The sequence below is a fragment of the Myotis daubentonii genome, chromosome 5 (genome assembly GCF_963259705.1).
Source record: "Myotis daubentonii chromosome 5, mMyoDau2.1, whole genome shotgun sequence".
Taxonomy (NCBI): domain Eukaryota; kingdom Metazoa; phylum Chordata; class Mammalia; order Chiroptera; family Vespertilionidae; genus Myotis; species Myotis daubentonii.
The window spans coordinates 76,049,483-76,192,420 of NC_081844.1; the positions used below are offsets into that span (position 1 = coordinate 76,049,483).

Below are 142,938 nucleotides of genomic sequence, written 5' to 3' on the forward strand. Positions count from 1 at the left end.
CTAGGCTATCTACCCAATTATATTAAATACTAATCTAATTTAGGAGCTGGTGTTGCTGCAAAGGTATTTTGTATATGTGATTAACATCTGTAATAACTGACTTTAAATAAAGGAGATTATCCTTGATAATGTGTATGGGCCTCATCCAAACAGTTGAAAAGCCTTAAGAGCAAAACAGGTTTTTCTAAGGAAGAAGAAATTCCTCCTGAGGACTGCATCAACATCAGCTCCTGCCCAAGTTTCCAGCCTGCCCTACAGTTTTTACCATACCTTATAATTTCACTAAGTCAAATCCTTGAAGTGTGTATTTACATCCTATTAGTTCTGTTTCTTTGGTAGAACCCTGACTAGTATGACATCTACTATTCCTTACCACTATGCTATTATCAGAGATAGAAACAGAAGTCTATTATGTGGTCTCTGTCCTTGAAAACTTCATAACCTAAAAAACATAAAAAGTTAGCATATAAATTATGTCAGGGAGTAGTAAATTATTAAGTGTCAAATGAGTAGCACTGAATTAAGTATTCAAGGAACTTAGAAAAGAAAAATATCTCTGTGGATTTAGGGAGTGCTCAGGACAGGCTCTGTGGAAGAAATTGGGACAAGGATATGCAGTGAGGGAAGTACAGAAAAATCTAAACTTGGAGTTTAGATGGAAAGATTGAACTCCTTTCTACCACTTGGTAGGAATATGATCTTGGACAAATTGCATACTACTTTAAGCCTCAGATTATTAATATATAAAGTGAGGATAATAGCACACATCCTGTCTATCATAAAGTCATAGTGAGAAATAAACGAGATATAATAAGGTGCTTAGCTCAATGCCTGTCACAGAAAACGTGCTCAACCACTATCTCAATAACTTTAAAAAGAATGCTACTAAAAATAAGACCCAACAACACTAAATTTTAAATAGTTATAAGAGGAATCATCTTAAATACATTTTAATTCTATGGCATTAGCTAATTTTTCAAAAGATGAAGTATTTGACTTTCAAAAAAAATATTTTAATGAGGTTCTGAAACCTGACCAAACTTACTATTAAAATTTTACTATTTCCCCTTGTGCAAGAACTCTCAGAATGCAATTTATAACTGAACTTCCCATGTATATAAGGAATTTACAATGAAAATGTGTTTTATAGCTTTTTAAAAGTAGTTTCTGCAGTACCTTGAGGAATATCTTTAGGAAGAGAATATTTCTTCTTCTTTACAATAACACCTTTACTTTTCACTTGTCTAGTGCCTGGTGATGCTCTAATAATACAACATATTTCTGATGTATTTAAAGGAACCTGAAAAAGAATAACAGACATTGCATAATTCTTCCAGATACTATATTTATGTTATTTTATTTCAAAGGCAAATAATCTTAATAAACATATTTCATAAATATTAATAAAAGCACTTATGAAATGCTTATCCACTCTGGACACTGATTGGTTTTAAAACATTTGCTTATTTAATATTCACAAGAACCAGGGAAGGCACATTATATTATCCCCATTTGTAAAATGAGGAAACTTAGATTTCAAGAGGTTGGATAACTTATTTAACGACTGAGAGAAAATCATGATAGAGTTGAGATTCAAGCACTCCAAAGTGAGAGAGAGTGTTTACATGATTTACTGAATTAAAATACAGTTTATATTTAACTTGTGCACATAGTCAGTGCCTAGATGGCATAGGTGAGGGGCTTGACACAGGACTGGAGGCAGAAGGGGATCTTTGTGTGGCCCACGGATGCCACTCTCTGTCTGACAAATCACTGCCGCTGACCATCCATAGTACACAGGGAGACGTTCCACAGGTCTGGATGGACTTAGCCAGCTGAGGGATGTAGGCTGCCACTTTCTCTCCAGTGAACTCTCTGGCATCCTCAAAGATGCGATCCACATGGCAGGTGAACTCCTCAAAATCAGAAATGACAAACTTCTTTCAGAATGCCTGGGTCAGGAGCACAATGTTGCTGCTCACACACTTTTGGAAGAGATCTCGGTCCAAGAGGCCACCACTGTTGGACTCTAGAACCATGGGGCACATCTGGCTCATGCAATCCCAGAGCCAGGGATCTGATGTCTGCAGTCCAGTAGCCTTCAGTGCAGTAGTGAACTGTGGACAGGGATTCGCTCCTGTCCCTCAGCAACAGTGTAGAAGAGCAGATCACCCAAGCTGGACAGCATGCCACTCTGACGAATCACTGTCCCGCAAGCCTTACTAATCCTGGTGCTGCAGCTGGTGGCTACGCATCGTCTCCCTGCCCTGCGCTGCGGCCTCACGGAGATGGTGCCAGATGCCCTGCCAAGGAGAGGGCTCTGGCTCAGATGACCCCTGCTCAGCGCACTCTGAAGAGCCTTCATAGAGTGCATACCCCCAGCATGTCACCCGTTGCGACAGAGCACCCAGGGCATCTCTATTTCATTTATATCTGCTCTGTTCTTTGTTATTATCCCTCTAATTGCCTCTAGTCTCAGCCTTTTACAATCTGTTCTCTGCCTCTGGATCCAGAATAAACTTTATACAAGAACATTTGATATCATTTCCTTTTCATAATCCTTTATTGGCTCCCCTCAGGAAAAAAAAATCCAAAAATTTTAATCTATATTACAAGATCCATTACTCTCTTGGCCCTGGTTTATCTTTACAAACTCATCTCTAGTTTTCTCCTCATCACCTGGATCCCCACTCTCACCCCAGGGTGAGACTGAGAAGTCTGGCTACACTGAACCACTACACAACCCTAAAGTTTTCCCTCTTTATTTCTTTTTCTCTCTGCCTCTGTCCCGTCCTATTGTTTTTCTCTCTGTATCTCTTCCTCTTTTCTCTGGCTCTTTCTCTCTCCACCTCTCTCTTTTTCTATTCATCCCCTCTCTCTACTCCCACCCGCACCCCCATGGCTCTTAGAAAAATGAGTTTAATGTATTTATTAACAAAGCATAGTACTTTCAAATAACATAATGAAGTTGGTGACCACAATGTATATGTAAAGACAAAAGCTGAGTTTTGGATCAAAGTAGATTAATATTGTTTCTTCTGGTTGTTTAATACCCCTTGGTCCTGAGGACGCAAAATGTTTTGGCTGTGGCAGCCTAATATCCTTTCTTTGGAATTGTAACTGAAAACTTACTCCACATGTACTTGATATTAACCTTAACTGAGTTACAGATTTTTTAAAGCCTCATAAACAAAGTATCCTATCTAATAAAAGAGAAAAATGGTAATTGGCGTACGACGATACCCTTTTCATTGGCTAATCAGGGCTATATGCAAATTAACTGCCAACTATGATTGGCAGTTAACTGCCAACTAAGATTGGCAGTTAACTGCCAACAAGATGGCGGTTAATTTGCATATGTAGGCACAATGCAGGGAGGCAAAAGGGAAAGCAGGAAGAAGCCCCCTGCCACTGACAGTGATCGGAAACCCAGCGGGGAGCTAAGAGCTGCCCCCCAGCCATGATCGGAGAATCAGGCGCCTTTGCCGCCCTGGCCAGTGATAGCAGGAAGTAGGGGTGGAGCCAGCGATGGGAGCTGGGCACGGTCGAAGCTGGCAGTCCCGGGAGCTAGGGGTCCCTTGCCTGGGCCTAAAGCGGAGCCCACAATCACGGGGCCGCTGCAGCTGCGGGTCCCCGCTGCCTGGGCCGGACACCTCAACCAGAGGCTTCCTGCAGGGGCAGGGGCGGAGCCTGCAACCGCGGGGAGCTGGGGGTCCCCTGCCCAGGCCTGACACCTCTGCAGGAGGCCTCAGGCCTGGTCAAGGGGCCAATCCGGTGATTGGTGATCAGAGGGTGATGAGGGTCAACTCCTCTGGCCGAGGCATCAGGCCTGGGTGGGGGGCGGAGCCGGGGATTGGGGGGATATGATGGTCCCCTTGCCCAGGCCTGAAGCCTGGGTCAGAGGCGTCAGGCTTGGGCGGGGGGTGGAGCAAGCGATCAGAGGGAGATGGGGGTCCCCTGCCCAGGCATGATTCCTGGGCCAGAGGCCTCAGGCCTGGGCGGGGGCCAGAGCCAGTGATCGGGGGGAGATGGGGGTCCCCTGTCCAAGCCTGACACCTCTGGCGGAGGCATCAGGCCTGGGCAAGGGGCCGATCCTGCGATTGGAGGGTGATGGGGGTCAACGCCTGAGGGCTCCCAGTATGTGAGAGGGGGCAGGCTGGGCTGAGGGACACTCCCCCCCCCACACACACACACCCAGTGCACGAATTTCGTGCACCGGGCCCCTAGTCTAATATAACAGTAAGTATTTCTTTTGGTATTTGAAGGAGAAATTGAAATACTACCTCATTTGAAGAATTTTCCTGGGAACTTGACACAGGAACAATTTCATCTGAATTAACACACCTGCTGACATTTGGAAATAGTTCGTCCAAAGATGATTTTTGTACTGAGGACAGATCAATCTATAAAAGAATATATTACTCTTTTGTAGAAGTTAAATGTTGCAAAACCAGTTATTTTTAAATAATTAAAGGAAAATTGAAACATACTATTTCATTAGAAGCTTTGTGATATAGAACTTGACATATGAACAATCTTATCTGAGTTAATATAACTGCTGACAGTTTGGAAATAGTTCTCCAAAAGATGCATGCTCAACTGGGGAGAAATAAATTTATAAAGAAGATTATAATACTCTTTAGCTTTCAAGTTATTATTTAAATAGGTATTTTATTAGCTTCAATATCGTGTAATTTTTTTCTTATTCTTCACCCAATTAATATTCATAAGGGACCTATTAATTGAAATCTATCTACCCTTTCTGTGAGCCAAAAGACTGAGATAGACAGTCAAAGAAACAGAGTCAGAGACAGAAAAGGACAGATAGAGAGAGAAATCAAGACAGGTTGGTGCTACAGTATTCTAATCTTCCTTACTTTATGTATACCAATATATAGAATACGTCCAGTGAAAGTATGCTTGTGCAACGGCAAAATAAAAATACTATTGTCTGTGTGCAATATCCCCCTGGGGTGACAGAAACAGAATAAAGGGGAGCAAGAAAATAGATTCTACATGTGCAAATACTAATACTTACCTCTAAACCAGCTGTTTGCGAAGTCGGAGTACTTGTTAACAGGCCTCTGCTTTTCTTATCAAGAATAGTGGGGTTTGTGTTCTATCAATGTTTTGTGAAATAGGGGATTGAATAGCAGGAAGAAATAAACTACTTTAATACTGTAAAAATGCAATTTAAAATTAGTAGACTAAATCATAATATATTATACTAATAAAAATTTAATCTGCTAATTATATTTTTAAACCATTAGACAGGTAACTAAAGAATTTTCTGGCTTGAGCTAGGTCAAACAACTCCCAAAAAAACTTTATGTGGTGCAACAAGTATTTGAGAATACTTTGGTTGAAATCACTACTAATTTAGGAAGAAAAACTAATTAAAGTTTTCAATTATGAAATGGTGCTTTGATTATCTTTGTTAACTCCTAAGAAAGATATTTTACTTATAGCATTTGTTTAATTCCTACTATATACTGGAATTTATGGAAAGGGATTATAAATTATTTCTGAAGCTGTTAAAACATGTAGCAAGGATACTTGATTTAAAATACACACATTTGAATGCATATAGATACTTTCATTTATGGAACATCAAAGTTAAAGAAAGTACAAAGTAGAATACAGACTAATTTTCTATTTCTTTTTTTTCATTTTCTATTTCTTGAAGATGCAGAGGCAAAGAGACAAATTAAGAGTGAGAGACAGAGAAGAGAAAGAAACAGGATTAGAGGCTAAAGAGTTTAAGAAAGAGAGGAAAGGACTGTTAGAAGGATAGAGAGAGAGGGGAGGAAGGAAAGAAAAAAGAGAGAAAAGAGAGGAGGAGGGAAGGAGGAAGGGGGAATTAAGAGGTGGGGAGGAGAGAAGAAGAGATAGAGAGGATGGGGAGATAAAAGACAGAGAGGAAAAAAAAATAAAGGCAGATTAAGAGGAGAGAGGGGGGAGAAGAACAGCAGATAAGACAGAGAACAGAGACTGAGCAGAAAAGCTGAGATTGATAGTAAAAGAAAGGGTCAGAGACAGAAAAGAACACATACAGAGAGATCAAAACAGGACTGGGAGGAAAGAGAGACAGAGCTTGAGACTGAGACAAAACCAGGAGAGCAAAGACAAAGAAACAGTGATAGAGTCAAAAAGAGAGAAGATAGGAAGCTTCCTTTCTAGCCATCAACTGCCTTTCAATTCTTAGATTCCATGAAACAACCATATCCCTCAGATAAATGTCTAAATAGGTGTCTATTATATGCTGCCAAGTCTGGAACACAAACTCAGAGTTAAAACTTGAACAGTTTATTAGATTTATTTTTCCTTTATTTCCTCTTTGCTATCTTTTCAGGATTAAAAATCTCTGAAACTGCCAGCATGGCTCAGTGGTTAGAGTATTGGCCCATGCATTGGAAGGTTTTGGATTTGATTCCAGTAAAGGGCATATACCTGGGTTGCAAGTTTAATCCCCAGGCCCAGTCAGGGTGGGAGCAGGAGGCAACCAATCGATGTGTCTCTCTCACATCGATGCTTCTCTCTCACTTATCCCCTGCCCCCTCCCTTCTACTCTCTCTAAAAATCAGTGGAAAAAATATCCTTGAGAGAGGGCTAACAGGGGGGAAAAAATAACACTCTGAAAATAGTTGTTTGTTCAAGATATAATCTGGAATAGTTCATTAGAAAATTTTTTTATCAAAATAATAAGAACAAGCCCAGGTGGTGTTGTTCAGTGATTGAACGTTGACCCATGAACCAGGAGGTCATGGTTCGATTTCTGGTCAGGGCACATGCCCAGGTTTCAGGCTTGATCCCCAGTAGGGGGGCTTACAGGAGGCAGCCAATCAATGATTCTCTCTCATCATTCATGTTTCTATCTCCCTCTCCCTCTCCCTTCCTCTTTGAAATTAATAAAAAAATAATATACATATACGTATATAAATGTTTAAAAAATAATAAGAACAAAAATGTTATCAGCATATTTACCTGGTACACTGAATATGACAGCTCTCTAATTTATTAGCTATATAATCTTTTAATTTCTTCATCTGAACAATAATGATTATTCTACCCCTAGGGACTACCGTGCAAAGGTTACAAATAAAACATGTATAGAGAACCTCTGGTGCTTGGAGAGTAGGAGATACTCAATGATAGCTGTTATTATTATTACTGTGGCAGCCATGCAGGTGCTCTGTTCAGACCTTGAACAAAGAACCTGCTGGTCCACTGCAAGGAGTGCAGCTAGCTCTCAGTCCACTGCAAGGAGTGCAGCTAGCTCTTAGTTCACTGTAAGGGGTGCAATTAGCTCTTAGTCCACTGCAAGGAGTGCAGCTAGCTCTTAGGCCACTGCAAGGGGTGCAGCTAGCTCTTAGGCCACTGCAAGGAGTGCAGCTAGCTCTTAGGCCACTGCAAGGGGTGCAGCTAGCTCTTAGGCCACTGCAAGGAGTGCAGCTAGCTCTTAGGCCACTGCAAGGGGTGCAGCTAGCTCTTAGGCCACTGCAAGGGGTGCAGCTAGCTCTCAGTCCACTGCAAGGGGTGCAGCTAGCTCTCAGTCCACTGCAAGGGGTGCAGCTAGCTCTCAGTCCACTGCAAGGGGTGCAGTTAGCTCTCAGTCCACTGCAAGGGGTGCAGTTAGCTCTTAGTCCCCAGCGACAGCATATTTAGGATCTGCTTCAGTTTTGGGGCTGAGGCCATTATCTTTTCTTTTTTTTAATATATTTTATTGATTTTTTTACAGAGAGGAAGGAAGTGGAATAGAGAGTTAGAAACATCGATGAGAGAGAAACACCAATCAGCTGCCTCCTGCACACCTCCTACTGGGGATATGCCTGCAACCAAGGTACATGCCCTTGACTGGAATCGAACCTGGGACCTTTCAGTCCACAGGCCGACGCTCTATCCACTGAGCCAAACCGGTCAGGGCCATTATCTTTTCAGACAAACCTCAGCCAACGTCTGAGCACAAAAGCCCAACATAGGATTCCTATAACGGCAATCTTTGCTCCAGACCTCCCCACTGGGAGAGCTTCTGTCAGATCTGCAGTGAAGACTGAGGCTCTCTTCCTTGGTACTGCCTATGGAGGTGGCTGCCATTTCCTACTCAGCACCATGGCTGCCCTTAGGCCCTTGTGAAACCAAAGATCACCAAAAAGAGGACCAAGAAGTTCATCCGGCACCAGTCATACCGATATGTCAAAATTAAGCATAATTGATGGAAAACTAGATGCATTGACAATAGGGTGCAAAGAAGATTCAAGGGCCCGATCTTGATGCCCTTGGTTATGGGAGCAACAAGAAAACAAAGTACATGCTGCCAAGTGGCTTCCTGGTCCACCACATCAAGGAGCTTGAAGTGTTGCTGATGTGCAACAAATCTCACTGTGCTGAGACTGCTCACAGCATCTACTCTAAGAACCGCTAAGCTACTGTGGAGAGCAGCCCAGCTGGCCATCAGAGTCACCAATCTAATGCCAGGCTGTGCATTGAAGAAAATGAATAGACAGATTGTGTGCACATTGTATTTGTGTTAATAAAACCATGAAATTCTGGCATTAAAAAAGAGACTGAGGCTACTCCTGCCCAATCCTGCTTCCTCGCTGCTTTCATTTCTCATGTATTGCCTGCTCCAATACACCATATGAACTCTTAATTCTGTCTGAATATTTTTGTACCAAGTGACATAATTGTCAACTATCAGTCCAATTACAAAACATTTACCTGTATACAGCTGTAAGTATAGCACCTCTGCATTTCCCCCTAGATTTGTTAAGAAATTATGCATATCTAAATCCCAATAAGTACATTTTCTTTTCATAATTTTTTCAGGAAATAGTAAAAGACTAGTGCTTACCAATGCAGGTTCCAGTGGCTGAGACAGCAGAACTCTGGTAACTGATTTACCACCTGCATGGCTTTCAAGAACAGACCTCTGTTGAGATGATGGAACCTTGATTTTTAGAAGAGAGCTTAACTTTGTTTGAAAATTTGTGTCTCTAGGTTCAGGATCTTTTCCAGGCTGAAACAAATTCATAATCATGAAATACCATCCACAGGCTATAAAAAATGTGTAGCACTTCTCAGATGTCTTATTTTTGTTGTAAGCTATAATAATAAAAGTGTAATATGCGAATTAGACTGGAAAGCCAAATGGCCTTCTGGACATCCTTCCGGACGAAGCCGCAGTGGTTAGGGGCAATCAGGTAGGCAGGAGAGCAGTTAGGGGTGATCAGGCAGGCTGGTGAGTGGTTAGGGGCGATCAGGCAGGAAGGCAGGAGAGTGGTTAGGAGCCAGCAGTCCTGGATTGCGAGAGGGATGTCCGACTGTCAGTTTAGGCCCGATCCCACAGCAGGGACTGCCAGACATCCCCGAGGGGTCCCAGATTGCGAGAGGGTGCAGGCCAGACTGAGGGACCGCCCCCCCCACCCCCGCACAAATTTCGTGTACCGGGCCTCTAGTATATGTTATAATTGTTACAATTACGATATATATTATCCTATTATCTATCCTCTCAATTTGAAAAAAGTATAAACTTAAAATCTTTTTTTAAATTTAAGATTTTCTAGCCTGGCTGGTTTGGTTTAGTGGTTGAGCATTGACCTATGAATCAGGAGGTCACGGTTTGATTCCCAGGCAGGGCACATGCCTGGTTTGCGGACTCCATCCCCAGTAAGGGGCGTGCAGGAGGCAGCTGATCAATGATTCTCTCACATTATTGATGATTCTATCTCTCTCTCCCTCTCCCTTCTTTTCTGAAATCAATAAAAAAAAATTTTTTTAAAGTAAGATTTTCTATATAATATATTTAAGGAAAAAATATGTTGCAAGACAAAATGGTTTTCAATATACTCAGCTCAAAAAATTTCCCTACCACATTTGAGGCAACATCTCCCAAAAAGTGTTCTGTTAAAAGAAAACAAATGATAATTAGATCTATCTATTGCTCCATATTTAAAACTAAGCCTTAGAGAAAACATTAAATATGTATTCATTATGCAATAATCATCATCCACAATCCTTCTCCTGTCATATTCCTTTCTTTTCTACCACCATCCATCTTTATAAGTACTTTTTTTTATCCCATTCTCTTTATAAATATTTTCTTATCCTTTCTCTTTCCTAAAACTCAAATATTCTTTCCTCAGCTGTGTTTAATCCATTAATGAGTCCATCAAAGGCATTCTTCATTGCTGCTATAATGTTTTTAATATCTAGAATTTCTTCTTTTTTGTTTTTGATCTCTATAATTTATTTTTTTGATTCTTTCCTAGAATTTATGTCTCTCTGCTCATACTATCCATCTATCTGTTCTTGGATGTTGGTTACTTTTTTCTACAATGCCCTTAGTATAATAATCATACTTATTTTAAATTTATTTTCTGATAATTCTAACACTACTGATAACTCTGGATCTGATGTTGTCCAGTCTCTTCAAACTGTGTGGGTTTTATGTTTGTTTGTTTACCTTTAGCATGCCTTGTAATTATTTGCTAAAAAGTGGGCATGATGTACTGGGTAATAGGAACTGTGGTGAATAGGCCTTTAGTAGTGTAAGATTTGGGGGGCCAGGAAGCAATCTATAGTTTTGTGATTAGGTCTTAGTTTTTTGTCTAGCTTGTGCCCCTCGACTGTGAACTTCACCAGTGTGTCTGTTTTTTCTCCCCTTAGGTGGGACAGCATGGCTAGAGGAGACTGAAGTTATGTATTTCCATTTTCCCAATGTGGAAGGCTAGAGGGAGCTAGAGTTGAGTATTTTCCTTCCCCCACTTGGGAGGATAGAACTGGTTATTTTCCTTCTCCTAGAAGGGTTAGGCTCTAATGATACCCTAGCAACTTAGGCTCTAGTGAAGTACTTTCTCCTGAGGGCAGGCTCTGTTAAGAAAAACAGAATAGCCTAACTGCATGGCTCAGTGATTGAGTGTCGACCTATGAACCAGGAGATCATGATTAGATTCCCGGTCAGGGCACATACCCAGGTTGTGGGCTCGATCCCCAGTGGGAGACATGCAGAAGACAACCAATCAATGATTCTCTCTCATCATTGATGTTTCTCTCTCATTGTTGAGCTCTGGGAGGTAAAACTCACAAAAGTGTGAAGGGCACCTGATGACTGGTTCCCCCTTAAGTTTTTTAAAAATATGTTTTTATTGATTTGAGAGAGAGAGAAGGGAGAGGGATAGAAATAGAAACATTGACGAGAGAGAAACATCATTGATTCATCATTGATTGGTGCCTCCTGCATGCTCCCTACAGGGGATCAAGCCTGCAATCTGGCCATGTGCCCTGACATGGAATTGAACCATGACCTCTTGGTTCCTAGGTCGACACTGAAACACTGACCCACACCGGCCCAGCCCCCTTAATACATTGTGGATGGATCACGAGAATTCTTGCTTCATATTACAGTGTTTTACAAAGTATCATACTTTAAAAAATATATTAGCTTGTAAGAATATGTAATAAATAACTTCAAAATGCAATGGGTATTTAATTTTAAAGTGTGCCTTTAATGTTTATGTAAAACGTTTTTTGTACTCCTTCAATAGAAATTTATCTGGCCACGGGGTAAAGCTAGCAATAAAACTACTGACCCTCAATATGTTAAGTTTTTAATTTTCAGAGTTGTCCACACTGAACTTCCAATAATTTATCAATCATGTTTTTGTTTTTCCTACCCCAGCACTGGTTCTCAAGGAGGTTTCTGTTCATGTGTTTTTGCACCAGTAAGTTGTGATTCTCTGTATCCACCTGTCTGTCTTTCCAAGTTTTGGTGCAGCAGTATGCCCTGTGACCTTATTTGATGGATCAAAAAATGAGTTGTTGATTTTTCAGTTTGTTCAGGTTTTTACTTGTTGTTAGGACAGAGTGGTGATTTCTAAATTATTTACATCCTGGACTGGAAATTGGAAGTCTTCCAATTTTTCAAAAATTTTTTATAAAACTGGACCTCCAAGTAGCATTTAACATTGTTGACTACTCCCACTTTCAGGAAAAACTATTTTCTTGGCTTCTATGATACCATATTCTGCGTATTTTCCTCCTTCTCTCTGTTCACTCTTCCTTTTCTACCTGAATGTAGATTTTTCCAAGGATTGATCCTGGACCCCTTTCTCTTATGAACTCTATATTCTTTCTCAGGTGATTTTATCCGTTTCCATGAACTTAATAGTATCTATAATATTATACACTCCTCTTCTGTTTTCCTGGCTTACACATTTATAGCCAATGGCTCTTCCAACATTTTCTTTGTGTGTCCTCAGACCTCCTGCCTTTCCTATCACATTAAATAGCGCTTTTATCCACCAAAGCTGCTTAAGACAGAAATCTAACAGTCTTTGTTGATGCCTCTCACTCCTTCATCCTCTATATTCAATCCATGAACTTTATAGGCAAAATTATCTTGAGTTCATGCATATTTCTTATCCTCCTATATCCTAGTCACTGTATGCAATGACATTATGGTGTATTGGAAAGAGTACAGGTTTTAGATCCAGAAAGACCTGCCACAGCTTCTTAAACATATTGGTTAACATGTAAACCTCATTTTTCTCAGCTATAAAAAGGTAAAAACAAAGCAAGCAAACAAAAAGCTTACCTGATAGGAATGCATAGCGATATAATTAATGAAAAGTGCTTAGAATAATGCTTAGCATAGAGTAGCCATGTAGACAGTAGCTCCTGCTATCTAAATAAAGTCCAAAGACCTGTAGATTCCAGGCCTAATACAGGAATTCACACGTATTCCTCAGCCTAAAGCACTGCTCTGGCTACATAGCAAATGTCTTATTGATTTAATGATTAATAGACATCCAATTATCCAAAATGAAGTTGGAAAAATTATAAATTTTAATTAACTTCATTTAAACTTATATATGTTATATACTGATGTAACAATAATCCTATCTAATAAAAGAGAAACATGGTAATTGGCGTACGACCGCTACCCTTCCCATTGGCTAATCAGCGAGATATGCAAATTAACTGCCAGCCAAGATGGCGGCTGGCAGCCAGGAAGCTTGAAACTAACATGAGGCTTGCTTGCTTCAGTGACGGAGGAAACCAACGTTCCCCGCCTGCCACTGCAGGCCTCTGAGCTGGCAGTTTGAAACATAGTTACAAAAATAGAAGCTAAACAAAACCCCAGAAACCAGCTTTCAGCTAGCCGGGATCTCAGACCTGGAGTTGATACAGAGTTTCGATTGTAGAACATAAACAAACCAGATACCTGCTTTCAGGAGCAGAGGCCTAAGAGCTGGAGCCTCAGAGCTAAAGCTGGCTCAGAATAAAAAAGAAAAAAAAAGAAAAAAAGGAGCAGTTGGGAGCTTCAGTCCCAGCCTGAAAACAGCCCTCAGCCTCTCATCCAGGCTGGCCAGGCACCCCAGTGGGGACCCCCACCCTGATCCAGGACACCCATCAGGGCAAACCAGCCAGCCCCCACCCATGCACCAGGCCTCTATTCTATATAGTAAAAGGGTAATATGCCTCCCAGCACCGGGATCAGCGGAGCTGCAAGGTCTCCTGGCACCAGGATCAGCATGACAGGGGGCAGCGCCCAAAGTCCCTGATCGCCCTGTGGCTCTGTATGTGACAGGGGGCGGGGCCACAACCTCCCTATCCGCCCTGCACTGTTCCTGACAGGGGAAGGCGCCCCAACCCCCTGATCGGCCCTGCTCTATGCCTGATAGGGGGGAGCTCCCCAACCTCCTGATCGCCCTGCGGCTCTGTGTGTGACAGGGTGCGGCGCCCCAACCCCCCCACCCCACGGGCCCTGTTCTGTGTGTGACGGGGTAGAGCCATTACCTCCCCATTGGCCCTGCCCTGAGTGTGAGAGTGGTGGCGCCCCAACCCCCTGATCGGCTCTGCTCTGTGGGTGACAGAGGGCGGCGCCCCAACCCCCTGATCCGCCCTGTTCTGTGCGTGACAGGGGGGAGCTCCCCAACCCCCTGATCAGCCCTGCTCTGTGCGTGACAGGGGGCAGCGCCCCAACCCCCTGATTGACCCTGCTCTGTGCGTGACAGGGGGTGGCACCGCAACCTCCCCATCGACCCTGCCTTGAGTGTGACAGGGGGCGGTGCCCCAACCCCCCAATTGGCCCTACCCTGAGCGTGACTGAGGGTGGCATCACAACCTCCCAATCCGCCCTGCTCTGTGCATGACAGGGGGCGGCGCCCCAATTCCCCAATCGGCCCTGCTCTGAGCCCGACCAGGGGCTGCACCTAGGGATTGGGCCTGCCCTCTGCCACCTGGGAGCAGGCCTAAGCCAGCAGGTCGTTATCTCCCGAGGGGTCCCAGACTGCAAGAGGGCACAGGCCAGGCTGAGGGACTCCCCCTCCCCCCTGAGTGCACAAATTTTTGTGCACCGGGCCTCTAGTGTAATATAATTGCTAAACTCAAAAAGTGTTTTGAATTATTGACTTAAATAGCTGAAAAATTATTCCTATAAAAGTGTTGGTTAAAAATATGTCCTATGTTAATAAAATTTACAGTTTATATAATTATTCTGCTTTAATACTTGCTTTTTTCTTTGTTTTTTCAGGTGTTAAAGGGTAAGTTTTCTCAGCAAGTACTTCACAAGCTGCATTATCTACAAATAAAAACATACTTTACAATTTTAATTATTTAACTTATCATTCACTATAAGTACAGAAAACTCAAATATGAAAAACACTAATAACTGCCTTTGTAATAATTTTAGAAGAAAAAATATATATGTTGAAAAATCTGACAGATAGAATAAAGTATTCTTTAAAATATATTTATCTCAAGAGTTCCAGGTTTCACAGGAGTAAATAAACTCTATATAAAATGCTGATGGAGAAGTTGCAGTAGAAAGAAAGAGCCTGGCCTGGCTGGTTTGACTCAGTGGATAGAGCATTGGCCTGGGGACTGACGGGTCCTGGGTTTGATTTTGGTGAAGGGCACATGTCTGGGTTGTGGGCTCGATCCCCAGTAGGGAGCGTGCAGGAGGCACCAATCCATGATTCTCTCTGATCATTGATGTTTCTCTCTCTCACTCTCCCTCTCCCTTCCTCTTTGGAATCAATAAAAATATATTTTAAAAAAAGAAAGAAAGAGAGAGCCTGAAAATCTCAGGAAAGTGGAAATGGAAGGGTAATAAATGAAGAATTTTAATTACATACACTTTCTCTACTTATTGAAATGTAAGTAACTGTTGCAGTCAGTTTCCTCTGATGTCTGGTAATATCAGTGAATGAAAGTTTGAGGAGACAGGATTTTCAGAATTTCAAACTATCTTTTTCTGAATATTTATTAACTACAAAGAAAAACTAGTAATGTTATAATGGAGAAAACCACCAGATACCACCTTAATCAAGTATTGAGGTTTTCTCCTGTGGTATGAGAAAAAAGAATGTAAAAACTCACCTAAAATTGCAGAGAGGTTTGAAAACTGTGGTGCCTTCTCTATTGCTACTGCTTTACTGGTATCCAGAAGAGTAGAATTCTTGCATTGCATGTGTTCTTCCAACTTGGGACATTCCCAATCTAACAAAGCAGGGAGAAATGGCACAAAACTTTGAACAATAGCACACAAGTGGCAGGTTACCTTTCCTACTTCAGCTTAGGTCCCCAGCCCATGCACAGTTCTGATAACTAACATTTTGGAAGAGAAAGATAAAAAAGACAAGCCTTGGCCTATTCCCATGCTCTAACCCACTTTTAGACGTTTGCCCCAAGGAGATTATTGATCTAAGGGACAGTTAGCACACATGGGAGCTCCTTGTCATATTTTATGTGTGTTATACCTATGTCCCATTATCATATCACTAAACAACATAGTGTTATTACTTGATGTCAGTTTTAAACTTTCCATTGACTTCTCACTATGGGAAATTTAGGCTATTGGCAGTGCCCTCTGTGGTCCTGGATCTGTCTCTTGCTTCAACAGTGTTTGGACAGAACAGATCCAGAGATGCCCCTTCTTCCAGCCTCTGGCCACTCTCTAATGTCTTATCCAGTCACCACCTTCAGAACCACATCTAAGACCAGCCAACACACCGGGTTGTTTTTTTTCTACCTTAACTCCTCATTGCTGAACAACCATGAGCTCCCAAATTCAGCAGAATTATTCCACCGAGGTGGAGGCTCTGGTCAACCACCTGGCCAACCTGCACCTGCGGGTCTCCTACACCTACCTCTCTCTGGGCTTCTACTTTGACCTGATAATGTGGCTCTAGAGCAGCTGTGGGCAAACTATGGCCCGCGGGCCGGATCCGGCCCGTTTGAAATGAATAAAACTAAAAAAAAAAAAAAAGACCATACCCTTTTATGTAATGATGTTTACTTTGAATTTATATTAGTTCACACAAATACTCCATCCATGCTTTTGTTCCGGCCCTCCGGTCCAGTTTAAGAACCCATTGTGGCCCTCGAGTCAAAAAATTTGCCCACCTCTGCTCTAGAGGGAGTGGGTCACTTCTGCGAGCTGGTGGAGAAGAAGCATGAGGGCATTGAGCATTTCTTTTTATTTATTTATTTATGTATTTATTATTGTTTAAAGTATTACATATATCTCCTTTCCCCCCATTGACCCTCCCAGCCACATCCACCCCTGAGGGCATTCCCCCACCGCCCCAGTGTCTGTGTCCATTGGTTATGCTAATATGCATGCATACACGTCCTTTGGTTGATCTCTAACCCCCCCTCCCCCCCCACTCCCTTGCCATTTGTCTCTGGATCTATTTTTATTCATCAGTTTGTGTTGATCATTATACCCCACATATGTGTGAGATCATGTGATATTTATCTTTCTCTGACTGGCTTATTTCGCTTATCATAATGCTCTCCAGTTCCATCCATTTTGCAAATGGTAAAAGTCCCTTCTTTCTTATAGCGGCGTAATATTCCATTGTGTAGATGTACCACAGTTTTCTAATTCACTCATCTGCTGATGGGCACTTAGGCTGTTTCAAATCTTGGCTATGGTGAATTGTGCTGCGATGAATATAAGGGTGCATATATCCTTTCTGATTGGTGTTTCTGGTTTCTTGGGATATAGTCTTAGAAGCGTGATTACTGGGTCAAATGGGAGTTCCAATTCTTAAAGTTGCAAAACAAACACAGTGGCCACATTCTCTTCCAGGAGGTGCTGAAGCCTTCCCCAGATGAGTGGGGCAAAACTCAGGATGCCATGGAAGCCGCCCTGGCCTTGGAGAGGAACCTGAACCAGGCCCTTTTGGAGCTGTCTGCCCTGGGTTCTACCAGTGCAGACCCTCATCTCTGTGACTTCCTGGAGAACCACTTCCTGGATGAGGAGGTGAAACTCATCAAGAAGATGGTCAGCCACCTGACATCAGCAGGCTGGCTGGCCCCCAGACTGGGCTGAGTAGTATCTCTTCAAAAGGCTCACCCTCAAGCACAACTAGGAGCCTTTGGAGCCCAGAGGCTTTTGAGGGGCCCCTCTGCATTCCCCTGGTGTCTGGCTTTTACCTGAGCCTCTTCCCAAACTACTAGCCATTCTTTTAACCACCCTAAAGCCCTCTCCCATGCATTGAACCAAATGAAACAATAAAGTTTTTTGCAGCAAAAAAAAAAGAGAGAAAGAAAAATGAGGCTATTCTCTTTTACATCCCTATTCCCACCTTTCCCATTGTCCTCATATTACTATATTACATATTTAATTAGATGAACATTCAATGTAGACATTATGGTAATGTCTACATAAAAAACGCTATTTATTCTTGTGGTATACTATGACTACCTTTTGCTTTCCCTGGGGTTAATAAAAATCTTTTTGTTTGCTTAGTTTTATCTATTTTTCATCTATTTAACTTAAAACTACAAAATCGTATAAATCCATCCTATTTATTCCATTCTCTGATGTTCTGAAGTTCATAATGCTCTATCTTGGTGTTTTTCATGTTGTGCTAGGCTCTTTTAAACCAGAATATTCTTTAAAAAATTTTTATTGATTTCAGAGAGTAAGGGAGAGGGAGAAAAGGATAGAAACATCAATGATGACAGAGAATCATTGATCGGCTACCTTCTGCATGCCCCCTTTTGGGGGTGGGGCCCATAACCCAGGCATGTGCCCTGACAACGAATTGAACCATGACCTCCTGGTTCATAGGCCAAATGCTCGACTGCTGAGCCACACTGGACAGGAATTAAGGCTAATATTCCATTAACTGTATATACTATATTTTCTTTATGCATTCATCCACCCATAGACATTTAAGTTATTTCCACTCTTGGCTACATATATATATAAGCGCCTAAGTGACCGAACGACCAAAGGACGGGCCAACTGGTCACTATGATGTGCACTGACCACCAGGGGGCAGACGCTCAACACAGGAGCTGCCTCTTGGTGGTCAGTGCACTCCCACAGGGGGAGCACCGTTCAGCCAGAAGCTGGGCTCACAGCTGGCAAATGCAGAGGCGGTGGCAGGAGCCTCTCTCACCTCTGCGGCAGTGCTAAGGATGTCCAATTGCCAGCTTAGGCCCGCTCCCAAGGAGAGCAGACCTAAGCCGTAAATCAGACATCCCCCAAGGGCTCCCGGACTGCAAGAGGGCACCAGGCCTCTAGTTTTGAATAAATATCCAAAAGTGGGATTACTGGATCATATGGTAGTTCCACTTTCAATTTTTTAAGGAACTTCCAGATTGTTTTCCATAACAGTTGTATCATTTTACATTCCCATCAAAAGGGTATAAGGGTTCCAATTTCTCCACATCCTTGCCAACACATCTTTTTAAAAATAACCATTCCAACAGATATGGTGGTATCTCATTGTGGTTTTGATTTGCATTTCCCTGATTAGTGATGTTGAATGTCTTTTTATATATCTGTTGGCTAGTTGTGTCTTCTTTGGAGGAAAAAAACACCTATTCAAGTCTACCCATTTTTAATCATGTTATTTGTGTTCCCCTCCCCACCCCCCAGTTGTAGGAATTTCTTAATATATTTTTTAATATATTTTTATTGATTTCAGAGACTGGGCAATATATTTTTGAATACTAATCCCTTATCATATATGAAGTTTGCAAATATGTTTTCCAATTTTGTAGGTTGCCTTTACACTGTTCATTGTTTTTGCTGTGCAAAAGCTTTTTTGGTTTGTTTGTATGTAGTTCCAGTTGTCTAGTTTTGCTTTTGTTACCTGTGTTTATGGTGTCATATCCAAAACCAATGTCATGAAGTTGTCCCGTTTTCTTCTAGGAGTTTTATAGATTTTGATCTTATGTTTACATATTTAATACATTTTTAGTTAATTTTTGTGTATGGTGTAAGGTAAGGGTCCAATTTCACTTTTTGTATGTGGATATCGTTTCCCAACATCATTTGTTAGACTACTCCTTCCTCATTATGTATTTTTGGCATCCTTGTCAAAGATTAGGTGACTGCATACACATGGATTTATGTCTGGGCTCTCTATTCTGTTCTACCTGGTTTATGTCTCTTTATGCCAGTATCATATGGTTACTGTAAAACATAATTTGCAATATATTTTGAAATCAAGAAATTCTGATTTTCTATCTAGACATTCTGTCCATTATTTGAAAGTGAGGTATCTGAATTCTCCTACTATTGTATTATTTTATTGCCTGTTTTTGCTTTTAGTTATGTCAGTGTATACTTTATATGTTAGATACTCTGATGTTGGGCGCATATTTATTTAAAATTGTTATATGGTCCTAGTGAGTTGAACCTTTTATCATTATATAATGTCCTTTTTTGTCTTTTGTGATAGATCTTGACTTAACTTCTATTTTATCTAAGTATAGCCACTCTTGCTCTATTTTGGTCACCATTTACATAGAATGTCTTTTTGTATCCCTTCACTTTCAACATGTGTGTCCTTAAGTCTAAAGTGAATCAGTCAGTCTTTTAAAATCCACTCAGCCACTATCTTTTGATTGGAGAGTTTAATCCACTTACATTTAAAGCAATTATTGATAGCGAAGGACTTACTATTACTATTTTGTTAATTGTTTTTTTGTAGTCCTTTTGTCCTTTTTCCTGTCTTGCCATCATCCTTTACTTTTTATTGATGTACATATTCACATGCTTTGACATCTTTCTATTTTTCTTTTGTGTATCTTCTATAGGTATTTTCTTTGTGGTTACCACGAAACTTAGTTTTAACATAAAACTAATAAAAACTTCAATCATATACAAAAACTCTACATTTTACTTTTCCCCTCACACAGTTATTGCTGTTACAATTTACATCTTTTTACATTGTGTATCAACATATTTTTATAGTTATAATTAAATACCGTCTTTTAACTTTTATACTAGAATTAAGTGAATTACATACCAATTACAGTATTAACTCTTCTGTATTTGTTTACATACTTACTAGTGTTTTATGCTTTCATATTGCATTGAATCTTGTTTCAATGTGAAAAACTCCCTGCAGCACTTTTTATTAGGCATGTCAAGAAACAATTAACCCCTTCAGCTTTTGTCTGTCTGGAAAGGTCTTTATCACTTCATTGTGATTTTAAGGATAGTTTTGCTAGTTATAATATTCTTGATTGACAGTTTTTTCTTTCCCCACTTTGACTATATCATTTCACTACCTTCTGGCCTGCAAGGTTTCTGCTAAGAAATATATTTATGGTCTCATGGGGTTCCCATTGGCATATCAAGCCACTTTTCTATTGCTGCTTTTAAATTCTCTTTGACTTTGACAATTTATGTGTCCTAGTGTAGATTTCTCTGCGTCATCTTATTTGAGGTTCTTTGTGCTTCTTAGAATTGAATACACATTTCTCGCCGAAACCGGTTTGGCTCAGTGGATAGAGCGTCGGCCTGCGGACTGAGGGGTCCCAGGTTCGATTCCGGTCAAGGGCATGTACCTGGGTTGCGGGCACATCCCCAGTGGGAGATGTGCAGGAGGCGGCTGATCGATGTTTCTCTCCCATCAATGTTTCTAACTCTCTATCCCTCTCCCTTCCTCTCTGTAAAAAATCAATAAAATATATTTAAAAAAAGAAAAAGAATTGAATACACATTTCTTTTCCCAGATTTGGGATTTTGTAGCCATTGTTTCTGTGAATAAGCCTCTCTCTGGAATAAATATTTTGACCTGTTTGATTTTTCTCTTCACTCTGAATTCACTAATTCTTTCTTCTGCTTGATCTAGTTGGCTGTTGAATCCTTTTATTAAATTTTTCAGTTCATTTATTATATTCCTTAGCTCTAAGATTTCTGTTTGATTCTTAAAAAGTTTTCTATGCCTTTCTTGGAATTCTCACTACTTTCATGCATTGCTCTCCTAAGCTCATTGAACATCTTTAGTAATGATTATTTTGAATTCTGTTAGATAAGTGAGATGAAAACTTGCATGCTAGACCAAGCTGCTATCTTTGTTCTCATCACCCATCAGTTTTCTAGAGTATGTCAGGTCCCATAAGTACTCTGGAACAGGCAAGATGGTATCCAATCCTTTGGGTAGCTCCAAAAAAATTTAGAATGTTTGATGCATGGTTCAGTCCTGTCCTTTGCTTGCAGGGAGAATCTTGGAGCTAGGGATTTCAATTATATGGCACCATGCTGGAAGTGCAGTTTATGGTGGGAGGGTGTCTTGAATTTTCCTCCTGGCTTTGATGTGGCTGGTTTCATGCTTTTCTGAGGTTAAGAAGCCCCTCAACTAGTTTCTAGATTCCTCACAAGTGGGATTAGTTTATGTATTGCTGTTGAATTGGTGGGTAGGAGGGTCCATGGCTTCCTATTTCAACAGCTTTCTGATGTCACTCCCATATTTTGCTTTGTTTTTATCTCTATGTTTTATGCTAGAGACTCCTCAGAAGTCTGGTGATTCCTGGCTCTCTGCTAACATTTAAGAGGGAACCCAAAAAGCCTCAATGGACTCTCTGTGGCCTAATTGTAGCTTGCCACAAGGTTGGTTTCACTGTAGGGTGTTCTTGTCAGTTTCATCAAAGTACTACTGTAGTCACTATCTTTAGATATGTTTTTCCAGGGTTGCTCAGATTTCTTAGGAAAGTGTCTTCCATTCTCGTCTGGAAGGTTCAAGTCTGGGTACTAGTATTCTGGAAACTGAGCAGAGAAATGAGCTGTTGGGTAGGATGAGAATAGGCATTGGTAAACAGGTCCCACAATTTAGAATGTATAGTTTCATTTATTTTTTTTTTTCTAATATATTTTTATTGATTTCAGAGAGGAAGGGAAAGGGAGAGATAGAAACATCAATGATGCATTTATTTATTATTCCCGTGTCTACTGGTTGGTTCAGGCAGCTCTGCTTTAGATTCCAGGTGTGCTGATCAATTGGGCAGCCCTCTGCACTCTGCAGATTGCCTGGGCCACTCTGCTCTGTGCCAGTCATTCAGGGGTCCCACTGGAGCTAATTAGGATATAGTCTTCTCTTGATGGCAAACGTGTAAGAGGACAAGCCGACCATTTAAACATATTTCAAAGGTTTGTATATGTTTTACTCACTAATATCATATTGCCAAAGCAAGTCACATTGCCAACTCCAAAGCCAAAGCGTGAAAAGGAGGTTTTGGTGAGGAAGGGAAGTATGCTTTCTCAAAAAGATCATTATTCATTGGAAGATTGTAGACAAAGGAACAATTTCTATAGTGGAGCAACTTAAAATTGAAATTATGTTCTTACCTAAATAATCCGATCCTCTGAAGAGTTCAGGTGATGGGAAGCTACTTAAATTCTCTTCAAAACTTTTGCATTCTATAGAAGAATCTGTGATTGAATAGCTTAGAAGAGAGCTAGAAATATCATGCTGCAAACTTAGTCCTGTAGAATAAACAATCAAAAAGGACAAAATATTTAAATAGTAAACAGATTCAAAATCTTAAGAATTCAAATTTGTAGAAATGTACTTGTAGTTGTATGTTAAGAAAGTAAAATTACTTCTACATACAAATGAAAAAATATACTATTGGTAAACCATTTTATCTTAGAAAATAATTGTTTTTGATGTAGAAAAAATGCATTATAACCCTTTTCCATTGTTTTTCTAAGTTTTATAACTTATTTTTTCCCTATTTTGGTTCAGTTATAATTCTTGACTCAAAAATCTAAGTTTTATATATAAGTTACCCACTAACTAGCTGAAGAGAAAAAAGGGTGATTCTAGTAATTCCATTCAGAAAATAATGTGCCTAAATGTAGACAAGTCAAAGGAACTGAATAGAGAACCCAGAAATAGACTCACACATATATGAGCAACTGATTTTTATCCAAGATACAAAGGCAATTCAGTGGAGAAAAAATATTCTTTTTAAAAAAATTATGCCAGAACTGAATACCCATATGTAAAAGAAAAACAAAAAATTTGCATTCATATCTTCAATCATGTAAAAAATTAACTATTAATGTATCAGATCTAAATATAAATCCTAAAACTATAATATTTAACCCCAAAAAAACCAACAAAAAAAGAGAGAAAATCTTCATGATATTGGGTTAGATTTCTTTTTTTAAAAAATTTTTTTATTGATTAAGTCTGTGGTCGGCAAACTGCAGCTCGCAAGCCACATGTGGCTCTTTGGCCCCTTGAGTGTGGCTCTTCCACAAATACCATGTGCGGGCGCGCACGTACAGTGTGATTGAAACTTCGTGGTCCATGCGCAGAAGTCGGTTTTCAGCCTGGGCGAGTCTATTTTGAAGAATTACTGTTAATATTTGGCTCTGTTGACTAATGAGTTTGCCGACCACTAGTTACATATGTGTCCTTATCCTCATGTTACCCCCTACGCCCCCCACTCATGCCTTCACCCCCCTGTTGTCTGTGTCCATTGGTTAGGTCTATATGCTTGCATATAAGTCCTTTGGTTGATCTTTGATATAACAATAAAAAGATGAGTCATTAAAACAATACAATGATAAACTAGACTTCATCAAATTTAAAATTTTCTCTTCAAAAGAGACTGTTAATATGAAAAATAAGCCACAAATTAAGAGAAAAGATTTGCAAATGCAATGGAATTCAGAATATAAAGAACTGGCCCAACTGGTGTGGCTCCGTGGTTGAGGGTCAACCCATGAACCAGTAGCTCACAGTTTGATTCCCGGTCAGGGCACATGCCCAGTTTCTGGGCTTGATCCCCAGTGGGGTACATGACGGAGGCAGCCAGTCAATGATTCTGTGTCATCACGATGTTTTTATCTCTCTCCCTCTCCCTTCTTTTCCCTGAAATCAATAAAAATAAATGTTAAGTAAAAGAATTCTGAAAACTCAATAATAAGGGGGGGGGGGGGGAATCTTAGTAAGAAAATGGGCAAAATATTTTAACACAGAATCTCCCAGACTCAGAGGTCTTAAAGTCATCCTTGTGAGAGTGGACTAGAATAAAGAATTTTCCAGTAAATTATTGTGATAGAACTCTTTTCACAGTTAATTCCTATTCATCTCTTTGCATATATAATTTCTACTCTTCTTTAGATATGAATTAAATTGCTATTCCCTCATGGAAGCCCTCCCTAATCTCCCAACCAAAACTCAATTAGTTACACTAAATTCAATCCCCTTTTTGTAGCACTTATCACAATTGTAATTTACTGGTCTGTTATGAGGGCCAGAGGCCTGGCTGAAAAAATCATCTTAGACTAGGAGAAAAACACCTTTTTCACTGAAATGGGAAGACAACAGAGATATAAATTGATGCATGTGCTTATAAGAAAGAAAACTGAGGGAGTTCACACCTGACCGTCTTACCTGATACTAGTTCACTAGTTGATGAACTACTGTCAATCTGGAGATCATCAGTCACTGAATCCTATGTGAAACAAGAATTAAAGATAACACAAATTATGAGACTGAATATCCTACCTAATAAAAGAGAAACATGGTAATTGGCGTACGACTGCTACCCTTCCCATTGGCTAATCAGCGAGATATGCAAATTAACTGCCAGCCAAGATGGCGGCCGGCAGCCAGGCAGCTGAAAGCGAACATGAAGCTTGCTTGCTTCAGTGACGCAGGAAACCAACGTTCCCCGCCTGCCTTGCCGGCCTCTGAGCTGGCAGTTTGAAACATTGTAACAAATATAGAAGCTAAACAAAACTGCAGAAACCTGCTTTCAGCGAGCCGGGATCTCAGAGCTGGAGTTGATACAGAGTTTCAATTATAGAACACAAACAAACCAGATACCTACTTTCAGCAGCAGAGGCCTCAGAGCTAAAGCTGGCCCAGAATAAAAAAGAAAAAGGAAAAAAAGGAGCGGTTGGGAGCTTCAGTCACGCGACAGCCTGAAAACAGCCCTCAGCCCCTCACCCAGACTGGCCAGGCACCCCAGTGGGGACCCCCACCCTGAAGGGTGTGTGACCAGCTGCAAACAGCCATCATCCCCTCACCCAGGCTGGCCAGGCACCCCAGTGGGGACCCCTACCCTGATCCAGGACACCCTTCAGGGCAAACCAGCTGGCCCCCACCCGTGCACCAGGCCTCTATTCTATATAGTAAAAGGGTAATATGCCTCCCAGCACTGGGATCAGCGGAGCCGCGAGGCCTCCCGGCACTGGGATCAGCGTGACAGGGGGCAGTGCCCAAACCCCCTGATCGGCCCTGCTCTGTGTGTGACAGGGTGTGGCGCCCAAACCCCGCCCCCCCCCAAGGGCCCTGCTCTGTGTGTGACGGGGTAGAGCCATAACCTCCCCATTGGCCCTGCCCTGAGTGTGACAGTGGCGGCGCCCCAACCCCTGATTGGCCCTGCTCTGTGGGTGATAGAGGGCGGCGCCCCAACCCCCTGATCGGCCCTGCTCTGTGTGTGACAGGGGGCAGTGCCCCAACTCCCCTATCGGCCCTACTCTGTGAGTGACGGGGGGAGTTCCTCAACCCCCTGATGGGCCCTGCTCTGTGCGTGACAGGGGGGAGCTCCCCAAACCCCTGATGGGCCCTGCTCTGTGCGTGACAGGGTACAGAGCCCCAACCCCCCTGATTGGCCCTGCTCTGTGCATGACAGGGGGTGGCGCTGCAACCTCCCCATCGACCCTGCCTTGAGTGTGACGGGGGCGGTGCCCCAACCCCCCAATTGGCCCTACCCTGAGCGTGACTGAGGGTGGCATCACAACCTCCCGATCCGCCCTGCTCTGTGCATGACAGGGGGTGGCACCCCAACTCCCCAATCGGCCCTGCTCTGAGCCCAACCAGGGGCTGCACCTAGGGATTGGGCCTGCCCTCTGCCACCCGGGAGCAGGCCTAAGCCAGCAGGTCGTTATCTCCCGAGGGGTCCCAGACTGCGAGAGGGCACAGGCCGGTTGAGGGGCACCCCATACCCCCCGAGTGCACAAATTTTTGTGCACCGGGCCTCTAGTTTTTATATTATAATATTGTATCACACTGATTTGGTCATTTTGAAAATGAAAAGCTAATATCAGCTTCATATATTAGTTTCATATATATAGTAGATCCTTTTAGCTTATTGATCACAGATATAATTTGGTACTTAATATTAAATCTGAAAATAAATATTAAAATACGTTATAGACATATCTAGGGAGTCAACAAAATTACTGTCAGTTAACTACTATGGGATAGCCCAGAAACCAGAAGATAAAGGTGAATATCTTTCTGATCCCCTAAGTAGGAAAGGCTTTTTTCCTTATACATATGAAACAAAATAGATCAAAAAATTGACAGCTAAGTCTAAAATACCAGAAATAAAATTAAAGGCCAAAATATATGGAAATATTTGTTATATATGTGTGTGTAAAAGTATAACTATCTTCAGTATATAATGAACAGCTATTTCACAAAAAAGAAACACAAATGGCCAATGAAATAAGAGAAAAAATTCTTACCTTTACTAGCATTCAAAGAAATGGAAAGTGAAACAATATTCCACTTTTCATCTATCAAATTTGGCCTGATCCGTGCAGGCCAGGCCAAGGGACCCCACTGGTGCACCAATCCGTGCACCGGGTCACTAGTATGCATATAAGATCTTTGGTTAATCTCTTCCTGCCCTCCCCCCTCCCCCATTCCCTCTGAGATTCATGAGTTTGTTCCATGTTTCCCTGCCTGTGCATTGAGCGTCTGCCTCCTGGTGGTCAGTGCATGTCATAGCTAACAGTCAAATGGTCAAATGGTCACTTAGGCTTTCATATAAATAAATAAATAAATACACACACACACACACACACACACACACACACACCATCCTATCTAATAAAAGACAAAAAGGGTAATTAACCGTACCTCTGCTACGCTTCCCATTGGCTAATCAGTGAGATATGCAAATTAACTGCCAACAAAGATGGCGGCCGGCAGCCATGCAGCTGAAGCGAGCAGGAGGTTTGCTTGCTCCAGTGATAGAGGAAGCCAAGGTTCTCCGCCTGCCGCGGCCCGGCTATAAGCTCCGAAAGCAACAGCTCCAAAAGCAACAGTTTCAATTATAGAAGCTAAACAAACCCCAGATACCTGCTTTCAGCCAGCCGCGGCCTCAGAGCTGGGAGCGCCAGTGACGGCAACAGAGTTTCAATTATAGAAGGTAAATAAATCCCAGAATAAAAAAAAAAGAAAAAAAGGAGAGGCTGGGAGCTTCAGTCGCAGGCCAGCCTGAAAACAGCCCTCAGCCCCTCACCCAGACTGACCAGGTACCCCAGTGGGGACCCCCACCCTGAAGAGGGTGTGGCCAGGCTGAAAACAGCCATCAGCCCCTCATCCAGGCTGGCCAGGCACCCCAGTGGGGATCCCACCCTGAAGGGGGTGTGACCAGCTGCAAACAGCCATCAGCCCCTCACCCAGGCTGGCCAGGCACCCAAGTGGGACCCCCACCCTGATCTGGGACACCCTTCAGGGCAAACCAGCCCCTCCACCCCCATGCACAAGGCCTCTATCCTATATAGTAAAAGGGTAATATGCAAACTGACCCTAACAGCAGAAAGAGACTGGGAATGACTAGTCACTATGACACACACTGACCACCAGGGGGCAGACACTCAATGCAGGAGCTGCCCTCTGGTGGTCAGTGCGCTCCCACATGGGGGAGCTCTGCTCAGCCACAAGCCAGGCTGATGGCTGCCAGTACAGCGGTGGTGGTGGGAGCCTCTCCTGCCTCCTCAGCAGCACTGAGGATGTCCGACTGCAGCTTAGGTCTACTCCCCACTGGCAAGTGGACATCCTCCAAGAGCTTCCGGGCTGCCAGAGGGATGTCTGATTGCCAGGTTAGGCCCAATCCCCCGGGGAGCAGGCCTAAGCCAGCAGGTGGTTATCCCCCGAGGGGTCCCAGACTGCAAGAGGGCACAGGCCGGGCTGAGGGACCCCCCGGCCCGAGTGCACAGATTTTTGTGCACCGGGCCTCTAGTATATATATATTAAGTTTCAGGTAAGATGGTGCTGATTTACCAACATGAATTAAAAAATTTAAACATGATTCAACCTTTGACTCATTGGAAAGTATTTTTCTTGGGACAACAATCGAGGAACACAAAAAACCTTCTGCAGTAAGATATCCACTGATAACTATAACAGCAAAACCTTGGAAACAATTTTAATCCTCCAACTACAGGAAAACAGTTATTCAAATTATAATATATCTGTAAGACAATGCATTATGCAAGACACTAAAAATTGTATCTATATATTTAAATATTTTTATTGTTTTGTGGTTTTTTTTAGAGAGAGAGAAGATGGGAGAGGGAGAGAGAGTAACACTGATATCAGCGCAGAACATTGATCTGCTATCTCCTGCATACCCCCTACCTGGGATCTAGCCTGCTACCCAGGCATTTACCAGGAATCAAACTGGCAACCTTTCAGAATATGGGACAATGCGCAACCAACTGAGCCACACCGGTCAGGGCTAAAAAGCATATTTTTGAAGACTATTTAATGTTAAAGGAATTTACAATAACATAACTTGTAAAATGAAAAAAGGCACAAAATCAGAATAGGAAGAAATATATAAAAAATTAGAAGAAGCTGCTTGAAACACTTGTTGAATAGTTTGAATCATCTACAAGGAACACTTAATAGTTATTATTGGAGGAAAAAGCCTTAAAAAATGCTTTTTGCTGAAAATGCCATTCAATAAAAAACAAACAAACATGCTATAGAGAAAATACTGGAACATAACTATCAACTTTAATGCTGATATCAGATGAGTCACAAATAATCTTTTATATCCGAGTCTCTCCAAACTACTACTACCCATCTTTAAAATACTGAACAGAGTCCATATTAGATGCAGATCAAAAAGTTATATAACATTCTAAAGGTAATGAATCCCGTTTCTAGTCGTTAATGGGAAAACATGAAAATGGCTTTAAAATGTTACCAAACATAAGGGAGTTAGAAACACAAGAAACATTAGAAAGGTTTTATATCTGTCATGCAGAAAATTAGCCAGTGTCAGACTCTTCTGAAACTTTTGTCAAGGGAAAGAAAAAACAAAAATGCATGGCTATGAATCTGCCAGAATCAGAAATTCAAGGCTCTGTCTGAAGACACAGCACCAATGTTCATAAAAACATTAAAAAGCTATGTAGTCTCTACTGAACAAAGACCACATTATACTTTCATCTGGAGGTACAGCAGGCACTGCTGGTTTGTCCGCTAAGTGTATCCACGGGTCATAGGAGAAACATACATACGCTCAATGGAGCAATCTTCTCATCTTCAGTCTCTTCTTCACTAGTGCTACTTTCCCGCAGGCTTCTCTCTCCTGCAACTCCTACTTGAGAGCTAACAGACAAACAACACGATTAGTTTGCACCGTCTGGCCTTGGTTCTCCAGGTCTCTGTTCCCTGTGGCACACCGTTCAGACTCTGAAAGGCTCTCTGGGGGACATCCTTAGGGAAAAGGAAGGAGCAGAGTTGGTGAACTGCACCAATACCCAACTGATGCCATGAATGCTTTCTGGGTGTTTTATCTCACTTGCTTTTAGGTGAGTTGGAAAAATTTTCTCTTTTAAATAGTTATTTTCTAAAGTCAAATTTCTGGGTCTATGTTCTGAGAAGAACGGAATCAGAGTTTCTATTTATTTATTTTCTTTGTTGACTCTGAGAATGAGAGGCTATTGGCTGCTAGAAAATTAGGATTGCAGGTTTGCGGAGGAGGCCAGAATGCACAGGGCTGTTCCTCGCGGCTACGCACCTGGGCAGCCCAGGGCTGCTACCACCCCGCCCACTGCGCTCCGCGTTCTCGGCGATCTTCCGCAGCCCTTGAGCTTTGCCGGGTCCTTTCAGGCCTGAAGGAGGGCGGCTCGTGTCAGGGCGAACGCCTGGAGGCCAGCCTTCTGGCTCCGGGGGGTCCCTGGGGGCGAGGCCCAGCTGCCAACTCCCTCCCCCACCCGCACCTCCATGCTCCCACGCAGGCCCGTCTGGCAGAGCTTACGGTGGGCAGCGAGCCGTCGGCTCGGACCTGGGAGTGCCTCTGCCATCACCGGTGGGCCGGGGTCTGGCGTCGGGGTCAGGTTGAGCCTCTGGCCGGTCCTCTTCTTGCGGGTGTAGACCCGTAGCGGCCACATTGCCATCCACCCGCAGGCCTCGGGGCCCCTTGTCGTCGCCTTCCTGAGGAACTGCGCTGCTGCCGGAGGGAGTCCCGTCCAGAGGAGCCTGCGGAGCAGCCTGCGAGGAGTACGGGGTAGAAAAGCAAAAGGTCGCACTACCCGGCCCAGCGCTGGACGGCGCAGGAAAGGAGCTGCCCGCCTCGCTCCCGCCTTCTGGGAAGATGTGTGTGAGATGGCCGCGCGCTGAGGCTTCTGGGAAGATGTGTGTGAGAAGGCCGTGCGCTGAGGCTTCTGGGAAGATGTGTGTGAGAAGGCCGCGCGCTGAGGCTTCTGGGAAGATGTGTGTGAGAAGGCCGTGCGCTGAGGCTTCTGGGAAGATGTGTGTGAGAAGGCCGTGCGCTGAGGCTTCTGGGAAGCGGAGTGAGAAGGCCGCCGGGCGCCTGCCCTCCTGGGAGCACAGAGTCCAGGTAGTGGAGGGGGTGGCGGTGGGGGTGGGGGTGGGGGTGGGGGTGGGAGACGTGGCTTCTGGCCCCTGACGCAGGTCTCTGGCTTCCTGCCACCAACAGGATGCTTACAGGACAAGACTTGTTCTTTCTCCAGGAGTTGGCGCGGAGCTGTGGGCCCGCTGCCCCGCTGCTCACCTTGTCCACCTGCAGCAAAGGAGTGTTAGGTCTCTGAGCACAGGGAGCCTAGCGGTCAGCCTGGCTCAGGGCAGGAGGGGCAGAGGGGAAGGAAAGCACTTGAAAGGCTCAGGGAGTGTCCTCTTGAACAATCAGCGTCAGTCTTCTGGGGGCCATGGTACTTGAGAGTTTATCCAAGCACTTGAAAATTTGGGATTCCAGAAGTTTCTTTCCAGGGACAGGCAGCATCCCTTAGCCCAGTGGTTCTCAACCTTCCTAATGCCGCGACCCTTTAATACAGCTCCTCATGTTGTGGTGACCACCAACCATACAATTATTTTCGTTGCTACTTCATAACTGTAATTTTGCTACTGTTGTGAATCGTAATGTAAATATCTGATATGCAGGATGTACTTTCATTGTTACAAATCGAACATAATTAAAGCATAGTGATTAATCACAAAAACAATATGTAATTATATATGTGTTTTCTGATGGTCTTAGGAGACCCCTGTGAAAGGGTCGTCCGACCCCAAAAGGGGTCGCAACCCACAGGTTGAAAACCGATGCGGCTTAGCCCCTTGTGTTAAGGTGGGGAATTCCACAGGGGACACCCCTCCTGGTTCCTGGGGCTCAGCTCTTTGGCTCTGCCTAATTGGAGGGACATAGGAATGACCTCCCTCTCTCCATACACCCAGATTGAACCATCTGGCTGCATCTGATAAGCATACTGTGCACATAATAACCACCTTTTTTTAAAGAAATATAATAACACTTTATTCTTTTTTCCTATTTTCTTTGTATTTATGTGGATCTTATGATGTAATCACAACAAACATGTATTAATTATGGCATTAACCAAAGAATTTATATGCATATAGCATAACCCATGGACACAGACAATAGTGTGGTGAAGGCCTGGGGGTGCAGGTACAGGATAGAAGGGGTCAATGGGGGGAAAAAGGGGACATCTGTAATACTTTCAATAATAAAGATAAATTAAAAAACAAAAAATAATAAAATAAAAACCATCTTTTTAAAAAAATGACATTTCACAATATTAAAAATGACATTTGTAGACATGAAACTCAAAAGTTATAAAGACTTCCCTGTGATGCTTCAATATTGTGTGACTATAAACACATACATAGCCACTATATTTTTATATCACTCTGAATTTTTTCTTTCAAATCTGCTCATAGAAAGTCATTTATGACAATCAATTTATAATTAATCCATTAAAACTTAACTTCATAAAGAACAGAGGGTAGTCTTTCTTACCTGGTTAGATACAGTGCTTTGAGTTACTGAATCAACACTTACTCAGCACCTTACTCTGTGTTAGGCACTGTGGTAGGTCCTCGGGATAGAGGTGAATTAGAAATGGCCCTTCCATCAAGATCTCACAGTTTTGTTGCAGTATAACATGATGATTGTATTTCAATATCCTTTCTTTAGTGATATCCGTAGTATGCTGACAGCCACTCTCTAGTTATAAGCCAAGTCCCCAGGCTCCCCTCTCCCCCTTTCTTACACGACCTTTGGGAGGTCTGGGTCCTGGATGCCCTAGACTGGAAGAAACATTGAAAGAGGAAAACACCTTAAAGCAAAGGTTGATCTGCCCTTTGGTGGCCTGATTCCCTAGAACCCTGTCTTATATTCCTGGAACTCTGAATCTCATCCACTGAAGTGCCATCAAGTAAAGATTTAAGGAAATTAATGGATAGGATTTCAAAACTGGAAATAACCTCTGGTATGATTTCTTGAGCCAAAAGGGTCCTTAGAGATGATCTAGTTGCCCCTCATTATGCAGCTGAAGAAACCAGAGCCTAGGGAGGCTCATTATGAAAGATGGTTAGCATAGGTGGCATGGATCTCCTTGCATTTGGCTTGTCATGCTCCAATTCCTCCTAACACAGTGATGGCGAACCTATGACACACGTGTCAGAGGTGACACGCGAACTCATTTTTTTGGTTGATTTTTCTTTGTTGAATGGCATTTAAATATATAAAATAAATATCAAAAATATAAGTGTTTTACTATGGTTGCAAATATCAAAAAATTTCTATATGTGACACGGCACCTGAGTTAAGTTAGGGTTTTTCAAAATGCTGACACGCTGAGCTCAAAAGGTTCGCCATCACTGGCCTAGACTTTCTGCTACAAACTCAAGCAACTCACAGTCTGAGTGGGAGTGGGCAGAGGGACAATCAACCAGTCAGCCATGTGGCAAGCTTCCAAGAGAAAAGAGTACTTGAGCTGAGTTTTAAGAGATAAATGGTAGGAGTTAAGAGGGATTAAAGGAAAGGGCATTCTACAAAAAGGGGACCATAGGAGGCACAGAAAAACATGATGCTTTTAGGACACTACATACAAAAAGTAGTTGCCATGATTGCAGCCAAGGCTCCGTGGGGGAAGGGCACGAGAAGAGGTTTGGGGCCTTGTGTGCTGAACCAGGGAGTCTGAACTTTATTCTGAAAACTGTGGGAAGTCATTGAAGGAATATTAAGCAAGAGAGTGGCATGACCAGATTTTCAATTTAGAAAGGTCACTGTGACTGAAATATGGATGGCAAAATTTGAGGAAGCTGAGATGGAAACGAAGACTAATTAAGAAAGCACTGTAATATTCCAGACAACAGATGAGAGTGGAGCCAATTACACTAAAAGCTGTGGGAATAAAGAGGAGTGGAGGCTTAGAAAATTTTGAGAAGGCAGAATCTGCATAATTTAGAATGGCAGAACATACCATTTTAAGAAAGTGTGCCTGTTATCTAGTATGTGGGTTAAAGACATTATGGAAATACTGTTTATGGGCCATCATGATGGAAACTTTGAATACAGTTCTTTGTTCCTTTTTTGTGCCATATTCTTTAAAAGTATAAAAGTGATTTAAATCCAGGACACATTTGGTAGCAGCAAATGTACAAAGCAAATGAGAGCCTCTTGGGGGACCATAAGGCTTTGAAGTTTGGGGACCCTTACAAAGGATGTGGAGTATGCAGACTAGTGACATGGCTTGATACTATGTTTACCATAATACTACGATTGATGATGACCAAATATACTAACATCATGGGATTATATGATATGAATACATAAAATAATAATTATAAGCAACTTTGAGAAACAAAAAAATCTTTATTTTTTACAAAAGTTTTCATAAATGCATTTTATACTTGTTATGCATGCTATTATAACAAAGCAACTAAAATATAACTATAGTTAAGATACTTTTATGCATATTTAAAAAGTAATATTTTAATCTCCTTTTTAAAAATTGAAAGTAGAATAAGCAATTCTTCAAAAAATATCCGTTTTTCCCCTCATGCATTTGTTGCAATGACTTAACAAGGAAAATTAAAATAACCAGTCAAATGAATGTTTAAAAGCAACTGTCACCTCATGAAAACCTTTTCAGTTTGGGACCAGGTTTAGAAATGCTTGTATGCCAGGTGTTTATCTATTGCCTCTGGGTGACAACCATGCATATAGTCTAACTGAAGCTTCCCATTTGGGACTTTGTCCTCACTTGGAGGCTAATCCCATTCTTACTGCAGTTGATTGTAGATTCACAGAAAGGACTGTGCAGCATACTTGAGAGAAAATTCAGACTACCAGGATCATTTGTTCTTTCATGTATATGCTCCTTTAAAATAAAAACAGGCAAGAAAATGCAGCAACTTAGCTCAACATATAATTTATCAATTTTATATATGATTACTCATTTTTTCCTGAGATAATTAAGCAAGTTTGTAAGTAGTCTGTTTTCATGCAAAAATACATTTTCCCATTCTTTACATTCATTTTGTAGCATTTTGTATTCTAAATAACTAGATCACATTTGTGCTTTATACATTTGGAAAATAAAGAATAATTCATTTTCTTTACTGCAGAAAATTAAGATTATTGGTTCTCCGATGGGTAATACAATCAAGTTAAGTGCCAACTTCAAGTTGCTAAAACATCACCCGACTATAAAAATAGCAATGGAAAGTTCTATTTTTTCTCATGCTTGCCGTTTTACCTAAATTAGGAATGAAAGGTTGACTTGCTCATGTGAGGGAGGCATTATATATATTCATTCATTCCTTGGACTCCTGAGTTTGTGAGTTCCTAACTGTTGGAGCTAGGCCTACACACCACACCTGGTCAGAGTTTCCTCTCACCTGGGGGGAAATCACAGTATAATATAGAGATGTCTTTTATGGCAAAAGGAAAAAAATTGGTGCATATTCTATTTTAAAATATACACAAGATTCATTTGTAAAATGTGTGAATTACTAACACATTTGAATGAGAAACAAAGTGTTTAAGAACATGTTTATGCTTAAGGAATTGATCTCTGTTATACCTTTAGACTTAAATTGGTCTGACATCCATTGTGAAAGTGAATGTCTTAAGTACATAGCTTTTCTCTATGTTGGTTAAAGAGAAATAAAAACGTTCTTCCTCTAAATAAAGTTGGGAAATCTGAAGCAAGAAGAATTTTTTCATTAATACATACTGTTTCATTTCTTCTTTATTAAAAAGTTCAGTGGAGTTAAATAGAGGAATAGATAAAGGTATAGGACAGTGGTCGGCAAACTGCGGCCCCTTGAGTGTGGCTCTTCCACAAAATACTACGTGCGGGCACGCAAGTACAGTGCGATTAAAACTTTGTGGCCGCACTCAAGGGGCCAAAGAGCCGCATGTGGCTCGCGAGCCGCAGTTTGCCGACCACTGGTATAGGGTGTCCCAAAATTCACGCAAAATTTGAATTTTACGCTGTAAAGTGTTGACAACGAAAAAAAAAGATAGCGTGACAGCTGACAGTTCAGGGTTATTAAAAATGGAGCGCTACATGAAAGAACAATGCGTTTTCATTGTTGAGCAATAGTTTAAAAATAATGAAGGTTTGGCAGCTACAGTTCACAATTTTCGTGCAAACTATGGTTAGAATAGTGATTTAACTTCATCAACTGTGAAGAGATTAATTAAAAAATTAAAAAATTAATTAAAAAATTGACTGGATCAATTAGTGATCCTAAACACTCTGGCTGTCCTTCAACAAGTCGTTCAACACAAAACATCGAAGCAGTTTGTGAGAATGTTGCTGAGAGTCCAGGGACATCAATTCGGCACCGTTGTCAAGAATTGGACATTTCGAGAAGCTCTCGGAGGCCATTTACCCGATATGCTACTCCATACATAACCCTATACTATATACTTTATGAATCAATAAAAAATTTACAATTTTTAATTATAAACCTGTGTTTTCTGTTAAAATTACTTCTTGCGTGAATTTTGGGACACCCTTTACATGCAATATATTTAGGGTCCATTGTTCACTTTTCTCAGCACATCTGCAGTAACTTATTTATTGGCCCAAGTGTGGTGATTTCACACAGATCAGGAAGGCTGGTAGAAACATAAGATCTTCAAAATGAGAAAAAGAAGAAATCTTAAGTAGTCTATATTCAATCATATCTAGCTATTATGAAGTATAAATAAAATCAAAATAAGTTTTAAATAACTTGGTTATATGACATTGTCAAAATTCTTTTTGGAAACAAAGCCAATTATGCAGTTATGTTAAATGGAAGGACAATGGGAAACGGCTTCAATTTTTTCAAGATGTGAAGCTATTTGCCTTTAAAATAGTATGAATATTCAGTTCAGGCAATGATTTTCCCTTTTAATTAGTCAAGTATATATTAAGTGCAAAACAACAACAACAACAATGCTATGTAGATGTGGCCTTGGGCATTTTCTAGTATTTATTTAGAAATGCCTTTAAAAATTAATGTGCATAGAACTAGCCCATTTACAAAAAGTCAAATTTGTATACTTAAAGTAGTGGGTATGCAAAGACAATATGCCAAAGGAATGCATATAAAAATTGGATAAATACATCCAATGAAGCCGTGGTTCACTTCTCTAAGACTGAACTGGAAGTGTGTAATCACTGGTGCACACTCATCCAGAAGCCTGTGTGATTATGCAGCTTGTAACTTACAGTATGGATTTGTTCCAGGGGGAAGGGGCTTCTGGATTGTGAACACTGCCCCCATCTCTGCTTTCAGAGTTCTGTCTCTAAAGAAAACACTTTCACCCTGGTGGTTACTCAGCTGGTTACAGCGTCACCCTGTTATTCCAAGGTTGTGGGTTCAATCCCTGGTCAGGGCACATATAAGAATGAACCAATGAATGCATAAATAAGTAGAACAACAAATCTTTCTCTCTCTCTCTCTCTCTCTCTCTCTCTCTCTCTCTCTCTCTCTCTCTCTCTCCCCCCTTTCCCTCTCTCTAAAATAAACAAAATAAAATAAATCATAAAAAATAAAACACTTTCCTAGGGACATTTCCCTGTGCAGATGCTCCGTCTGTAGCTTGGACCTTAATTGCTGCTCATGCTGGGCTTTAATTATGTGAAATTGTTGACACCCAGGTGCAAGAAGTGTCTAAATACATAATGCAAGAGAGGAGGTTTTTGTGGTTAAGCTTAGAAGCATTTCAGATTTTATGAATGGAATTATGCCCCAAGAAGACATTTATCTATGATGGACTGAAAAGTTTTCCATGGGGTATTTTGAAGAGGTTATTCAAAATTATGTTGTGGAAAAATTACTTTACTTGGAAATAACATTCCTTTCTCCTGACATCATGCCTTGATAGTCTTACTGAAAGAAAGTGAAATTGTTCAGAATTTTAGCCATTTGGGGTTTCCCAGGCCAAACATGGACATATTGAACATGGAAGACTAGAAGAACCCAGCAAGGAACATAGATTAATTGCTGCCCACCCTGAGAAATAATTCTGGGTTTCTCTTCCCACATCTTCTCCATAGGTCCATTCATTGTAGAGTCAACAGACAGCTTTTAGAATTAATGTGGTAAGAAGTCCAAAAATGTGCACATACTATTCTTGAAGTAGTCATACATTACATTTTTCCTAGGTTGTTTCTGAATGTTTTAATGAGCTTATAAATGAGAAAATGTTTTGAAAGATTTTTGTGACATGTTATATAAATATAACATTAGTTTTAAGAATATCTGAATTTGCATTTTTTATGAATAAACATAAAAATTAGAGAGAAAACTTTTTTTTTCACATCAACAAGGATTGTCATGTTTGAAGAATCTAGTTATGTAGAATGTGAGTTATCACATTTCACTTTAGTATGATTCCGCACACCTAGTTTTAATTTTTAAATCTGATTTAATTATGATTTTGACAATCGGTTATTGAATGAGGTAGTCCACATTGCCTGGATATTTGCTGTATCTGGTTTCTAGTCCACAAGTAATTAAGTACAATATATCAGTTATGTTTTTTTCTTTATGTTTAATAGCAGTGCTATGAACATTGAGAATATATTTCTTTTAGTGGTACATCGTTCTTGAGAAAAGTCTTGATTTTTACATTGCCATTTGCAATATTTTTAGCAGCTTGCTACAATATCATTTTAATAAAAATAAAGTGTACTCAGTGATGATAGAGAAAATATTGTTAAAGACATCTTGGGACAGGAAAAGGCTCAGTCGTAGTCACGTGCTTATTCATTTTCAGCTGCGTCATTCTGACTCATTACTTTCATGAATAATTATAATATTGCTACACAGTCCATTGTACTGAGCAGAACTTGCCTTGAACTTCACATGGAGGTTGAGTAGAGCGCTTGTATTTGTGTTTTGAAGTACTCTCTCAGCTCAGGTCTCTTAGCCTTTAGTGTTGGTGTCAGCAAGCCATTTTGAACTGAGAACATGTCAGAATGGATGTGAATGGCTTTTACCTAAAAACCAAAGGCAGAACGCATATTTATCAGGAATATAACACAGCATTTATAGCATACATGACAAAAGTAAACAGGCACATGGGACTAGCTCTCGATAAAAATACACTACGCCTTTTTAAAACTCAAAACTATGTTAATAACATGTCAGCCTATTTGACATGTCTAAAAGCTGCCTTCTCTTCCTTCTTACTCCTTCTTACTCTGTGTCAGGCATTGAGGACACAAAGAGGAATCATGGGTGCCCCTGCCCTCGGGGAGTGCAGTCACACCCAGTAGAGCAGACACACGGGGCAATCATTAGGCGATCTCCTTTTTTCCTTCCCTGAATATGAACCATGCCCACAGCTGTAGCAGCTACGTTGTGACCATTAGGTGATAAGCCAACACACTAAGAATGGAGAGTAGGAAGACAGGCAGAGCCTAGGTCTTTGAGGACCTGTAGCTACCTTGGATGGCCTATCTTTGGCCTTCTAATGTGAGAAAAAAACACAGAAATGCATCCTATGTGTTTAAGACACTGTGGGTTTTCTGTTAGAGCTGAATGTATTTCTGATAGAGCACCTAACCCAGGCTTGAGCCAATTCATTGAAAAGAGATGCCAAGTTGAACTCTGAAGGATAAATAGGCTTTAGCCAGATGAAGATAACAAGGGGAAGGGGAGTGGTTGCTGCCATATGGTCTGAGTAGAAGGAGGGTGCTCCAGGCCGCGGAAGCATGTGCCAGAGCACATTTGGGACATTGCAAGTGTAGGCTGAAGCACACACTAGTAGTACAAATGAAGAAGAGCGAGACAGGGCTGGAGAGGTAGACCGAATTATAAAGGACTAATATGCCAAGGTAGGGAATTTGGAAATAATACTCTAAATAATTTTTTAAAGCTAAACAGCGAGAGACAGAACCAGAATGGCTCTTTAGATTGATTAATCTGTTACTGGGTTGAAGTGAGGTAAAAGTGGAAGTTGGAAGACCAGCCAAGAGGCAAGACTGCTGGTGATTTGGGCCACGAGTTTGCTATGGAGACAGAAATAGATTTCAGGGGTAGAAAGGACAGGTCTTAGAATTGGTTTGGGTAAGTGGTAAAGAAGAGATGATCATGGTTCTAGGTTTCTGCTTGGGCAGAAAAACTGGAGGAGCAGAAAGATTCTTTGGAGGTGGGAAGATCAAGTATTCATGTAAAGTTTGAAATGCTTCTGAGACACCAAGCAGTCTTTGGACATTGGCCTTATAAGTATTAGTATGAAGGACAGAACTGCAGCCTAGACTTGAGACAGGGAGGAGTGATTGAAGAAAGGAACTGGAATGTGGGTTACAAAGGCAGGAAAACAAGAGAGAGATCATTGCTTCAGGTGCTACTGTCCTGTGAGAACTGTTAATAAAATCAATGGGCACAATTAGGAAATGTTACTTCAAAAATCAATGTATATACCACCTCATACCCATTAGGATGGCCATCATCAAAAAAACAGAGAATAAAAAGTGTAGGTGAAGAGACAGAGAAATTGGAACCCCTTGTGCATTGTTAGTGGAAATGTAAAATGGCGCAGCGACTATAGAAGCCAGTATGGCAGTTCCTCAAATTTTTAAAAATAGAATTACCATATGACCCAAGTAATTCCACTTCTGGGTATTCCCCAAAAGTGGAATTGAAAGCAGGTTTCCAAAAGACAATTATATGGCCATGTTCACAGCAGCATTATTCACAATTGCTAAAATGTGGGAGCAATCCAAATGTCCATCAGTGGATGAATGGATAAGCAAAATGTGGAACATTATTCACTGTAAAAAGGAAGGAAATTCTGACATATGTTACAACACAGATGAACCTTGAGGACATTATGCTAAGTGAAAAAAGCAAGTGGCAAAAAGACAAATGCAAATATATGAAGTACTTAGAGTAGTCAAAGTCATAGAGACAGTAAAATGGTGGTTGCCAGGAGCTGGGAGGGGGTGGAATTGGGAGTTATTGCTTAATGACACTACAGAGTTTTAGTTATACAAGATAAAAAGAATTATTGAGATGGATAGTGGTGATGTTTGTACAATATTACAAGTGAAAAACAGTTAAGATGATAAATTTTTTATGTGTATTTTCTACAAAAAAAAGGAAAAAAATCAGTGTATGCAAATAGTTGCAAAAATTCAATATGTCACCGATAGTTTTCAAAATCTCTGATGCTAACAGTTTAGTGCCCTGGCAGGCAGGTATTTTGAGATGGCAAAGAATTCTTTGCTGAGAAAACTCTCCCTTACATTCACTGATTTTTCAGATAAAAAACTCAATATATGTCCTGGCCAGTGATGTTCAGTGGTTAGAGTGTCAGCCCACGCACCTAAAGGTCGAAGGCTTGATTCCCGGTCAAAGGCACATATCTGTGTTGCAGGTTTGATCTCTGGTTCTGGTTGGGGTGCATGAAGGAGGCAACCAATCAATGTGTCTCTCACATTGATGTTTCTCTCTCTCTCTCTCTCTCTCTCTCTCTCTCTCTCTCTCTCTCTTTCTCTCTCCTTCCCCCTTCATCCCTCCCTTCTCTCTCTAAAAAAGCAATGGGAAAAATATCCTTGGTTGAGGGTTAAAAAAAAAAGTACTGTAAATTTAAATATTGTATTGGAATAAAATATCTTAAAAGTGTCAATTTATGCCAACTTATTAAAGCACAGAACTTTTCATAATTTATAATGAAATATGTTTAATATACAATATTGCTTATAGATAATAAAGCACAGAGTGAATGATTTAGGACAGAGACTAGAGTAGAAAAAATATTTAAATTAAATAGGAAAATGCTAAATTCATTTCTAATTTAAAGGCGCTTTCATTAGGTAAGTATTCATTTCAATGACAGGAAATACAATAAAATATTTTTAATGAGGGCTCCCCAGTCAGAATTTGAAAAAACTATTAAGTGTTGAAGTTTACTTTGTATTGCCTATGCAAACAAAGCACATAAAAGTCAAGAAAAATGGTTAAACCAGAGTTAAGTATGCTCAAATACTTCCCCAAGTACCTACATTAAAAAATTATTGATATTTTAAAGGCTTCCTGCCTACTCATTAAAATATATCTTCCAAAGATCTCCATAAATTAATGGTTGGCTTAGTTCCAGGAACTGTCTGTTTCTGGAAATTAATTTACATTAATATTTTATCTAATTCAAAGTTTAATTCATATCAATCCTGCCCAGTAATTCTGAACTCTTAAATTATTGAATGATTTAAGCCTTGGACTTGGATACCTATCTGTGTGTATGTATATTTCTTCAAAAATTAGTGTTAAGCCTTAATTGATCACTCCTATTTGCGGGAAAGGGGACAGACAGGCTGACGATGGATTATGGGTTAACTCAATTTCTGTTGCACTCTGTAACAGCAGCGGACTCTCCGCTGGCATGAGGCCTGGTGTTTGCTCTCCTGTGGTCAGCTGATGGCACACACTGGCTGTGGTGGGGAGGATGTCACAGACCAACAAAGAGGTGACAGAGTTGGCAATAAAACTCAGGCCTCTCAGGTGCCACATAACTTCTCTGTATTTGACGTCACCATGGTGAAGGCAGATTAGTAGAGCAGTAACTCTGTTTAAGGCTTATGGAAAGTAAAAACATGTCTCCTCTCAATGAAAGCTCTAACTTGCACAATGGTTAACACTGGAAACATAGCCAAAGGTACCTTTTTAACATAAGCTTAAGAGTTGGTAGTCTTTTCCAGGAAGAGGATTCTAGATGTTATGATTCCCCACATGCCCTGGGGTAGGTCATACATCCCAAACCCAGAAGGGGGCGTGCAAGGCCTTAGGAGTCACAGGAACTAATCAGTTTAGTAATCCTGTCCCAGGCCTCCTGCATCCCCAGTGCCCTCAGAGCCAGCCCTTGAGGCCAGCACATAAACCCAGACCAGACAGGCCTCCGACCACCAGTCTGTGGCCCCTGCTCAATCTGGTCAACAGCTTCCTTATGGAAGGGCAATAAAGTCAGTTCTACCAATTTAGAAATTTAAATAATTATTATGCCAGACTGACCTTACATTCAGAAAGATAAATATAACTTGCTGAGTATCTCAGATTCTATATTTTTATAATTTTATGAAGATTTATTCATCCATGACTTATTTGCCCTAAAACATGCTGTCAGATGAGAGTAATGTAATGTTTCTCAAGCTAGGTTAATGTAAAGATCTATTTTAAAAAATAAAACAAAATAAATGATTCTCAGACCCCTTAGTTTGAAACTTAAAAAAAATTAGTCTTAAACTGTGGAAATGTTTTTTAATTGCAAGCAATTGCTCCAAGAGTTTTATATTTAAGACTGGTTTTAAAAATGTTTTTATGTTATCATCAAAATGAGCATATAAAATTTAAACTTCTCAAAAGCCTTGCAGATCCCTAATACTACACTGGGCTAGTTCTGACACTGCCTGGGAGCATGCCAATCACCACCTCTTATGTGGCAAATAAGTACTGGGCATGCCCAAAAGAGTGACCAGCTAAGGGACCACTTGATTTTTTAAAAGTGAATTTACTGGGGTGACATTGGTTAGTAAAATTATGTAGGTTCCAGGTGTACCCTATTGGAGAAACAGTTTTATGAAAAACAATTATGTTAATTACATACTAGGAAACATTAAAAATCAGTATATTACTATCTTTCTGCTTGATAAATTTTTTTTTTGGATTTTTGATTAAAGAGGATGTACAAACGGTATATGTAAGTAGGACAAAGTATGCTTATGAACTCAGTTACAGTAAGAAACCCAACCTAGCAAAGACAGAAGGTCTTAGAGGACTACTGTGTCCTCTTCTAATATATTCTTTGTCTCTTCTCTTTGTAGAGGGCATGCTGGGCTAATGGATCATTGGCCCAAGGAGCACAATTTTTCCGATGTCCTAGCAAGAAAGCTTGCCTGCGGTAGTCAAGAGTGTCCCCATAAAAGTAAAAATAACACAGGGATCTGGTCTGGGCAGTTGCAGGCATCTTGGAGACAGATCATGTACACATGATCCGGTGGTGAAGGCCAGGGTAATATTTCAGCTTTATGAACATTTGTGATTACAAGGACAACGAGCAGTCTCACTCGATATATGACCTATTTTAGTTGCGACACAGGCTGCTGTGGTCAGGGTAGAACAGGCCTTCAGGGGTCTGTTGGTGCTAAGCCTGCCTGCAGGCCACAGCATGGAGGGTGGGGAATCCAGGTCAGGGTCACTGTGGGCTAGTTTAATTTTCATCACTGCGTGAAGGGCTGAAACAAGTATGGGAAAGGTTCCAGTTACCTGTTCAAAAGAATGGAGTCCACTTTCTTTTCCTAACCTCACCATATCTTCCAAAATGGCTTTCTTCAGCTCCTGAATCGAATCATATAGGTAAAATTACAATATCAAAAACATATTTCATACCAACACGCTCTCCCTCCCACACCTCCAACTGGAGCTGACACTCCCTGGCAGCATGCCAACACCACCTCTCATCTGGCAAAGAAGTACCAGGCATGCCCAAAGGAGTGACAGGCTAAGGGACCACTTGATTTTTTTTCTAATTGAATTTATTGGGGTAACATTGGTTAATAAAATTCTATAGGTTTCAGGTATACAATTCTATAATACACCATCTGTATATGGTATTGTGTGCTCAGCACTCCAAGTCAACATGATGTTTTTTGTTGTTGTTTTTTGCCGCGCCCTGCCCCCGCATGATGTTTTTAAGTGGCCCTCTGGTCAGCCTGGTGAGTCCTGGGGGCCCCGTAACCCCCAGAAGAGCCCAGGGCCTAGTGCAGGGGTGGGCAAACTTTTTGACTCGAGGGCCACAATGGGTTCTTAAACTGGACCGGAGGGCCAGAACAAAAGCATGGATGGAGTGTTTGTGTGAACTAATATAAATTCAAAGTAAACCTCATTACATAAAAGGGTACGGTCTTTTTTTTTTGTTTGCTTTATTCATTTCAAACGGGCCGTAGTTTGCCCACGGCTGGCCTAGTGGAATCCATAGGGCCTATGGTTGCTGCTGAGAAATGGACCATGTGACTGGAGGGGCTGAGGCTGAGACAGAGCACAGAGATCCTCTTCCAGAGGTCCCTCCATGTACCACGAAGATTCTTAAGGTGTGAGTGGCTAATGTTCTAAGCATGAAGAACTGTGTTATTTTTCAATTCCATGACTGTCTCTCTAAGCCCAGTAGATACAAAATCCACCTCACACTTGTAGAGAGCATGGCCAGTAGGCAGAAGGCCTAAGCTCACATCTGACACTGCTGTTAACCAGCTGTGGGGCAGTGGGCAAGCCGCAATCCTCTGTGGACTCTCCTGCAAGCTGCAAAATAAGAGGCCTGGACAAACTTCCTGTGATGTCTTCTAGCTCGAAAATTCAATAGTTTTATCAAACTTTCTAAGAAGAAATGTGAGTCTGGTTTAGAATTCCCACCATGTATAAAGTTAGAAATTTCCCTACATGTTCGAATTTCGCCTGTCTGCTATTTTCCTGTTCTCTCATAATGCAGTATCCAAAAAGGTCCAGCAACCTTTTAGGAAACAGCCCCACCATACAGACCTTATTTACACAGAGCTCTGAGTATGTCCCTTCAATTCCTCTCTTCTGTGCCCAGGAGGGCATGACTTCAGGGTCAGGCACAACAATGCCCACCAAAAAGGCCTGCAATCCCACCAAAGAAAAACAAGTCATGATGAAAGCACTTTTTTCCCTAGTCACCATATTTATTTTGATTTTTTTCTAAAAACATTAAAACGTTTCTGAAATAGATACAAAATTAAAGATACTAGTACAAGATATACTAATCACCAAAATAAAACAATCACCAAAATTGACAAAAGCTTTTTATTATCACAAAAGCCCTTATATTATTATTTTTAAACATTTATTAAAGTATAGTTGACATACAATATTATATTAATAAAAAAGTTTTTAAAGTGGTTATTTGTAGTCCAGCAGTAAAAATAATCTCTTGGTATGCTCATACTCTACCCTTTTCTAAAAATAAGTAGATGGCTATGTTATGAAACATTTCCACCAATATATCACACATTCTTGACTATTTCCTGATATTTACCTAACTTTGTAAAAAAATTAATAAAGAATAAACCTAAGGAGATTAAGCATCAATAAAGTTAGACCTACATGTACCTTTAATTCTCATGCTAAACTCAAATGAGTACATCTTAGGATGGTAAACAAACAACTCGATGAACCAAAATATGTTTCTCAGGATTTCCTGACATTTTAACATTAATATAGTCTTTTATTTCATTAACATGGTTCATTAAATGATTAAAAATAATTTCATAATATTTAATTATAGCAATCCAATTAATGCAAAGACTATATTCATAGCAATCTTTCTGACTTTAAATCTAAATGATGTTGAAAACAGAATAATAAATCCTCTCCAAATAATTTAATCCTAAACCACATTAATTAACATATTACCTTAATATATTAGGCTATATCATCATCAGTGCCATTGTTGCAATATTATACCTATTTATCTGTAAAGTTCATTTGCATATTTCAAAATCAAAACAGTAGAAATTCTGAATTTTACTTCAGCAACTTATTTCAAAATTCCTCTTGGAAATAGGTAGAACATTAGTTAAAAGTGGATACAAACCCTGGTCAGGTAGCTCAGTTGGTTGGAGCGTTGTCCCTATACATCAAAGTTGCCGGTTCGATCCCTGGTCAGGACACATGCAAGAAGTCTCTCTCTCTCTCTCTCATTCATACATACATACATACATACATACATACATACATACATACAAGCAGTGGGTACAGCCCTAGCCAGTTTTCTCAATGGTTACAGCACTGGCCCCTGGACTGAAGGGTCTCGGGTTCAATTACTCTCAAGGACACATATCTGGGTTGCGGGCTCAATCCCCAGCCCCAATCCGGGGCGTGTGTGGGAGTGTCTCTCTCACAGCAATGTTTCTCTCACTCTGTCTCTCCCTCTCCCTTCCACTCTCTCTAAAAAAATCAATAGAAAAAAATATCCTCGGCCGTAGCCAATTTGGCTCAGTGGATAGAGCGTCGGCCTCTGGACTGAAGGGTCCCAGGTTCAATTCCGATCAAGGGCACATGCCTGGGTTGTGGATTTCTAGTAGGGGGTGTGCAGGAGGCAGCTGATCAATGATTCTCTCTCTCCCTCTCCCTTCCTCTCTGAAATCAATAAAAATATATTTTAAAAGAAAAATATCCTCGGGTAAGGATTAACGACAACAACAAAAAAAGTAGTGGGTACAGCACAGGGCATATAGTCACTATTGTAATAACTATGTATGGTGACAGATGGGCACTAGGCTTACTGGGGTAATCATGTTGCAAGTTATGCAAATATCAAATCACTGGGTTGTACACCTGAAACTAATATAATAGTGTATGTCAACTGTAATTGAAAAACAAACAAATTTTTAAAAACACACACACATGAAGTTAAAAGTAGTGGGAGTGTCCATTACTATAACTTCAAGCAACTTATCGCCTAATTGCAATTTATCAAACCCTAAATAATTAAGATTTCTTCTTTAACAAGGAATTTTCTTTCATAATCTAATATGTAGGTGAATACGGTGTCTGATTAGAAATAAATGTTTACTACTTAATCAAATACCAAATACTTAGGAAATCATTCTGAGCTAACTCAGCAGGCCCAGCACCTGTGGGAGGGCTGGAGCACAGGGGACTCACCTGTAAGCTGTCCCCATGGACGTAGGTTTGTGCCACAGGCTCACTCCGGGTGTAGATGTTCTCAATCTTCTCAGGTGCAACATATTCTCCCTGAGCAAGTTTAAATATGTGCTTCTTCCGATCAATAATTTTAAGAGTTCCCGCCTGTGGAGTTGGACAAACAGCTTCATAAAAAGATGGCATCCTCTGAGCCTCAAGCCATCCCTCCGGAGTGCCATAGTCCCTCACTCCTGTCCCGCCCCACCTCGCAGACTCCACCCAGATCTGCTCCTCTGTGACTTCTCTGCTCTTGACAGCCACCGTGCACAGGGATGGATGGCTCAAGCTCGGCCCTGAATGACCTCAGCATTGACCCCCTCCCTTGCTCCCTCTCCCACCCTGCCGCCCTCCTCCTCAGAAGGCCCACTTGTCTTCCCACCAGGGCGTCCCTCTCGCCCAGGCCCTTGCTCTAGCTGTCCCTTTTCTCACAGCATCTTCAGATTTCCCCCCTTAAGCCATGCTTAGGACTCTCGACCCAGCTACTGCCCCAACCCCAAAGACTGCCTCTCCACCCACAGCACACAGCCCCCAGTGAGTCCCTCCTGACCAGCCGGATGGCCAGGGCCTCTGTAGCAGGCAGGCCACCCCTTGGGCAGTGAGTGCCTGTGCTCCTAGTCTCCAGAACCCCCCTGACCTCCCTGCCTCCCCTCAACCTTTTTTGAGTTTCCTAAGTGGGTCTCTCTCCTTTGGCTCAACCTTGAATGTTGCACATTCCTCACCTCCACTGACATGCGCCTTGAGGTTAAGCACCATTTATCTCTTCATTGGCCACTCCCACGTCTGTCTAAGCTTCCAGCCAGACCTGTCACTGAGCGCCAGACCCAGAACTTAACTCTCCTCAGGACTCAGAAACAAGGGTGGTTGCATATGCGGCATGCCCCCAAAGGAAGCTCCTCGCTGCCCTCCTCGCGCCTGTCCCAGCCCCCAAGCCCTAACACTGGAGATGGCCTTGCCGTTTGCCTTTCCTGGGACCTCCAGCAGTCAGGCTCATCCACCCTCGCTCACAAGCCTCTCTCCATCTAACCACTTCCTGACCGGCCAGCCCTTTGCACATACTCTGTTCGTGCCCCATCTCTATGACCCACCAGAACCAGAGCCATCTCTCCAGAAGAGAGAAACAAGCAGGCCCTGCTTTGCTCAAAACCCAGGCTGGACAACACACACGTTCCCTACACTGGCTTCTTTGCACTGGCATGGTACTCTATGCACTGGGTGTCATCACCTCCATTGCATAGATAAGGAAAGGGAGGATCAGAGAGGTTACTTAACTTCTTCAAAGCCACACAGCTAGGAGGTAGGGGAATCAGGATTTTAAATCAGGTCTTTCTGGATCAGAAATATATACCTTTTCCTTGTATCTAATACTATTTCAAAACACTACTTTAAAAAATTTAACTCCCACAGACTGCCTGCCTGTTGTCTTGGGCTTTTAGTTCAAGCAAAACACTAGGTACTTCACAGAATTAATTTACGTGCTTCTCACAACACCCTGCAGGGTAGGTCATATCATCCAAGTTATGGGGCATCAGTGGCAGAGCCAAGGCTTTGTGAGGCTTTAAGCTTTTTCTTACTTTGAGGATCCTCTTTAAGAAAAATAATATAAGATGAAGTACAGAACCTTGGAAGGGGCCTATGCAAGTGAAGGGACCTGAAGCCTAAGCTTTCTTAGCTGATGGGACAATCTACCCTCCATCAGTGTCCAGGGCCCCGCTGACTTCTCCCGTCTGCCTCTTCCACCCGTGGGCCCTCAACTAGAACTGATTGCTTCACTCCTCTAGTGTCTCTCCACTCAGCACGTGCTGTGACTCCTGCCCTGACTGTCCTTCCCGGTCGCTCCTCTCACTCGGGGCATATCCTGAGGCTCAGACCCAGCGGCATGTGTCCTCCTTTGCCTTGCCCCAGGTGAGCGTGGCCCTCAGTTCGTGCAACCACACTGAGCACTGTCTAAAGACTGGATGCTGTCTAAAGACCTGCCTCTCCCCTGAGCAGAGTCCCTGGCCCAGGGCACACATCAAGGAGCATCCTCAACTGCTGCAGGATTGAGCGTTTCTCACAGGGAAGCACACCGACCCAAGCAGGGGCAAACAGCTCGCCAGCCACTCACATGACCAGTAAACTCAGCATCTCAGAACGCCCACCAGAACCTTAGAGAGACTCCTTGGGCGGGCTGCATCAGGCAAGGGCCCTCGGTTTCAGCAACAGCCTTTTTCTGCTCATAGCTTTCATCTAAGCATCTCCTGTGTGTCAGGCTTTGTGCCAATTGCTTTACATGTATACTCTCACTTATTCCTCACAATAACTGTGCAGGTAAGCAATGCTGTTATCCCCATTTTATAAATGACAGAATGAGGCACAACAGCTGATTTGGGCCACAGCCAGAGTTTCCCGTAGCTTCACACTCTTATTCTACAGGGAGTCCCAGAGTCCCCGTGAGGGAGAGGCTTTGCTCATGGTCACAAGAGCCACTGCTGTCAGAGCCACAGGAACGCAGCCATTTTGGGCTCAGTGTCAAGTTTTCCTCCTGCTCAGGGCCACTTCTCAGCGGGGGCCAGCGTCCTGGGCTCCCACCGCTGCCTTTCTCAGGCCTCCCAGAACTACGAACTCCTGCTCCTTGTACTCCACCCCCCAGATTCCACAGCACTGCAGGTCTTTCTGGAAACCATGAAGGGTAGGCAGTGGGCCCCACATTCCAACTGTATCCTCCCACAAAGATCCCTATCTCCCGCCTCAGGAGGGTGGAGGAGAAAGCGTTGGGGGCAAGGTAAAGACAGACCTCTTAATCCCTGGAGGTGTTCCTGAATGACTAGCTGTCAGGCAGGACATGAAGAAGACCCTGCCTCTGAGTGAATCAGATTTACACCCACCACCCAAGTGCTTGGAGCTCCAGGCTTCCCAACACACGCACCGGCAGCCACTGCCCAATGTCTCCAGTGTGGAGCCAGCCGTCGCTGTCCAGGGCCTCCTTTGTCTTGTCTGGATCTTTCAAGTAACCTTTGAACACATTTGGTCCTCTCACACATATCTGCAGGGACAAACACCAGTTTCTCTCAGCCCACAGCATAAGGATTCCTGATGTGAGGCTGTCAGGGGCGAGTGTAGAAGACTGTACGCTATCCCCCAGGAAATCCACTGTGCAGACGGCAGTGATGACAACAGAGGACAGGAACAGCCACCAGCTGTTCCTCAAGCTGCCTCCTCTCCATCTCTCCTCTCTGTCCTGGCCACCTCAGGCTCCCTCCACCATCTCTTCTTTCTTGGGAACCCCCTGGCCTCCGGCAGGTGCTGCTTTGTGGCACTGGATGGGTCACATCAGACACTGATGGCCGGCTGGTTCTACCAGAGAGGCTCAGCCCCTGCTCACCAGGCAGCCAGGCAGCTTCTACCCACTCGCATGGAATGAATGCGGATCTACCCCACCTGGCCTATCTGCGAATAGCTATGTTTCTGCTGGGATAGATTCACAGCGGCAGGCCATGCCACTTAGAGGGAAAATAGTATTTTTTTTTAAAGTTTGAAAATTATAAATCTTGAGTTAGACCAGCCCTGCCGTAGTCTTGTTTCATAAACAGAAGAGGGAGAAAATACTGAATTCAGTTGAGTCAAATTAAGCAGAAATTTAAAGTGACTTTACACCGAGGGTAAAAGAAAAATAATCCCATTTTTTCCCCTTTATTCATTACATGCAGCCTCCACAGACACGAATGGCTAAATGCTGAAGTTTACCTCTCCCTCTCCTTTGCGGGTCCAGTAGTTCAGTTCCACGACGTCGACGAGCTTGATATGATTGCAGGGCAGAGGCGCCCCCACGTGCCCTAGAACAAACACCAGAGCAATGTGGCATGGTCAGTGTCCAGGTCCACTTCAGCACTGAAGACGCTCCATGCCATGTAACCCCCCCAGGTGGTCACAGTAGGGAATTATGGGTGAAAAGCAAAACACATTTAGACGGGCATGTGTCATGGGCAAGCGCTGACAATAAAAAAAAGTTCTGGAGAAGGGAGAGGCCAGCCTTTGTGGACCTTTGTTTTACATCTGATTCTTAAGGAGCTGGACAGGCACACCAGCCTGGCACCAACCTGCAGAGTCTGTGGGGCTCACACCCACACCGACCACACGGTCAGGAATTTTTTGCCCCTGTTGAAAGACTTTCCCCTTTGTCAGATCACAAGTCTTGGTTTGGGGTTCATAAAATAAGGTCACCATTGCTTTTCCTCCAGTCACCAGACTGTTGAACAATGTGCCCAGGAATCATCTAGGAATCTTGTTAAACTGAAGATTCTTATTCAGTGGGTCTGGGATGAACCCTGCGATTCTGCATGTCACACAGGCACGCAGGGGATGATGCTTCTGGTCCACACACTACACTGAGTAACAAAGGAATGGAAACCAGGACAAGGTAATTCAACCCTAAAAAAACAACTTCTAATTTTCTTGATCTTGTAATTTCCAGCCACAAAATTACATTTTCTAGTAATTTGTTTGAGTGTGGTTGTTACAGAATTCACTGTAATAAGGTGCTGGCCAAGGTCCTGAAGGGACCGTGAGCGACAGAGCCATGGAGATAAAAAATGAGGCGGTGACACTTCGTTTTCTCTTTTAAAGGAGAGGTTGAAAAATCTTTCACAATTCGTACAAAGACATCTATCTTCTCATACTCAATAGCCTTTGCAAGTTTTTATGGTAAGGATGAATAAAAAAGGCAAAACTCAAAAGTCTTACCTAGGAAAATGCGGAGAATGACATAGAGGGAAGTAAGTATCCGAAAGGAAGGGCATACGTGAGAGTGATTGGCAAACATAATGGCAACAATAATAAAAAAAATATGAACCAGGACCCCAGAAGACAGTCCTTGTAGATTTGCCCGTGCTAGAAAGATAAAAGAATTTATACACCAAAGGCTTCATTCAGCTAGAATTTAAAAGATAAAACTCGGGAAAAAATGCTTCTGTACTTGACTTGGCCAAATCGGGTTTTGATTTAGACTCCACCTATCATGTTTCTGCTGACTACCTCAAGGTGCCCTGAAAACAGGATTGCATTACTGGGCATATTTCTTGTGCATGCACATTATCCCAAGTTTTTCTAGTTTGCAGTTGAGCAAACTAAAGCATGAGAGTGGAAAGCACAGAGAAAGTTGGTGCCCTAAAGGATTCCTTTGCTGGATGGTGTTTAGTCTTCCAGTATCTGGTCTAAATTTGTGATGGACCACACAGGGACTACCTGCTGCTTCCTCCTTACCCTGAAAGATGAGTCTCTTCAGAATGAGGCAGTGGGTGGGATCTGCTCCTTCCTGAGGCTGTCACTGCCTTCTAGACACTAATGTCATAGGAGACTGTAGTTCCCAAGGGCCTTGGAAATGGCCCTTTAAGAAATAGTGCTTTGGCCACTAGGAAGTTGCCTCTCCAATTCATAATTGTAATCTTTCAATAGGACACTACTTGTAAAAAATCCTGATTGTAATCATAATCAATTCATTCTACGCCCAGCCAGCATGGCTCAGTGGTAGAGAGAGCATAGACCTATGAACCAGGAGGTCATGGTTCGATTCCAGATCAGGGCACATGCCCGGGCTGTGGGCATGATCCCCAGTATAGGGCATGTGCAGCCAATCAGTGCTTCTCTCTCATCACTGATGTTCCTATCTCTCTCCCTCTCTCCCTCTCTAAAATCACTAAAAATTAATAAATAAAATAAAACCACTACAAGTGACTGGCTGGTGTGGTTCAGTGGTTGAGCATCGACCTATGAATCTGGTCAATCCCCAATAGGGAGCATGCAGGAGGCAGCCAATTAATGATTCTCTCTTATCATTGTTGTTTCTGCCTCTCCCTCTCTGAAATCAGTAAAAAAATAAAATTTAAAAATAAAAAATAAAACAACTATAAGCAAGGCTGTAAGGTATTCAGAATCTATGAAATCTAGTATACTGACATAATCATTTTTCCCTGAGCTATATTTTGAAATCTATTACTTCTTTATTTTTTATAACATGACTTCGATTTATCTATTAAAAAAATGGAAAAATGCAAAGTAAGAAAACACAAAAATATGTTAACAAAGAGAACAACAGACCCATAATGGTACAACCTAGACATTACCACCATTGGTATATTTCTTCTATTTCTGCTTTTTTTCTGATGTTCCCTTTCCATGAGAAAATTTTGTAGCTGTTTTAATTCAGCAGTGCCTGGTGACGCATCCCCACATCTCCTGTCCATCCTACCTGAGGTCCAGTCCCCAGGTGTGGTGAAGGTACATCCAGCTGTGCACTCGGTTTGGCCGTAACCTTCATAAACCTTCAAGCAAAACATGGAAACCACACTGTAGGCACACAGCCTCTTGCAGCTGGCTGGCTGCCTGCCTCAGCCAACTAAGCTCCCACCCTGACACCTGCTGCTCCGTGCTGGGCGTGGTGGGAGGGAGGTGCTCTAGAGGCAGGTAAATCCAGGTGAAGCTGAACACAGATAACAGGTGTGGCTACTTTGCTTGGAAGAAGTGCTACTTTTACTACACTTAGTAGATAAACTTAAGTGGTTTGGGTTAAAGATGTCTGACCTATTTTCAACTACTGACTCTATTTTTTATTTGGATAATATGTATTAAAGACAAGTACTTTAAAATCTACTGTACGGTTTACTTTGTAAGATATTCCCCTCCAGAGCCTCGTGTGTTTGCAGGAATAAACCACATGGGAGATTCTGCTCTTAGAAGTGGTCAGGCCACGATGGGGTAGAAGAGGCCAGCGGCTTTGAAAGTATAAAAAGTGAAGCATGCACATCAATGAAATAGATGTGCCTACTTTACTTAAAACCCTTCAGTCACAGCCATGTCACTATACCCTGCATATGTAAAAACTTAATACATTTTAACCAAATGGGTCAATGAAGGAATGGAATTTTTAGCGATGACAAAACCTATTGAATCAAATGACAAAACACAAATGGACTTTCAGCATCCCCTCCCCTGTGCTCCCTTTCTGGATTGGGCGATATTTTACAGGCTGAAGAATGCAGAGAGGCTGCTACAGGCGTGCTGCAGATTCCCCAGCACATTGATGCTCCACATAGTTTATCAGCCCCCTTTCCCAGACTGGATGCACCTGGGCTTTCCATATGTCAAAAGATCATACTGGCTTTCAGTGGCACTGGGATGTTTTCATCCTCAGAGGAATGGAGCTTCTATTCCACAAAAATCTTGCCCCCAGGGCCTTTCCCTGTCCTCACACACATCTGCTTGCCGCCCCCCGCCCCCGCCCCCCGCCCCGGGAAGGCCACATGAAGGTAATACCTGGCACCCCAAAGCTGCCCGAAGGAATCCCAGGACTGTTGGTGACGCGGGGGCTGCTCCAGTCACAATCATCCGCACACACCCACCAAGGCTGGCCTGTGGGAGAGAAGAGTCTGGCAAAGTCTGTGCTTCTGGAAGTGGCGTCTAAGGCCACTCATCTTGGCCTCAGCCAAGGTCAACATTCAACAATTGGACCCCACTTGCACCCAGGGTAGGGATCAGAGAGAAGGCCTCAACATGAGCTGAGGAAGTCTGTTCTTCAAAATGAACAACCCAGGCAGCTGTGCAATATGGCCAACTCTATTATGTCTTTTGAGATAAGTGCCATTAATCTATGTGGCATTCTATAATTTTGGTTCTACTTTCCTTAAAATACACAGCTATTCCCTCACTCTCCCATCATTTGCAACCATCCAAAAACAATTACTTAGGACAATTCCTTCCCACTTCCACGTTAATGGCCTAGCCTTTTTTCATTTAAAAATCAATACTGTACTCTGCTCTATTTACTATGCAGTGGACAAAGAAGTCTTTAAATATGTTGTTTATGGAAGTTGAGCCAAGAGAGTTTAAATATTAATTTCCATAGCTAAAAATATAGTAAGAAAAACTGAGTAATGATACTAATTAACTACACATTCCTTGGATAATGCAGGACTTTGGAAACTTTAGTGGGGATCCAGAGATGAGCAATTCATGATCAGCTGGTTTGGGAGAAGCTGAAGGGACAGGACAGAGGAAAAACAAAGGAAGATTCTTGGGCCCAGCCGGAATGGCTCAGTGATTTCGTGTCAACCTATGAACCTGGAGGTCACAGTTTAATTCCTAGTCAGGGCACATGCCCAGGTTGCAGGCTCAATCCCCAGTGTAGGGTGTGCAAGAGGCAGCCAATCAATGATTCTCTCTTATCATTGATGTTTCTATCTGTTTCTCCCTTCCTCTCTGAAATTAATTAAATAAAAATTATTTTTTTAAAAGGAAGATTCTTGGCTATCCAAGAACCTAATGCTGCTGGAAAGCCACCATGGCCAGAGCTACAAAAAGGGCCAAGTGAACCTTCAGGCCCCAGGAGCTCTCTGGTGGACCTGACCACCAAGGCAAAGCTCCCCGTTGCCTATGGAAGTCAAGGGACCTACTTTCTAGGAGTCCTTCCTGCTGTTTGCCTTTGGACCAATATAACACATCTCCAAATAAGAAAAACGAGTCCTTTAAGATTTCAACAGTAGCTTAAGCTTTGATTTCATGACCAATTGAGTTATTATTTTATAAGATTACTGTATACCACTGGGATGAACTTCTCTAATTCTTCTGTAAAGTCGCCCATTAGACCCTTGCGTGTCTAGAATCACTTGTTCATTCTCTTACCTGAATCTTATTAAAGAAGAGCTCATCCCAGATACTATCATTCCTGATGATTCCGCTCCGGACTTCAGCCTGTTTACGCTTTGCTGCAAACTCCAGGAGCCAGCGCTTCAGTGGTGTGTTTGCCTGGCTGAAGATCTAAGGAGCACAAGTTGGAAACAGCTGCTGGGCCTGTCCCACCTCTAGACACCCCCCTCCCCCCAGACTAGCCAACAGAGAAGCCACACTCCATTGGACCCCTATAGGAGGTCACTGAATGCATGATAGCCAGCCCAAGGTCAATGCTACCGAGGTGTGAGCATGTTGCGGGGCTAGTAATTCCTGAAGATAGGAGGGAAACAGGTGAGAGTCAGGGAATACAAGAGAACAGGCCATTTCCAGGACCTGCGGGTGGAAGCTTGGGAAGCCTGCCTGGGGCTTCAGACCCCATCCGCACAGGCATCTATCTACCCCTCAGCCTGGCCAGAGACTGACTCCCTGTGGGCTCACCTTGTCGTACATCCGGTTCAGCAGTCGTGGGACCACAGGGAAGATGGTGGGGCGTAGAGCCTTCATGTCATCTGAGAGGAGACGGATGTCTCCCTGGAAGAAGCCGACGCGCCCTCCGTGGCAGTAGACAACAGACTGGAAGGGGAGAACAGGAAGGGAGGAGTCCCTCAGGGTGGGCACTCCTGGCTGCACTTCAGAGCCATCCACAGTTCTGCCCTACATGGAGGGCGCCCATGACCCCCTACCCCAGCTCTGGCTGCTGCCATGAGACACTGAATAGCATCTGAGGTGACACCCTCCCTCCCTCACCTCTCCACCTTCCCACATGGTCCCGCTCAGGCACGGGGAGAAGCAGCAGGAGACAGGGTGGAGCCTTTGGAAGATATCAGAGCAGTGGATCCCACTGTGCCTGCCCCTCCTGCTCACTCCCAAACCCTGGGCGGAGCTTCCCAGAGGACTCGGGTCTCTGAGCTGCACTACACCCTGTGGCTGGGTCTGCTTCAGGTCTCAAAGAGCCAGCAGTTTCCCTGGGACACCTCAGCAACTCTGGGAGGGTGATCAGTGTCCGTGAGAACTGGACGTGCTGCTGATGTTGGGGGAGCCTGCTGGTTGCTAGTGGGACTAGCAGTGTGCCAGGGGCCTAATATATGCTCCTTTTAAAAAAATATTTTTATTGATTTCAGAGAGGAAGGGAGAGGGAGAAACAGAAGCATCAATGATGATAGAGAATCATTGATCGGCTGCCTCCAGCAGACCCCCCTACTGGGAATCGAGTCCATAACCCAGGCATGTGCCCTTGGAACTGAACCCAGACCCTTCAGTTCACAGGCTGATGCTCTACCCACTGAACCAAACCAGCTAAGGCTATGCTCCTTTCTTTAATGCTCACAGCAAACCTATAAGGGAGACAGGATTTTATATTGCCATTTTATAGGCGAGAAATGCAAAGCTGGGAGAGGTAAAGGGACCTGCCCGGTCACAAACTAGTTCGCAGTACTGCTGGCATTCTAATCTAGGTCTGGAAAGTTGAAAAACATGCCCTGATATGCCATATCTCCCCCAAGGAAGAAGGGAGAGGCTTAGAAGAAAATTTATTCACACGATGGTCCCTGGAGTGACACAAGTGGGAGAATTCTTTGTGAACCCCCACCCTGCCAATACCTCTACCCCCACAAGGCCTGTCTCAGGGCCAATCACAACGCCAGTCCCATCTACAGCCTGAGGGGTCATGACAGTTTGATTGCTCATCTTTACTGCCTTTTCTTTTTTAGGGGTTCCTGAGTAATGGAAGTTATAGAGCAGTGATGGCAAACCTATGACACGCGTGTCAGGTGACACGTGAACTCATTTTTTTGGTTGATTTTTCTTGTTAAATGGCATTTAAATATATAAAATAAATATCAAAAATATGAGTGTTTTACTATGGTTGCAAATATAAAAAAATTTCTATATGTGACATGGCACCAGAGTTAAGTTAGGGTTTTTCAAAATGCTGACACGCCGAGCTCAAAAGGTTCGCCATCACTATTATAGAATATAGATGTTTTGGCCATAAACAGAGCCATTCTGCATAAAGCTGGAGTGATAGAGCACTTCTGCACAGAGCTGCGCTGTTCCCTGAGCAATGCCATCGGCTGGGGCCTCTCTCAGCCCCAGTATGTCCACAGGTAAGATAGGGCAGACCTGGGGTCTTCCCTGGAGCAATGCTCCCAGGAGGGACAGGTGAGGTGGCCAAGATCCTCTGACCTCTGTGACCCCTGTGGTAACTTCTGAGAATAGGGCTGGTTAGGTCTACTTCCTGTGACAAGTGACACCCTGCTAGGGTTCTGGGTTCTGGGTACAGATTGTGCCTCCCTAAAGCCAGGGCCTTACCTGCACCATTCGCTCAAACATGTGTGCTAAAGGCAAATAGGAAATGTGCACATCCGCACAAGTGGGAGCCCACTGACTCTGTAAGAAAACAGAAGGAGCCCAGGCAAGGCCCGGTCAGTCAGGTGGGAGTCTTACCTGGATCACTCTCTCAAACATGTGAGCCAGAGGCAGGAAGGAGATGAGCACATCGTCCTGTCTCGGAAAGATCACTTTCTGCAGGTGATGGGCATGGGAGACAGAAAGGAAAGAAACACTGACAGGAAGACAACAAGAGAGTCATAAAACAATAAAGAGAAAATGGTCCTGGAGGGGGAGGGCAGTGGGGGGGGGGCACAGAGAAAGAGGTGAGATGAGAGGGAAAATGAGAGAGGAGAGGAAGAGAGAAAAGGCGAAGAAAAGAGAGGAAGAGAGAAGGAGTGAGCGAGAGAGGAGTGAGTGAAGGGGAGAGAGAGAGAGAAAAGGTGAAGAAGAGAAAGAGAGAGAGAGAGGAGAAAGAGAGAAAGACAGGGACAGGGCAGCATAGGAAGCGGAGTGTTAGGTCACAGCGCCAATGCGTCTAGGTTATCTGCAGAAGCAAGGAGTCAAATGAAGCACATATAAACCAGCAGAGCCGAGCTCCGCAGGGAAGTCTCCTTTTGGGAAGGGCCTGTACCTCTCACTCCAGTCAGTCGGCGCAGGACAGCCTCTTCCCCCTCCCCACAGCTGCAGGGTCTGCCCTGGGCCCCCTGTCACCCGCCTCCCTGGGCCACCTGGGCAGCCATTCAGAGGTCTCGGCTTGTCAGCACTTTCTAGTCCCTCCAGAGAAAGGGGCCCAGAAAACCCTAGATCAGTGATGGTGAGCCTATGACACGCGTGTCAGAGGTGACACGCGAACTCATTTTATTGGTTGATATTTCTTGTTAAATGGCATTTAAATATATAAAATAAATATCAAAAATATAAGTCTTTGCTTTACTGTGGTTGCAAATATCAAAAAATCTCTATATGTGACACGGCACCAGAGTTAAGTTAGGGTTTTCCAAAATGCTGACACGCCGAGCTCAGAAGGTTCGCCATCACTGCAGATGGACACCAACTATGGCTGGGGTACACGCCCTGGAGGGGGCAAGGCCAAGCCCCAAACAGATGGTTGAGTCAGGCCTCACAAGCCACGGCCTGGAAACAGGGCCTTCAAGGGGAAGGCTGAGAGGGAGCCCTGCTGTGTCCCCTGAGCCCACGGCTCACAGATGGACTGACCTCAGGGATGGGGAAGGGCGAGTGGGTCTGAGGTCAGGGATGAGCCTGCCTTCGGCTTTCGTTTGCTGGACTTCCCCCCTCTCTGTCCTGCTGCAGACACCTGGACAAGACCTGGGACCCTGGCTCATGGCTATTGGCTCCTGACCAGGGCTCTATCCAATAAATATCTAACTGTTTGGGGAAATCCTCTCCATACTGTCATCTCCTACGGTGTGGGTGGTGACTTTTCTCCACGGTGGTGAAAAAGGCCTCACTTATATGAAAAGGTGCATTCCTTGCTCCTGAAGGAAACTGTAGGACATTCGGATACTCACCACTTGTGGGAAAAAGGTCCTTCTTTCGTAGCCAATCAGGCCAAGATATCAAGCTTTTAAATTTTACCTTTTTAAGTACAGTCTTATAAACTAGCAGTCAATATTGTTTCTCAGACTCTAGTAGTCCTTAAACACAAAATGACTGAATGAAACCCTAGCCTACTTGAACAACAACTTATTAAAGACTAGAGACCTGGTGCACGAATTTGTGCACGGGTGGGGTCCAGCCAGGCACCCAGATCGGGGCAATCGAGGGGTGGGGCCAGCGGGGGGGCGGGAGGAGACTTGGGAGGTTGGCTGGCCAGCCCCACCCCCTGGTCAAACTCCTGTGGTCGAGGGGACAATTTGCATGTTAGCCTTTTATTGTATAGGATTACTTTGTAAATAAAGGTATGTACATAACTAGAGGTAGAACAGTTTTTGAAGTTCAAAATGCAAAAACAGATTTATGTGTTTTTCCTTCTGGGATCTTAGCACTCTTAGAAATCAATTGATTATGTATCAGGTGCGGTTCATTTAAGTGTTGGGGGTTAAAAACATCTGTAAAAGTGGGGTTGCTCTAAAGAGAATAGAAACTCCTGCCTGTGAAAGGCAGCCCAGATTATATTATGTAGAGGGGGTGGGGGGAGGGGGGAGAAAACAAACCCCCAAAACCTCTAAAGTTTGAGGATTTCCTCGAGACACCTGCATTAGTAAGTCTACTTTATTCACCTCTGTCACTTTCAGAAAGCCTGAGAAATCAGCCACCACGTTCCCATGGGTCAGCATTGCACCTTTTGGGTTCCCTGGAAAGAGAAAGCAAGAAGGCAAATTATTCGGAAGCTCGAGGGCCACTCCTGGAGAACAGCACCCAAGTCCGCAGTCCCAGACACCCGGCGCTGTCCACCCACGCCTCTGGCTTTCGTCCACAATGCCTTCATTGTGGGAGGCGTAGGCAGATGTATGCTGCTTCAGGGACCTTTATCCTGTACCTGAAGCCCACCTGGAGGCTCCCAGCAGCTTAGGCCCAGAAGGCAAGTGACACAGTGCCTCAAGGGACTGGCCACTTGTGACCTGAGCCTCACCTCCTGCCTCCCTCAGGGAGCACAGGCTCCTGGCTCCCGGTCTCCTCACATACTCCCAGCACCCTACGCTCCTCTCTGGGCTGGAGCAGATCTAGTCTCCAGAAACCTGCAGCAACTCTGCTGGCGGGAGACTTCCTTGCTGCATCGGTACTTGGAAGGCTCAGGTGCGGACCAAGCTGGAGGCCAGAGGGCTGGGCAGGATGGGACATGGATGGCCGTGCTTTCTCGTGGCATGACCTGTCACTACTGCTTGTGAGGAAGCCAGGGCTGACTCAGAGGACCTGAGGCCTGGTGGGGACCTGCCGTAGACCAATTCCAGCATGTCATAATTTTAAGAGTTTCATCAAAAGGTTGATGAGACTTGGGGACTCAACAGGGTTGAGTTACACATGTAGTCACCATCTGGGAATGGCTAAAGGCATTTCCCCAAACCTGAATAGGAAACTGATTGTGGCTGCCAGACAGTTAAAGGGCATCTTAATCTACATGTCATTGCCTCCTACTGGCCAAACACCTGAACAGCCGTAGGCTATTCCCCCATCCTGACAATGGACCCTGTACCCTTTGAAACCTTACCCTTTCAAGTGTATTATCTCCACCTTGCCTTAGGACAAATTGTGTTAATAAAAGCAAGGGTCCTAGACAAGGAGGTACTCTTCAGTTCCTTTAGCTGAAGGTCCTCTGACCCCCAATGCCTTTCAAAATTATATCTCGTCTCTGGACTCTTCAATAGTGTCTGGATTCCTATGTCATCTACGCGCAGCCCCTTTTCCAGATTCCTGAACCCTTCTTGATGCTGGGACTTGAACCCCGGCAGGGACCCAGGCCCAGCAGGCTGGGGAGGGGGGCTGACTTGGCCACCATGTCATGTTAGGGAGGACACAGCACTGGTGTGCTGCTGGCAGGTCAGACTGAGCTCAAATCCCGGCCTGGCCTCTCACTGCCAACAAGCTGTCCCTCCTCACTTTCCTTACCTGGAAAACAGGGACAGTGATACCCACCTCAGAGGACTTCTATGTGCTTTAAGGACTTGGTCCATGCACAAAAGATGTTAAACTAGAAGTTTCCACTGAGCCAGCAGATGCAATAGCTGTAAAACTCCAAGAGAGAGTGGCCAGGCCGTGTGCAGAATCCCCATCCCCCGCCCCCCAAAATATCAAGTGAACCAATATGGTATTTTGCAACCCTCACCAGAAAGCTGTAATCAGGGGCTAGTGAGTAGAAATGAAGAGCATTACACTGAATCAGCAATCACCCATGAAACAAAGAGCAAGTTTTAAACGTCTTTCTCAAACCATCTCCCAGCTTCCCCTTCTCATTTATTCACCCTCCCCACCTGCACGTGGTACGAGAAGGTAGGAGCCTCCACTAGCCAGGGAGGAGGAGGAGGAACACCCGACAGGAAGAGAGGAAGGGCAGGATACGCCTTCCTCACCAGGCCAGCAGTCAGCCCAGCCAGGAAGGGAGAGGTCGCAGGCAAGCGGACTGATTCATAGTTTGGAACACTTGTAATTCTGAATTAAGTCCCATCATGGCGGAGAAGAAAATCTTTCCAGAATGATTCCACCACCAAAACCACAAGCCACATGTCAGGTTCTGATCACATTTTCCATCTCTCCCACTGAGAGAACAACGTAGCTCTTGATGAAGCTGGGCGCTGGGACACTGGGTGTGGAAGGGAAGCCACACCCGGGCTGTGATGCCAAGGACATGTGTGGCTCATGTGCTTGACAGGGAGATGATGACCAGAGGCACAGCACAGGCTTAGAGCAACATCAAGGAAATCCAAGCGTGCAGCCAGGCAGGGTGACATCAGGCAAGAGGCCTGCTCACTGCCCAGCTCTGTCCTGGCACCAGACACCCCACTGGAGTGGGAGGTGTGGCACTAATCACCACCTGTTTTCCAGTTCTGTACACCCCCCCCCAACCCCCACCCCACTGCAAATCCCCACCACATTGCAGACACAAAGCCTGGGCAGGATGGCTCAGCTTTCGATTGATCCCATCATCTGGGAAACCACTGGATGTGAGGCCTGTTATCTCCAGATGGGCAACAGCACATTTATGCACCATAAGTTCTTTTCCAGATACGGGGCAGCATCTGTGGCAGAGTGACCTGTTAACAGCCTGAGGGCAGTCTTGAATGGCAAGGGCCGAAAGCTAAAGGCCACAGCAGACCTGCTCCCTAACCCAGGCAGGGCAGAGGGACATGTCACCAAAATGTTATGTTGTAAAACTCATGACACAAAGCAACATAAGCCTGAAGGGCATTTCTGAATCCTGCGCTGGCTCTGGATGCCAGCTCCCGGTGAGCGAGTGCTGTGTTACTTTTTCTCTAACGGGGCTTAGCAGTGTGTGGGAATTCTCAGACCCACTTGAGTTAATGGCAAAAATCCATCTCGAGCCCTGGCCCATGTGGCTCACTTGGTTGAGCATTGTCCCATGCACCAAAAGGTCGCTGATTCCATTCCCTGTCAGGGCACATGCCCAGGTTGCAAGTTACATCCCCAGTCCGGGAGCATACAGGAGGCAATCAAATGATGTTTCTCACATCAATGTTTCTCCCTCTCTCACCGAAATCAATAAAAAATATATTTTAAAAATCCATCTCGATTCAATAAAGTTATGTTGATCACAATTATCCATATGGGCAGGGTGCCTTAGCTCTGTATCTGCAGAAGGCTTTGGGGGGGGTGGGGGGCCAGTTCACTGCCCACCAAGAGCTATCAACAAGGTGGGCCAGTCTTCAGGGTGGAGAAAGATGGCGAGAAACTTCTTGCCCATTTAGGGCATTGCAAGTAACTTCTCACGTCATCAGATGAGATGGAGGCAGCGATGGGAAGAACACTGACTGGGCTGGGAGTTGGCAGAGCAGGGCACAGGTCCAATGCTTCCATTTGCTGGTGTGTCTGCTGGGACAGCCCCATACCTGCTCATCTCACAGGCCGTGCTGAGGCGCCAGTGGCGCAGTGAGCGGGTGACCGGGGCACTGCAGTCTGTGAAAGGCTGTGCCTGTGCGCATTGTGCCTCCCCCAGGAAGCCGTTGCTGTCTGTTCCCGCTGATGCTGATGCTGACACGTGTGCCCTCTGTCAGCACCAGGCACGCAGTGCATTCGCCTCCCTTGTCCTCTTCCTGACAGCCGTGACCGTGGCACCAGCTCCAGCCTGCAGAGCACCTGCACTCCCTTTTATACACCTTCCCATCTCCTACTTGGCACCTTTAACCATCCTCAGCACAGATGAGAAACCAGGAACAATGGTGGCAGAGGGTTACATGACTGACTTATGGCCCCCCCGGGAAGTGGCTCTCGGACACCACCCCCAACACTCCTTCCGCAGTCCCTGACACAAAGACCAGGAAGCGAAGGGTAAGAGCTGCTTCTCATGGAGGAATGATGTGACCCAGCAGCCCAGCCTCCTCTGGCTCCAGCTCCAGGAAGTGGCAAGCCCCACCCTGAGCCTCCCAGTCCACACCTGCCCATCTGCATCCAGCCATCCTGTGCTGCGCTGTGCTGGGCCCATGTGTGAGAAAGCACTGGGAGTAGCAGGAGGGACCCAACGTCTGGAGCCAGGCACCGCACAAGGCTCAGCCCACGCCGGAGGGCACCAGAGACTTCTGCCGTCACCTGACCAGGCTGCCAGGGAAGGGTGCCGGTGGCCCTGGCTGGTGACCTGGGTGCTTCCGCTTACCTGTTGTGCCGCTTGTGAAACACACAATGGAGAGGTCACTGGGATTTGGGGGCTGCAGAGGTGAGAAGAGATGTGTGTTAAAGAGACCGGATGTGGCCAGCCAGGGACTAAGAGCCCTGGGCCCCTCCACCAGCCAGCCCCTCTGTGTACTGTGTGTCGGCACATCTGTGTGCCCGTGTCCTGCAGGCAGGCAAGTCCCCAGGAAAGGGGAAAAGAAGCTGGGGCACGGCCATCCACCTGTCCACACGCCCGGTCCTGCTGCCTTGAGTCTGGGGTGAAATCTAGATGGAATGGGGCTGCAGTGGCCACATCTAAGCCTCAGCTAAAGATCTGACCTTTCGAGTGGATGAGACCCAGCTCCCTCCTTCCTTCCTACTTTCTCCCCAGTGGCTGTGGTTAGGCTTGAGAATGGGACGTGTAGTCCAGGGAACTAAGCTGCCCACGGTGTCACCAAGACTGCTCTGCATCAGGCCCTTGCCCTGGCACCGGGCACGGAGTCCTGGGCTCACTGGGAAGAGTCCACTACAACTGCTTACACATAGAGGATGGCTTTCCAGAGAAGGTGACATAAGTAGAGATTGAAAAACAAGCAAGATCTTTCCAGATGAAGGGAGGGTGAGGAACTAGCCCTAACAGGCAGAGGCACGAGAGGCCGGGGGGCTGTTCTTAGAGCAGCTCCCTACGGCTGGGGCACGATGGCTTCGAGGTGGGCACACACCAGGGGCTACTGGTGAAGGGTCCTGGGAAATGGGGCTGTGGCCTGCTTAGGCCTGTGGATGAGAAAGCTCATGGGTGCTGAAGGGAGTGGGGAGGCCTTTGTTGGGAGGAGGGCTGGAGGCAGGAGGCCTTGTCAGAAAGCTGAAAACCCCTGAACAGCCCCTCCAGGGAGCAGCAAGTCTCACTGGTGATTTGACCCTAGGCAACATCACTGGGGATGACACACAGAAAAGATGAACAAAGACAGCAGAAGCCACTTGGCCACTCGGCCCCAGAGTCCACTACGGGTTCTGTTGCTGCTTCTGTCCATCCCATCCTCTGGGGGGTTCACTACATTCAAAGGGAAAAGGAAGACGTCACAGGGGAAAAGTTCCTGTAGAACTAAGGGTGGCCAGGACTGGCTGCCCTTTCTTCCTCCTCCCAAACGTCGGATTCCTGGTTCCAGGTCTCTCTGGGGACCCTCGCCCACAGAAGTCCCGGGCACTCCGAGTGGCACTTCCTGAGTTGCTCGAAGGCGTTCCTTATTACCGCGGGGTTGCTGATCTGGCCTGTCTACTGAGCCCTGCGCACAGGCCCCACACACCATCCTGCTCAACCAAGACCTGCTGGCAGGTGAGCTCACCACAGGAACGTGAAGATTCTGTTGGCCGCACTCCTAGAGGAGGAAAATACTGATTTTAAGTGCTCAGAAGTTGTCATTGATAATAAAATAAATAAATAAACAAACTTCACAGTATGCCTTGCTCCTGCACCAAGCCCTGGAGTTCAGGATTCTCTGCCTAGACGAGGCCCATTTCACCACCTCAGTGGCCTCTCCTCAGATACACATCTAGGCTTAGGCTACCCCCGCCACATTACAGATGGGGCCTGAGGCCCAGGGAGAGGCCAGGCGCTGTGCACATGCACAGTGGGGCAGACAGCTTGAGGTGCCCATGGTACATCTGGACACATGCTCAGGACAGAGTGGCTGGGTGGCCTGGGCTTCCAGATTAGTCAGGCCTAGAGGGGTGGATAGGGGTTGCCAGCACAGATGTGGCCCCTAAGCCATGAAGGGTGCAAGTATACAGACATGGGTACAGTTAGGAGCAGGGAGAAAGGAGGGGAACTGGAGGGCCCAGGGGCCTAGATCCCATAGGGCAGAATTGGGTCAGCTGCTACTGCGCAGGGCCTGAGGCCCTGGAGGCCAGGATTTCCTGTGTTACTCCAGCAGGCACCAGCTGCCACCAACCTGATATCTTTGGGGAGGCCACGCACAGAAAAACAGATTCTGCTGGTTGCTAGGGGTCTGGGACACATTTCAAGAACCTCTCCCTGACTCCTAGACCTCAGGTCTACAATCTTCAGGCTCAGGCAGACGATGGCTGTGGCTAGCTGGAAATGGGGAGGCTGACACCACCACTCCCCTGGTGTGCCTGTGTCATTAACTGTGCCAGCCACTGAGCCCAGAGGATGCCTGTGGGCACTGACCCCACCAACCACCACCAGCCCCGTGCAGCCTGCTCTGTCTCAACCCTCACGTGGCCTAATAGCCCATGGCATCTACCCGAGGGGCAGGTAATTGGCAACTCTGGCTTGGTGGCCAAATGAAGGACCCAGGGGCCTAGATCCCATAGGGCAGAATTGGGCTCAGCTGCTACTGCGCAGGGCCTGAGGGGAGTGGGGAGGCCTACGCTGGCCCAGCAAACAGCTCAGACAGAAGCAGCCCTCACCTCCACAGCCTGCATGGACTTAATGACCACTCCACACCCCTGCCCTCTGTCTTTCAGAGCTTCCTCAAACGGGTCCATGAGGATGATCATCTTGAGTCCTGGAATCGTCTTCCTCTCCACATGCTCCAGCAGGAGCTGGGCCTTCTGAGGTTTGTCCACTATCACGGTGCTGATGTCAGCTGCAGGGACCATCCAAGAGAGTCAGGCTGTGACTGTGGGCCGGCAGCACATGCCGGGCACCAGAATCAGGGGCTATGGGTGCCACAGCTGGTGTGTAAGGAAATAGGCAAGACAGGCCCTCTGTCTTATGTGCATGGAGGCTGGATGGAGCCAAGGGCAGAAGGCCACGGCACCTCCTGGAGCGGTTTCCAACCAGCCCTTTGCTGCTGGCTCAGCCTCTATCATGCCGGGTCGCTTGAGATATTTACCACCAGCAGCGTCTGCCCGCAGCTGCAGTGACCCACAGAGGCGGGCAGCCCATGTGGGGGCTGGTGCAGAGGCTCCTTCTTGGCAGCTAGGCCCTGTGGAAGGAGCCTGGTGGTGAAGTCTAACTGGGGGCAGCTGGACTCAGGAAGCCACTCAGGGGCCAAGGTGGAAGCCCCTGGTGCTCTCTGAGAGTAGAAGCAAAACGCTTCTGATTAGTGTTAGACGACTGGCATAACCTGAGAGGCTGTGGCCAGGGGCTAGATGCCAGCGGCAGGGAGGGGCAGTGGTGGGCTCACCTGTGTTGATGATGTAGCGGATAGCCCCAGGGCCCAGGGTATCATAGAGCGGGACCACCACCATAGAATACGTGTAGCAGGCAAGCTCTGCGATGATCCACTGTGAAGACAGGTGGGTCAGGGGTGGGAGAACACAGAGCAGATAGGAGGGCTGTACTTCCCTGAAACCCTGGCAACCAGGGTCCTTGCTCTAGATCCTGCGATGAGAGGGCTCTTTTCTGGGCCCTCTGCATGTGGCAAGGAATCCGAGAGGCCAATGGGTTGTGCCTGCTCATGCACAGCCTTCTAGACCAGGGGTCCTCAAACTATGGCCCGCGGGCCACATGCGGCCCGCCGAAAACATTTATCCAGCCGGCCGGGTGTTTTTGCCGCCACTGTGTGCATAGGAATTTGTTCATAGTTTTTTTTTAAACTATAGTCCGGCCCTCCAACGGTCTGAGGAACAGTGAACTGGCCCCTGTTTAAAAAGTCTGAGGACCCCTGTTCTATACCATGCTTGCTCTAGGGAATTCTGGGACCCAAACAACCCCATGCCAATTTCCAGGGCTGGCATGGGCTTCTTCCCCAGGCTCTTCCTTTCCCCTGGCTCCGGGAGCAACTGTGTGTTGGACTGGGTGGGGTGCGGATGGAGCTTGGCTGGGATGTCCATCCCTGATTAGGGACAAAGCCACGGGAGCAGGAGGGTGTGGCCCTACAAACAGTGGGGCAGGGCCCAACCCCCTACTCCATCGATACTTTTAAAACCAGTCAAGGTCAATACTCACCTCTGGTCTATTTTGTGCAAAAACACCAATAAACTGATCTGTACATGCTTTACAATTGTGCTGGAGAAGTCCGGATCCTAGAAATTCAGCCCTGTTGGCCACCTGCACACGGATGTGGGGAAGAGATGAGAAAGCAAGGAGTCTTCAGCAGAGGAGGGAGACCCCCAGGGAGGACTCCTACAAGTTGAGAGACCTCCCCAACTCCCCACGCAGGTGACTGGCAGCCATGTGAGCTGCTGCCAGGAGTTTGGCAGACAGGCCAGGCAAGGAAAATATGACCTTCTGAGACCCAGCAGGGTGCCTGCAAGCCCCTCAAGTGCCAGGCCTGGGAGGGCAGACAGAGTGGAGCCTGTCCTCTATCACTCACCTCCTGGTAGGACAGCCACTGATAAGGCTGCTTGGGCTTCCTGAAGCCAAGACACGGTCCATTCCCTGCAGAGAGAGAAACAGGCCTTGTGCAAAGGAGGAGGGTAGGGTGGAGGTGCCAGCAAACACCCAAATGGACGCCCCATAGTGTGGGGTGGTCCATGGGCCAAATGAACTCCCCCCCACAGCTGCCTATCTGACCTGCTGAACCCCCAGAAGGCCTAAAGTACACAAGCATGGCATCACCCTGGGGCTCAGGGAGGTCCAGGAATGGGGGCTGGCACAGGGCTGGTTCCCACCAGGACCTGTGTGATGCAGCCCCAGAGAACATGGAGACCTGGGGCCACTGGGCAGAGGTGGCAGTTTGCCTCTCTGCAACCACCTCCCTTTGGCTCATACTCAGGGTCATCCAGACATCTCAGAGGCTTGGGTTCAGAATCATGCCCAGCCAGTGGTCTGGCGGTTCAAGGCTCCCCAGGGGCTGCCAATGGAAGATACAGAGTATGGGCTAAGCGACCGCCTAAGGTCAGTTAGTCCCGGGGCTGGAACAAAGCTGAGGTCAACCCTTTGGCCACATAATGCAGCTACTTCTCTGATTGGATGGGCAGAGGGCCAAGAGTGGCTTCTCTTCTCTGAACCTGGGCACCGTTTATCTGCCATGCCCCTGGCACCATGCTGGCTCACCCCCACCTGCCGCAGCTCCTGCACACCCCAATGGTTCCTCTCACCTGAGATGCTAAGCCCACGACGGAACACCTGGTACATGGTCCTGGCATCATCGTAGTAGTGGGTGAGCAGCTGAGGGCCATCCCCAATCACGGATCGCCGGGCCCCACCACTGCCCTACAAGCCAAGCACAGGCAAGAGAAGCTGGCTGAGGCAGGCAGAGGCTTGAGGAGAGAGCCCCAGCATGCACCAGTCTGTACACAGCTTGGATACACACCCAGTTGGGGCTGGGACATGCTGTGTGCACTCATACACACTTGGACTGTATACACACAAACTATATACAAGTTCACGTACACATGGCTTATACACACCTGACCTGTATGCACCCACACACAAACACAGGCTCATGCACACAGGCCCAGTACACCTCTCTCTCTCTCTCTCTCTCTCTCTCTCTCTCTCTCTCTCTCTCTCTCTCACACACACACACACACACACACACAGAATCCACACACCAGGTCAGCATATACAAATGTCCAGAATTTCATTGGCTGCTCATACCACCTATGTCCCATTCATAAATGGAGCAGAGAGTGTTGGCTAGAGTTAGACAATGCCTGACTTCATGATCAAACCTGCCAAGGTATCCCCCTCAGCCCATCCATCATCTGCTGCGGCTATTCCTCTAGGTTAAGAATCATTTGAACGCCATCTGTCATTCACGTAACTGAATTTTCTGAGGACTAGCTGAAGGTACTTTCCCAGGAACTGAGAGGCCTAGGAGGCTGTGGAGAGCACAGAGCAGTGAGGTCCTGGGAGAGGAGCTGGCCTCTTGCGCCTCCTCCCCTGCCACCCTGCCACCCCTCCTCAGACTCCCCAAACCCAGAACTCTTCAGTACCACAGCTCCATCTCTTCTCTGAGCACGATTTGGGCTCCATTGGGCTGACCCATGGCCCGCCATCTCTTGATACATCAGGTCTCAGGAAAAATGTCTGAGAGCCATAAAACAGCCAAACTCAAAACCACGGGCAGTTCTCAACTGTTTGGTAATGGAAAGTTCTGCTTGGCCGGTGTCTGCTTCCTGAGCAACAGGCCCACCGATGAGGGAAGCTGGGGACAAATGCCATCAGACCTGGACAGCAATCGGGTGACAACAAGGACAGAGCAAGAGAGCATGCCAGGGACAGAAGAGGTTCAGGTGTGTGTGTCAGGGAACGGCTGCTGAGCTGGGTTTTGAAGGAGGCATAGGAGGCAGAATGAGGAGCAGGAAATGGTAGTCTTGCCAGACCAAGAGTAAGTGAAAATGCAAATGCAGGGGCAGGAGACACAAGTGCATTTGGGAAACAGTGGGCAACTCGTGGAGCTCCAAGTGATAAATGCAGGCCAGAGAGACTGCGGATCAAGGCAAGGAGTCTGGCCTTGGGTTGAGGGCAATGTGGAACCAGGGGAGGATTCTAAGGTGGGGTGAGTGACACGATCCAAATTATGTTTCTCACTCTGTAGCACACAGTAAATGCTACCGGGCCCTATATGATCTGGGCCCGCCTTACCTCATTTCCACTTTCTCCTCTGCCTACTCCACTGCACCCACTCTGGCTTTCTGTGCTCCTGGGTGAGAGGCAAGGGAGGGCTCAGTCTTCCAGGAAGGGTGGCCTTCCACACACTGTGCCCATGTGGGCCCCCCACACTGAGCCAGGGCCACTCCCCATCCAGACCCTATCCAGATCACTGTCACCTCCAGCCCAGACACCCCATGTGCCTGCCTCCTCACACCTGCCTCTGCCACAGTTACCCTTCCATGGCACAAACTGTCCCTACTACTGAAGACCCAAAATAAGTCCATGACGCCCCCCCTCCCAGGTCCCTGCCCAGTTCATGTGACTTTGGCCTTGTTGGCCTGTCCAGGTGAGTTGTCATTCTAAACTTACCCAAAACAACTCATTTTAGTGCTTTCTCTGTATCATCTCAGCAAATCCTACCACAGGCTCAGGAAGCAATGCTCTTTTTATTACTGTGGAGGAAACTGAGGCCCAGAGAGTTAACACACTGCCAAGACCATATGGCTAGAGAGGTACAGTCAGCCTTCAAACCCAAGGTCACCAAAGGCCATTCTTGTCATCACTCTGCTAGCCCATCCACAGCCTCTCTCCACTGCCCAGCCATCCCATAAGAATCACCACTTCCCACAGCCCACACCTGCATTATCACACACCTGTACCTTTGCACACATCATTCTTTCTGCTAGAAAGTGCCCAGAGGTCCCGGCCCTATCTCTGCCCTCCCCCACCAGGCAGAACTCTGCCATGTTTATGCTCACCAAGATGTACCATCAAGAGAAAAAAGCCAGTGGATGCAGCATGATATCATTAAAAAGGGAGTGGATACCTATACATTCTCTCATGGACAATTGTTAACATGGTTCTCAGGAGAGGAGAACTGGGAGGCTAGGGGAAGACGGGGGAAGCTTTTCAGTTTGTGTCTCTTCGATCCTCTTGAACTGTGTGAATATCTTATCTATTCAAAATGTATAGAGTTAAAGTTCAGAAAAAGGCAAATTTTTAAAGGCAAAATAAATCCCATAAACTTAATAGAAAAATAAATATCACTGGTCCTTCTGGACTGAGCTTAGAACACCCTTGTCCAGGGTGGGCCACTGCACCTTCTTCATCTTGTGTGGCCCGGGAGGGCGGGGTGCTGGGGTGGGCTCAGCTCTGGGTCATAGCAGCAGACCAGGGCTGGGCACAGGGAGAGTCCGGAAGGGAACTGGCCTGCCAGCCACCTGAGAACTTGCTTAGGTCTCCTACTGAGGCACCAATGAGCCAAGGCCCCTATTCAAGAAGCCGAGGCAAAGTAGAAGCCGGGGTCGAGGCCCTGCCCAAGGCTGAAAGTCTGGGAGAGGCAGAGGAGCATCTAGTAGGAGACCCTGCCCAAGGCCAATGGGGCTTGCTGGCTGGCTACCAGGGGAAATCAAGATTCTCTGAGCCATCTCAGGTCCAATAAGCCACAATTTTGGCTTCTACCTTTGAGGTGCCTGTCCTCTGCCCACTGTTTTCCACAGCTGACTGCTGGAACCCTGCTCACCTCCACTTCCTCTGACTGCATCAGGAGGTTGCACGGTGGTTGCAAGGCCTTGGGCCGGTGAGTGAACCAGTAGGCAAGGATGGCGGCCAGGGCGCCCACACTCATGAGGGTGGTGGCTGAAAGACTGTGGAAGAACTGGCCCAAGTCGCCCAGCTCGGACAGCCGCAGCATCCTCAGAATCTCTTGTGTCTGCATCTTCTCCAGAAGCAAGAGAATGAATTCTGCAGGAAACAAGAGGCGGGTGAGGGAGAAGGCCTGGGTGTGTCCTCCCACCTGTCTTGGATCGCAAGTGACACAATGACCTTAGCCAAATATACTGTGGGGCAGGCCCTGGGCTAGTGGCGTGTAGTCTCCTGGTGCAGCACAGGCATTCAGAAGCTGGATGCCTGGAAGGCGAGAGGCCGGAACACTTAGCAGTCACACCTGATAGTCAGTCATCCAACCAGTTTTCCTGAGAACCATATGCTCAGGCCCTGGGCCACGACTGATAGCTGCTTCCATATCTTCCAGGGGTTCTAACAGCTCTGGAGTCAATACTTCCTGAGCCCGGGGGCCCAGGTGCTCTGCCTCTGCTGTGTGGTCACAGTGTTTTGCTTATCTTTGCTGCTGGGGTGTAGAGAGAGCAGATGGCTGTGAGTACACCTGGTATAGTGCCCAGACTGAAGGGGTACAGAGTCCTTCCACTCCATCTCAAAGCTCCTAGCCCCAGGCCCTGACCTGAGGAAGACAGAGAAGACAAGGCCCAGAGCCCCCAGACTAGCCCTGACACCTACCTGCCAAGGGTCCTATAGGTGACCCAAAATGGGGTCTCCCCGGGCCCAAGCCCTGGCCCAAAGACCTACCAGGGCCAGAGGTAATGCTGGCACCCAGCATCATGAGAAGCTGGGGTGGGGCCCAGCCACTGCTCTGCTAGCCCCAGGCTGCTGACCGCTGTGCACTGTGGCTCTGTACTATCCTAGAGCAAGCACCAGGAGGCACAGCTGTCCCCACCTGTGCTGTCCTCCCTGGGATCCCATCAGCTAATGTTCAGAGGAAAAAGGAGGTGACAGAGAGGTGCAGTTGCATGACATCTACAGGTCTGCCAGCCTTATGAGGCCTAGCAGGGGTTGGGGCAGGGGGCGGTGCAGGGGGAGAGGGGAGGGAGGAGGTGGCTCCAGGCTGCCATGCACCATCCACAGGCACCCTCTGCATTGTCCCTTGACCTTTGGAAGCATGGCTGTGGTTTCCCTTCTTGGGAAACAATAAGAAACCCAGCAGCCACTCTGCAGCCAGGGGATACGAGCCAAACAGCAATTGCTTGACTCATGAGGGAGCAGAGATCTGCTGAACACCAATAAATGGTATTTGTACTAAATGGTAACATCACCACACCAGAGATGAAGTCAGTGATGTGCAAAGTCATTGCAGAGAAAGTGAGTAAAGTTCCTCGGTTCAAATCCCTCCTCCTTCACTTTGAACAGTGGTTCTTAACCTTCCTAATGCTGCAGCCCTTTAATACAGTTCCTCATGTTGTGGTGACCCCCAACCATAAAATTATTTTCGTTGCTACTTCATAACTGTAATTTTGCTACTGTTATGAATCGTAATGTAAACATCTGATATGCAGGATGTATTTTGCTACAAATTAAACATAAAGCATAGTGATTAATCACAAAAACAATATGTAATCATATATGTCTTTTCCGATGGTCTTAGGCAACCCCTGTGAAAAGGTTGTTCGACCCCCAAAGGGGTTGTGACCTACAGGTTGAGAACCGCTGACTTAGAAGCTACACAAGGTTGAGCGTATTCTACCTCTCTGGACCTCCACTTCCCCTTCTTTAAAATAGGGTAGGATCACTCAGGCATGTCAAGTTCCTTATACTGTATCTGGCATAGTTAGAGACATGCTGGGACCAAAGAGATGGCTAAGGGGTTGCTTGTCAGACCAAGGAGGCTGCTCAGCCAGGCTGGTCCAAGCACTGGGCAGAGGTGGCTGGGCCCAGGCACTGTGGCCCCACAGGAGTTTATGCTCTACTGATGGTACAGCGGCTGCCTGAATCCTGGGCGCCCAGAGGCTCTGGGTGCTCCTAGAGAGCAGAGAAAGTGAGCCCCTAGCCAGCCAGAGCATCTCTCTGAATTCCTGAGCCAGAAATCCAGTTTTACCAGCAGCCTCCTTGAGCTAGATCAGTTCTGAGGAATGAACCGCTCCTGGCATATGATCAAACCCAGGTTCTTCATCTGCAAAGCAGAGGCTCAGCTATGGACCACAGTGAATTCATCATGGCAAACTGCTCTGCAGAGGGTCTTGGCCAGTGGCCACCTTGCTTCCTTGGGACATTTACTTCCTTAAGATGCAGATGAAGAGACCAAGTCACAGCCAGGCCCATCAGATATCCCACAAGCACTCAGGTCGGACCCTGAGCTGATTGACGTTTTACCTAATGGGCGAAACTAACTCAATGGGCTGGGAAGCCAAGCCCCAAAAAGTCCCTGCCAAGCCCTTAAAAGCTCAGCTGTATGGTTCCAAAAGTTTTAGAGAAAATCCTGGAACCTCTCTATCACCAGTCCCTGGGCCTTGTCAGTTGCTCACAGGCTCTAAGCTATAATTGAACATGGGCTTTGTGGCATCTGCTGCAATGCTGGGGTTTTCACAGAGTACAGCCCAGAATGGCAAAAGCCATCCATCCATCCATTCATCCATCCATCCATTGTCCATACACTCTTTCACCTACCCACTCACCACCCATCCACCCACTCACTCATCAATCCACCCACCCACCCATCCATCTACCCATCCATTCATCCACCTACCCATTCACCCATTCATCCACTAACCTACCCACCCATCCATCTCCCCACCTACCTCCCATCCACTTATTCACCTACCCACTTACCTACCCATCTACCCATCCATCCACTCACCCACCCATGCATTCACCTAGAGGTCTGCACTCTCATCTAGCTCAGTGTTAGGCACTGGGATAAGCCAGATGTGGGCCTGCTTTCAGTCCCCTGGGGAAGATACATGAGGAAGCGGACAGTGCTGTGCAGTTGATTTGGGCTGTGATCAGGCATGAAGAGCCAGAGGAGGTGCCCAGTTCAGGTGTGGGGGCTCACAGCAGGCTTTTGGCCGAGACAGAAGGATCAAAAGAGAAGGGTGTCCTAAGCAGAGGGAAGCAAATATACAAAGGCTGGAGTTGAGAGAGTTCATTGAACACTTAGCAAACTCAATCTTCTATTCAGGAAAAAGTCCTGAACACATGAAATCTTATACAAGGGTCAGTGCCACAAGTCTGAAGATGGTCTCCCAGATGTACTGAGCTTTCACCAAAGTGTGACAGTCCTCAGGAGAGGGAACAGAACTTGTCTAAACTTCCTGAATTCCTAGGGCTTGGAAAGCCCTTGCCTATACACTGCACTGTTGGATCCTCACAACAGCTGCCTGGACTTAGTATAAAGTGGGGAACACAGAGACTCCATTGAAGAAATTACCTACCATTTACAGGTACACAGTCAGTGAGTGAGGGAGCCAGGACTCGAGCCCCAGATAACAGCCTCCCAAACCACTGCCTTGCATTGTACTGCCACCCCACCCCTGCCAACACTGCACCATCCATACCCACCACCCATGCTCTCCTTTGCAGTAGTGCTGAACCAACAAAAACCCAGCTCCAGTTCTGCTCAGAAGAGCCCAGGCCCAGGTTGTAGAAGGCAGGGGGCCGCACTGGGCCACCAGAGCCTGTAAGTAGGACCAAGCTGGTTAGGCCAGTCACTGTTCTTTGGCATGCACACTCTGTGGGTGGGCTCCCTTCTGGCCTCACATCAAGAACTTGCTGTCTTCTCAAGGCTGGGTCCTTCTCCCCCCAGCCCACTCACCTGGGGTGATGGCAGGTGATGGAAAGGGCTTGGCCACCCACTCTTCCCTGGGCTCTTACTTAGTACCTACCACTAAGGAGATCTCCAGGTGGCGGCAGCTCCTCTACCCTGAGGCTGGCCTTGTACCGCTCTTTGGCTGGGCAGTGACCAGAGGGTGTCATTCTTCCAGGCTCACTGGTCTTCTCAGACACAGTCGCAACTGCTTGCATTTACCCTGAGATTCCCTTCAGACCTGGGAGCTATTGTCGGGCAGAACTGAAAATTCATGTCCTCTAACGACATGGGTCTCAGAGCCAGCCTGAGCCACCAAGCTGTTTGCAAGGGGCAGGGCAAACCTAGGCCTGGGAGTCTGGTCTCATCTCATTACATCACAGGGCCTTTGCCTCCTCCGACCTCCACACCCTCTCTGCCCACCTGGGGTGGGGCTTGGTGGTCCCTGGGGTCCAGCCATGGCTGCCTCCTTCCATGCCCAGAAGGGGATCCTGGTTGCAGCAGCCTGGGGCATGGGGTTGGGGGGGGCACCCAAGGGACCCTCAGTAGTGCTGCTGTTGCCAAGTGAGCGGCTGTGAGTGTTTGTAAATATTTACCTGGCAGGAGGACCCAGCCCTAGGTAGGAACTAGCTTCCTCTTCTACAACACAGACGAGTCCAAAGACCAAGTGGTGTTAACAGGTTGGGGGGACCTAGGACTCCCCCACTCACCATGTCCTCTGCTGACTCAGGGCACATGGAAGGTGGGTGGTGAAGTTGTAGCTCTCAAAATCCAGGGAGGGAGGGAATGGGAAGAAGGGGGCCCTGGCAGGAAGTATGGTGGCTCCAAGGTGTCAGCGTGATGGAGGCAAAGCCCCACTCAGAGCACCTCCCTGTGGAGATGGCCCTGCGGCCCATGGCCTGGCTTCAAGAACCCTCTGCTGGTCTAGCCTTCTAAGCCCCACCCTCTAGACCTCATAGTCTAGCTCAATGGCTCCATAAGCACCACCTCCTAAACCTCTCAAACTGACCATTCTCTCCACCCCCATAGCCCCTGCCTGGTGCAGCCACCACTGAGCACAGTCCAGACTCCCGCACCAGCCTCCTCACCCATCTCCTGGCTCTGATCAGTGCTTACACGGATACCAAAGTTACTTCCCCGATACACAGATGTGATCCTATCACACTTCTGCTCGAAAACCTCATCTGGCTCCCCACTGCAATAGGACAAAAATCCTAACTCCTCATGCTGGCACTGAGACCCTCCATGATCCTCAGATTCTTCCCTCCGCTTAGAATCACCCCAACTTCACCTCTGTGTCAGCCTACAGTGGAGAGGGGTATTGTGACGCAGCCCAGGGTTTCTGAAAACCTCTGAGGCCTTCAGAAAGGGTGGGGAAGCACAAGGCAAGCCACCAGATCATCAAAGAACCTGCCCAACTCCCAATGACTAGCTGGTGGGGGAGGGGGGAGGAATCACCATCTCTTCTAGGGCCTACGGTCCCCAACAAATGAGCTAGGGAAAGGGCCCCAAGGGAGTTCTGGTGCTGGACTGACCTGGGTCCAAACCCTGACTCGGACTCTTGATAACTGTATGACTTTGGACAAGTCATTTCACCCTCTGGGCCTCATCTCAAACAAGCTATGGACAGAGAGTGCAGTACCAGGCACACAGAAAGGGAAACACTCAGTAGACAGTAGTTAGTTGAAGAGGTTCCTCCATCCCAGCGGTGCTCAACCTTTGGGTCGCGACCCCTTTGGGGGTCGAACAACCCTTTCACAGCGGTTGCCTAAGACCATCAGAAAACACATATATAATTACATATTGTTTTTGTGATTAATCACTATGCTTTAATTATGTTCAATTTGTAACAATGAAAATATATCCTGTATATCAGATATTTACATCACGACTCATAACAGTAGCAAAATTACAGTTATGAAGTAGCAACGAAAATAATTTTATGGTTGGGGGTCACCACAACATGAGGAGCTGTATTAAAGGGTCGCAGCATTAGGAAGGTTGAGAACCACTGCTCCATCCCTTTGCCAGCCATCAGGGCACAAAAACAACTTGCAGAAGCACTTGCATTCACATCCTACCTTTTCCGCGGGCTCCTGAGGAGGTGGCTGAGCTGGTCCCACTAGTACCAGCCTCCATTTATAAAGGACGTGTAGGGCCCAGGAGGAGAGCTTACCACATCTTGATCAAAGCACAAAAGTGGCGAAGGCCCTGCCCCAAGTCTGCCCTCCTGGGGATGGCCGACAGCAAAGGCCGCCTGCTCTGAGAAGCTGGGTGGTATTGGAGGCGTTAGCAGTGGTGGCAGAGGCTCCCTGGCAGCCGTGGGAGCAGATCTGGCAGGGCCGGGGGCAGAGAGCAGGTCTATGAGAAGATTCTGGTCCCTCAAGGGCCCCTCTGGCCCCTCTGGCCCCCCCTTCATCTGCACACTGGGCGGTGCTAGCTCAGATCAACTCAGAGCCAAGCAACCCAGCCTTAACCCCCACTCTGCCACGTTGCAGGAGCCTCAATTCACACCCCTCTGCATGCCACCTACCCACTTCAGTCCTGGAGTCTGCCAAATGGGTTGCTTAGGACAAAGCCTCTTTACACATCCATCTGTGACACCAACTAGGGGCAGGGCCTGAGCCATGGGCTGGGGACCTTTAGCTGGCAGGAGTGGTGAGGGTGGGAAGGAGTGGGAATGGGGGTGGGGATGCCAGGTCTCGGGTGCTGAAGGAGGCCTGCATCTTGTCTAGGAGACTCCACCTCGAGCCCCTCCCAGTGGCTCCTCCTCTCTCCACCCCCACAAGGTCACAACAGTCTACTTAGGGAGAGGAAGGAAACCGGGCACAGTAACAGATAAAACATCTGCTCGGAGACCCCGGGCAGCACAGCGGTCCTCCTAATACCCGCCTGGAGAGATTTTCCTGGCTTCTAGGGGGATGGCCGTCCTGGAGCTGGAAATCCACACCTGGGCCTGCTGGAACCAAAACTAAGTTCTGAGCTCCCTGGGCAGACAGACTGGGACACTGAGGTCTGAGGGACTCTCAGGGCGTCACTCCTGCAAGGTCTGTTTCCACAGAGAAAGGGATGAGGAGGATCCGGTATGGGCTATTCTCAAGCCTACTTCCATGGCCAGCGTGTGGCTGTGCACACAGTAGGCATGTGATGGCCACTGCTAGAGAGGAAAAGGCAAGTCCAGGCTATAGGGCCCAGCTCACCCCCCACCCTCTCCAGGCCCTACTCACAATGGGTTCTTCCGAGCCTTCCAGGACCAGCCACTGTTGTCCACCCAAATCCAGCTCACCTCCTCTGTATCAAGACCATCTCAGATCACCCAGCATCCCGGTGCTCTGAGCTCCCTCTTGAGAGCGGTTTGTAAACCTGCCTGGCAACTCTAGAGCCCATAGACCTTGCAACATCTTCCCCGGGGCTGATGCAGGTCTATTGCTCAACCCATGACCTGAGAGAGCTTCCTGCACCAGCTGTCCTCCCCGGGAATTTGGCACAAGCCTCTCTAGGCCCCGGACACAGCCTCCCCCAATCACCTGCAGGAAGCTTTAAACACACAAATGCCCGAGGACCCACCTTTGGCCCACAAAGCCCTTCCCCTTCCTTTTTGGCAGGTCCCCATTCAGAGATGTCTTCAAATAAAAACAAAAGCTTCCTTTAATACAGTGGTTCTCAACCTTCTGGCCCTTTAAGTACAGTTTCTCATGTTGTGACCCAACCATAAAATTATTTTCGTTGCTACTTCATAACTGTAATGTTGCTACTGTTATGAACCGTAATGTAAATATCTGATATGCAGGATGGTCTTAGGCGACCCCTGTGAAAGGGTCGTTCGACCCCCCCCAAAGGGGTCATGGCCCACAGGTTGAGAACCGCTGCTTTAATGCTGCTTAGGGTTGCTTCTGGGATAGGAAATCCAGTGTACACAACCAAGGTCCTGGCTGACAGAAAACTACACAGAATGCCAGGGCCATGGAGCCACAGCAATTCTGCACAGGAAGTGTGTGACCCAGTTGCTAGGTTAAAAAAAAAAAAAAGCACGCATCTCACCATCATCCTGACCTTGGCCCAGCATCCACCCTGTCCACACAGGACTCACACCAATCTAAGCAGTGAGAGGGGCTGTCCCTCCATCTTCCTCTTGGGCTTTAATTAGAGTAGCGGAACCACAAATGATTGGGGCAGAGCTGGGCGGAGAGCCTCCCCAAGCCCCACTCACATCCCCCAGGAGAGATGGGCCCATGATTCCGGGTTGCTGGGTTACAGGGTGGCTCACCCACAGGGCCTCCCCGAGGAGCCTGATTATAGCTCTGAAGGTTCAATTAAGCCTCTTGAATGTGGAAAGGTCCAACTGAGGTTGGCTGTGCCTGACCATTGTGCAGGGCCCCTGTCCCAGCGAGCTCGAACTCCCTGGGAACATGCCTCCTCAGAGCAATTCACTCGGTGTGGGAGGCAGCCTCCACGGCCTCGTCCCATCCCCACATCCTCATAGGAGCACCACTGCAGAGTCTCACTCACCCTAAGACCTGGTCAGGACCATGCGCCCACATGACCACAGCATTGGGAAGCCAGGCTCAAACAACACTTTCAGGAACGGAAAAATATAAATAGCCTTGAGAACAGAGGAGCAAAGGGAAACAGTGTCTTTCATAAGCTCTGAGATAAACGTTACTACAAATCAGGCCCAACAAAATTCTCAGAGCAAAGATGAGCAGCAGAGGCTGACAGTGGCAACACTTCCTTTGGAAATGGTGTAGACGAGTCTCGGCCTCATTGCCCTTCTTTCCACACCAAGCCCTGGGACAGCCCTGGGGTCCTGGCGAGGGCCATGGCACAACACAAGCAGACGGAACCCCCCTGGCCAGGCCCCGCTCTGCAGCCAGCCAAATCCTCGGCTGCAACGTGATCCTCTTTCCCACCAGCTGGTCCACGTTAGGGCTGCCAGGGTCCTGGCCTCAGGAGCAGCGATCTGTTTCCACCACAGGGCCAGACAGAGGACACACTGCGAGCCCTACAAGTTGAAGCTCAGTAAAGGGAACATGGGCTGCTCGGGGCAGGGCCAGGCTCTCAGAGCTCAACTGCAGGTGGCCAGGCCGCAGGGTACCGGATGTGACCTCCTCCAACTGACGGGACATTCCTCAAAGTAGGGAGGGTCCTGTTCAGATGTGGTTGGGGCCATTGAGCTGGGGGAGCAAGGGAGGGCTTTGCTTGCTCACTTTTTCACTCAGGAGCATCTGGGAATGCCCTGTTTGAGGAGCAACACACACAAGACAAAACCTAAAGCCCATCCCCAGAGATGAGGAGCAAAGAGAGGATGAGGAGCAGGGTAGGAAGGAGAGTTCTGAGAAATGGACAGAGTGACAGAGGTGGGCTGTTCAGTCACAGGAAGAGCCTGTAAGGTGTTGGGCTCCTGGGAAGGAGGCAGAGGCCTGGCTGCACTGAGGACAGGGGCAGGAAGCTGAGGCTGGGAGGATGCCATGTAGCTGCAGAAGGAAAAGGTTGTGGTTGGTACTGTCTATATGCCTCATGCCTTTGAAATCAGAGCCACCGGCTAATGGCACTCACCTGACCTGGTACCCTGGGGTTTCAGGATGCAAAAGTGCCCTAGGCAAGCTGTGCCCTTAGATCCCCGCCAAAGGGACGGCTGCTGCAGCCAGAAGCCAACAAGGGTCCTATACCCACCATCCCAGGTGTCATTGTTTTTTCACAGAACAGGCAACGAGCAGAGAAAAGAGAGTTTTGCTTTTGGTTAAAGGTAAATTTTCTGCACATTGGATACAGCTTCATTTTTCTGACTTCCCCAGGGGGAAGTTCCTCTCCTGAATGCCACAAGCAGAAGCAGGTCTGAATCTCACTCAGTTCAGCGAATGCTGTGCTGGTGGATGGGACTCTTGATTCACCCGTCAGGAGGCCAGGGCCACATCGTAGCTGCTGCCACCCCTCACTGCCCTCCGGCTGCCGGGTCCTGTTGTTGGCCAGTACGAACCCCATGGCATCCACAGGGTTAATGCCAGGCTCAAGCAGCCCAGCCCTCAGCTGGGCAGGGAGCACTGAGGACTCAGGCCTCCTTTTCCAGGCCAGGGTGAATGGAAGGAGAGGCAGGGGAGGGCCTGCTGCTGGCAGGCCTGCGTCTCTCCGCTCTGGGCCTGTCACATGAAAGGGTTTGTATTCCTGCCACTGGCTCCGGCCCGTCCAGGCTGGGGCTGTTCTCACCGGAAAACAAAAATCTCTTTCAGACCAAAGCAAAATGAGGCCCTGGCTGGCCCGGGAAGGCTGTTAGGCGTTGCTCCCGCTGACCCACCGAGAGCACCATCACTTGGATGCTCACTGGCCCATCATTTCCCAGAGGGAGCCGGAGGCTCTGTGGCCTCTGAAGAAAGCACCCGTCAGGCCAGGGCGGTGGGACCAAGAAACGGGATGGCCCCATTCGGATGCGCTGTTGGTTCTGTCCTTTTCAGAAATAAGGCTGGATGGGCCTGAGGTAGCAACCTTTATTTTTATATAAGGAAACTTGGGTAAGTCTCATGGTGGAGAAGGAATTGTGAAAGAAAGTGTGATGTTAAACACAGAGAGGGCTCTAGGCTGGAGGCCACATGGGTCCTCCGCCTGCCGCGCACAGTGCTGCTGCCACCGGTGCCCTTGCGACGTGGGTGGGGTTTGTGGTAACCCAGAGCCCTGTGTGTGCCATCACCAGCTTCTGGAACACTCCAGAGCTTGGGCTCCATCCTCAACAGAGACAGCACGACAAGGTCAGACTTCAATCTCGTTCAGAAATGCTGCCTTGCTGACACCCTGGGTCACCAGGAGCTGTCCATTAACCACAATCTTGAACCCAACAGAGCATGCTACCGAGTCCCGTTAATAGGAGACAGTGACACAGCAAGACCATTTAGTCTGAGAGGCAATTTAAGACAAAACCACTTAAGAAGGAATTCTGAACCAACAGGAGGGTCAGTGGACACACCACAGACCTGCAATCCAGGAGAAACGGGCCTCGTCAGCCTCTCCGCCCAAAAAAAGTGCCCATCTCTGATGACCAGCCAGTTGCTTCTCTCCTCACATCTTCCTGTTATTAGTTGGGGCCACACTGTGTGCAGAGAGCTCACGCCCCGGGGAGGAGGAGAAAGGACACTTCAGATGGAAAGGGGGCTTCACAGGTCGCAGGCTTCCCTGCTGTCTGACCTACGGCAAGGATATCAGAGACACATGGACCCAGTTCTTCCACCAGCCCACTGGCCAGGGGAAGACCCGCCCCCCCCCCCCCCCGCCCCATCCCTTTCCCTCTGCCACCCCAGACAGAGCCGGGCTTTGGGAGACAGCCTGCAGGCAGGGTGGGGGCTGAGGATAGGTGAGTCGAAGGTGTCCCTTGAGAACCACGTCCAACCTGCTGGAAGGTACTGAAGTTCACCATTAATACTGCAGTTCCCCAGCACTAAACAGGGTCCTTGGGTCTAGGTGGCTTCATGCAGCCAAGTTCTAGGGGCCAGAGCACTGCCCCTTCCAAAGTGAAGGGGTCACGCAGGCCTGGATGGGTCCCAGCTGAGTGCCCTTTGTCTGTGCTGATGACTGTCTACCTCTCATTGGACTTCAGGGCCTCGCCATCCCAGCCTCTAGCCACCTTTCTGTCCAGTCTCACTGGCTGGCCCCCATCCAACCTTGCTGCTCTCTCTGTCCAAGCTCTGACTGCTTTCTCATCCCCATCTCGGTCAGTGTGTGTGTAGCCTCTAGCTGCCTTGCTGTCCTATCTCTGGTTGACTTCACTGTCCCTCCCAGTGCCCTTCTGCCTACTTGGCAGGATCTGCCAAGGACTGTTTATTGCCACGGCTGGGACAAGGGCTGGTGGTCAGGAGGAGCCCCACAGGGGAATCTTAGACCCAACAATGAAGGCAAAAACAGGACTTTGTCACAGGACCAAATGCTGCTGGGCCCCACCTCCAGGCTGCAGGGTCCTGGGAGGAAGGCAGGGTTCCTGGCAGGGTCCATTAGTGCGATCTGTCCCAGAGCTGCTCATTCAACCTGTGCTCTCTCATTCCTCCAATAGCCATCAATCACTAGGTCTGTTCCTGGCCCAACAGGTGCCATCCCGGATTTGCTTACCCCAGGATCTGAAACTGAGATGCTGATTGTTCCCTCACTGGCACCATCCTGGCCTGGCTTCCTGCTCTACAGCCCCAGGAGATAGCTATCTCAGAATGCATGCCTGAATGGGCAGATGGCAAACCGGAAGGCAGCCACCCCCAAGTCTCCACAGACACCCCCCAGCAAAATGCTGGGAGTAGCCGTTGCTAAAATAAAGGTGTCTCCAGGAAGAGCAGGTGATTAGACACAGGTGGGACTTCTTGGAATTTGAAATCCTTCAGGCTCTGAGATTACAGATTGGATCTCAAAATAGCTAGCTCAGCTTGGCTCAGAATTTGTCCCAGCCCACTTCCCATCTTCCCACTTCGGCCTGTCACAGGCCCCAAGCCTCACATGAATCAGAAGCCACACAAAGGAACTAGGTCTGGGAATGACCACACCGACCATGGGCTCCGAGAGTAGCTGGGCGATGACGGGGAACCACCCCGTGCATGCTGAAGTAACTCCCAGGGCCCAAAGTAGCATCTCACTCACAGTGCTCCCATCATGGGGTCCAGGGGGGGTTAGTGGGGGCTCTGGCCAGGCCAAGGCAGGGGATGGAGTCATCTCACTAGACCATCCAGTGAGCTGCAGACCTTGACTAGGGCCTCCTTTCAGCTCTGCTTGGCCAGAGCTCCCAGCCTACTAGGAGGCTGGGAACTTGGAGCTCTAAGGAAACAATAGGATCTTGTCCTCAGAGACACTATGAATGATGAAACCAGTCACCCTGCAGCTGCAGGTTCCATCATTAATTCATTCATCCATCAAACAGCTCCTCCTCTGTCCTGGGTTCTCAGCACTAAGAGTTTTCCAGTGAAGACTGACCTGCCAGGAGTTCACACCTGCTTTCCCCTACTGCTTCTAGCGTACGGGCATCGACACCCATCTGGCATAGAGCCTGGCCCTTAGGAGGAGCACACTCAAGGTTTGTTGTTTGTTAATCGACTTGTGGTGAGAAAACAGCTTATAAAATACATAATCCTATCCTATATAATAAAAGTGTAATATGCAAATCGACTGAACAGCAGAACGACCAGTCGCTATGACACGCACTAACCACCAGGGAGAAGACGCTCAATGCAGGAGCTGCGCCCTGATGGTGAGTGCGCTTGCACATGGGGAGCGCTGCTCAGCCAGCAGCCAGGCTCATGGCTGGTGAATGCAATGGCGATGGTGGGAGCCTCTCCCACCTCTACTGCAGGCGGGTGGTAAGGAACGAAGGGTCCCAGACTGCGAGAGCCCCAGACTGCAAGAGGGATGTCTGACTGCCAGCTTGGCCTGATTCCACCAGGGATCAAGCCTAAGCAGGCAGGGGGACATCCCCCAAGGGATCCCGGACTGCTACAGGGTGCAGGCTGGGCTGAGGGACCACCTTCCCCCCATGCACGAATCTCATGCACCAGGCCTCCAGTTATTAAAATAAGCTATTCTCAGGGAACTTCTCATATTAGTCATGTATGCAATTATGCTGATGCACACCGTGTGCCCAGCCCTGGATTGGAGCATAGAGGAGACACCTTGGCCCTGCCCTCAAGAAGATCAAAGGGCTAGTGGAGGAGGCCAAAGGCTGTAGTTCAGTGGGATGTGTGCCACCAGGGATGCATATGGCTCATGGGGTGCATGGACAGTGCCACCTTAGCTGTCCACGTGCCCAGTTTGGGCTGTATGTCCTTGATGCAGTGACAACGCAGAATGAAGTCCATGCTGCCTGGCCTGGCATTCTAGGGCCTGCAGAGACCAGCCCTGGTGAGCTCATTGAGTATGTTCCTTATTCTTACTGCCAATCTTTCCTCACAAGGGTCTGTCTGCCCGGAATGCCTTTTCTTCCCTTTCCTTTCTGGGTAGAAGCCTATACCCCCTTTCAAGAAGGCCTGACTCACGTTATTATAACTTTAGCTAACACTAATGAGTCCTTTCCTGTGTGCCAGCCACTCCTCTTATCACTTCACACCTGTCCTCTCTTGAACCGTCCCCTGTCCAAGGACCGCTTCCTTGCCTGTGCCCACTGACAAGCCTGCTGAAGGGGCTCAGATGCTGTCTGATCATACCTGGTGGCCCCTCCCTGGACTGGGAGTCTGACAGTGGGGTCTGGCTCACAGCTCTTAGGAGCTGCTTCATCAGTGAACCTCCCTGTATCTCCGTGCCTCCTCTATTGAATGGGGATAACAGTACTGCAGTGTTGTGGGGAAGATGAAAGGAAAGCTCGGGGATGGTAGAACGCAGTGCGTGACACATGGTAGGTGCTCAGGGAAATAGCATGTCTGCAACAACACTTCCCGCGTAAAAAACTCCCCCCACCCATAGTACTTAACTCAGCAAATATCTGAGTGCCTGCCACGTGACAGTGCAGCTTCTAGCATACAAACACCTATAACTTTTGCCACTTTTTGCAAATAAGCCAGAGCTTTGTGCTAACGTATCCTGCTTGCTGTGTGTATGGGACAGCCCTGGGTCCCAACTGCGCCTGAGCCAAACTCAGCCTTCTGAAGGTCAACCTCGGAGACCTTATCACAGTGGTTCTCAACCTTGGCTGCACATTAGATTCCCAGGTGATTCTAATGTGCAGCCAAGGTTGGGAACCACTGCCTTATCACAAGGAACAGAAAACTATCCAGAGAGCAGAAATGGCCTGCTCTGCTGCCCCCTGGTGTCAGTGAGCTCTCACTGAACCACCCTTGTATCCTACCACAGGCTGGGTAGGATGAGAAGGCGCTGAGGTCAGAATTCTCCCACTGCAAATCCAGGCTTTCTTTTGGGAGGTATGTTCTCAGCTGTTCTGCTTGGAGTTCCACCACCTATCGAGGTCCTAGCTGCCTTCCTGGGCCCTCTGGCATGGCCCCAGACCTCATACCATCCTCCACCCTTATAGGAGCCCAGGATGGGGGAAGAGGTGATAGGGCTGAGCTGAGCCAGGCTGTGCAAGTCTGCACCTGCCCTGGACACCTACAGCCAGCTGCCTCCACACCAGACTCTGTCACCAGGGCCAGCCCCCAGGGTCACAGTTGAGGCCTGCTACCTTCCCTTTCCTGGAGCTCAGCCTCAAATGGGCCAACCTCGGGCCACATCTCTTTTCATACACATCATGACGGTCTCCCGCTGCTCTCCCAGGCTGCACTCTCCCCTGCTGGCTCAGCCTGGCCACTACAGCTCAATCAAGGGATTCTCTGCCCCTAAACCAGTGGTTCTCAACTTTCTGGCCCTTTAAATACAGTTCCTCATGTTGTGACCCAACCATAACATTATTTTCGTTGCTACTTCATAACTGTAATGTTGCTACTGTTATGAATCGTAATGTAAATATCTGATATGTAGGATGGTCTTAGGCGACCCCTGTGAAAGGGTCGTTCTACCGTCAAAGGGGTTGCGACCCACAGGTTGAGAACCGCTGCCCTAAATGAAAGCCTCTCCTCCAGAATCCCCCTCCCATCCAGACTCCATCCTCCACCTACAACCTTGGCTCCCCAGTCACGAGGCCCTGAAGACCCACCTCCACCATGGTTCTTCCTCCACACCTCTGCTGGCCTAACTTCCTCCACCTGGAGTGTGGCCTCCCTGCCTCTGACAAACACCCCTCGATGCTGCAAAAGTCCACTCAGTTGTCACTGCTGGCTGGGCATGTGGTTGAGCAGACTGGACCCTGTACAAGGGCATGGGGCTGCATCAGCCTAGAGAAAGGGGAGCCCTCTTAGAAATGCATCCCCTTTACACAATGGTGTCATATAGGCGGGCAGGAGTGTCAGCCCATTGCTCCCACAGTCCTGACTGCACGGAGACCAGGCACAGCATCTGACTCATGCTGGATCTATTTGATCTGTTTCCCTGTTTACTAGTCAACACACAGGTGAAATGTGGGCTGGCTTCCTCGGTGGGAGCAGGACAGATGCAGCCCCCGCTCTCCAGGGCTCAGAGCACATGGTTTCCTCTCCCAGATAGACCATTCCTCCTGTAGGCAGCTCCCCCTACCCTTTTTGTCCATCATTCTCTCCCTTGGCTCCTTAGAGGCAGTCTTGCCTCCCTGGGGCCAGATTGTGGCAAAAAAGCACATAACCCTGCTAAAAGGTGACATCACCTTGGGAGTCTCCTGTTTCTGGCTGAGCCAAAGGATCGTGAGAGCTGCAAGGCAGAGTATGTTCTCAGTTGTAGCTTAGGAATCTCCTCTGCCCCCCGGGGAAAGGCTGGGGTCCCAGTGAAGTCCCACGCAAAGTGGACACATGATTTGGGAATGCCCCAGTGTGTGTCTGGGCGTTCTAGCCAATGAGTGCACTTGTCTCTTACACCAAGTGTGGCATCTTTGAGGAAATTCCTGTTTGCACTGAGAAGTCTGGCCCCAATGGAGGCAGTTGCCACTTGTGCCAAGAGTCGCCCTGTTTGACCACTCCATGGTCCTGTCCAGTCCCTCCGTGAGGCAGTTTCCCCATTCGGGGAGGCACCTGGCCACTTTGGGAAATGCTCTGAGACCATCACCCAGGCAATAAATGGTGGCTGTTACTAACATCGTCATTTTTGATAACTCCTACTCCTTACCCCTGACCCAGCTCCAGCCCTGCCCTTGCCTGTTGGATGAGCACATCAGGCCCAGAGTGGCCCTGCATGGACACTGGCAGACAGAAGGAGCTTAGGGAGAGAAGGGGATTAGAGAGGCCTCCCCGGGTCCCCAGCTCAGGGGAGTGTCCCTGTGGCCAGACTCGGGGCAGTGGGCAGTGGGTGGGAGAAACTTGGGCCACCAACTTTCTAGTTTCAGGCCTAATACCACCAAGCACTTAGCAATGATTGATCAGTTAAAACCTCAGATGGAGCCCCAGTCCTCCAGATACTATCCATGGAACCCTGGGCAAGTCAGTTAATCTCTGAACCTCAGTAAAAAGCAGAAAGCACCACCAACCTCCTAGGATTTGCTATGAATATTAAATAACATGCAAAGTTTCAGGTAGGAATTCCAAAGGGCAGACTCCCCTGCTTCTTTGGCTCAAAAGGAATCTTTTTACCTCCTCTGAGACTGCTGTTTGGATGTAAAAACAATAAACACTAACATTCACAGAGCATTTGCTCTGAGTTAGGCCCGGTTTAAGACCAGTTTGAGATTCAAGCATTTCACATACATTATCAGGCTGAATCTGCACAGGAGGGTGATGGGGTGGGGGTGGGGGGACATTTAGTGAGATAATAGAAGGCTCACAGAGGGCAGGGCTGGTGCAGGACGCAGAGCTGGTGGGTAAACGGGCCTGTGGGGAGACCCCAGGTGTGAGTGGAGGGGAAGGGGAGGAGTGCTGAGCAGGGATACAGAAGAGGTCCTCACAGCCTCCTGAGAGATTGCAGGGGTGAGGGTCTGCCTCCTGTGAGGGGCGATGGGGACACAAGCCCTGGGCAAAGCTGAGGAGCCAAGCGAACCCCGCTTTGCTGAAATCTTGTGCTCTGGCTGAAGGTGGGCAGGGAGGGGTAGTGAGGAGACTCCCTTACTGGGATCAGGAAGCCCCAGGTCAGTCCTGGTTACGTTGCTGACCTGCTGCGGGGCCTCCGACCCAAGAGATGGACAAGGAGGCACTAAGTCTGTCCCTGGACTTGGCCTTGGGGGACGAGTGGGCTCAAGGCCTAGCCCGGTGGTCCTCGCCATAAGGCGAGGGGACCGCGAGAACTGGAGGGGCGGTGTGGGGTCGCAGAGAGCAAGGCCCCTAATTTCTGCAGACCCACCCAGCTGCTTCCCAAACCCGCCGGCGCCCGCCAGAATCTGGGGGGTGGCGACCTGGGAGGCCTGGGGGAGGGAGGGCGTGAAGGGGCTGGGGGTAAGGGACAAGGACAGGACGGGGACTTACCCGCGAACAGCCAGAGAGAGCCCCCCGAGACCAGGAAGAAGGTCAGCATGTCCGTCCGCGGGGCCGGCCTGGCCCGGCACAGCCTCCCTGGCCCACGGCCCCGCAGCTCCGCAGCCCAGCAGCCGCCGCGCCGCCGCCGGGTATTTTTAGCCCCCGCCCCTGCTCCACAGCGCCCCCTCCCGCGCCGCCGCAGCCCGGTCCGCCGGAGGGGAGGGCGCCGCGCGCTGCGCTGGGAGCCCCTCCCTGCCCGCAGCCCGCGGGGGTCTAGGGCGTCCGGGAGTCGCAGGCGCAGCCGAACTGCCGAGGCCCCGGGCGGGGGAGGGCCGCAGTGCCGACTTGCCGTCTCCGCCCCGCCCCTGCCCCCAACGTCAGGGCCCGGCGTTCTGGGGGAACCGGCAGAAGGGGGGCGCATGGGCGACCAGTGCGGGAGCGTGACGCCGCACCACCCCACCAATGCGCGCATCTTACCCCGCGCGAGCCTGGCTTTTCTGGCTGGGCAGGTCCGGTGGCAGAGGGGTCGCGGTCACCTGTGCTAGGAAGCACACCAGCCTGTGGGCCGGCGCCCGCTGATGCAGACCGGAGGACCCGAATTTGCAGATACCAGGATCCTCTGGGTGTCAAGTCTGCAAGGCAGCGAGGAGAGAGGGGTTGAGGTTCTAGGCTCTAGCAAAGGGACAGCTAGGCCAGTCCTCACATCTCCCCTATGGGAAGCTTAGATCTGAGGCCACCCAAGGTCAGAGGGGCTTGCATGGAGTCACAGGAAGCCACAGGGAATCACAGGTGTCTCAGAGGACACAAGCAATCGTGATCATTATGCACAATCATATGTACCTCACAGCTAGTGAATGGCCACAGAGTCATGCCCTACCACAGATGGACACACTGCTGGCTCAAGGGGTGGATACCTTCTGTTTCAGTGTCTGGATTCAAAGGAGGAAGCCCGATTGTACATTATTCGGAATGAAGTGCGGATATTCTGCTGGGCCCTGACCTACACCCGAATTTCAAGGTCACTCCTCCCTACACTCGTGTTTGTTGTCAAAACATGCAGGTTCAACCAGGCCTCCAGCACCAAGGACAGTGCTCAGGCAGTCCAACCCTGGCTCTATACTTGCAGTCCTCCCAGCTCAGGCACCAACTTCCTTGGGAAGAAGAGGCCAGGAGGCCAGAGAGTAGAGGTCAGGCAGCAGAGGGTGGAGGAGCCAGCGGTCCCTTCAGACCCACCAGAGACCACCTACCCCGTGTGCATGTGTGCTCACAGCTCAACAGCTGAGGCACGAATTTGTGTAGGGGCCTGTGCCTGCAGTGCCAGTACATGGCATGTGTGTGTGCAGGGCTGCTGTCTGTGTACACCTTGTAGGTGCAAGTATGCAGATGTATACTTATGAGACCCTTCCCGTAATTACAACAGGACCCTCCACCTTCTTCCCCGTCGCAGGGTCTGGACACCTGGGAAAGCTGCTCCTGCGGGATCTCTAACCGTCTGGTCAGGATGTGGATGGAATCCTTCCTGTTCCAGGTTTGGCAGGGCTCCTCCAAGAGGGTGTCACATGACTGTCAGAATGCCCCCTCCACACCCACTAGCAGCACATTAACTGAAGACCTGCTGGTGCTCATGGGGAACCAGAAGAGTGGGCAGAAAGAAAGTATCTCCGCAGACTAGATTGGAATAGAGAGGTGGGCAGACAATTTCTCCATAGGCCAGGATCCAGCAAAGCATTTCTTCACAGAACAGGGGGCCCAGGAGACAAGCAGCAAGCCGCAGGCCCAGGCCTCCTCCGCAGCACTCAGCCGCAGAACTGCTCCAGGCCCTTGCATGGCTCCTGGCAGCCGCCTCTCTAGAGTGATGTCATGGGGCACATTTAGTCTGGCCTCCTGCAGATGGTGCATCAGTTACTCTTCCTCAGATGTCTCTGCTACTTGTAAATATTTTAATTCAAAAACCTGTGCTGGAGCTATGACAGACTACAGTTTAACTGAGTAGTTCTGTTTTCCTCTGACACTGGCTTGTCTGATTTGAAGGATGGGGACAGGACAGCCCTGGGTCTGGCTGTGGATCATGGCCAGGTATCTCTCCTCTCTAGGCCTGTTACCACCAGTGTAAGGGGACTTGTTTTTTCCTTTCCTGGGCTCCGGAGGCCTCCTTCCTCTCTGTGGGTCTCCATCTATAGAGCAGGCCTGGGCAGTGGTGACTGTGAAGCTTCCAGACTGCATGAGTATGGCAGCCATGGAACTCAGCAGGAGGGAACCCAGGGCCCAGAGAAATGGAGGCTCGGCTGGAGGGTCCTTGAACTTCTTAATAAGGTCAGCCACAGCAGTGGCGTCTGTTTTCACACCCATATCCTCCCAGATCAGCACTTCTGAGAGGGTGGGCAGGCTGATCCTGACCATGATTTCAGCCCTAGCACAGGGTCTGACCCAGAGAATTCGGAGAACACGATTCCATTCAACAGAGTTGTAGACTGAAGTCTAGAGAGGAGACCATCTGCCTCAGGTCACCAGCAGTTCTAGCCTCCAGACTCCCTTTCATTCACTCATTCACCTGAAGGGGTTCAGAACAGACTTCCTCAAGATGTGCCGCTTAGACCCGGGCCAGGTGGCTCCATCAGTTGAAGTGTCGTCCTGTACACCAAAAAGTTGTGGATTCAATCCTGGTCAGGGCATATACTAGTACCTATGTTGTGGGTTCGTTCCCTGGTCAGGGTGTGTACGGGAGGCAATGATCAATGTTTCTCTCTTACATCAATGTTTTTCCTTTCCCTGTCCCTTCCTCTCTCCAAAAAATAAGTAAATAAATACAAGATGTGTGTGCCACTATGGCATGTAAATTTTTTTTGAGCTGAAGCCATTGGAGACCCTGCAGGCTCACAAGAAACTTACCTCTCCCTTAAAGAATTTAAATTAAGGGCGTTGCCCATGATAAGAGTTATCACCAGAAGTACTTCTTATGACCTATTTTATGGCAGGGAAAACTTCTAATGACTAAACATCTGCTCTTCTTATCATTCTGCAATGACCTTCTTCCCCTCTGAAGCCGCAAGGCACCTGACCTCCTCCTTAGCTCAGAATGTCACATATATCTCATTTTAACTTCCTGTTCCTGAACCTCTGATGTATGTGGGGTTCCAATGAAATTTGGTCATTTTCTCTTATTAATCTGTCTTATATTGTTTTAATGATTAGACCAGCTGGAAGAACCTAGAGGGATAGGAATAAGTTTCTTCCCTCCCCAAACACTCATTAAGCTAAAGCGAGGATGTGGGGAGACAAAAAGAAAGCAGAAGTAACAGCAACCCCGGATGGACACACATTTGATCCAAGCCTAACCCAAAGACCTCCTGGAGGGAGGAATATTCACGTGGGCCAAGGAAACCACTCCCAGCCCTGGCTCTGATTCTGTAATGCTGTGCAACCCTTGCCTCTTTCTATGTTCACTGGTACAAGTTAGGGCTGATCTAGGGGCTTCTGGGTGTAAGGACTAACTTGCTGTGACTCTGCTGCCTCTTTTTCACCACAAGTGACCACCCTCTGGTTGATGAGGCCCAGTATCCAGTCTGCTAGTGGCCCTAAGAGCCAGCCAAGGATGGCCTCAGCCGCTCTGGGCTCAGGTCTCCTGTAGTTAGGACACCTGGGCCATGCTTCTCTAACAGTGGTGGAGCCTCTGTTATTTGAGCTTGCCTACATTTTTTAACCCTCTCCTATATTTTGATAGTTTCCCACATTGAAAGTATCTTCTTCCCAAGGTAAAACCCAGAAAACTCTCTTTTCCAGCCTCCCTTGCAGGAAGGAGTGGATAAGTAACTTATACAGTACCAATGAGATACAGCCCCATAAGCCTTTGATTCCAAAGTCAGTGATGAGCAGAAGAAAGTCCTGCAAGTGGTCTCCATCTTGCTGATACAAGACTGGTAGCAGAAGCTATGAATAGCGGATGGTTTGGGGAGTTGTTCCTAGAAACCAAGATTTGACCCTGTTTTGGAACCCTCCCAACAATACTGTAGAACTACCTAACATTCTTTTATATGCTCATTTTCTGCTTAAAATAGTCAATATGGATTTTGTTTGCAACCAAGAACTCAGACTGACCTACTCATGATCCCACTGCTAACAGTCTTTCCAGCCCTCAAGAGGATGTGGATATGGGCAGAGCACACAGCATGCTGCACTCCCATCCTATCACTGCTACACTGGGAGATGGAAGCTCTGGCCAGTGTGCCTAGGTGAGCTGAGCCAGGCCTTTATTTCTCTTTACTCTGACAACCACCAATCTGGAGAGCTGAGCCAAGAACTTGAAACACTATCAGAGCAGTCTTTGAATATATGATGAAATGGTTGAAGAGTTATAAGCAAATGTTCAACCCATGTATTTTATTGAATAGTAGTGTCTCCCACCCATGATTAATAAAACTATTCAATGTAGAAATGTTTAAAAATACAGAAAAGAGCCCTAACTGGTTTGGCTCAGTGGATAGAGTGTCGGCCTGCGGACTGAAGGGTCCCAGGTTCGATTCCGATCAAGGGCATGTACCTGGGTTGCGGGCACATCCCCAGTGGGGGATGTGCAGGACGCAGCTGATCGATATTTCTCTCTCATGGATGTTTCTAACTCTCTATCCCTCTCCCTTCCTCTCTGTGAAAAAATCAATAAAATATATTTTTTTGAAAAATATAAACTAAAATCACTTAAACAACAACAACTAAAATCACTTGTAATTTCATTCCCCAAGGATAATGGTCAGTGCAATTTTGTGTGTTTCCTAATAATAATACAAAACATTTATATAGTGTTTAGTGTGTGCCAGGCATTATTTCTGGCATTTTACATATGTGCTATGGACTGGATTGTCTTCTCCTCATTCATATGCTGAAGACCTAACTCTCAAGGTGATTATATTTGGAGACAGGGTCTTAAGGAGGCAATTAAGGTTAAATGAGCTCCTGTGAGTGGAGTCCTAATCCAAGAGGACTGGTGTCATCATAAAAAGAGACAGAGACGCTAGGGAGTGCATGCACACAGAGCAGAGGACATAGCAAGAAGATGGCTATCTGCAAGCCAAAGAGAGAGGCCTCAGCAGAAACCAACACTGCCAATGCTTTATCTTCAGACTTCCAGGCTCTAAAACTGTGAGAAAATAAGTTTTTGATTGTGCATGTACTGGGGATGTAGCTGTGAACAACCAAGCGAAGCAGGCCCTGCCCATGTGGCGTGCACTTGCTCTATTGACATTCCATTGCCCAGCTGTCAGACATGAATTAACCTACTTATGTGAGATTTCTTTTAATTAAAAATTCTCTGATGAGCCAACCAGACAGACACAAGCAACTAGTTTATTTTTGTTTTTTTAAAGGTTAATAAAACAACTAATGGGCTCCTGGGATTTCCCCAGAGCCATAGAAGGACAAAGATGAAGGCCTTGGAATTTGCCCTGAGTCCACAGGGTTGGGAGTTAGGGCTGACCAAGCCACCAGCACTGGTCCCTGAGGAGACAGACACCTGTGCATCTGTCTCCCACCATCACAAGGTCAGGATTTAATGGGAAACATGCATCATTTGTAAGGCTTTGCAAATGAAGCACAAAAATTTGAAGAAAAAATAGATGAATTTTATACCATCTGCAGGTAGGGCAAATCTTAAGCACAACAAAGAAGGCAGAAACCACAAAGGAAAAGACAAGTAGATTAAAAGATCTGACTATTTAAATGTCTGCATGTTAAAAACCACCATTAAAAAATTTTAAAGATAAATAGATAACTCGCAAAAAATATTTATACTACCAGCCACAGAAAAAGGCTTTGACATGTAACAAATCAAGAAGATGAAGATAAATAAGCAAAGGACATGGACAGGCAATTAAAACAAAAAAAAAAAAAAGAAAAAGAAAAGAGAGAGAGAGAGAGAGAGAGAGATGCTGCCCTTCTCTGCCTGGCTGCCCACCTAGGTGAACTATGAAGCTTACTGCCTGAATATCACCACCTATTTTGTGTCTCTTTCCTCCAAAGACTGAGGTGGAGTCCCCCATCCCAGACATGTCACAGGGGTGCTGATCCTGGTTAGAGGGGGAAGACCAACATTCCATAAACCCACCTCACTCACCTGGAAGCACCAAGCCCTGCCATCACTATCCTCATTTACCCAGAATCCAGACTAGTTCTCGGGGTGGCCACTTAGGGAGCTCAGCCCAGGGCTTGGGCAGATGATCTCAACAATAAAAGTAGGGTAGAGGTCAGAATGTGTGAGCATCTGAGGATCTGACCACCTGCAATCCCTTTTTGAAGGGCAGCTTGGCAAGGTGTGTTACAACCTCAACAAATTCTTAACCTTTCACTACCACTGGCCAGTTCGCATAGGAATTCACACAAAGGAGAAAAAAAGCAGGACTTACTTGTTCACGAGGATTGTCATTGTCATATTATTTACAATAGTGCCAACTTGGAAAGTAGCCAAATGTCCAATCACAAAGCTGCATTCACTTCTGTACACTCATGGGATAGTGTATGCTCTGCTCCCCATAAAAATGATGATGCAGAAGATTGCACAGTGACATGGAGAGATGTTTGTGGCATGTGGCCAACTGAAAAACACAGGTTATAAAACAGTACATTCAAGGTGATTCCAATTATGTTTAAAAGCATTTACATATTCATGGAAAAAGTTAATAGTGGTTATCACTGAGTGGTGGGATAATATGATCCCCCCCCTTTGCTTTAATTGTATTTTCCAAATTTTCTACAATGAATAGACATTTAACAAGCAAAAGTCTAGAAGAAGCCATTTCCAGAGCCCTGGGGTGTGGACAGGGAGAAGCAGGTCATGGGAAGATCATTAGGTAAGTCAAAATGATGTTCCTGCCCACGACATGAACTGCAGGGTCTGAGTAGAGGGTCAGTGCTACTGGACTCCTCACCTCCTAGGTCTCTTGGCATCTGCCCCCGGCTTCCTCTTTCCTAGTGGCCATTAGATGACAGAGCTGGGCCTGAGCAGAGAGGTCAGGGCTGGAGGTGGCTGTGAGGACCTTCAGAGTGACCCATGTATCTCAGGAAGATGTTCAAGAAGGAGGGGAGCAGGGCAGAGGCAGACCCTTTTAGAGGTGGTGGAGGGAGGAACCCTGGAGGAGGGCCAGGTGCCAGGGAATTCAAAGACGAAAATGTCCAGAAGAGCAAGGTGCATGCCCTGGAGACAGGCGGGATAGCTCCCATTCTCAGTGCTCATTACAGGGAACCAAAAAACCAATGCCTAGGGCAGTGATGGCGAACCTTTTGAGCTCGGCGTGTCAGCATTTTGAAAAACCCTAACTTAACTCTGGTGCCGTGTCACATATAGAAATTTTTTGATATTTGCAACCATAGTAAAACAAAGATTTATATATTTTTTTAAAAAAGGAAAAAGCTTTTTTTAATATTTAATTTATTATTATGGCTTTTTTGCAACATGGCAAAACATTACAGCTTAAAGCAGACACTATCTCCTCATAGAGGAGGAAAAAGTTTTGCAGTCAAATCAAAACTGTAATTAAAAGGTCATTGGTATACCATTTTATTCAGTCTAATAAAAATGATACTACACCTTCATGAATTCCAGAGATAACAGATTATGTGAAATAAGAAAATCTGTGATCTACTGACTGAATACTAAAGGAAGGAATTTGCGTCCCATTTAAGCCTATGAGAAAAAAGATAAAAGACTGCAAAACAATTTTAGAACTGAGAAAAATCAATCACAAATCTATTAATAAAATTCATCATGGGCCTAAAGATTTATATTTTTGATATTTATTTTATATATTTAAATGCCATTTAACAAAGAAAAATCAACCAAAAAAATGAGTTCGCGTGTCACCTCTGACACGCATGTCATAGGTTCGCCATCACTGGCCTAGGGCATCACCTGCGAGGAAAATAAAGCAGTGCTTGGAAGAGCACCCTCAGGGCTAAGGGAGGAACAGAGCACAATCCAAAGCACTTCAAAGGTGGGGGAAACCACGGGCTAGAAATCTGCAGGTGGTGGCATCTCCCTGGCCCCGTGCTCAGTGGTTAGTGTTGTCCTGATACACCAAGCTTTCGGGCTCAATCCCCGGTGAGGGCACACATAAGAATCAACCAATGAATGCATAAATAAGTGGAACTACAAATCAATCAATCTCTCTCTCTCTCTCTCTCTCTCTCTCTCTCTCTCTCTCTCTCTCTTTCTCTCTCTCAAATAAATGAATAAAAAAGAAAAGAAATCTGCTGGTGGCACCAGAAAGGTGCAGAGGGGCCTCTGCCTAAAAGAAATGACCCCAAGGACCGAGGCTGATCACCTAGAAAGGCCAGCTGTCCCGTCCGCCCTAACCCTGAGGAGGCCCATGGAGGGGCAGGGACTTGTTCAAGCTCTCGCAGCAAATTAAGAGGAAGACCAAACTGAAGCTCAGACATTCTGACTCCATTACCCCTAGGGAGAATTTTTTAAAATTTGAAAACATAAATAATCCCGGTATTATATAAATTGTTTAAAACTATATGAAACATTATTTGTCATCCAATTCATTTATGAGGTAAATATAGAGAATTCCAAAACTTGGTGTGACATCAATATTTTAAACAACTGAAAACATAGGCCAATATCAGATATAAATATAGGCACACAATTTTCAATGAAATTTTAACAATGGATTAAATGTGTAAGATGAATTACATTAAAATAAAAGAGAAGCTATCTCCAGGGTGCCGGCAATACTTAAAGATTTGTTGAGCATCATCCAGGTGGAATTGCATCGTGAGCTCATATTTTAACCCCAGCAACTCTAAGATATAAGCATTATTTATTATTATCTAAGGTAATAAGGATTATCTTTGCAGCAGCTTCTTTGAAAAATGTTGCCCTCACTATGCCCTTCACTCCACTGAGGGGGAAGAAGAAACTTTCCTCTACTCTACTAGGTTCTTTTTCCCTAGGAAATAATTAAATCAACACAAGACAGATTAATAAAAAATGACCAAATTTAATTACATATGTGTGTATGAAACTCCACATATACGAGAGGTTCAGAGACAGAGTTAAATGAGATATATGTGGCGTTCTGAGCTAAGGAGGAGGTAAGGTGCCTTGGGGCTTCAGGTGGGAGGAAGGTCACTGTGGGATGATAGAAGTTTGTCCTGCCTTCAGTTATTTATGGTGATAATGCCTATTATGGGCAAGGCCCCTAACTTAAATTCTTTAAGGGAGAGGTAAAAGTTTCTCGTGAGCCCACAAGGTCACGAATGCCTTCAGCTCAAAATAATTCACATGCCAAAGTGGCACATTTGGGGGAGGCCTGTTCTGAACCCCTTCACTATCCACAACTTTACAATAGGAGCTGCCGTATTCACACAATGTGACTCTGTCCCCTGGTCATTGATGATTCATCCACTTCTATTCCCTTTAATAACTGGCCCAAGAGCTAACCCACCTGAGCTCTTCCCTGGGAATATGAAATTAGAATTTTAGTCCTTTTATGCAGTCAGGGCACACAAATATGCCCAGAGATGCAGAGATGAGAAACAGAGGAATTCATAGTTGAGTTCTCTATAGAACCAGGGAGGGGTGGAGGAAGTCAATCCAAAAATAAGTAAGTAAATAAACAAACAAACAAACCAAACTAGAAGAGGGATCAATGCTACTGGACTCCTGACCTCCTGGGTCTCTTACATTGCATCTCAAGACAAGTCCCAGGTAAAGATGTTTAGCCAGTCCACGGTGGAGCCTGAACTTGTGATGGCCCTCATTTCTGACTACACCCACATCCTTGAGCCTAGTGTGCAGAGGCCCAGCTGCATTCCTGCATCTGGAGCATAGGAGTTACTCCCCAGTGACCCTCTGATCAATCTTTAGCTGGCTTGAGTAGGTTACAATTGCTTGTGGTCACTTGTAATATACATAATTTTTCAGATGAGGATATTGAGGTTTAGAGAGCAGAAGTACCTTGCCTAAAATCCCTCAGGTCAGAGATTTGAACCCAAAGCCATCCAACTCCTAAGCCTGTGTTCTTTCCATTCTACTTATTAATAGAAAAACTGGCAATCCTATATAATAAAGAGCTAACATGCAAATGGTCATCATGCCCTCGCACCCTTGCGCCCTCACACCAGGGCTGGGGGATCTGAGGCCACACCCCCCACCCAGCAGGGCTTGATGAGGGACCTGAGGCAGCACCCCCTGCCCCAGTGCTGGGTTGGGGGACCTGAGGCCGTGCCCCCCACCCTGGCACCGGGCCGGGGAACCTGAGGCTGCACCAGGGGCTTGGAGGGCCTTGACAAGGGACTTGAGGCTGCATCCCCCACATGGAAGGGCTTGACAGGGGTGTGTCCAGCCGGGTCTGGGTCTCATGCGATTTTGAGGTGCACGTGGGTGGGCGGGGACTTGACTCTGGGTCCCACGGCGTGCCCCTGACTCTGACAGGAGGGAGATTTTCATATACATTTTACTAATTTTCTTTCATCTCTGACACTTCTATTATAGAGAAAGGGCAAATAGCAATATTAAAATATTTCCTCTAATTAATTCCCTTTAATGTACATGAATTTTGTGCACTGGGCCAATAGTAATCATATAAAAAGGAATCCACAACAAGTCAACATTGTTTCTCAACAGAATCTCAAGATTAGGAGTTGAGGATTTCTTATGTAAAAAAAAAGGAAAGCAAGAGTTAATTTCTTGGGAAGAGAAGATTGAATTCAGGAGCCAGTCTATTTTTTAGTGGGTAAAGGTGGCAAGTGTGAGTGAGCCCAGCAACCAGAGTCCTTCCTCTCCTCCCTGAAGCCATTACAGCCTCCTGTGGTTTGTGCAGGTGGCAAACCCCGAAGGGAAGGAAACAGAATAACACCAACCACAAGCTCTTGGTGATGATAGCAGGGAATCCACCCAAAATACCAGTGCATCCCCCATAAATGTGCTGTACAACTCCAATCCCATTCAAAAGAATATAAAAACTATATATTTAATCTGAAGAATGAAATCTTCCAAAAAAGGAAAAGGTAATAGGATGTAAAACACCCAGGACAGACAGGCTGGGCCAAGTGTTTGGGGAAAACAGGACAGTTTCAGAGGGTGAATTCCCAGAAACCGAGGAATAAAGAGTGAAGGCGGTGACTCAACCACCAACACCTGAGGAGAGTGAGCCCGAAACCCACAGGGTCACCCGTTCCATGGAGGAGATGCCCATCACCTCCTCCACTCCTTTCCATGGTGGGGAGGCCTAGTGCCCACCTTCTCCTCCACTCCTTTCCACGAAGGAGAAGCCTGATGCCAGGGTGAGAATTTGTCGGAAGCCAGTCCACCCTTGCTGCTTGACACAGTCGCTGCAGGGAAGAAACATCTGCACAGCTTATGTTTCAAGAGATCTGGGGTATATGGCATACGTTTGCTCACCCTCTTAGTGCTAAGTGCTATGTGTTTTAACCAGGACCACCTCCCCGAGAAAGGTTGTTTCCCCAGGTGAGGATTTTTTCCTGGAGTTAGGAATTAACAGGACTAAGGAAGAGAATAAATCAGCAAACCCCCCTAGTGTTACAGAAATACCATGTACAACTTATGAAGAACTTGGACTAAGACTGTTGGCAATAAATTTGGGACTTGTTGGGCCCACATCCCCAGGGGTCTGCCCACCAGGGAAAGCACCAAAGCCTACACCCCTGGAGACCCACCGACACAGGGCAGTCCCAGGGAAGGCAAGCAGCGAGGCTGGGAGGACATAACCTTTACTGGGTAGGATAATCTCCTTCAGTCACTTCCTTGTAGCCTATCAGTAGAGCAGTGATCTTGGAATTGCCCTTGTAATGGAACACAGAGATTAACCTAGACAAGATTAAAATCAACAGAACTAGATAGAGACAGGATTTTTGGCAAAGGTCAGATAAGAAACTATGGAAATGAAACAAGGAACTGTAGAAGGTTACCCAAAACATACCATGATGTGATTATAGAGGCATGCTTATAGGATCAAATAGAATATATACAGATGTAACAGGACAATAAAGGGAGAACCTGGCTAGAGAACCTGGCTATGCTGATCATCTGAACGCTGCCTCCGTGTCCTTCCTTCTTCGCCAACTCCATCCACACCTTTGGGAACCCCTGGACCTGCTAGGGCTGGACCCCGGCAAGAATTGACATTTTTGTAATATTTAGCATTTTAAAAATATGTTTTTAAATTGATTTTGAGAAAGAGAGGGAGAGAGAGAAACATCGACCGGTTGCCTCCTGCATGCACACCCGCTGGGGAGTCTACAACCAAGGCAGGTGACCTGACTTGGAATCAAACCAGTGACTTTTCAGTGCAACTGAGCCACACTGGCCAGGGCCAATATTTAGTATTTTAATACAGGGATAGAGTTCATTTCTCCATTCACAGAAGTGTCCTTTTACATCTTCTATAAAGGTTTAGAGTGTTCTTCATCTAGATGCTGCACATATCTTGTTAATTCCCAATTATTTTTCTTTTTTGGTGTGCTCAGTGGTTGGAGCATTGGCCCACCCACCAAAGGGTCATGGGTTTGATTTCCAGTCAAGGTCATGTACCTGGGTTGCAAGTTTAATCCCCAGCCATAGTTGGGGTGAGTATGGGAGGCAACCAATCAATGTGTCTCTCTGACATCAATGTTTCTTTCTCTCCCCTCCCCCCTTCCTCCTTTCCACTTTCTGTAAAAATCAGTGGAAAATATATTCTTGGGTGAGGATTAACAAAAAAAAAGTCAATTCTCCCCAAAGTTATTTCTATTTAATGCAATCTCAAGTTTAAACTTAACAAAAATGGATTTAAAGAACATACATGTATAGTACTGGCCAAGAGATATTTTTGAAAGGAGAATAATACTAAAAATTAAAATGCCACAATAAATAATTAATAAGACAAACTTAAGTGGTACCAGCACAGAAGTAGACCAATTGATTAGAAGCTCAAATACTAAATAAAGACACTACATGAAATTTTAAAATTTTGCAATCCCCAAATATTTATTGTATGAGGAGCTCTTACAAGTCAATTAGAAAAAACACATCCTAAGAGAATAAGGGGCAAAAAGATGACTAAGCAATACAGAAAAAAATACAAATGGCTAATAAACAAAAATTAGTCAATATTACAAGTAATCAAAACAATTCAATAAAAATAAGGTACAATTTTTTCTATAAATTAGCAAAGTTAAAAACATGATAATAGATTCCATTGGAAAGGACCGAGGACATGGGTATTGATCAGCCTTTCGGGGGGGGGGGGGTGGGTAGAAGGGCAATTTGACAAAATGTATAGAATTTTAAGTGGGCACATTCAATCCAGCAATTCTATTTCTAGGAATTTATCTTCAGGAAATAATGTGCAGAAATAGTATCTATATATATAAAAACCTAAGCGACTGGATGACCAGACGACCCAACAACCAGCCAGTAGCTATGATGCACACTGACCATCTGCCCACACAGTGGGCAGATGCTTAATGCAGAAGCTGCCCCCTGGTGGTCAGTGCGCTCCCACAATGAAAGCGCCACTCAGCTGACCTACAGGCGCCAGATGCCAGGCTCATGGCTGGCGAGCACAGCTTCAGGGGGCGAGCCTCTCCTGTAAACACTCCCCTGCATGCCCCTCCCACCTGAGGAGCTGGTGGGTAAGGCTGGGCTGCGACTGCATGGAGGTCCACTGATCCCCACAAGCCAGGCTGAGGGACCCCACTGGTGCACGAATCCGTGCACCGGGCCTCTAGTACAATATATTCAGTGGTGTTCAGTATGATGTTACCTAAAGTATAAAAAATTCAAGAAAACTTCATTATCAACAGCAGTGGGTTAAATACACATAGGACAAAATACTATGCAGCTATTAAAAATAATGGCAAAGAGATTTTTTTGTAGTTCATAAGTGTGATGATTGGGTACTCATGCTCTTGTGTAAGATGTGCCTCCCTCAAACCTTGCTGAGACTTCACCACATTGCTGGTCTGCAGTGAAAAAATAATAATGGCGGCAAAGATAATACATATGATATCAGAAAATGGTTACACTGCATCAAGCGAAAACAGTTACAAAATCCATTCTTCTAACAAATATTTATTGAGTGACTACCATACGCTAGTACATAGCAGTGAACAAACTAAATAAAATCCTGCTCTCATGGAATCAAACATTCCATTATAAATTTGTGAACTGAAATGTAAGGTATGGTTCCAATTTTTTAAAAAGTAGATGTGGTTGGAAGAGCGTCAGGAAAGACACAAACTGATGTGTTAAAAGTGAGTGATTGACCTTGGCCGATTTTGCTCAGTGGTTAGAGCGTCAGCCCGGGGACTGTGAACTGAAGGGTCTGGGTTCGATTCCCAGTCAAGGGCATATACCTGGGTTGCAGGCCTCACTCATCCCAGCCCCGACATGTGAAGGAGGCAACTTTCTCACATGAATGTTTCTCTCTCTCTCTCTCTCTCACTCTCTCACTCTCTCTCTCTGTCTCTCTCTCTGTCTCTCTCTCTCTCTCTCTTCCCTCCTCACCCTTCCTTCCCTTCTACTCTCTAAAAATCAATGGGAAAAAATATATCCTCAGGTGAGGATTACAAAAAAAGTGATTGCCTCTGAGTTTGGGATTCAGGATGATTATTGTTACTTTTTTTTTTTTTTTTTGGTGCTTTTCTGAGTTTTCCAAACTTTTATTTGTTGTCATTCTTTATTTTTTTGTTTTTCTCTTTTCCAAATTTTTTTTTATAATAAACATATATTACATTTGTGGCCAGAATGAATACCAAAATGTCACCTTTTTTTCCACCAAAGAATGCAAGTAGACATATGTAATATGGCTTTTCAAAAAAGGGACTTTTTTTTTTTGTAAGTGCATTGTCCACTGTAACAGAGAAGACAGGCAGAATGAGGGTGGGCTGCGACTCGGAATGGAGGTGAGGGGCACAGGGCTTCCCCTATCAGCAGAAGTGGGATCCAGATAACAGGAGGAAAGCAAAAGAAATATCCTTCGCCACAAAAATACTGACCCTGAGTACAGTGTATTTCCCGTGAGTCAATCCTCTCTTCCCCAGGCCTGGCTGAAGCCCACGTCTCCCGGAGCAGCCAGGAAGAAGACCTGCTTTTCTGTGCTCTTCCCGCTTCCGTTCACTCCGATCCATTCAGCGCCTCAGCCAGAATCCTCCAACTCATCCCGGACTCCTTTCAGACCCTCACACCCCGTGGCCTGTCTGACAGCAACTTCTTTCAGCCTCGCTTTCAAAATAGATGAGAACTCCATCCATGCCGCCCCTTGTCCCACTGCTGTCCGCTCTGTCACAGCGGCTAGCTGAATCTTTGAGAAACCTAAACTAGATCATGTCCTTAGCCTGCTTTAAAACCTTCCCATTTGAAATAGGGTTGAGAATCCTTACCAAGCCTACAGGCTCTATGCAATCCAGCCCAGCCTACCCTCCTGGCTTACCCCTTCCACTGCCCCCTCCCCAACTACACTGGCCTCCTCTTCCCTAAAGACCCCCCCTGCCCCCATGGAAAGCTTCAGCACTGCTCTTCTGTGTCCCCATGCTTCCAGTGGTTGCCTGCCCCCTCCTCATGGTGGCCTTGCCTGAGGACTCAGGCTCCAGGTGCCCACCTAGTTAATTCTTTTAATGACACTTATCACTGCCTGAAATTATCTTGGTTGTGCGGATACAGTTTTGTTATTGCTATATCCTGAGACCTAACATTCATTGCGTTTGGACCCAGTGTGAATTCCAGCAATGTCTGTGGCCACCACAGCAGCAGAGGTTTGTCGAGGCCTCGCCACGGTGGGACGCTCTGCCCCACTGCAATGAAAGCTAGAGTTCTCGGTCAGACTTCTGGGCAGAGAGTGAGTGTAGAGGCAGATGAGAGGTGTAGGGGAGAATCCATGCGGGTTTTGGGGACTGTGGCTCCAGATCTTGGCTCACATCAGTCCCCAGCGTCAGAGAAAAAGCGTCAGAGAAAAAGGGCCTGAGAAACCTCTGTGGCCACCGTCAATGGGAAGCCCCAACTCAGAGAAGCCCTGGGTTGGGATGTGTGTGGGCAGGTCTTGAATCACCCTGAGGCTTTTGGTCACAGATTCCACATCTTCTGGGGCCCAGAGTCCCAGGTGCCAGTGACCACCTTGACTCCTGCAGCCCTGATGCCATCTGGGAGGCACTGTTCACTGACCATGAGCCTCCGGTCAGACCCGGGGCTCTGCTGGACTGAGGCACTGGTGCCAGGGAGGGGCTGCTGCACACGTTTCCTGGCGCACACTTTCTTTCTTTTATCTGAGCAAATATTGTTGCTGGGGCCTTGGCCACAGCTTCCTGCCTTCTTCTGAGATCAGAAGCCACAGTCACAGTTTCAGCGACTGCCCTGCCAGACTAGTCTGGGCTTCAGAGACACACGAGGCCTACTGCTCCACTCCCAGCCTTTCCCATGGGATGGCTCTGTCTTAGGAGGTAGGCTTAGTGGCAGCCAGCCTGATGCTTGGCGAGGGGCAGCCCGGGCCCTGGATGGACAAGATCACTCTGGGCAGAGCAGGGCTGCAGATGCAGGTACTGAGGGGCCACCTGTGGTCTAACATCCTGTGATCGTCACTGCCGCTCTCACTGGCCTCGGGAGGGACACCTCTCACTCATGTTTCCCCCGCTCTCCTACCAGATGACCTGTCTGTGGTGCTCCACGGAGCCACTCTCTCCATCACCTCTGGGCTGTTGCCCATGTATGGAGAGACCCTTCAACGATGTGACTGCTGCAGGAGCGCCAAGCTAGATGCAGCTAGATCTGGGCCAGGACAGAGATTGCCTCATGTAGATGAGGCAAGACAGGGGTCCTCAAACTTTTTAAACAGGGGGCCAGTCCACTGTCCCTCAGACCGTTGGAGGGCCGGACTATAGTTTAAAAAAAAAACTATGAACAAATTCCTATGCACACTGCACATATCTTATTTTGAAGTAAAAAAAACAAAACGGGAACAAATACAGTATTTGTATTTGCATGTGGCCCGCGGGCCGTAGTTTGAGGACCCCTGGCCTAGAGACTCTCTGATGGATCCCTCCTCTCTGCCCCAGGCATGCTGATTCCTGGAACAGACCCTTGCCCTGCCCTGGGCAAGCATGAAGGTGTTTCCCCCTTATTGGGGGATGAGGGGGTGCATCACGCCCCAGTACCCCATCTATCCTGCCCTATTCTACCTAACCCTTTAGGACCTGCCACATGGCTTCTTGCTGCTGCCCAAGACGTGCCTCATAAATCCCCCTAATAAACTCTTGATGTCATGATGGAGATGTCAGCTTCTTTCTTTGATCTCTGGGCCCTGGGAAATTTTTCCTAAGACCATGCTGCTTTCTCTGCCTGGAAGAGCCTTCTCCCTTTCTTTAGTCGGCTGACTCCTCATCTTATCCTTCAAGAATCACTTCACCGGGCCCTCCTCCGGGAAGCCCTCCATATATTCTCCCTTGCTGGTGGGAGGCACTGCTCTCCGCTCCCACAGCCCCTCACTACATTGCAGTTCTCCAGGTAGCTAGCTCCCTCAGAACCACCTTGACTGCCATATTTAAAAATCACTCTCCCGCCCGTCTCTTATCAACATCCCTGGTTCCCTGATCCTGCTCTATGGTCCCCAAAGCATTTACTACCCCCTAACATGTCTCTCCCTGATGAGCTTCTCAAGAACAGCGATCTGTGGACGAAAAGGGGTCACATGCTAACCTGACTAGCTCAGGGGAGGCCTGCGCGGAGACCTAAAGTAACCACAAAGATGGTCTGGAATTGAAGCTTTTTTTTTTTTTTTTAATATATTTTATTGATTTCTTACAGAGAGGAAGGGAGAGAGATAGAGAGTTAGAAACATCGATCAGCTGCCTCACGCACATCTCTCACTGGGGATGTGCCCGCAACCCAGGTACATGCCCTTGACCAGAATCGAACCCAGGACCCCTCAGTCCGCAGGCCGACGCTCTATCCACTGAGCCAAACCGGTTTCGGCTTTTTTTTTTTTTTTTTTAATACATTTTATTGATTTTTTACAGAGAGGAAGGGAGAGGGATAGAGTTAGAAACATCAAGGAGAGAGAAACATCAATCAGCTGCCTCCTGCACATCCCCTACTCGCAGCCAAGGTACATGCCCTTGACCGGAATCGAACCTGGAACCTTTGAGTCCGCAGGCCGACGCTCTATCCACTGAGCCAAACAGGTTAGGGCAAAGCTTTTTAATTAAAAAGCAGTCTAGGGTGGGTAGTCTTGTCGTAGGCCGGTATCTTCCCTGACAAAGATCAACTTTGATATTTACTGAGCCTGTTGTCTTTTTGCATCTATGATAACATACTTTTAGAATGTGGAGTAACTTGTAAACTTCCCTTTTTCTGGATCCCTCAGGACACAACCAATGCTCCAGGGCGACCACAAATTCCCTGATTGCTATCTTTTAATTGTTGACTGTCAACTATCCTAAACCCACCTACTTAAAAGAAGCATGTGTCTATCACAGTGATGGCGAACCTTTTGAGCTCCGCGTGTCAGCATTTTGAAAAACCCTAACTTAACTCTGGTGCCGTGTCACATCTAGAAATTTTTTGATATTTGCAACCATAGTAAAACAAAGGCGTATATTTTTAATATTTATTTTATATATTTAAGTGCCATTTAACAAAGAAAAAGCAACCAAAAAATGAGTTTCCGTGTCACCTCTGACATGCGTGTCATAGGTTTGCCCTCACTGGTCTATCATTTTACTTTTTAGTCAATCCTAGAGGTTTCCCCACTTGGCTTTCTCCCATCTCCCTAATGTATTACCAATGGATTTCCTGTAACCCATGTACATCTCCTCCTTTGATGGTAATTTATAAAAATAGGTGAAAAACCACCATTCTCTGGAGCATTGTCTCAATGCATTGAGATTTTGCTTCCCACCAGTTGTAGACAGTTTAGCTCAAATAAACTCACAAAAATTCTTTACAGGCTTGAATGTTTCTTTCCTGGCTATTTTGTTCACTTACATATCCTAAGCCCTTAAAACAATGCCTGGCAATTAGTGGGTAATCAATAAATATGAGTGGAATGAATGAATGAAGGAACCATAGTTGTCTGTTTACTTGTTGGTGAGCTCCTTGAGGGCAAAGGCTGAAGTCCTCTCTATATACTCAGCCTGTGCGCAAAACAGGCATCAATAAGTTCAAGTCCTTGGTCTGGCATTCGAGGCTCCCGTCACCTACAACCATGCTTTCTTGCCGGCCTCATCAGCAAAGTGTAGTGGGAAGAGATTTGGGCTGAAAGGCCAGCCACCTGGGTTGGCTTTGCTCGCCTCACTGTAGGTCATTCCTGGCTACCCACTCTCTCAATGCCTGGATCACTGCATAAATGGGACAGATGCTGCCCAAGTCGCTGGCCAACTATGGGTGGACAGCTATTCTAACATCCGAGCAAGTGTCTGTGCATCAGAGTGAGTGTGTGTGACCACAGGATGTGGCTGTGGGGACACTCAGAAATAATCGAGGGATATTGCAAGGACCTGGTGTGTGTAGGTGAAGGGCAATTCCTGCAATTGTCTCAATTATTCGAGTAACAGTGGGAAGGCAGATTGCAAATTACAAATCCACGAAGAAGGGACCAATTCTTCATTAAATTGTGATGAGGAAAATGGCTATTTGGGAGAGGAAAAACCCCCAGTTAAGATCCTTACCTCATGATACACAACAAAATCCCAGCTGATTAAAAGTGTAGTGAGAAAGATGGACAAATGGCAATTAAAGAGGCTGTTTCCAGATCTTAGCTATTGTAAATTGTGCTGCTATGAACATAGGGGTGCATACATTCTTTCTGATTGGTGTTTTGGGTTTCTTAGGATATATTCTGAGAAGTGGGATCACTGGGTCAAATGGCAGTTCCATATTTAATTTTTTAAGGAAACTCCATACTGTTTTCCATAATGGCTGCACCAGTCTGCATGATGGTTCCTTTCCCCCCAACATCCTTGCCAGTACTTGTCAATTGTTGATTTGTTGATGGTAACCATTCTGACAGGTGTGAGGTGATACATCATTGTTGTTTTAATTTGCATCTCTCTGATGATCAGTGACTTTGAACATTTTTTCATATGTCTCTTGGCCATCTGTATGTCCACTTTGGAGAAGTGTCTATTTAGGTCCTTTGCCCATCCAGCAAACTTGTAAACTCTTTAATCAATATTAAAACTTTACCTGCAGATCTTTTTGGATTTTATTCATAAACTAGAGGCCTGGTGCATGCATTAGTGCACCGGTAGGGTCCCTCAGCCTGGCCTTTGGGGATCGGCCAAAACCAGCTGTCCTGAGAGATATAGTAGTGCACAAAGAAGCAGGTGGCCAGGGAGGAACTTGAGCCCCAGCTGGGTGCCCCACCACTCCCGCTCATCCCAGACCCACTGCGCCTGCCACCACCACATCCAGTCCAGATGGGGGAGGGGCATACAGGGGGAGTGCCCGTGGGAGAGGCTTGTGCTGCCGCAGCTGCACTTGTCAGCCATGAGCCAGGCGTCAGGTGCCTATTGGTCAGCTGAGTGATGCTCCTGCTGTGGGAGCGCACTGACCACCAAGGGGCAGCTCCTGTGTTGAGCGTCTGCCCCCTGGTGGTCAGTGCACATCATAGCTACTGGTCAAACGGTTGAACAGTTGACTGATGGGTCTCTTAGGCTTTTATATATATACTAGAGGCCTGTTGCATGAAAAGATTCGTGCAATATACCTTCCCTCCCCCTGGCTGCCGGCACCGGTTTTCCTCCAGCACCCGGGACCCAGGCCTTTGCTCCGGCCAGAGCCACCTTCCAGCCCACCAGCCCTGGGTCCCCCGCGGGAGGGCCGGATGAGGGCGGGGCGGGTGGCGGGGATCACCGTGGTCCTGCCCGCCAGCCACAGGTCGGGTCGCACACTGGATACCCACCGCCCCGGGTCGCAGATAGCAGGGCCAGATGGCGGCGGGGCAGGTGGGATGGAGCTGCCCCGCTGTGCCTGCAGTATGCAAATTAGCCGCCATCTTTGTTGGTGGTTAATTTGTATATTGTGCTGATTAGCCGATGGGAGGCATAGCAAAGGTACAGTCAATTACCATGTTTGTCTATTATTAGATTAGACAGAGACAAGTACATCATTTGCGAATAGTGATGATTTGCTTTTACTTGCCTTCTTTTCCTATGTCTCCCATGCCCCCGCCTTTATCTCCTTCCCTCCAGCCCCTACTACCCCACCAGGTCTTCATCACCTTATTGCCTGTGTCCAAGGGTTATGCATATAAGCATATAAGTTCTTTGGTTTCTTTACTACACAGATTTAAACATCCTGTACACTGTTGAATAGAAGTAGCGGTATTAGACACCCTTGTCTTGTTATAGATGTCAAGGGAAAGATTTCATCATTTTACCATTAAGAGTGATGTTTCTTCTAAGTATATTCCTTTATCAGATTAAGGAAGTTCCGTTCTATTCCTAGGTTTGCCCAGTGATTTTATCATGAGTGGATGCTGATTTTAGCAAATGTTCCTTTCCACTTACATTGAGATGAGTATGTGTGTCTGCTTTTTTAATTGGTTAATATGGTGAATCCCATTCCATTCATTTATTTCCTAAAGTTAAAATAATCTGTATTCCAGGTAAACCCAACATGGTCATCATATGTTATTTCCACTTTTTGTATTGCTACTTTGTGTATCCTAATTTTAAAAAATATTTTTACATTTTGTTCATGAGTGAGAGTTAGGGGAACACAGGTTCTGATTTTCTTGGGACAACCCCAGTTTATACTTGTCATCCTGGCATCATCATTTATAGCACCTTCTCTAAACCTCAAAAGTGCTGTGGTTTGGGTGGTAAGCACATGATCACTCTAGTGGGAATGGCTGTGATACTCCCTTCTCACAGTGTCTGCCTAGTTTTAAACAGAGATTACAGACATAGCAGGGACATTCAGGAGGGCAGGCACTGACCTCTGGGTAATTGAGGAGGCTGGGATGGCCACACAGAAGAGTGACCATGAAATGACTCTCAAGGTGAAGAGAAATTCACTAGGTCAGTAAGGGTCTAAGGACGCCCAGGCTGAAGAAGGATGAGGGATCAGGTAGAGAGAACCCTTGCATTGGTGCTCGAGGACCCTGTGGCCACACTGAGATCCAGACGATGGGAAACGTCCGAAGAGTCTCAGGCTCTATTGAGAAAACATGCAGGCCAGATATTTGTTTAATATATATATATACTGGAGGCCCGGTGCACGAAAATTTGTGCACTGGCGGGGGTAGGGAGTGTCCCTCAGCCCCACTTGTGCCCTCTCAAAGTCTGGGACCCCTCGGGAGATAACGCCCTGCTGGCTTAGGCCTGCTCCCGGGTGGCAGAGGGCAGGCCCAATCCCTAGGTGCCTGCCCCGCAACTCCTGGTCAGGCTCAGAGCAGGGCCGATTGGGGAGTTGGGGCGCCGCCCCCTGTCATGCACAGAGCAGGGCGGATCAGGAGGTTGCGATGCCACCCTCAGTTACGCTCAGGGAACGGCCGATTGGGGGGTTGGGGCACCGCCCCCTGTCACACTCAAGGCAGGGTCGATGGGGAGGTTGGGGCGCCACCCCGTCACCCACAGTGCAGGGCCCATGGGGGGGTTGGGGAGCTCCCCCCTGTCACACTCAGGGCAGGGCCGATGGGGAGGTTGCGGATCCACCCCATCACACACAGAGCAGGGCCCATGGTGGGGGGGGGGTTGGGGCGCCGCACCCTGTCACACACAGAGCAGGGCCGATCAGGGGGTTGGGGAGCTCCCCCCTATCAGGCACAGAGCAGGGCCGATCAGGGGGTTGGGGCGCCTTCCCCTGTCAGGACAGAGCAGGGCGGATAGGGAGGTTGTGGCCCCGCCCCCTGTCACACACAGAGCCGCAGGGCAATCAGGGAGTTTGGGCGCTGCCCCCTGTCAAGCTGCTCCAGGGGCCAGGAGGCCTCGTGGCTCCACTGATCCCGGTGCTGGGAGGCCTCACAGCTCCGCTTGACACAGGGGCAGTGAGGCCTCACTGCTCCGCTGATCCCGGTGCCAGGAGGCCTCGCGGCTCCGCTGATCCCAGGTTCGGGAAACCTTGTGGCTCCACTGATCCCAGGCTGGGAGGCCTCACAGCTCCGCTGATCCCGGTGCTGGGAGGCCTCGAGGCTCCACTGATCCTGGTGCTGGGAGGCATATTACCCTTTTACTATATAGGATGGAGGCCTGGTACATGGGTGGGGGCCTGCTGGTTTGCCCTAAAGGGTGTCCTGGATCAGGGTGGGGTTCCCGCTTGGGTGCCTGGCCAGCCTGGGTGAGCGGATGATGGCTGCTTGCAGCTGGTCACCCCCTTCATGGTGGGGGTCCCCACTGGGGTGCCTGGCTAGCCTGGGTGAGGGGCTGAGGGCCGTTTTCGGGCTGGCGGGCGACTGAAGCTCCCAGCCTCTCCTTTTTTCCTTTTTTTTTAAATTCTGGGATTTATTTACGTTCTATGGCTGTCACTATAGCTGAGAGCTGGCTTTAGCTCAGACCTTGGCTGCTGAAAGCAGGTTTCTGGACTTTGTTTACCTTCTGTATTTGAAACTTTGTTGCAACTCCAGCTCTAAGATCCCGGCTGACTGAAAGCAGGTTTCTGGGGTTTTGTTTAGCTTCTATATTTGTAACAATGTTTCTTAGAGAGCAGCTCGGAGCCCAGCAGTGGCAGGCGGGGAACCTGGCTACCTCCTTCACTGGAGCAAGCAAGCCTCCCTGTTCGCATCAGCTGCCTGGCTGCCAGCCGCCATCTTGGTTGGCAGTTAATTTGCATATCTCCCTGATTAGCCAATGGGAAGGGTAGCGAAGTTACGGCTAACTACCATGTTTCTCTTTTATTAGATAGGATACACACACACACACAGTGGGGCCTTGACTTACGAGTGTCCCGACTAACGAGTTTTTCGAGATACGAGCCGTCTCTCGGCCGATTTTTTGCTTTGAGTTGCGAGCTAAAATTCAGGTTACGAGCCAGCTTCAGATACCCCACCGCTAGTTGGTGCAGCAAATGTCACAGTGAACGCCACAACATATTAATGGCATTTCAATTCATTGTAATAGTGAAAATTGATTTGACATACAAGTAATTTGAGTTACGAGCTCTGTCACGGAATGAATTAAACTCATAAGTCAAGGTCCCACTATATATATCTCGGTTTTTGTTTGGGTACCAAAAATTGATATAATCAAATTTACCATTTTAACCTCTTTTTCATATCTAAAATTTTTTTAAACTTTTTATTTTTCCTAGTTTACATTCAATATTATTTTGTATTAGTTTCAGGTGTACAACCTAGTAGTTACACAATCATATACTTTACAAAGTGATTCCGTGATATTTCCCAGTACCTACCTAGCATCATACATAATTATTACAACTTTTTTTTCACAATATTATTTTTAAGATCTTTTTTTTAGCCCTAGCCAGTTTGGCCACTGGATAGAGCATCAGACTGAAGGGTCCTGGGTTCAATTCTAATCAAGGGCATGTACTTCATGTGTAGGCTTGATCCCTGGCCCCATGTGCAGAAGGCAACCAATCGATGTGATATGTCTCTCTCAGGTTGATGTTTCTCTCTGTCTCTCCCTATCCCTTCCACTGTCTCTAAAAATCAATGGAAAAATATCCTCGGTGAGAATTAACAGCAACAACAAAAGATACTTTGATTTTTAAAGAGAGAGGGAGAGAAATAAATATGAGAGAGAAACATCAATTGGCTGCCTCCTACATGGCCCCAGGGAATCAAGTCTGCTAACATTATACAAAGGTTCCCTTTTCTCCACATCCTCACCAACACTTGTTGTTTTTTGTTGTTTTTTTATGATTTATGGATGACAGCCATTCTGACAGGTGATATCTCGTGGTTTTAATTTGCTTTTCTTTGATGATTAGTGATGTTGAGCATCTTTTCATGTGTCCACTGGCTATCTGTATGCCACTTTGAGGAAATATTTATTCAGGTCCTTTGTCCATTATGAATATGTTCTCCCACTCAGTGTGTTGTCTTTCATTTTGTTGATGGTGTTCTTTACTGTGCAAAATGTTTTGTTTGACATAGTCCCATCATTTTATTTTTTTGTTTCCCTGCCCAAGCAGATATATCAGAAAATATTACTAAAAGAAATGTCGGAGCTTTGACTGCCTATATATTTTTTAAAATATATTTTATTGATTTTTTTACAGAGAGGAAGGGAGAGGGACAGAGAGTTAGAAACATCGATGAGAGAGAAACATTGATCAGCTGCCTCCTGCACACCCCCCACTGGGGATGTACTCGCAACCAAGGTACATGCCCTTGACTGGAATCGAACCCGGGACCCTTGAGTCTGCAGGCTGACGCTCTATCCACTGAGCCAAACCAGTTAGGGCAACTGCCTATATTTTCTTCTACGAGTTTTATGGTTTCTAATCTTACATTTAAGTCTTTAATCCACATCGAATTTATTCTTGCATATGGTATTAGAAGGTGGTTCAGTTTCATTTTTTTTTTTGGATGTATCTGTGCAATTTTCCCAATACCATTTATTGAATAGACTATCTTTACCCCATTATATATTCTTGCCTTCTTTGTCAAATATAAATTGAGTATATAGGTGTGGGTTTATTTTGGGGCTCTCTATTCTGTTCAATAGGTCTATATGCCTGTCCTTGTGCCAGTATCAGAGTATTATTTTAAAATATGTTTTTTATGATTTTAGAGAGAGAGGTAGGGAGAGGAATAGAGAAATAGAAACATCAATGAGAGAGAGAGACCAATTGGCTGTCTCCTGCATGCACCCTAATGGGGATAGAGCCCACAACCTGGGCATGTTCCCTGACTGGGAATTGAACTGGGGATCTCTTGGTTCATGGGTTGATGCTCAACCACTTAGCCACACCAGCCAAGTAGTACCAAGCTATTGTTATTATAGTGGATTTGTAATATCGTTTGATATTTGGTACTGTGATCCTTCCAAATTTGTTCTTCTTTCTCAACATTGCTGGAGCTACTCAGGGTCTTTATCAATTCCATATAAATTGTTGAAATGTGCCATTGGTTTTTAAATAGGAATTTCGTTGAATCTATAGATTGCTTTGGATAGTATGGACATTTTAATGATGTTAATTCTTCCAACATGGTATATACTTCCACTTGTTTGCAGCTTCCTTTATTTCTTTCTTCAATGTCCTTTAGTTTTTTGTTTTGTTTTGTTTTTTAAATATATTTTTATTGATTTCAGAGAGGAAGGGAGAGGGAGAGATAGAAACATCAACGATGAGAGAGAATCATTGATTGGCTGCCTTGTGCACACCCTCTACTGGGAATCGAGCCTGTAACCCAGCCATATGCCCCAACTGGAAATTAAACCTGTGACCTCATGGTTCTTGGGTCAATGTTCAACCACTGAGCCACACTGGCTGGGCTGTCCTATTGTTTTTTCAAGTACAGGTCTTTACCTCCTTGGTTAAGTTTATTCCTAGATACCTTATTTACTTATTTATTACTTATTTTTGCAATACTGAATGGATTGCTTTCTTTGTTGCTGTTTCTGAGTTTATTATCAACACTAATAAAAGAGAAAAATGGTAATTGGTGTACGAGCTACCCTTTTCATTAGCTAATCAGGGCTATATGCAAATTAACTGCCAACTAAGATTGGCAGTTAACTGCCAACTAAGATTGGCAGTTAACCGCCAACAAGATGGCGGTTAATTTGCATATGTAGGCACAATGCAGGGAGGCGAAAGGGAAAGCAGGAAGAAGCCCCCTGCCACTGACAGTGATCGGAAACCCAGGGGGGAGCTAAGAGCTGGGGGGGCAGGGCAAAGGCGGCCCTGGGGCCGCCTTTGCCCTGCCCCCCAGCCATGATCGGAGAATCAGGTGCCTTTGCCACCCTGGCCAGTGATAGCAGGAAGTAGGGGTGGAGCCAGCGATGGGAGCTGGACACGGTCGAAGCTGGCAGTCCCTGGAGCTAGGGGTCCCTTGCCTGGGCCTAAAGCGAAGCCCACGATCGTGGGGCCGCTGCAGCTGCGGGTCCCCGCTGCCCGGGCCGGACGCCTCAGCCAGAGGCGTCCGGCCTGGGCAAGGGGCCGATCCTGCGATTGGAGGGTGATGGGGGTCAACGCCTGAGGGCTCCCAGTATGTGAGAGGGGGCAGGCTGGGCTGAGGGACACTCCCCGACACACACACCCAGTGCACGAATTTCGTGCACCGGGCCCCTAGTTGGTATATAAAAATGCCACTGATTTCTGGATATTAATTTTGCATTCTGCTACTTTGTCAAATTCATTTATTAAATCTAATATTTTGGAGTTGAGTCTTTAGGGTCTTCTGTGTACAATATCATGTCATCTGTGAATAATGATAGTTTTACTTCCTCCTCTCCAATTTGGATGCCTTTTATTTTCTTTTCTTGTCTGATCATTGTGGCTATGCTGAATAAGAGTGGTGAAAGCTGACATCCTTGTGTTGTTCTTGATCTTAAGGGAAACACTTTTAGTCTTTGCCCACTGAGTATATTGGCTGTAGGTTTTTTATATATGGCCCTTGTTATGTTGAAGTATGATCCCTCTGTTCCCACTTTCCTGAGAGGTATGACAAATGGGTGCTAGATTTAATCAAATGCTTTTTCTGCATCTATTGATATGATCTTTCTGGCCACTACGCTTCCCTCTCTGATTCATCAGTCTGTTCCATGTTTCCATGCCTCTGGTTCTATTTTATTCACCAGCTAGTTTTGTTCATTAGATTCCTTGTTCATTTATTTTATTTTTAGATTCAATTATTGATAGATATGCCATTACTGCCATTTTATTGTTCACATTTTTAATCTTTTTCCTCTTCTCCTTCTTCTTGTTCTGCTTCTGCTTCTTCTTCTCCTTCTTCTTTAAGAAGACCCTTCAACATTCCATGTAATACTGGTTTGGTGGTGTTGAACTTCTTTAGCTTTTCCTTGTCTGTGAAGTTCTTTATCTGACCTTCAATTCTAAATTATAGCTTTGCTGGATAGAGTAATCTTCATTGTAGGTCCTTGCTTTTCATTACTTTGAATATTTCCTGACATTACCTTCTGGCCTATGAAGTTTTTGTTGAGAAATCAATTGATAGTCTTATGGGAGCTCCCTTATAGGTAATTAACTGCTTTTCTCTTGCTGCTTTTAAGAGTCTCTCTTTGTCTTTAACCTTTTAATTATGATGTGGTTTGGTGTAGGCCTCTTTAGGCTCATCTTGTTTACGACTCTGTGCTTGAATGTCTATTTCTTTCACCAGGTAAGGGGAGGCCTTCACAATACCCTCTACCACCTCCCCCAGCCTTCAGATTCATCACTTCTGTTCTGCCCCAGACCCCAGGAAGAACTAAGCTGCCCCAAGGGTGCAGGACCTTAAGTGGTCATAGATCATTCTGGCAAAGCCCAGCCAAGGGAGGGCCCATCCCAGCTTCTGGCTCTGGGTGGGCTGGGGAAGGGGCCTGGGTGAATGGCGAACTTCTTAAACCAGAGAAGAACCCAAAGGGAAGGAGGCCAGCTTTGCTAACATACAATTTAGAAGTCGCAAACTTGGGAAAAACATTTATCACACAACCCCCACAGGAGGCAAAAAAAACCAAACTGACAGGAAGTATTTGCAGTTAAGATGCCAGATAAAGGGTTAAGACTGGAGTGTGGCCTTCCAGGTATGCCTGACCCCTGACCCGAATGTACTCAAGCCCAGGGCAGTGACCAGCAGGAATGCAGTGGGCCCTCAGGGCTGAGCTCTCACTTTCAGCACGTGCTGCAGGGGAGAGAGACCCACTAGTGCTGCTGACCCCAGCATGGCCTCAGGTACTCACAGCGGTGATGATAAGATTATTCTGAATAATAGAGATGATATACCAGCAGCAGCAGGCCTGAGGCTGGGTTCCAGGGGTCCCTAAGTGCAGGGCGTTTGGAAAACTGAGAGGAATGAAGATGAGAAGTGGGGATGGGGGAGAACAGAGGATCTCTACATCTCTGACCTGCTGAGAGCCATGGTGGTCCTCCCTGACCCTATTAAATCTGAAGTGGCCTCGCCTACACACTTTCTTTTAGGCCAGTGGCAGGGCAGGGTGGGATATGGGGTGATGGTGGGGAGAAGTTTTATGAGTTTATTTGAGTCAAAACTGACTACAATCGCAAGATCTCAAATGCTTCAGAGAAGGATGGTTTGCAGTTTTTCTTTCTCTCTCTCTCTCTCTCTCTCTCTCTCTCTCTCTCTCTCTCTCTCTCTTTCTTTCTACTATTATTATTATTTTTTAATATATATTTTTTCACATCCAAGAATTTTATTGGCTATGGCTCTGGGCCTAGCAGGCCCAGCTTATAGCCTCGCAGCTAGGGCTGGAGGACAGTGGTTCCATACAAAAAAATCTCAGGGCACACGGTAACCCCACAAAGTAATACTCTAAAGATTATTATAGTTGGGAGATGGGAGGGCTGTGAACAGACCAAATCTAAACATCCAGTGAAAACAACTCAAATTCATCCCTATCCACAGAGCACTCTAGGGCAGGTAAATGGGTGGGGTTGGCCAGAGGCTACCATCCTCACTGGTTGGGGGACCTGGATGGGTGATGATGAGTGGGCCCAGATGTCCACAGCCCAGAGAGTGTGGGGTAACGGACGATGGGCACTAGGACCCTGAGCCCATTTACAAGACCAACTACTTGTGGGGAGAGGGCAGCAGCTGCCCTGTACATGTGTGTCAGGCTGCTCATTCTGGAATTGGTCTTTGCAGCATATTCTGTGGCTGGTTAGAGAGCAGCTACTTTGTGGAGAGGATAAGGGCAATGACAAGACCATAGAGACCCAGCACCTCAGCGAAAATGAGGATCAAGATCATGCCCACAAAGAGTAGGGGCTGCTGGGCAGTGCCCTGCATGCCAGTGTCCCCCAAAATGCCAATGATAAAGCCAGTTGCCAGCCCACTGAGACCCACACTCAGGCCAGCGTGCAGCTGGAGGAAACTCCCGTAGACTGATGCCTTCATTGAGGGAGTTGACAATAAGGACTGCCATCACCAGGCCATAGATGGCAATGAAGCCAGCCATGACCCCTGGGATAATGGACTTCATCATCAGCTCTGGTCACATGATGGACATGGCCGCGATGCCAGTGCCACTCTTGGCGGTACCATAGGCAGCACCCAAGGAGCTGAAGACCCAAGGCACCCGTGATCACGAAAAAGGAGGCGTACTCGGGGCCAGCGCTCTTGACTTTGGACATGTCTGTGGGTGGGGAGGGGGTGAGCCCAGCAGGTCAAGGCGGGGGTGTAAACAAGCAGGGCAAGATGGGCAGGCAGCGGGCAGCGAGCGTGAGGCGAGCGATCAGACAGTGGCGAAGGCTATCCTATGTATGTAAATATATATATATTTACCTGTTGAGAGCCACGGTGGTCCTCCCTGACCCTATTAAATAAATAAATATAAATATAAATATAAATATAAATATAAATATAAATATATATATATATATGTATGTATGTATATATTCATATCAATTGATTTCAGAGAGCAAGGGAGAGGGAGCGAGCAATAGAAACATCAGTGAGGAGAATCATTGGTTTGCTGCCTCCTGCACACCCTCCACTGGGGATTAAGCCCACAACCCAGGCATGTGTCCTGACTAAGAATTGAACCGACCTCCTGATTCATGGGTTGATGCTCAACTACTGAGCCACACTGGGTGAACTGCAATTTCTTTTTTTTAAATTAAATCTTTATTGTTCAGATTATTACAATTGTTGTTGCTCTTTTTTCCTCCCCATAGCTCTCCTCCACCCAGTTCCCACCCCACCCTCTGCCCTTACCCCTCCCACTGTCCTCATCCATAGGTGTACGATTTTTGTCCAGTGTCTTCCTGGACCCCCACACCCCTTTCCTCCCAAGAATTGTCAGTCCACTTCCTTTCCATGCCCCTGGTTCTATTATATTCACCAGTTTACTCTGTTCATCAGATTTTTTATTCACTTGATTTTTAGATTCACTTGTTGATAGATATGTATTTGCTGTTCATAATTTTTATCTTTACCTTTTTCTTTTTCCTCTTCTTAAAGAATACCTTTCAGCATTTCATATAATGCTGGTTTGGTGGTGACGAACTCCTTTAGCTTTTTCTTATCTGTGAAGCTGTTTATCTGACCTTCAATTCTGAATGATAGTTTTGCTGGATAAAGTAATCTTGGTTGTAGGTTCTTGCTATTCATTACTTTGAATATTTCTTGCCACTCTCTTCTGGCCTGCATAGTTTCTGTTGAGAAATCAGCTAACACTCGTATGGGTACTCCCTTGTAGGTAACTGAGTTTCTTTCTCTTGCTGCTTTTAAGATTCTCTCTTTGTCTTTTGCTCTAGGCATTTTAATTATGATGTGTCTTGGTGCGGTTCTCTTGGATTCCTTTTGTTTGGGGTTCTCTGCACTTCCTGGACTTGTAAGTCTATTTCTTTCACCAGGTAGGGGAAGTTTTCTGTCATTATTTCTTCAAATAGGTTTTCAATATCTTGTCCTCTCTCTTCTTCTGGCACCCCTATAATTCGGATGTTGGTACGCTTGAAGTTGTCCCAGAGGCTCCTTACACTATCTTCATATTTTTGGATTCTTTTTTCTTTTTGCTTTTCTGGTTGGGTATTTTTTGTTTCTTTGTATTTCAAATCTTTGACTTGATTCTTGGGATCCTCTTGTCTGCTGTTGGATCTCTGTATATTATTCTTTATTTCAGTCAGTGTATGCTTAATTTCTAGTTGGTCTTTTTTTCATATCCTCCAGGGTCTCACTAAATTTATCGGCGGTTTCCAGAAAATTCTTGAAAAACTGTGGTTTTGAACTCTATATCAAGTCATTTGCTTTCCTCCATTTCTGTCATTTGTGACCTGTTTCTTTGTCTCCTCATTTTTTATGCTACCCTGTGTTGGTAGAGTGGCTTTGTGTGCTAGGTGTCCTATAGGACCCAGTGGCTCAGCCTCCCCAATTACCTGAGGTAGACACTCTTGGTGAACCCCTTTGTGGGCTTTGTGCACAGTCTTGTTGTAGTTAAGCCTTGATTGTTGTAGTTATCACTGGGAGGAATTGACCTCAAGGCCAATTGGCTGTGAGAATCAGCTGTGTCCACAGTGGGAGAACTTCTGTGCTGAAGACACCCTGCTGGGGCAAGACTTGCTTCAGTAGGGCTTTGGTGCTCACTGAGTCTGCCCCCTGAGTATGTCCCTTATGGATCTGAGGAGTTGTAATCTGAATGGTCCCACTCTGACCACTGGGTACACTGCCTCTTGGATCTAAGGAGGTGCTAATTTAGCCTCTGCCTGAGGCTACCCAGCAGGAGCTACGGAAAGATCTGCAGATTCCCCTTCCTTTTTTGGGGTTTGGAGGTGCCCAGATGAGACCCTGCTGTGAAGCAATGCAAGCTGCTGTGGGGCCTTGGGCCCTCTCTTGGAAGTTCTGGGTCTGTCTGGCCCAGCTGCAATTTGTTAGGTAATTTTCATATTGCAAAGGGCCAGGGCATTCATATGCAAAAGCCTCTGCCGCAGCCTGGATGGGGCAGAGTCTCAGGGAATCAACAGGGCTGAGCAAGCAGCTATGGCTCATCCTCAGCCCTGCCCTAAGGGGCCCCAGTCTCAGTGCCCCAGTAATTGCTGCAAGCACCTCTGAGGGAAAGCCGCCCTCAAGTTCCGAGTTCTGCCCGCAGCCAGACAGTCCAGTTTCTCCCCATATGAGTCCTGGGTCCCCAGAGACTTCCCGGAACTGGAGTTCAGAGCAGTTGGGGGCTTGTGACTCCCTCCCGATTCAAAAAGACAGCCATGTTCTCAAGTGCCAGCCCCTTTCAGCGTGCACTCGAGCCTCCGTACCTCTGCACTTTACTTCCACAGCTCCTCTGAGTCTCAGTGTGCTTTTCTCTTTCCTTCTAGTTGTAGAATTTCCACTCAGCCAGCCTTCCTGTGGTTTTGGATGATGTCCGTTTTGTCTTTTCGTTGTATTTTGGAAGTTGTGGGAGGCAGCAATTTCTGGTGTTTACCTATGCTGCCATCTTTGTTTCTCTGCAATTTCTTTTATTCAGTTGACGTTAAGGAAGGACCATAAGGAAGGTTACATGGAGGTGGGAGAAAGCCAGGTGGGGACTGGATTACAGGATAGCTAACAAGATTATGTGCTCTCTTGAGAGTGGTTACACTTACTTCAAAAGTGTGTTAACCTAAATGCACAAGAACAAGGAACCAGACTGCTTAAGGCAAAGATCAAATTTTTTACTAGAAGTTGTATGACTGGGGGGTGACTATCCACATGATCTGCCCAGTTAGGAATTTACAATCAGATCCCCCTGTGACTACTTTCTGTAGAATCCCTTTTTCATTTACCCAACCTGCATAACAAACACATAACATATTCATTGTCTGGAACTCAAGATAGCTAAAACTAGCCCTGCATGTGTGGCTTGATTCCAAGTAGGGGGCCTGAAGAAGGAAGCCAATTGATGTTAATGTTTCTCTCTCATCAATGTTTCTATCTCTCACTCCCTCTTCCTTCTTCTCTCTCTAAAATCAACAGAAAACATATTTTAAAAAAAGATCAGTAAAACTTCAAGGATATTCTCAAAGGGTCTTACCTCACTTACCAAGGGAGATAAGAGCCTCTGCCCACCAGACAGAATGGGTGTGGGGAGAGGACAGCCTGACTCAGCTCAGCAGGACCTGCCTGTGCATCTGCTCCATCAGGATCTGGTCCTGTTGTCCCCTCCACAGCTCTGACCCCCTGCTGCCCACCTGTGGTGGTCTTCCCCTCCCTGCCTGTGAAGCAGACAGGATTCTACCTGGCAACATCATCTCCATGGCTGCTAGTAATAATCTGTGTGAAGTCTCAACCACTTTGAAGAGTATTCCTTAAGAGTCTAGAACACTGTGTTACTAGCATTTAAGTCCAAACATTGTCATTTCAGTTTTCAGGCGGCTCTTTGCCTGTCCCTCCTGTAGCTCTTGGTTTTGTCTGAGATAAATGACAATGAACACAATAAGAATGCATGTCCCAAATCGTTGTGCTCCAGGTGGGCATCAAGAGGGTGATGGGCACCATATGCCCATACATTTATTAATAACATTAAGAGTAACATGGCTGCCCCCGTTTACCCCAGTATCAGAGCTGTGATCAGTAGGCTGGAGATCAACAGACAGAACATTGTATCCCAAAACCCAACTCTGCTTGGGAACACTTCCTCTGTGACATTCCTGGCTCCAGACCATCCTCTAGGTCTGAGCTGCCCCTTCTTCCAGTCTTCCCCAATAGTCCGGGCTGACTATTGATTTCATTTCTGGGCACCCCCTCCCCCAGGCTTACCATTCTATACTGTGACTCTCCATCTGTCTTCTCTATTAGACTGGACTTAGGGAGGAGCGCCACTCTCCCAGCCCCAAGGAGGCCACATCCTGCAGCATGGGATGGAAAGCTGAGGGTGCACAGGCTGAGGCTGTACAGGCCCTAGGAAGGAGGACAGAGCTGATGGAACAGGAAGTCAGGCCTCTTCATCTGGGCCCACCAAGGTGGCTTTTTCCTGAGCTCTCTAGGTGCACATGTAATACCTAATGGCACTGTTTGGCTGGCTAGGAGTCCTGAGCTGCCTTCTGCACTGACAAAACCAGGCAGTGTGGTCAGGGCCACCAGCGGAAGTGTGACAGATCATGGGGAGACTAAATCTGACACATGATGCCATGGACAGAGTGGCAGGGGAGCTGGTCATGATGACTGAGGCCTGGGTCTCTGCCGGTGGTAGGCACCCCAGAAAATTCTGCCAGGCCAGTGGGGGAGAGCCGGCATGGACCTCCGATTGGAAGGGGCCCCAATGACCAGGACCTTGGATATTGTGTCCCACTCTGAGCGAATCCAGGCCACGGGTGGGACAGAGCCAGGCCTGCAGAGATCCATCGGCCAGGGTCCAGAGATGCACCCTGGGACCCACAGGGTCTCTTTCCTACAGACCCAGGCAGCAGTGCTGGGTGGGCTTTCCTGACCCAGCCTAGCAGGGCCTCTCTCATGCCTGCCCAGGGTTGGGCACCCTCAGCTCATTTTCCTTCCTGATTGCAATCAGCCCAGTCTGCAAGGATGTTCTCTCTGGGCTGGGCTGACACAACTGCTGCTGCTGCTGCTGCTGCTGCTGCTGCCACCACCGCCACCTCCACCGCCCCTGCCACCCACTGTTAAATCACTTTCATGCAGAGGGCCAGGCCTCTCCCAAGGGTTGGGCAAGTCTGTGACCTGTGGAGGAGGCCTCCCTGACCTCAGTTTTCTCATATGTAAAATGGGGATAATAATAGTACCTGCCTCACAGGCTCATTAGGAGGATTAAATGAATTAACCCATGAAAAGAACTGAGTGCCTGACATTTACTAAGTGCCACTCTAGCTACTAGAGTCTTTACCTTCATCTAGCTCTCCATCCCCCCCAGGACCAACCTAGTTCAGCCTTCTTACCATCTATGGCCCAGAGAACTCCCCCGTCCCTCACTGGCCACCCTGCTATTCTGCCTCTTCCCAACCTTTCTCCCGCAGTAGTGAGACTGGGCTTCCTGGACACAAACCTTCAAGGGACTACACTCCTCCCTGGCTGAAAACTCCAGTGTTTCCAGTGCTCCTAGCCTGAAGCCTAAACTTCCTTCTCCTACAAACATCAAGATCTATAGTAGCACCAGGCAGGATTTCTCTCTGCTACAAATCAGCACCAGGTCAGGACTTCTGGAGAAACATTTGCAGGCACATTCAGCCTTCATCACTTCAAAACTCACTGGGTTTTAAAATTCCCTCAAAAAACCTATTTAAAAAAAAAAAAGAGGCTTTTTTCTATAAGAAATCACTTTATGCGTGTGTGTGTGTGTGTGTGTGCGCGCGCACGCGCACGTGCACAGATCCCCAAAAGTTTTACATTGAAGCTAATATCGGGCCACAGTTGAGTAGTCAACAAGCCCTATGCCTCTGGGGCCCAGACCTCGAACTGCCCAAGCCGAGTTTTTCAATCAGAATGTCCTACATGTCCTGTGACCACCTTGTGAAAATGCAATTTTTCATCAGAAAGCCTGGCTAAGACCTCAGGTCTGAGATCCCAGCCGGGAGTAGAGAGGCCTTTGGTCTCTCTCCCCACAAGACTGTGTTTCCTAAGCGGAGGGGCGTGTCTGTTTCACTCGCGGTGCCTGCTCACAGCAAGTGCTTATAAAGGTTTGTTGAGCCCGGCCGGTGTGGCTCAGTGCTTGAGCGTCGACCTATGAACCAGGAGGTCACGGTTGGATTTCCAGTCAGGGCACATGCCTGGGTTGTGGGCTCGATCTTCAGTGGGGGACGTGTAAGAGGCAGCTGATCAATGATTCTCTCTCATCATTCATGTTTCTCTCTCTCCCTTCCTTTCTGAAATCAATAAAATATTTTTAAAAAACATTTTGTTGAATGAATTGTGCCTTAGAGGGTACCTAGTCCTAAGGCTTCCCACGTGTGGCCTCATTTCACCCATGCCTTTGAGACGCTCCACTTGCCTTTGAGGATGCTCTGGGTCCAGATCTTGGAGCCCAGGGCCTGGCCCATGCTGAGTTAGTAGCTGTGTATTCAGCTAGAGCAGCGGTTCTCAACCTGTGGGTCGCGACCCCTTTGGCAGTTGAACGACCCTTTCACAGGGGTCACCTAAGACCATCCTGCATATCAGATATTTACATTATGATTCATAGCAGTGGCAACATTACAGTTATGAAGTAGCAATGAAAATAATTTTATGGTTGGGTCACAACACGAGGAACTGTATTTAAAGGGCCAGAAGGTTGAGAACCACTGGGCTAGAGGCATTGTTCTCACGGCACTGCCCTGTATCCCAGCCTCTTCACTTGCCCCTCTGCAGCCACAAGCTGATCGTTGTCTTACCAGATGAGCTCCTGCCCAGAAGCCCTGAACACCCAAATTCCCCTTCCTCAGCATAACCTGCCCTCATCTCCCCACGCTGATTGCGTCACAACCCCTCCTGACCCCTGACTTTTCCATCCTTACTCTCTTCTTACCCTCACCCAGGCCTAGTCATCTCACAGAACTCTTCCCCACATCCCTGTCACCCTCACCCCTTTACCACCCCCTGCCCTGGATCTTTGTCAGGGCCTGACAGCCCCAAGGTTCAGGGCCCCCCACCCACCTGGTTTTCCTATTTCCTCTCTGGCTGCTGTTTCTTTGGTCCTTTGTAGCCTCCCCCAGGGTCAGTCCCTGCCCTCTTCCCTGTCCTGCAAACCCTTCCCATTGGGCTTGCATCTGCCAAACCCAGGCTCCAGCAGATACTGCTGACCCAGACCCCCAACACCACTCTCTCCTGTGGTCACTGCTCCCAACACCCGCCTGAAACCAGGGAGCTGCCCTCCTCTCTTCCCTTCCCTCACCCCTCAGATCTTACCAATCCCACTATCTAAACCTCCCCAGACCAGCCCTCTCCCCTGTGACAGTTTCTTCAAGAATCCCTACCCTCAGGCCCCTGAGCCAAGCTCCTCTGTACTATCAGGGGGAATGCCCGGCACCTGCAGCCAACCCTCCAGGAGGGACTGAGGTCCCACAACACAGGGCAGAGTTGTGCTGTGCTGTTATCAGACCATAAAACAGTGGTCGGCACACTCATTAGTCAACAGAGCCCAATATCAACAGTACAACAATTGAATTTCTTTTGAAAGCCAAATTTTTTTAAACTTAAACTATATAGGTAGTACGTTGTTATTAACTTAATTAGGGTACTCCTAAGCTGGCCTTTGCTAAAAACGTCCTCAATCTGACTGAGGTACGTTCACTGAGGTCGACCCCTTCCAACTCTCCCACCCACACTCGTCTTGAATATACTTGTTTCGTCTATCTTTTGTCACCCGCGCGTGATTTGCGGACACGACTAGCACTAACCACTGCACAGTGAGACTGCTGACTGACTGGCTCACTCAACTCGTGCATGAATCGCGCGCGCCTCCCCCGGGCTGCCTGCGCCGCGTCCGACTGACACCCCCACTTCTTCTAACACCACTTCTTCAAAATAGACTCGCCCAGGCCAAAAACCGACTTCTGGGCATGGGCCACAAAGTTTCAATCGCACTGTACATGCGTGCCGCACGTGGTGTTTTGTGGAAGAGCCACACTCAAGGGGCCAAAGAGCCACGTGTGGCTTGCGAGCTGTGGTTTGCAGACCACGGCCATAAAAGAATGGGTGTCTGGTGCCTGAGTTCCACCTGCGACCCAGGAAGTGTCCAGGAGAAGCTGCCCAAGGCCCATGAGGCAAACCCTGAGGGCTTTCACCGCAGTCACTCAGTGCGGGGAGGGGTGCCAAGAGGTGCTCCTCAGGGGACAGCCCTCACAGGTGGGTGGTTAGCTGTGTGACAGGTTGCTGGGCTGATCATCATGCAGGACCAGGCCGTCATGCCAGGGGGGTGGGCAGCAGAGGGTCAGGGCTGTCCAGGGGATGGCTGTGTAGGAAGGTCAGAGTCAGATGCCCCTGACCTGTCAGAGAGGTCCATCACCTGCCCCAACTCAGTCAATCTCTTCATCTCCTTGACAAGATGAGGAGATACTTTCCAGTAAATTTTTTCCAAGTTTCACTGATCTCAAGTAGTAGAAAGTGATGAATAAGAAGTCTGTGGTTTGGCTATGGCGGTTCCATGTAAGATAAAGATTCTTCCGAATGCCGCCCCTCACCACCAACGTGGTTGACACGTCGCTGCTGCGCATAAAAGGCAGAAGGCTGCCTCCAACTCTTCAGAACAGCAGGACGGACCAGGACAAGACAGAATGCGGCCTGCCAGCCCAAAGATGAGCAGCCTCCCCGCCCTGCCCCTTTTCCTGCTCCTGCTCGCACTCCACGCCCCTCGGGCACAGGGGCGGCCCTTAACGACTTGCCTCAAACTGGTCAAGGAAATCGAAGCCATCCTGAACAAGCCGCCTGTGCCTTCACAAGTGAGTAGCTGGGACAGGCTGGCGTGGGGCAGGGAAGGGCTGGCAGTGCTCAGGCCAACAGGACTCATGGGCTCGCTTTCTCTCTACCCCACAGGAACCCTTAGGCATAAATGAGGCATTCATCCTGACGGTAAGAACTCAGCCCCACACTTGGGTGCACCCCCTGCCTGGGTGACCTCAGTTTTTCATCTGTAAATAGGGTTAGCAGCACCTAGCTCGGTGGGGTGGTTGTGAGTTAAATGGCCCACTGTGCGTAAAGTGCCCAGATCAGGTGTCCAGGACATTCCCGCAGCCATGGCTATAATATGAACATGTTTTGTTTTCATTACAAAACGAAAAGGCAGCTGTAGGTGAATAATACCATAGGCCGTAAGCTCAGCTTTCAGGGAGCAGCCTCTGGACTGGCAGATTGAACCCCCCCCCCCCCCCCGCCCCGGCCCCCCGCCCGAACATGCCTGCTTCTTTCCTTTCCTTTAAAAAACTGAATTCTGTTTTCCACGCTGACCAGCCCTGGGTATTATCATTCACAATTATTTCTCCTAAATGGGAACTATGTCATCTTGTGTGCACAGGGGGTGGGGGTGGGGGCTGTCAAACCTCTGCTGAGTTTATCGGCCGCCTGCAGCTCCCCTCTAGGCACTCACAGTTCGCATGCTGCGCCCATTTCCATGGGGGGGGGGGGGGGCGCGGAGCAGGGGCTGGATTTTCTTCCTGATTCCTCGGCACCCTTAGTGCAGTCGGGCATTTACCCTGTTAGCTGCAAGGATGTCCCTTGGCCAGCGCTTTGCCTTCTTTAGCGTTCCTTCTGAAAAATGTTTTCTCCCCAAGTGCAGAAGCATCCACTCAGGCCCTCTATGCAGCTTGCATGGAGACAGGGGCTCTGGTGGGAGGGAAGTGGGCCTTGCCTGTTCCGTGCTCACACATCTAGGCCTGTGTCCTTTGGGGCATAACCTGGGTGAGAGTGGGATGAGGAGGGCACTGTCCAAGGGTGTCCCTGAAGAAGTCTTGGAAAATTGTGGGGAGGACTTCAGCCTGGTCATGGGAAGGACACTCCCCAAGGTCCCCCTCTTACATGTATTCTTTGTCCCCTTAGAATAATAGCTTTCTGAAGATAAATCTGGATACATTCCTGAATGCTACCAATAATTTTACAGATGGAGACAAAATCAGGACAAATCTTGAGGTGTGTGAAACTGTCGAGGGCTTTGGGCTCCCCCTCTCGGCCCTATCCTTCCTCTGGGGAACCTCTTCAGGGCCTGCTCCTTTCCCAGGCGAGGCTCTGACGGCCTGCTTTGGTCTCTTCCCATAGGTATTCAAGACAGTCCTGCCCACCTCCACGTCCAAGGTAAGCTGCCCCCTAAGACACCCCTGCCAGTGGCGCCATCAGCCACGACCGGACCCTCAGCCTGTCATCTGCCTTGCAACCCAGCCTCATCTAATACCACCTTTCCGGTTTCTTCACAGGAAAAGCTGTTCAGTATCAAGAACTGGGGAGATTTCAGGAGGAAACTGAGTGAATATCTGGGCACCCTGAAGAAGTGGGTGTGTTAGTCAGACATCCAGATCCCTCTGAGCCGTCTCTCTACAGGAAGCAGCAAAACCTCTGAAGACTCTGAGACGTCTCTCACACAGTGCAGGACCAGAGGATTTTATTTTCTTCAGCAAAGTCCGAAGAATTGTTATGTATCTAATGTCTGAAGTGTGCAGCCCCATGTGGCCTGTTGCAATTATGTTCTCATTTTTATCCTGTTGAGGCTATTTATTACGCATTTATTTATTTATTTATTTATATATTTTTATTAATAAATCTTTATTGTTCAGATTATTACATATGTTCTTTTTTCCCCCCATATCTCCCCTCCACCTGGTTCCCACCCCACCCCATGCCCCCACCCCCTGCCACTGTCCTCATCCACAGGTGTAAGATTTACGCATTTATTTATTACTGTGCAATGTGACGTGTATTTATTTTAGCGGAGGAGCCAGGCCCTGCTCCTTCTGAACAAGATCAGGAGGGGAGCTGGGGACATGCTCATTTGTACCTCAGGTTTTGAGCCAGTTTCTATACATCTGTGACAATAAACCACACTGTGAACAAATGCTTTGTTGCCCGTGTCTCAGTTTGACTCAGGTCTTCGGTACTCTCTTGCCTGATAATTTAGCCACCTTCCCCACCCTCCCCCTGCCCCGCCCCGCCCTGCCCCTCAGGCCTCATTGCCACCAGATGGGGCCCAGAACCCACACCCTGCCAATCTGTGTTTTCTTGGGGAACCAGATTTAGAAAATGCAAATCTAACCAGGTTGGCCTCATTCCTAATTTTCCAGTCCTCAGGGTCTGGACCTTGTCCTTCTTAGGAAAGCATAAGAGGCCTGCTGCCACGCGTGCTTCTCTTCCCTTACTCCCACAGCTACCGATCCCCTCCAGGCTCCAGCCAACAGACGCACTGTGGCTTCCTAAATGAACCACGCACCAGTTTCCTACCTCTAAACTTTTCCCCACGCTGTCACCTCTGCCTCGCATGCCCTCCGTCCCGACTCGCACGGTGAAGTTTCTACTTGAGAGACCAACTCAAACGCTGCCTACCTCTGGGTTGTCCACTACCCAGGCTGGACGACACTGCATTTCTCTCCTGACTTGCAGTTCATACATACATCAAACATTGGCTGCGCGCCTGTGTCAGGCCCTGTACAGACGCCGGGGACATGGAAAGGGTCCAGGGAGGCTGCTTTCGACTGAGTGGTCTGGCAAGGCCTTCCTGCGGAGGTGACATATAGGTTGAAACCTGAACGACAAGAAAGTGCCAGCCACGTGGCAACTAGGGAGGACAGAGGGAACAACAGCCAACGCAGAGATCTGGAGACTGAAAGAGGCTGAGAGCACTCACGGAACAAAGGGAGACCCGTGGTGGGGAATTCTGGGAGAAGCCTACCACTTTCCCTCTGTCTCTCTCCCTCCCGCATCCCTCAGGCCCAAGCCCTGTGCAGGAGGCGGTGAGGGGTCAGGTCAGACCCAGACCTGGTGTGGGAAGATCTGGCCAGTGCTCCCCAGATCCTTCAGCCTGTCCTTCCCAAGACAGTCACATCATCTGAGAGATCAGCACCCAGCAGGACCCACCGCAGGAGTCGGTGATGGAGGAGGGGACATGCTCGAGAGGCGGATGGGCCTTTTCAGACGTTCTGGGGCTCTCATTGCCCTTCTTATGGAGTAGTCCAGTCCACTCCACGTTGGACTGGGATGAACATGGGCTTGGCCCATGAGGGCTCACCCCAAACCTCAGACTCTGCCTGCGGCCAGCACAACCCGGCCCAAGCACAGCTCTGGGCTGCCGCCCAAGTGGTGTTCAGGCATCAGTCTGGGAGGGCTGATGGCTCCCCCTGCAGGTCTGTCGGTTTCATGTCTTTCCACCAAGCCTACCCAGACTGTCCTTAGCTCTAGCTTTATAAGCCCAGTTGCCACAAGGGGACAGCAAAGCCTCATGGTCCAGAGGAGGGCAGGCTGAAGGCCAAAGTTCCCTCCTCCCCACTTCAGCAGAAAAGGAGATTGCCTCAACCAGGAATTTTATTTTTTATTTTAGCTGTGAAAATATTAGTTTTTCACTGGGAGGGAAGTATGAGAGAACATATATCCTCTTTAATTGAAAAAACACACAGACAAACAGAGCAAAGAAAAACTGCCAGGAAGGCAAGTGCCTAAGGAGAGGACTGAGAGGCATGGCCAGCCTCGTACCACCATGTGAAGCCTCCTGCTCCAGGAAGGGGCTCTGCCCTCCCACCCTGGCCTCGAATCCACATTTGACTCAGTTCAGCAAACACCCCAAGGACCCTCCATGGCTTACCCACTTGTCCAGTTGGCCGAGCGCAATGTGGTGGAGGTTATTATAAAGGTGGTGGCTGGAGGGCTGTGGATCTCGTCGGAGGTGCTTCCCACAGGAGGTGATGCACAAAGGAGAAAGGAGTAGGAGTCTGTCAGGCAGAGAGAGGCACAGAGACGGGTGTTAGGCAGATGGCGCTGGGGGCAAGGATGTGGAGGTCTAAGAGTTCAGGGCAAGCAGAGGCATAGGAGAGTCTAGGCAGTTTATAGGGCCAGGGTGTGGGTGCCAGGAGAGGCAGGTCCCCAGAGCACCCCAAGTCACTGCCTTTGCCCCTAGAGGCCCACCACCCTGGGCCACAGGCAGCTTTGGATTTAGCTAGGTTCCCTCCCCAATTTCTCCCTCCCTGATCCCACCTGGCCACTGTGGAGACCAGGAGGTAGGATAGGGCCATATCAGGGATAGGATGGCTGTGTTTAACACCAACAGGAAGGAGCCAGGGCAGAGGGAGAAAGATGCCGGAGGAAAGAGGGCCCAGCCGAGCAAAAAGGGATTCCTGGGCCCATAATGGGAGCGTGGAAGAAGCAGAGATAATGTGGCACAGAGTGGAGGGTTGAGTGAATTGTCATAGGGAGCTGCGGCCTCAATTTCCTCTTGGAAATTTTAGGTCAGGCTAATGGAGGTGAAGATGTATCAGGCAAAACTGCTGTTGCTCTGCTGGGCTGAGGACTCATAGAGAACCCTCTCAATGACCCGATGAAATCTATTATTACCCCCATTTTACATACAGAGAAACTGAGGCACAAAGAAATTAAGGAAGTCTAACTCCAGGGCCTCTGAATCCTTAAGCCACAGTGCTTTGGCCAATACCCACTGAGGCTGAGGAGCCTTTCAGGTCTGGCCCAGGGCCCACCTGGCATCTCCCCTTGATTGGATCCTGAGGTACCTGCTGGCTCCACAGACTCCTGGTTCCAGCCCTAAGGACAGCAGCCCAGCCTCGGTGCCTCAGCTCCATCCTCCATTTACCAAACCACCATACATTCATCATCAAATTCCTCTACATGCCATTTGTCCCTCCCACCGCCCAGCCCAGCACAGTCCCCTTACACCCACACTGGGGCTTAGGTCCACAGCTGTTCCCGGTGCTCCTGTCCATGTGTGCTCCATCCCCACACCTTCTGGGGCTTATGAGAGGGACCACAGTCTCACAGCCATCACCTGCCTTGCCTGCAGTCAAGGCCTCCTCCCTCCTACCCACCTTCTCAAAGACCCCAGTCTCAGCTTCTACCTCCAGCCTTGGCTGATGCTGACACCTCCCTTCTCTCCCAGGAGCACTCCCTGTCCCCAGGGTCCAAGTTTGGAATCCTAGTCGGAGGCCTCTCACCTCTGCAGAGAGGCATCCTCCACCCTGGCTGCCCCTGGGGCTTCTTTCAGCAGACACTGGGGACTGTCTTGCTCTGCTCTGTCCTGTCCAGAGCCCGCCCAGGTGCAGACAGGAACAGCAGACTGTGACACTGAAGATGTGCACTCTGAGGGGGGTTGTGTCAGAGAGGTGTGGGGAGGGAGGCCCCCTGGAGGAGAGGGAAGGCATGGCCAGGGCAGGTTTGAGGGACAGTCACAGCACAGAGTGGTAGGAGCATCTGGGAGTGGGGAATGGGCCATGGACTCAGAGCGCTGGGAGTGAGGGCCCACACAGGTGATGGTGGTGGGTGTTCTTCCCACCTCCTTCAACAGACTGTTCCGATCCCTGTGGGCCAGGCCGGGCCCTCCTGAGCATGGGTAATAAACAATGCACAGCCACTGCTGCCCCTCAGAGGGGCTGTGAACGCCCCGCGTCTCCCTGCTCTCCTCAGGCTGAGGGCTGGACTCAATGGTTACTTGCTCCTTCCAGCCAGGACGGGAGTCCCCTGTCCTGGTATCCTCAGTTGGCTCTTTCCAGGAAAATCCACGTGACTGAATCATTTCTTAGTCAGCCGACCTTAGCTCATCCAGGCTACCCTCAGGGTTTGCCTCCTGCGGCTGGGTGTGGGAGGTGCTGGGGCACTGGGGAGGGGTGTGCACAGGGAGCCCCCCATCAGGGAAGCCTAAATCCACCATCATCTCCAGGGCACAGGAAAGCTCTGGAGACTGGTCCAGACCCCAGCAATCAAGCCCCTCTCTTATTGACAGGGAGACTGAGGCTGGGCGGTAGGGGTGGGTACAACACCCCATCAGTCAAAACATGTGGCCAGTGCTCCCCAGCAACCCACAAAGCCACCTCTGTTTGGAGGTGAGTCAACTGGGGCTCAGAGGTGGGAGTCAGATGCAGTGAGGAGTGGCCAGGCTTGAAGGCAGGCCTATCACCCCCAAACCTGCATTCATCACAAAGGGAGCTGCTGTGTCCCCAGGAAGCTACATAGGGGACTGGGCACACCCCTACTGGGACATGGCTGGGAGAGTGGGATGAGTTTGTGTTAGGGGGAGAGAGTTATGAGTGGTTGCCCTGAGCTGGAAGGAGAGATCCCCAAGGACCCCTCCAGCCATGCAGAGACACTGTGTGGACCACATTTCCTCACAAACCCCTAATTCATTGTCACCTTTATCCCTCCTGCTGGGCCCTCAGCCTGAGTGACAGTCACCCCTGGAGGGGCTGGGGGCCTCCAGAGGAGATGCTGGAAGAAGGCAGTGGCTCTGCCTGGAGGCATAACAGGGAGCAGAGTGGCCTCCAGGCCCAAGGCCAGGGCCCTCTGGGACCTGGCGAACTAGAAGGAAGAGATGTGCCCACCAAACAGCCCCACGGAGAGTTCGAGGGAGCCTGGCACTTCAGAAAGTCCTGAAGGAAGCTCGTTCCAGAACCACCCATCCTGCCTAGAGTGGAAAACCCACATCTGCAACCTTAATTCTGGCCCATCAGCTCCAGAGGAAGGCACCTTGGCCTGGACTCCAGTCCGACAGAGGGCAAGGAGAGCACCCTCACGACTCTGGGTTGTAAAGCCTTCTGGTCTAATGATTTCTCCCTCTTTTAATTTCTTTTAAAATGTTTTTATTGATTTCAGGGAGAAGAAGGGAGAGGGAGAGAGGGTTAGAAACATCAATGATGAGAGAAAATCACTGATCAGCTGCCTCCTGCACACCTCTTACCAGGGATAGAGCCTGCAGCCCAGGCATGTGCCCGGACGAGGAATTGAAACATGACCTCTGGCCCATGTCCCACATCTGACTGTCTTCCTGGAGGTCCCGTGGCCTCCCAAACTCGCCGCACCCAGCCCAGTCTGGACTGACTTCCCTAACCCCGTGCCACCTGGGGCCTCCCCATCGCAGCAAACGGCCTCACTGTCAGATTCCTTCCTCATCTCCTGCCTCCAGCCCACACAACCAGCGAGTTCCCTCGTGACCTCCTATCTCGGGTCTCTCATTTCATGACCACTCCCCCTGACTGTGCATTCTAGGTATACATCCTGGTTGGTGCCCTTAACACTGTGTATATGAGTTATGGCCCTGTCCTCCCTGTCCCCTCCTTAAAGTGACCACCAGATGTGAGCTCTGAACGCAGGGTGCGGTGAGGAGGGGCACGTGGTGGGCTTCCTGGGGGCTTGGTTGTAGGGACGCAGAGTCCACACATGGTTGGGAGTTAATCACCCTCAGATCCTCCCAGACCAGTCAGGACTCACCAGCCCCAGGCAGGGTCTGGGGATACTCAGTGAGCAGGACCAGAACTCGGGTTTGATCTTACAGTCTGGCCTCTTGGAGGTGCCCCTCTGGGGACCTAGACAGAGGAGATGTGGGAGGGGTCTGCCTGGAGCTGCTAGCACGAAGGCCAGAGATGTTGCTTCAAGTGTCTGGGGTAGCCTGGAGTGACCTGAACTCCCTCCCAGAGAAGGATGAGCCACTCATGGTACTGTCCCTGCACTGGGATCTCATAGGGTGAGGCAGGAACCCATGAGACCCAAATGTGGCTGGAGGCTGAGCTCTCCACTTCACCACATCTTTCCAGAAAGATGCTATCTGGGCCTGGGGCTGGGCAAGGGGCAGCTGACCCTGAAAACGTTTGGGCTTCAGACACCTCTCAACCTGGTGGGGAGAGGAGAGGAAAGGCTGAAGCACTGCCTGCTCCCTGGGAGGATTCCCCACAAAGTTTCATGAGACAGGCAACAGTTTCCTCTGAGGCGGCGATAATTAAGCCCATTGTACAGATGAGGAAGCAGAGGCTCAGGGAGGAGGGACTTTCTTGAGCTACTCAGGGATCAGAGGTGGAGAGCCCAAGCCTGAGACAGAGAGAAGCCTGGGTGGCAGGCTCTGCTGTGGAAATTCTGCCTTTGGGCTTCCCTGGGACAGTCACAGGCCACTCTAGTTTCTCTGCCAACACCTGCAGCAGTCTCCCTTTACAGCTGTCCTGAGGGGGACGTCCCTCTGCTGGTCTAGCCAGGTGACCAGCATTGCCTGGTTTTCTGATCCCTGAGAGAGCAGAAGACATTGGGGAAGCAAGGATGGATATAGGCTCAAATACTGTCTGCACCATTGACCGTGTGGACTGGGAGGGCCACCAGTACCAAGGCCCCACCAAAGGGTGGCAGGCCCAGGGAGAGTGAGGTCAGCTGAGATGCCTGTGCAGAGGTCCCACGGGACACAAGGCACTCGGAGGCCTGTTTCCTTCCCCTTATGATAGCTTCCTTTGTGATAAGGATCCTGTGGTAGCTACAAGCCCGTTTCCTCTAGAACCTGTAGGAGGGAAATTCATAAAAAAAAAATCCTTCCAGAGGGTTTTCTCCTGGCCCTGGTGTAAGGGGGCCCAAGAGGAGTCACACTGCCTAACCATCATGGTCCTGCCCCCGCCCTCCCACAGTCCCACTGGGGCCCCTGAGTCAGCGCACCCGCTAGATGGTATCACTGCCACTTTCCATGCGGTGCAATCTAGGAATGCCTGCCCGTGTAATGGCCTCAGCCCTGATGTCATCTTTCCAGAAGAAAGATATGTGGCTGCCCACGAACCTCAGCGCCAAACCCATAGCCGGCCTCTATCCTTTGCGTGCTGACTTTGGCGCCCATAGGGCACACTGTGGGCGTGGACCTCTGCAATGGCTCCTGTGCTCCCCCCTTGTCCTGCCTGCCCAGGGCCTTGACCACTGGCAGCCCTCTGACCAGCTATCAGGCCCCTGCTTCTTTTCCGGCCTTCAGTCAGCCCTTCTTCCTGAATGGCCTTCTGTGGCCTTAGTGACCGCTTGGACACGGACCCAGGTCTGGCCCTGCACATGCAGCCTACTAAACCTTTTCATGGGCCCATAGACCCTGCAGACCCGCTCCTTTGTCCCCTGGGTCCCCAACTTAGGCACTTAGACAGTGGTTCTACCTCTTTTTATATAACTTTTTTTTTTTTTTTTTTCAGAGAGGAAGGGAGAGGGAGAGAGCGATAGAAACATCAGTGATGAGAGTGAATCATTGATCGCCTGCCTCCTGCACACCCCCACACACTGGGGATCGAGCCTGCAACATGGGCATGTGCCCTGGCTGTGAATTGAACCGTGAGCTCCTGGTTCATAGGTGGATGCTCAACCACTGAGCCATGCTGGCTGGGCCTAACTCTTCTTACTTATATCCAGAAGCACCTTTGGGGAGGGGGGTAAGTAGATTAATCTTGCTCCTTCATCGACAGGGCTACAAAGTCCATAAAGGCAGGACCCTGTCGGTTTTCCACCATTTTGTATCCCCCTCCCTTGCTGGGAACCTAGTAGGTGTTCAGTAAATACTGAATGAATGAGTCCATTACACCACCATGTCCTATCACAATTCTACCTTCTAAATCTCTCTGGAGCCTGCTTCATCTTAACCACACCTGCTCCTAAAACCCGCTGCTTCTCTGTGCCCTAAGGACTTTCCCCCTATCCTCCCCCCCGTCCCACAACCTGACTTGCCCACCTACTCTGCTTGCCCTTTCAGGGTGCGGTGGGAGGCAGCATCTCCTGGGAAGCTCTCTGGCCCTTGGACCCCCAAGATGGGAGACCTGTTTTCCTGGGGATTCCTCAGCTCTGAACTCCCGCCCCCCCCCCCCCAAGCCTGCACTACACAATGGGAGTGTCCACTGCTGTCTGTCTCCCTCACCAGATTGAGAGGTCCTCAGGGCCAGATGTGAGGACCAGTGGGAAAGTCCCATCCACCTCCCAGCAGAACAGGGCCTGGTGCTGATTGGACAAATCTGTTGACTAACTATCAACTCATTTCCTGGAGAAAAGTGACCTTCCATCTCAGGGGGATTACACCAGCTCTCTGCCTCCCTGGTCATCAGCTTAGTCGCGAATTGTGGACCCCACTCCCCACCACCGAGCCTCCGGGGCTCGTCTGACACAGACCTCCACTCTGTGGCGTCTAGTGTCCTTGATTCCCCTTGTGCCCCTGAGAGCTCCTTGGGAAGGGCTGAGCCGAGGCCTCAGAGGTAGAAGGGCCAGGGCCTAGACATGCTACACTCTCCCTCCACCACCCCCCCCCCCGCCCCCCCGCCAGCCTGGCCCTCTAGGATGTTCAGAAAGGCAGGGCTGGCCTTATGGTGGCCCCCAGATCCTGGCAGGAACCCAATGGGGTCCGGAGGACGAAGGCCTGGCTTTCCTGTGCAAGGGTAGCAACCCTCCCGTCTCGTAGTTACTTTCCAAGGCCACAGTACTCAGACCATGAGTTCAACCTGCTGTCAAGGGCTGCCCACTGAGTCCCGCATGTTGCTCTGGCTTGTGTCTGACCCCATCAGTCTAGGCCAAATCAGCCCCTGGGGCCCAGAAACATCACACCCAGTGTGGGGAGCTTCTCCCATATCAGAGTGGCATGGCATGGGGGCTCACACAGATGACCGCCTATAAAATATACACCCCCCCCCATGCACCTGTATTTACAGACGCATCCAATCACATGGGCACACAGACACCCAGAAATGTATGCATGTGGACCCACACCCCCACGGCCATGAAACTCAGTGTGGGCAGCAAACACAAATGCATGCTGTCTTGGGTGGTGGTGGGGAGGTGAATGAAAAAGGTGAAGGGAAATAAGAGGTACAAACTTTCAGTTATAAAGTAAGTCACAGGGTGTAATGTACAGCATAGGAAATACAGTCAATATCGCAATCATTTTGTGTGTTGCCAAATGGGTACTAGATTTAATGTTACGATCCCGTCATAAGGCATGTAAATGTCAAATAATTTTCGTACATCTGAAACTCATACAATATTATATGCCCACTATACTTTAATTGGAAAAAAAACCCACAAAACTAACCTCGTGCTATCCTCTCCAAACTCCATTGTGAAAAGCAAACACTTGTCAGCCCCTCAAGAGCCTGTGGCTTTTCCAGAAACAGTTCCTGTTCCACGGAGAGGCCCCTGGAGCTGGAGGCCATTTAGGAAATTAAGCCTGGGAGACCTTGTTAGAGAGAACGTTGTTCCCTGTACCTGGTGTGGACGCGGCCGCGACCCCACCGCCAGCCCCAGAAGCTCCTGGTGCCTGCGGGGACTAGGTAGGAGGGCCCTGCCCACCTCAGAGGGAGGTGAGGCTCTCGGCACTGAGGGAAGAGTCACTCAACCAGGTGTGCTGGAGCCAGGATTCGTGCTCAGGGTCCCACTCCAGCTGAGAGCCCCAGCTCACCTCTGCAGCTTCGGGGTTCACCGTGGGCTGCATTAGCCAGGACTGGCTGTCAGACGGGATCTCACTGTGAAGGAACACTCCGCAGTCCCTCTGGGTTTGCCTCACCTCTGACAAGAACAGAGCAGCTGCATGGTTGGCGTTTCCTCTGCTCACAGGGTCTGTAGGGAAGAGGACCCTGGCTGAGCAGAGCTTATCAACTGCTCTGGGTCCTCGGTTGGAACTGAGGTGAGCAATTTGACTGGAATCTGCCTGGTGGAGAGTGGGGCAGTGAGAGTCCTCCTCACACTCAAATCTCTCACTGTGGTCAGAGCGGAGGGCTCCGGGGGGTGAAGGGGAGGCTGGGATTGGAATGGACACCAGGGTGGGCACAGCCAGCCCAAATGCCTCTTGGGATAACAGGCGGGATGGGGAGCTTGGGAGTAGTAGCTAGATCCAGTGTCTCCCAGACTCCTCCGGCCACTCCAGGCCAGGAAGTCCAAGCTGTGCTGGGAGGCCCCTCAGATGGAGGGGGTAGGCTCAGCGGGCTGCCAGACCGCCTAGGGAGGTCTAAAGCAGGGGTCCTCAAACTTTTTAAACAGGGGGCCAGTTCACTGTCCCTCAGACCGTTGGAGGGGCCGGACTATCGTTTAAAAAAAACACCTATGAACAAATTCCTATGCACACTGCACATATCTTATTTTGAAGTAAAAAACCAAAACGGGAACAAATACAATATTTGTATTTGCATGTGGCCCGCGGGCCGTAGTTTGAGGACCCCTGGTCTAGAGCGTGCTCAAGGAGGCTGGTGGGTGGGCTGCAAATTCTTGGAATGGCTCATTAATGAAAACCCCCGATGGTGACCACCTGGGGGAAGGCTCACCTTTCCCACGTGAAGCTGATAAGAGCCAGGAGATTCCACAGTTCAGGTAGTTCCCCCACCTCCCTGGAGTTTTGTGGTCACCATTAATCATTTCCTCTAACTGCATATAAAAGCTCTTTTGCCAGTGAGCCCAGTATTCAGAGAGAAAGGCTAAAGTCCTCAGGAGGATGTGGCTGCAGAACCTGCTGTTCCTGGGCACTGTGGTTTGCAGTATCTCCGCACCCACCCACCCACCCAGCCCCGTCACCCGGCCCTTTCTACATGTGGAAGCCATTAAAGAAGCCCTGAGACTTCTGAAACAGAGCAATGAGCCTGCTGCTGTGATGGTGAGTGAGGGAACGAGGGTTGTGCCTGGGCCAAACCCCCTGGCCTGGACGAGCCCTTGCTGTCAGCTTCATAACACTGCATTTTACTTTTCTATAGGATGAAACAGTAGAAGTCATCTCCGAAGTGTTTAACCCCCAGGTAAGATTCTCTTCTCTGACTCACCTTCCCAGAGACCTTTGCCTTTGGGGGAGAGGTGGCTCCATGTTAAATGGATTCTCACAAGGTGGTCCACTTCCCCTCCAGTCAGCTGGCTGCCAGAAGAAGGTGTGCTCAGAAGGCACTGGCCTTGCCTCTGTGGCAGTCACAAGAGCTGCCTTATTATCTGAGCAGCCATGGACAAACCTAGCATTCAAGGGGCCAGGGGTCACCAGGGACAGGTGGGTAAGCAGGGACTGTGGGCTTAGTGCTGGCTACAGAGGGGCACAGAGGGGTCCAGGCGATGCCCTGCCCCCTTTTCCCTGAAAAGTGGGGTAGTGACCTCCTTTTCTAAGGGCTGGGGCCCTCTTGAGATGCCAGGCCAAGGGAATATGCTGTGTGGGCTGAGGGTGGCCTGAGCTGAGTGGTGAGGTGGAGGCAGATTGGTGCCTGCAGTGGACAGAGGGCAGGGCAGCATATATGACTGGACCTGCCTGAGACTAGCTCGGACCTCCCAGGCTCTACTCTTAGGGGACAGGGATGAGAACACGGAGTGACGGGGAGGGCACTTGGCCACTGCTTACCAAGTCCTGGACATTTTCCATAGGAGCCGACATGCCTGCAGACCCGCCTGGAGGTGTTTATGAAGGGCCTTCGGGGCAGCCTCACCAGGCTCGAGGGTTCCTTGACCT

General features: G+C 47.6%; 3 protein-coding genes, 1 non-coding gene and 1 pseudogene across 11 annotated transcripts in view; 2 read left to right on the forward strand and 3 right to left on the reverse strand.

Moving 5' to 3' along the window:
- Nucleotides 1-564: 564 nt before the first annotated feature.
- Nucleotides 565-30,418, reverse strand: MEIKIN (meiotic kinetochore factor). The gene is made up of 11 exons (XM_059699534.1): nt 30,313-30,418; nt 30,046-30,139; nt 29,543-29,633; nt 24,666-24,726; nt 22,604-22,741; nt 15,382-15,501; nt 14,514-14,581; nt 5,039-5,119; nt 4,284-4,403; nt 1,177-1,300; nt 565-587 (listed from the first exon to the last, which is right to left on the reverse strand). The coding sequence occupies exons 1-11, from the start codon at nt 30,416-30,418 to the stop codon at nt 565-567; spliced, it is 1,026 nt and encodes a 341-aa protein (XP_059555517.1).
- Nucleotides 30,419-34,141: 3,723 nt separating this feature from the next.
- On the reverse strand, nt 34,142-90,986 carry ACSL6 (acyl-CoA synthetase long chain family member 6). Of its 8 annotated transcripts, none has more exons than XR_009453061.1 (22): nt 90,628-90,975; nt 72,860-73,080; nt 69,837-69,951; nt 69,110-69,174; nt 68,743-68,844; nt 67,979-68,078; nt 67,257-67,435; nt 66,170-66,202; nt 64,831-64,882; nt 60,788-60,861; nt 58,662-58,739; nt 56,655-56,789; nt 56,169-56,303; nt 54,804-54,899; nt 53,740-53,812; nt 51,240-51,328; nt 50,422-50,538; nt 47,478-47,621; nt 45,330-45,431; nt 44,061-44,132; nt 36,271-38,794; nt 34,142-34,669 (listed from the first exon to the last, which is right to left on the reverse strand). XR_009453061.1 is itself a non-coding variant. In XM_059698316.1 (22 exons), exons 1-21 carry the CDS (start codon nt 90,674-90,676, stop codon nt 38,657-38,659), a joined length of 2,169 nt encoding a protein of 722 aa, XP_059554299.1. In that variant the 5' UTR covers nt 90,677-90,975; the 3' UTR covers nt 34,142-34,669; nt 38,649-38,656. The 8 variants fall into 8 exon arrangements, 7 of the variants coding, with proteins under 7 accessions (XP_059554299.1, XP_059554298.1, XP_059554296.1 ...); XM_059698316.1 differs by having other exon boundaries at nt 38,649-38,794; XM_059698315.1 differs by lacking the exon at nt 58,662-58,739 and adding an exon at nt 58,527-58,604 and having other exon boundaries at nt 34,142-38,794; nt 90,628-90,986.
- A 13,487-nt stretch (nt 90,987-104,473) lies between these two features.
- LOC132236364 (small nucleolar RNA U13) lies at nt 104,474-104,577 on the forward strand. Its single transcript, XR_009453292.1, has one exon. It is a non-coding gene; the product is annotated as a small nucleolar RNA U13 (small nucleolar RNA).
- A 15,777-nt stretch (nt 104,578-120,354) lies between these two features.
- Nucleotides 120,355-120,817, reverse strand: LOC132234318 (V-type proton ATPase 16 kDa proteolipid subunit c-like; annotated as a pseudogene).
- Nucleotides 120,818-141,951: 21,134 nt separating this feature from the next.
- CSF2 (colony stimulating factor 2) overlaps nt 141,952-142,938 on the forward strand; it is a 1,844-nt gene continuing 857 nt past the window's right edge. The window contains exons 1-3 of the mRNA XM_059695334.1: nt 141,952-142,110; nt 142,208-142,249; nt 142,854-142,938. The exon at nt 142,854-142,938 is cut by the window's right edge and continues 41 nt beyond it. Coding sequence (XP_059551317.1) covers nt 141,952-142,110; nt 142,208-142,249; nt 142,854-142,938 — 286 coding nt within the window. The remainder of the gene's footprint in view (nt 142,111-142,207; nt 142,250-142,853) is intronic.

What these genes read in the sequence shown, in the direction of transcription:
- ACSL6 (XM_059698317.1), bottom strand. Translation starts at nt 78,847, where the DNA reads ATGGAGGCTGGTACTAGTGGGACCAGCTCAGCCACCTCCTCAGGAGCC. An exon ending in CCCGCAAAGGAGAGGGAGAG is followed by an intron (nt 50,539 to 51,239) that starts GTAAACTTCAGC and finishes TTGTCCCTGCAG; the next exon opens with ATATGTGTGAGAGGACCAAA. An exon ending in ACATTGGGCAGTGGCTGCCG is followed by an intron (nt 47,622 to 50,421) that starts GTGCGTGTGTTG and finishes CCAACTCCACAG; the next exon opens with GCGGGAACTCTTAAAATTAT.
- MEIKIN (XM_059699534.1), bottom strand. Translation starts at nt 30,418, where the DNA reads ATGTGGCCGCTACGGGTCTACACCCGCAAGAAGAGGACCGGCCAGAGG. An exon ending in AGAAGATTGCTCCATTGAGC is followed by an intron (nt 24,727 to 29,542) that starts GTATGTATGTTT and finishes TGTTTCACATAG; the next exon opens with GATTCAGTGACTGATGATCT. An exon ending in CGCAAACAGCTGGTTTAGAG is followed by an intron (nt 4,404 to 5,038) that starts GTAAGTATTAGT and finishes ATTCTTTTATAG; the next exon opens with ATTGATCTGTCCTCAGTACA.